Source organism: Muscardinus avellanarius, assembly GCF_963383645.1.
Source record: "Muscardinus avellanarius genome assembly, chromosome: 1".
Lineage (NCBI taxonomy): Eukaryota > Metazoa > Chordata > Mammalia > Rodentia > Gliridae > Muscardinus > Muscardinus avellanarius.
The window spans coordinates 183,749,390-183,893,568 of NC_137786.1; the positions used below are offsets into that span (position 1 = coordinate 183,749,390).

At 45.0% G+C, this 144,179-nt stretch overlaps 2 protein-coding genes and 1 pseudogene across 6 annotated transcripts; 2 read left to right on the forward strand and 1 right to left on the reverse strand.

Annotated features, from left to right (window-relative positions):
- Positions 1-20,292: 20,292 nt before the first annotated feature.
- On the forward strand, positions 20,293-39,163 carry TUB (TUB bipartite transcription factor; the record flags this gene model as incomplete). Its single annotated transcript, XM_080694134.1, has 12 exons — positions 20,293-20,330; positions 28,034-28,085; positions 28,501-28,663; positions 32,047-32,190; positions 33,351-33,518; positions 34,600-34,721; positions 35,103-35,300; positions 35,533-35,645; positions 36,399-36,516; positions 38,076-38,174; positions 38,388-38,559; positions 39,030-39,163. The coding sequence occupies 12 exons, from the start codon at positions 20,293-20,295 to the stop codon at positions 39,161-39,163; spliced, it is 1,521 nt and encodes a 506-aa protein (XP_080550260.1).
- Positions 39,164-48,277: 9,114 nt separating this feature from the next.
- Positions 48,278-99,617, reverse strand: RIC3 (RIC3 acetylcholine receptor chaperone; the record flags this gene model as incomplete). 4 transcript variants are annotated; one of them, XM_080707378.1, is made up of 6 exons in its annotated part: positions 48,278-48,714; positions 61,639-61,784; positions 73,386-73,479; positions 74,218-74,290; positions 75,284-75,510; positions 99,494-99,617. In XM_080707378.1, the coding sequence occupies 6 exons, from the start codon at positions 99,615-99,617 to the stop codon at positions 48,278-48,280; spliced, it is 1,101 nt and encodes a 366-aa protein (XP_080563504.1). The 4 variants fall into 4 exon arrangements, with proteins under 4 accessions (XP_080563504.1, XP_080563503.1, XP_080563505.1 ...); XM_080707377.1 differs by having other exon boundaries at positions 61,639-61,787; XM_080707379.1 differs by lacking the exons at positions 61,639-61,784; positions 73,386-73,479.
- On the forward strand, positions 59,301-60,210 carry LOC308271213 (transcription initiation factor TFIID subunit 9-like; annotated as a pseudogene). Its single transcript has one exon. The product of its transcript is annotated as a transcription initiation factor TFIID subunit 9-like (transcript).
- Positions 99,618-144,179: the final 44,562 nt, after the last annotated feature.

The following is a 144,179-nucleotide window of genomic DNA, read 5'->3' on the forward strand; positions in this document are numbered from 1 at the left end:
TCCAGAGTTTGGGGTAGGGGGACAGGAGTGTATTTTTAAAGCTCCGTGGCTGTTTCGTGTGGGTGGCATGCCTGGGGCCAGTCTCACTGTCCACATGTGGAAGCCCAGGCATCGGCCTGCGGTGACATCTTTGCACACTCATACTTTGGCTCTTAATGTTGTGCTGATAACCTGGGCTCTTCTTGTGGAGAGAGACCCAACCTATTCAACAACCTCTTCCTGAGGCCCAGGAGAGAAAGAATGGTGCCCCGTGGGAGCCTTTGGGGGAGGGAGACTCAGAAGGGGAAGGCTGGAGCATCACATCAAAGACAGGTCGTTGCAGCAAGCATGTCTGGGCCCACTGAGGCTGCAGCCCTCGCAGCTGACCCTGGGGCCCAGGGTTCCCAAGTCCATACCAACCGCTATGCTGCCCCATCCAGCCACCAGGGTGAGCCTGGCTCCTCTTGCAGGAACACAAGGAAGGAGCTTATGTGTTCCAGACTGCTGCTGGAAATGAGCCCACCAAGGATCATTAGACAGTCTCCTTGGCAGAAGTCCTATTCAATGTTTTAAATATCTTTCTTTAAAAAAAACAGTTAATTCAAAGTAACCTTTCAAAAAGATAAAATAAATGACCTTTAGAGCCCTCCTAGCTGACATGAGGGCTACTGACTTACTGAATTAACATGAGGGCAACATGAAGACTGCACATTTCCACAGCAGCAGCGGGAGCCAGAGGCGGTCTGAGTTGGTCCATTTCCCAGGGTCGCACGTTCCCTTCACCCGAGACCACACGTATCTGTGCCTTCTGGCTGGAGAGCATCCCAAGGTGTGCACTTGACCCAGTTTGCTTAGCCAATCCCCAAGTGCCAAGCCTTTGGGCTCTTTCCAACTTCTTGCTATTATAAATATCACAGCTATGAATATCTCTGCACAAATTACTTTCTTAGTATTTTACTGGGAAGCATTCCCTAAGTGGAATTACTAGGTCAAAGGGCATGAGCAAATTTATAGTTCTTGTCACATATTACTAGAGAGTTCTCCGGAAATATTGAGCCCATTTACCATGACACTGAGTATGTATGGCTATCCCCACAGCCTTCCAGTATCAAGGCCCATCATTTTTATTTGTTGATTGTTGTTTTATTTATCCTCCCACATTTTGTCATATTGGTTAGGAGCCTTCAAATTGTTTTTGCTGTGTATTGCTATAATGATTGGTGACGTTGGACATTCTCTGAAGGACCCTGAGAAGCTGATAGGATTGGTTCTGAGTCACAGACTTGAACCAGTGGTAGCTGGGCATGGTGCCACATGCCAGTAGTCCCAGCTACAACAGAAGTTGAGCAAAGAATCATATGGGACCATGAGTTCAGAACCAGCCTAGAAAACATAGAGAATCCTCATCTCAAAAAAGAGAAACTAGGACTAGATATATGTACACTAAGACCATAGTTCAAAATGCTCTGAGGCTAAGTAATTAATGTGGTTATAAGATAACATCACCTGTCACAGGTAGAAGGCTGAGATAAATGTGGGAAAACCATGACCTGGTGGTGTCTTCAGCGTGATGGGCTGTGCCTGCACGCCACTGGTACCTGCATAGCCACCGCCCCAGCAGGGGCCTTCTGGGTGCATAGATTACCAGGTTGTGCTTGTGACTATGGCCATGGGAATGAGCCTGATTGGGGCTTGTGGTACTATTGCCTGTTGACCTAATGACCATCAGGGAATGGCACCAAGAGTTTTTCAGTGCTTGTCAAACCAGGACTCTGATGGTGGCCAGAGAGCACAGCCTGGGTAAGGTCAGTAGCACTGGTTGAGGTTGGAGCCTTCGTGTCTTGGCTGAGGTCTAAGCCTGGGGAGTTGTGGACAGACATTATTAGACTTAAATAAGACTCCAGGACTGTGGCCTGCAGCTAATAGCAGGAGGGCTTATCAATGATATCAGGGGTTCAAGACTGAGATGGTGAGTTTTAGGGGCACAAAATGCAGTGGTGGAAACTGGTGCTGTGGCTGTTGCAAGCAGTGAAATGGGGCCTTCTGGAATCTCAGAACAGACAGGCCAGATGAGGGAGGGTGAATAAGTCAAGGCAGACATGGCTGGTTGGGTGGATCAGCAGCTTAATCATGCTTTCAAAGGTCTCCACAAACTTGAAAACAGATGGTTAGGGACACTCAAGGATCTTCTTGGTAGGATGGAGCAGTAGGGTGATCTTTGCAGCCAAGGGGGTCTTGGCAGGCCCAGTGCCAGGGAACTCTTCATATTGGAGCTGTCACTGAGGGAAGGAGAGGACACAGAGTCAGTGTTTATACAGACAACAAGGTCCAAACTCTTGGAGAAGAATTGGCAGGAGCTGGCCAGGAGATCAGTATTCTGGCCCGCCACCTGGCCCTGGGCAGGGATGCAGAGGCAAGCCAGGACGATAGGCATCAGGACTAAGGCCAAGTGTGCTTGTTGCTGAGTGGCAGGTGGCCTGGGGTCACCAAGGTCCTACAGACTTTGTGCAGGAATAAAATTCCCTTTCCTTCTCATTCTTGGCCTGCTGCTCATGGAGCCAGGGCTTGGGTAAGTGTCAATGAGCAGAGGATTCACGTCAGGTGCTCGCTGGGCTCTCAAGTGGGAACTAGACAGTTGAGACACGGTTTAGTGCATAAGTGTAGACCTTAGATTCAGAGAGACCTGGTCTGATCCTAGCACTGTACCTTTCTGGGCAGCCTCTAAGGTACCAAGTCTTAGCTTCTTCTATAAAATGGGAATATTTATACCCACTTTATAGGAGTTTAGAATATAGATGTGAAAAAGAATACACGAAAGTATTTAGCACGGACAGACAGTTGTTACTCGATTGACACCAGTCTTCTTCCCTTTGGTCTCCTAGTACCTAGAACAGGGTTGAGTGTATCACAGGCCCAGGTGGGCCTCCACTCTAGGCCACAAGGGCCTCGGTCCAGGGAGCGGAGGTGTGGGAGTGGGCAGAGGAAGGAGCAGCATGCTCTCTGGTAAGCCCAGGAGCAGAGCTTAAATAGAACCTCAGCTTCTGGGTTAATCTGACCTGGGGTAAGGGTGGATTTAGCCAGCTGGATGTATAGTGTGGGAAGCAGTGAGTGGATCAGTTAAAGCCCAGCAAAATTCTGAGCCTCAGTTTCCTTACATGAAAAATAGCATATTAACACCTCAGTTCCAGAATTGTATGTGGACTAATGATAATGTTTGGGAACTCCTACCACTGCTCACACACATTGTAGGAGGTCCACACTTCTCTGACACGATGGTTCTGCAGCTGCAGACACCTTGAGTGCCCTCAGAATGTTATCACGGTGAAGGGGGTTTCTCCCTGGGTGCAGGTCACGGTGTGTGCATGGTGGCCAGTGGATGGGATGGCCCAGTCAGTGGCTAATCATGTCATCCTGGGGTTGCCTGAGGAGGAGGAGACCCAGCAAAGGGCTGCTCTGGGGTCCGCTGGGACCGTGGGGGTGTACTGCCAAGGGCAGAATGAGCACTCAGCACTTCTCTACCCAGCATGTTCTGAGAGTGTCAGGTGTCAGCAAGTCTGCTCAGGCACTGGGCGTGAGGTCCAGCTTAGCACAAGAAAGGACAGTGTGACCAGGGGCAGGCAGCGTGGAGCCAATGGGATCCAGCCCAGCATGGTTTGGGAGTGTGTGAAGATGGAGCACAGGGGCAGTGGGCCCTGGGTCAGTCCCTGGACAGGTCAGCTGCCTGTGATCTGGGCTTGATTCCAGGCCCACTTTGCTACCATGCAGGGACTGGGTGATGGGCTTTGTTCTTGCCTGGGGAGAGGCAGGCTGAAGCTGATTCAGGATCCCCCCTTCCCACCTCCCTGCTTGGGGCACCACTGCCCTTGAGCTAGCAGAGTCCCTCTGAATCCCAGTCTGTCACCTGTGAGCTAGAGTCTGGGGCAAGCCTAGCCTAGCGACTCTTCATGTCCCTTCTTCAAAGTGTCCTTGTATGGCAGCCACTGTGCGGGTACTAAGGCTGCAACAGGAGTCAGACCAGGCTCCTGGGCCACTGAGCTTGCATGTGGGAGAGGTGTGATAACAGCTGGTGTTTGAGGACTCCAGCAGGGTTTTTGAAAGCATTTCAAAGGGATGTGAAGCCGTCTGGACCAGCTCAGCCCCTCCCAGGTGTGTAGCCTCTACCCTCTGCAAATGTCCTCCAGTCACCGTCGCCCTAGGATGATCCTAGACCTGTCTGCATTTTCTGGGTGACCTGTGCAGCCCACTGTCTCCCCCAAATGCACAAGTGCGCAGACGCCGTCGCCCAGTAGACGAGACTCCATCCTCATGCTTTGTCCCTGAGCTCCAGTCTGTACCTCTGGCTCCCGCTGGTTCACCCCCTTCCTTGCCTGATCCTGTTCTCAGCATCTGACCCCAACACAGAAGTTTGATACTAGCTAAGTCCTGCGTCTCCAGCTCATACTTCTGGCTCCTCCTCCTCCAAGAGGTAATCCTCATCTGTCTTCTTCATTAACTGTGAATTGTCACCTGCCCAGCTGTGCCCCCACTTCCTTTCTTGTGGGGGTAATGTCAGAGGAGCCCCCCAGCTCCTCCTCACTAGCCATGAGAGCTCCGCAAACCATTCCACCTCTTGAAACCCGTTTTCTGACCTAAAAAATGGGAATAATGATGGCATCTCCTCCATAGGGCTGCCACAAAGATCAAATAAGATCTGTGCATGCAGCGTTTAGCGTGTTGCCTGGCACATGGCAAACATTTAATCAATGATAGCGACTGTTGTTATTTTGTGCCTAGAGAAGTTTTGGAGTGAATGACAGGAAGAATTGTCCTCATTTCTTTACTCAGGGAACATTCAGATTCTACTTTGCTCTGAGCACTGGGGGTCCAGCAGAGGAGCCCTCACCTGGAGGAGCACCTGCTCCTGGTCTCTGCTTTTCACGAGTCTTTTTCCTCACTTGCTGCCTCTTGTCCCGAGGCAGTCTCCCACCCTCTCTCCCTCAGCCACAGCCTCCCCTGGGCTCAGGACTCCGAATTTCTCCTCCTCACCCACCCTCTTACCAAGTTCTAGCCTTGCTTTCCACTCACCTGGAATGTGGCATCCAACACCTAGTGACTCAGCCAGTTCAGACCACGATGGCAGCAAAACAGCAAGCGCGCTCTGGGGGCACCATTTATGTGGGTACTAGTGCTAGTCACGAGGCTCTATCCTCATGACCTAATCGCCTCCCAAAGGCCTCACTTCCTAATGCTCCCACATGGGGAATTGGGGTTTCTATGTGAGGGCTGGGGAAGAGGGGCACAAACATCCAGCTCATTGCACGCGGCACATCCAAACCCCAGCTCAATCCTGCTAGCTCCTTCCACCAGGCTCCCTGAGGAGTCTCTGCCACCCCCACCAATGTGCAGCTTCTCTACATCATCCCACCACCACTCACAGGGCTCTCAGCCGGTGCGACGCCTACTGTTCTAAGAGCTTTCGTTTATTCAATCCTGTGAGCCTTTGACATGCCCACGTAGTTCGAATTGTTTGTAGATAAGAATAAGCCCAAGGAAGCAGCTAATAGAAGCCAGGTTTATGAGCCCACGTGGTCTGGCCTAACACCGTGCTTTTCCCGTCCTGTGTCCTCCTGCCACCAGCCCCATGAGCCCCCTCAACTGTACATTCACCCCGGGCCCTTCTGCCAAGTCGTCCACCTGACTTGGGCCACTGAAAAACCTGCTCCTGACTGGCTCTCCTTCCCTCTCGCTTCACTGCAACCTGGTCCAGCACCTGTGATCTTCTTCCTCCTAAGTAAGACTGGACCACGCCATTTCCTCAACACTACCAAACCCCGGCAATTTCCTGCTGCAAAGAGATTCAAGACTAAAACTCATCCTGGCCCTGGTTCAAACCAGCATCCCTGGCCCCAGGTGACCTCCCAAGTCCCCTCACACCCCTGTGCACACTGTGCTCAAGGTGGCTGGTCTCACCTCCCCACCCCAATGCCTCCTGCCTCTTGTGGTTCCCTCATACCACCCATCTTTTTGAGCATTCTGTCTTTAAGTCCTCAGCTTCCAGTGCCACTTCTGCTGCAGAGCCCTGTCTGGTCCCCACCAGACTCCTTTGATCTTCCTCCTATGCCCCACAGTACTTCACCTCCAGCTGGGCCAACTTCATGCTGCCTGTGTTCACCCTGCGTCTGCATCCATGGGTGTCCTCCACTCACCTTGATCTACACAGGCCCGTGCCATGGCCCGTTCATCTCTGAATCCCAGAGGTAGCAGGGCCGGCTGTAGCAGTAGCCTTAATATTGAGTGAATCTTGAGAGCTGGCCTGCAAGGCATCTTGGCAGTTTGGGGTAGGAATGACCCAAGCTCTTTCTGTGCTCCCATCTTATCCTGCTGTAGAACCAGAAATGGGGAATGATTCTGGAACTGTGAATCCCAGGAGGCCTCACTGAAAGGGCCACTAGAAGTCATCTGTATTCATCTTTTACCTTGAAGTGTCGGGCTGAGGTCCAGAAAGGGGGAAGGCCTAGCCGGGGTCTTCTCAGCAGGAAGTATGGCTAGACTCCAGACCCCAGGCCTCTCATCCATCCAGGGCACTTTCTGCTTTGCTGAACATTCTGTCCTATATCTGCTCTTTCTCTATGCTAACTACCTACCATGGTAACACCAACCTCATAGTTCTGTATCTTTTCTTGTTCCCCTCCAGATAACCAGATAAAAATTATTTTATGCTTTGGGCATAACAATTTTGCAGCCTCATGATCTTTACTATTCTTTTATTGTAATTAACATTTAAATTATTATAGAGAAACTAAGACCTTAGAGTATGTTTCTGGGTTACTTATTTTCTTCCATTGACGTTTCATGTGAGATTCATGTGCATGACCAAACTGTCTTAGTTGTGGTTTTTATATTTTAATATCCTGGGACTGGTCCCTTTCTCGTTAGTCATCACTATCAATATTTTCTTTGCTTTTGTTACCTGTGCCTTTTGATTTGGTTTATTTTTTCCCCTTCCAGATAATCATTACATGGGTAATCTAGAAGAATTAGGGGCAAGGGAGAAGTTTATCCCAGTTGCTCTAATCCTGGGCATCCACACAGGTCGACTGAACTCAGCATTCTTTGTGGCTCCCAAAATGGAAAAGGGGCCATCAATTAAGTGAAATCAGCAAAAAAAGGAAGCAGAGCATCAAGTCCCTGACCACCCCCATCCCTTGCCACTGTCCCCTAATTTGATGTGCTGGGCCAGAGGGTAGGTGGCTAATCAGGGTAGCTGTGCTCCACAGGATGGGTTGTTGATCACTAAGGGACTGTGGCTTTCCCTGAGAGTCTGGTCCCTCAGCAGCTTCCTGCTTAGGCCAGCAGATCTGGAGAGCAGGAGATGGGTCACCTGTGCTCTGAATGAGCACACGCCTGTGGGATTGCCACTAAAGGCGACCTGCAGAGTCCACCTCCCACTCTGTCTTCTGCAGCAGGGATCTCACTGCTCACTCTCCCAAAGTTATTAACTCAAAAGCAACAATTTACCTCCTGTTAGCTTATTTATGCCTAAAAACACTCACCAAGGTACCAAGTGGACACCTAAGTATAGCGATAATCCAGCTGCTTTGTGAGCTGGATTTAGGAACCAGCCATTCTGGGCAGCAGGACAGGATGCCCAAACAGGGTAGGCATGCCTTGCTGCTGGAGTTGGTGATCCACACCTGGTCACACCTGGGCTTTCTTATCATAGAGCCACATCCACAAACATCCATTTGGAAGTTTGCCTCCTCTTCTTAATCATCACCAAATGGGCACTTAAGAAATCCCTGGACATGATCAAGTTTTAGAATCCCCTTGGAATTTTTTAAAATTTTTTTCTTTTGTTTCTTTGAAACAAAGACTCATTCAGAAAAAATTGATATCTTTAAAATATTCTTTCTATCATGTCAGAATATATTAGAAACTATGCAAGTTCTTTTGACAAATCTCAATCATATGTTATAATTTTCTTCATACAGATCACAAATTCATCTCAGTGTTGTTTTTAAAACTTTATATTTTGCCATTATAGGTGAGATAATCAATTTCATTTTTGCCTTGAAAATTATTATTATTATTATTTGTGTGTGGCACTGGGGACTGAACCCAGGAGCACTCTACCTCCAAGCTACATCCTCAGCTCTATTTTATTTTTATTTTTGAAACAGAGTCTCACTAGGTCGATGGGAGTTTCACTACTTGCTGAGGCTGTTCTCGAATGTGTGATCCTCCTGTCTCAGCCTTGCAAGTACTAGGATTACAGGCATGCACCACCATGGCCAGTTGCAAATAATTGTTTTACTTAGAAATAGTATTGACTATTTCCTTTTTATCTGGCACCTCTACTAAACTTTTTGATTTGGTTTATTTTCTCCTCAATTCCTTCAAGTCTTCTTGGGATCCCAGTATAATATGCATATCATTTGTTAGAATATATATGAGTCCCCCTTTCTAATATAGTAGACTAATGACTATTCATTAATGCCCCCCTCAGGAACTTTAAGGAAATACAGGTAGTCAGCCTCTGCTCCATCCCTACCGAATCTCAGCCTCCTGCTCAGCTGCAGGCCTGGGCCTGGGAGGGTGGGGATGGGAGACAGAGTCCCGGCCTGGCAGAGGGCATTGGCAGAGTTGGACAGAGAGAGAGATAGTCTGGCTTGTCTGAAAACAGTACCATTATGGCTGGAGGATAGAAACTTGATGAGCTTTGTAGGCACTTTAAAAATTTTTGGTCTGTGAGCAAGAGAAGCCAGTGAAGGATTTTAAGCAGCAGGTGCAAGGACAGATTTGCATTCTGAAAAGATCACTCTCTCTGCCATGTGAGAACAGACTGCAGGGCGGCCCAGAGGGAAAGGGGGTGCAGACCATTATATAACAACAGCTAACTCACACAGCCTGTTGCAAGAGGTTTCCATATATTAACTAGTAAGTCTCCAAGACACACCAAGGGAGCTCATGGCAGAGCCGGGCTCGAAACCAGCAGTTCTAGCCCCAGAGCCCACCCTGATGCACCACTGATTATTGAGGACAAACATGGTGGCAGTGGAGATAGAGAGCAGGATTTAAGAAAAGGCACCAAGTCAGCAGTGCGTCCACATGCTAACTGGCCATTCTGAGTTTCCCCAGGACCCCCACTGCATTGTTAGAAGCACTTACCACCTCTGCTCTTCCACGGGCATGGAAGAGCAGCATGCATCCTGCTCCTCCTACCTGCCTTCTGGGTGAGAGTTTCCCTGCCATCCATCCTTATCCTGAGTCTGAGCACCTCTACTGCTCTCACATAGCAGCAGGGGAGGAATATACATCCTTTTTATGTAAATTGTCAGATGGGACCTTTGATAACAGAGCTGTCTGATCCTGGAGGCCTTAGACACAATTCATTCCAATCCAACTTCCCTCATCTACACTGAGGCCAAGAAAGCTGGGAAAGGATTTGTCGGTGGTTTGAAAGGAGGCCCAGCACTTAAACCCAGATCCTGGGTTTCCTGATATATGAGACAGCAGGAGGATCTTCAGATCATGTGAGGATTTTGGTCTGTGGCTTAGCAAGTGGCTACTTACCCGAGGGTCATGGGACGAACCCGAAGTCTGTTAGAGTCAAGAGGGTGGGTGGGACATAGTTAAGAATAGGTTGGCTGGGCATGGTGGCCCACACCTGTAGTTCTAGCTAGTCTCAGCTACTTGGTGAGGCCTGCAACAATTTTGCCAGGCCCTGTCTCCAAATAAAAAATGAAATATGGCTAGGGGTAGAATGCCCCTGGGTTGATCCTTAGTATAAAATGAGGAGAGGGGGGAGGAGAAGGAGGGAGGGAGGGAAAAGAAAAAAATAAAATAGATTGGATTAAGCCAGAAAAAAATAGATACCAATAGCTCACGGGAAGCGGACAGGCTGAGATGCAAGTATGAGGAGCTAGGACACTACAGAGACCTGAGGCATGGTCATGGTGGGAGCATCTGGAGGAGCAGAGGGTTACCTGAGCTAGAGGAACACACATAGCCGCCAAGGGCCAGGCCCACTGTAAACTGAGGCCCTGGCCCAGCCTGCCCACCTCTAGGGAGCCCCCAGAAGTCCTGGTGAGCATGACAGCTGGGACAGGGCCCCTTGGCACAATGTCCAGGTCAGAACCAGGAGCTTTGTCCTGCTGAGCTGAGCTAAGCCGCTGTCCTCAGGGTACCCACTGCCTGCCAGCCAGGCAGGACCAGAAAGGGCCGGGCTCTGCTGCAGAGCCAATATATCTGAGAAAGCTAGTGCTGAGGCGGGGGGCTTAGAAATCACCCTGATTGAGCCTGGCGTGATGGCGCACGCTTGTAATCCCAGCGCTTGGGAGGCTGAGACAGGTGGCACAAGTGACTGCTGGGTAGATGCAGAGACAGGGAGGGAAAGTGAGTTGTGATTAGGACCAGAAGCCAGGGTCAGATCCGAAGGGGTGGGGCAGGGCTGAGAGGGCTGCTGTCCCCCTCAGCCCCAGCCTGGGGTGTGATCCCACCTGAGTAAGTGCGAAGCCCCCACACTCCGCCTCTTCTCGAGCCAGAGCACAGAGATGCTGAGGGCAAAGCCCTCTCTATCTCCCCTACCTCCCAGAGCCCAGGAGCAGCTGGCCACCTGTTTCCATTGTCATCCTGAAGGGCAGCGGCCCCATGGCCCAGGCTTTGACTGAGGCTGAGTAAATCTGTGACCACCCACCACGTGTTGAGTCCTTCTGTGTAATCGCTCCTCCAGGCTGCTGTGAGCAATCAATGAGGTAATACAAGTAAGCGCTTAGCACAGTGCCGGTCCTACGCACAGACCCAGGAGTGGGAGCACTAATTACTGTTGTCACATGTCTGTGGTGCTTTGGACTTTTGACAGCATTCACAGGCTCATATTCCTTCTCCCGGTTCAGCCTCACACTCCTGTACAGCAAGCAAGGCCTCCTTCAACCATGAGGAGGCTGAGGCGAGCGGGAGAGTGGGCCCTGATCCCCTTGTGAATTTATGGTCCAGAGGGGACAGCAATTCAGCTCTCCTAAGTCTTGCCTGTGTCTGCCACTGTGTTTTTCTTTTATAAAAATTCTATTTTCACTTTAGAGTTGAGCAAACTACAAAGATCGTCTTTCAACCCCTAACAGGCTTGCTGCAGAGCCAATATATCTGAGAAAGCTAGTGCTGGGGCAGAGGGCTTAGAAATCGCCCTGATTGAGCCGGGCGTGGTGGCGCATGCTTGTAATCCCAGCCCTTGGGAGGCTGAGACAGGAGGATCACACAGGTTCGAAGCCAGCCTCAGCTACTTAGTGAGGCTCTCAGCAACTTAGTGAGACCCTGTTTCCAAATAAATTATAAAAATATGGCTGGGGGTATAGCTCAGAGGCAGAAAACCCCTGGGTTCCATCCCCAGTAACACACACACACACACACACACACAGAGAGAAATTGTCTTGATTGTCATGAGGCACTAGCACATTAGTGACAGAGCAGGAATTGTGGCCTGACACCAGCATTCTTTCCTCTTATACCTTCTGTATGTATGGATCTTAGAACTTTTACCCCCATTTCAGAGATGAGAAAACTGAGCCAGAGAGGTGGCACAGCTTGGCTCCAGTCATGCAGCACCACTTTTCAGATCTCTTCATGTCCAGTGACCTGGTGGCTTTAGAGTCTGATGTTTACAAATCAGTACCAGCCATAGGGAAGGGCCATAGATTGAAAAGATGGTATATTGCAGGTAATAAACTTTGTCAGTAGTTTAAATTTCATTTTGGAGGCCTATTCCTCCAGCTACAGAGCTAGTTTGTGAATTCAGAGAAAGATTGTTTAAAATGCAACTCACATTTTAAATAACCTTGGCTTTCTTAGATGAGAGGGGGAAAAAACAGGTCAAAACCACAAACTCACTGGCTTTTCTGAAAGGTTACAAAACGAAATGTCCTTTGCTGGAGGATATAAAGGAAATGGCTCTCTGTTTGACAAAGGAGAGGACTCTGCTAAGTAAATCCTGCTTTATGAACAAATGAGAGCTCTCTCCCTCTCTTCCTGATCAGCTTAATTCCTTTTTGCTTATCTGCAAATCCAATAATGCCAATAAAGTGCACCCTCTTGGAGGCTGAGCACAGGCGCCTAGGCCTCAGCCTCTGGAGCCCTCTTGCTATTTAAAACCCCAGCCTCTGCTCCTAGGGGAGCTGGGCTTCGTGGGGGTGGCAGGGAGCAGACAGAAGGATGTGGCTAGGAACAGAAACTGCCTCAGGTCAGGGAACTAATTGTGCTTCCCCTCTCTGAAGATACTTAGCTAATGCCTCAAAATGATACAGAGTAAGCTGGATGAAGGGCAGGTATTAAAATCAAGCATCCTTCCTGATATCCCTGCTCCCCTCCAACATTGATAACCAGACTGAAAACTACAGGTGTTTCTTGTGCCTACAGACAGTAAGTAGGTGGCTAAGGTACTTCAACCTGCATGGCTTTAAAATTGCATTTATTTACCAAATCCATTTTGTACCAACAGTGTGTGTTTATTGTTTACTGGAGCAGGGGATGTTGTCTGTGCTGCTCAGGAATCACTAGGAGGCCTCAGGAGCAAAAAGCTAGAGTTAAGAGGAGGTCCAAGAATCTGGAAGGAGGGACCACAGGGAATGGAGGATGTGGTCTCTAGGGTGTCATAGTTGATGCCACTAGATTATATCTCTTGCAACCTGGGAGAATTTTGTGTGTGTGTGTGTGTATGTGAGACCAATCACATAGGACATTATACTTCCCTACGACTTTGTGTCCCACCTCAAAAGTCTGTTTCTCTATTATTCAAAAATTTCCATAAAGGATGCTTAGTGATTCACTCTATAAATAGAATTATTTACTGAATCAAGTCTCAATTCGTAGACATTTTGTTCCTACCCTACTAATTTTCCCAATTAGAACCAAAAGTTTGATGTTTATCTTTATGCATCATCTGTGTGTTGGGGGGATACTGGGATTGAATCCAGGGGCATTCCACATCTGAGATACACTTTCAAGCCTTTTTTATTTTATTTTTCTGAAACAGGGTCTAAGTTGCTGCGACTAGTCTCGAACCTGAAATCACTCCTATCTCAGCCTCCCAAGTAATTGGGATTACAGGTATGTGCCACTATGCCTGACGTGCATCTACTTTTTTACTTCATTGCGTGTTCCCTTTGGCTAAATTTCTGGAATAAAGTCAAGAGCTAAGGCTCTCATCATTTGAGTTTCTCTGTAGGATAGTAGTTGAGCCTGTAGAACTCTTCTGAGTTGATGTGGGGGGGCATTGAACCCAGGGGCATACTACCTCTGAGCTACAACCCCAGCCCTATTTTTTATTTTGAAACATGGTCTCACTAATTTGCAGAGGACCTCACTAAGTTGTTGAGCCTGGCTGCGAACCTGTGATCCATCCTCCTGTCTCAGCCTCCCAAGTATTGGGATTACAACATGTGTCACCTGGCTCTGCCTGAATTTGAACTTTAACTCTGTCACTTACTATCTGCAAGACTTTAAGCAGATTATATATACCCTTTTGTTTATCTGTAAAATGCAGATAATAATAGTACCTACCTCAGAATGTAATGGTGAGGATTCAATGAGAGGAGCCACGTGTAATTAAGTTGAACAGGCATGACTCAGGAGATGTCATCATAAAATAAACTTTATTTCTGCCTCCCACAGTCTTTTTTTTATTTTAAACAATTTTTATTGACACATTATAATTATACATGATAGCAAGATTCATTGTGATATATTTGCACATACAAATAACATAATTTAGTGGATCGTATTCCTCAGTACTTCTCCTTTCCCTCTCCTTCTCCCTCTCCCAGTCCTCTTTTGTCTACTGTATTGGTCTACCTTCTATTTTCATGAGATCTCCTTTCTTTCCTTTTTTCTATCTAGCTTCCACATAAGAGAGAAAACTTATGACCTTTGACTTTCTGAGTCTGGCTTATTTTGTTTAATATGATGTTCTCCAGTTTCATCCATTTACCTGCAAGTGACATAATTACATTTCTTTCTGTGGCTAAATAAAACTCGTGTGTGTGTGTGTGTGTGTGTGTGTGAGAGAGAGAGAGAGAGAGAGAGAGAGAGAGAGAGAGAGAGAGAGAGAGAGAAAGAGAGAAGAAGGAGAAAGAGAGAGGAGAGAGAGAGATACATACTGGTTTTATTTAGTGTGCGACACACATACACATACATTTTTGTGATCCATTTATCTAGTGACCCATGATCTCTTTTAAAAATTCTTCTATGAGGCTGTTATCACCCCTAAAATTAGATGAAATTTAGGGTAAGTCATAGGATTTTTCTGGGCATTTTCAGGTAACCAAAAGTTATGATAATCTGTTCTATTTAATTTAAAAAAATTTTTTTGAAATGTAAGAATCATACCAACTTCTCTTGCCCAATAAAGTGTGCTACAGGGAAGCAGTCTCTGGGCAGAATGTCCAGCTAGTCCAGGGACTAGCTGACCCTTTCCAGAGTCCATGGTGGAGGCAGGAAGAGGGGAGGAGGGACGAGCCTATTTCTTGATGACTGTAGTCATTGGAATGCTATGCATTTTGAGGCCGCCTCTCTCATCAGGGAGCTTTTGTAGAATCCCTGAGACCAGCCCATCACTGGGGTGGCTTCCTGCAGCTCCCTTGATGTGGGCAATGCTCTCTCTCTGTAGCTCTTCCTCTGGGTCCTTTCTCAGGCCCTGGAAAACCTATACTTGCCCCCTCCCTGTTGTCACCTCCTCTCACAAGGGAGCCCTCTTGGCCTAGAGACCCAGCTCTTGTGCTGGGACCCACATCAGCCCATGGGAGTCACTCTCGTGTCATTTGCCCACAAACCTGGGATCTCAGGCGATCCTGAAGCAGCGCCACCCTCTCTACCCTCGGAGCTTCCAGCTGCCACCTGCTCATTGGATTTGTCAGTGTGAGTCGGCTGCCCATCCTCTTCAGCCCACTGTGGCCATTGAATAAGCTCTCCCAGGAGACTCGGTGGAGCTTCAGTCTCTGGATTTGAGGTGAAGGCAATAGCTCCTCTCACCTCTCCGGATCATTGCACCTCAAGGGCTCTTTCTAGAATTCCTTCCAAACCTTCAACAACACACCTCTCTTTACAGCCTCTCTCCACTGTCTCCCACTTCCTACCCTCCCTGGGGCTTTCTACCTCCAATCTACACTCCAGCTCTATTTTATTTTTTATTTTGAAATGGAGTCTCACTAAGTTGCTGAAGCTGGTCTCAAACCTGGAACCTTCCAGTTCCAGCCTCCTAAGCACTGGGATTTGGGCATGTGCCAAGACGCCTGGCTTTCTCATGTTTAGTATGTACCAGAGATGGGTATCGGCTAATGGCACAGACCCAGGTTTTTTCCAAGTCCTGTTTGGTGATCCCACTTTGCTTTGGAATGCAGTATCTATTAACTCAGAGCTTCAACTGGAACCTAGACTGGAAGAGTTCAGTTTTATCTTCCCGTTGCCCAAATTTGTTTCTACAAAATACAGAGAGGTGCTCCTGGCAAGAAGCACACGCTTAAAAAATGATAGTTACTATGGGGCAAGACCAGCAACTCTATATCTATTTTTTTTTTTTTTTTTTGGTGTTACTGGGGTTCCTGGAAACCCTTCTACCTCCTGACTCCACTCCCAGACCTATTTTTATACTTTTTTATTTGGAAACAGGGTCTCTTAAGCCAGCACGCTGGCTTTGAACCTGCGTGATCCTCCTGTCTCCGCCTCCCAAGCGTGGGGATTACAAGCGTGCGCCACCACACCCGGCATCTATACCTATTCATATTCATTTCACAAGCATTATATTTGATTTTATTCCTGTTACCTTTTTTTTATGTCTTATGAGTTCTATATTTCCTGAACACTCTGTGTGTGTGTGTGTGTGTGTGTGTTATTTGCTATTATCTTCAGCAGTGATTTGTAAAACAGAAATGTTATATTTAGTTCTATTAATGGTTACCCTACATTTCTTATCAAAGACATCCATATGCTTATTTATTTCACTTTAATCCCAGAGAGTGGAGAGGTCTGGCCACTGACATCAACTTGACTTGATGTCTACCCACCAACATTGAAGAGGGTCTGTTTTAGACCTTGCTCATCTCTGTCTTGGTGCTCAAAGGTTATCTAGTTCATAAATCTCAAAACTCCCCATAGTGATCCATCCCATGCACCTAGAATTATGTCCTTAACCAATTCCTGATTAATAGGTATTTTTCCCACTCCTACTAATTTCACTTCTCCTACTTCACCTTTCCTAGTAGCCATCTAGCAGTTTCCAATACTGCTCTGTCTCCTCTCACTGTCCATTTTCCTCCTGACTATACCTTTTTAAAGGGTGCATCACGGCAGTTGATCATCTCCTCCTCCTCCTCCTCCTCCTCCTCCTCCTCCTCCTCCTCCTCCTCCTTCTTCTTTTCTTCTCTTCTCCTCTTTTGCAATACTAGGGGCCAAACCCAGGGGCATTTTACCTCTTAGCTACACGCCCCAGCCCTATTTTTTATTCTTTATTCAGAAACAGGGTCTCACCAAGTTGCAGAGGGCCTCATTAAGTGGCTGAGAATGGCTGCAAACCTGCAAACCTCCTGTCTCAGCCTCTCAAGTACTGGGATGACAAGTATGTGCTATTGTGCCTGGCTACTTCAAACTCTTTAGTGATTCCCCATTGGCTATAGGAAAGAACCCCAAATCCCCAGCCTGATGTACTGGGTGACAGATCATCTGGCTCTATCTTAACTTTCCAGGACCCTCTGCTGCCACACGAGTCACTTCCCCCATGCCACCACGCTGGTTCCACATTGATCCCGCACTCTTCTGTCTCCATGAGTCTTCTCATGTCCTCCTCCATCTGGAATGAGCCAGTAGCTTGCCAGTCACAGAATCTTTTAAGTCCTCCTTCCTCCTTTCTTATCAGCCTATCAAAATCTTAGCCATCATTCAAGGCCCAATTCAACCATTCTCCTTTTCTATTTGTAGGAAAGGCTTGTCCTAATGACCTTCCTCCTTCCACTACCCCGACTGCCCCACCTGGGCATCCATCCCTCCAGCACTTGGCACACTGTATTGTAACACCAGTACTTTGATGCTGGTATAGTTATTATTTTTCCCAGTTTCCTCTGCCAGACAGAAAGTTCCCAGAGAGCAGCCTGCACCTGACCCCTGCTAAAGCCACCACAGCCCTTCATCGGCCTTTGAGGCCAGAAACGTCTAGTCACTGTCTGATTGATTTGAGTTGCCTTCCTCAGACTGCAAGGTCAAATGCCAAACCACCAGGTGGGGCCCCATCTGAATAGTCATTTATTATTCATATCCCTTTGCTTCTAAAAACTAACGGAAGGCGGCCCACACTCAGTAAACCTTAGCTATAGAAAGTGACACATGAAAGGGCCAGCAGCCAGCGGGCTAAGCTCCTCTCCTGGGTGGGCTGATCTTGTGATGGGCTGGCACTGGTCACAGGTATGAGCAGAACTTGGGAGTTCAGGTCATTCTCCCTCACAAACCACTGCCGTATTTGCAAATGCCTCAAATGCAATGTGAAGAATTAAAATTCATAACAAATACGTCATCTTTGTAGGATTTGGACAGGTGGTTGGAGAGGCATGTGGAATTTTCTGGGTGGCATTGTTTCAGTAGAGACGGCCTTGTTCCTGGGGCTAAATCTGAAAAGCTCAGAAAACTTCTTCAAGGTTACTCTATAGCACAGTTATCAAAAATGCAATGCGGAACCACAGCCTATTTCAATATTCTTCATATTACATTCTGTAGTGGCTTTTTGATAAAGCCAAAGGCATAAACTTAAAATGTCCATCAGGAAAGCCAGGAATATGAAAACCCATCATAAGTTTTGAGTTGAGTGTGAACATTTATGAACCCTTTAGAGCATACAAATGTATAAGCATGTCCTCCTGCAGACCTGTGTCTGCTTACAGGGCCATCTCCCCTGCACACACACACTGTCATATGTATACTGGCACAAGACCCCAGGGTCCCCCATGTTCTATGTGCATACACACACACACCCTCGTGTGTGTATTTGGACACCAACCCCTGGGCTCCACCACATCCCTGTTCATATAAACTTGTGAGCACACACATTCATGTGTGTACCGGCACACAAACCTCAGGCTCCCCCACTTTCTCATGTGGATGTACACATGCACACGTGAGCACATGCACGTGCGCACACACACAGCCTCTGCAAGAAGAGACGTGAAGGGCTGTCTTATTTCTGCATATCACAGCACCTCCAGATTTTGCTCCCTTAAGACGGAGCCTAAAGTGTCTATTTAATAGATTCAATTACTACAGGCTCCTGAGACCTCCCAACTTAATTCTGATTGCTTTAAGGTGTCAGATAATTTGGGAAATGGGGGGAGCCTCAAATTCTTGAAGGGAAAGTCTCCTAGTCTCTGAGGAGGTAGCTGTGAAGGGCAATCCTGGATGGGGGTGGCCTGGAGAACAAGGCCTCCAGGAGCCAAAGGGGCTGGCTTCTTGCTTCTCGGCAGGGTTCTGTCCTGAAGGACAGAAGCTTCCAGGGAGTGGCTCTGCTGCTGTGCTGTGGCCCCCCATAGGGGGGGGGCAGTCCCTTTCTGCTGCCCTTCCTGGCAGACTAAGTGAGTGAAGCATCCCAGCAGTCGACCAGCAGCCCTGCTTTCTGCATGTCACCCCACTCCCAGGGGACTTAATTTGTCTGTTCTTGGCCTGCAGTGACAGTGATAGCTCTTAGAGGCTGATAAATAATCAGAGATAACAGCATTCAGAGAGACAGTCAGTGTCGATGCTCTGCCAGACAGACATGGATGGGACCTGCCCTGTGCTGCAGTCTGGGTGTGGGTGCGTGTGCGCTGCATGAACCTGCTGAGAGCAAGAGCTGTGGGCCCAGACTGGCTGTGTGTGAATGTTAGCTTCACCCTCGACCAGCTGCCTGACTGCAAAGTCCTTGCCTTCTCTGTGCTTCCATTTTCTCTGCTGTAAAATGGTATAACAATAGCACCTACCTCTCAGGGTGGTTGTGAGGGTTGAATGAGTTACAGTGTACAGATAGCACTTAACTGCCCAGCTGCTGACACTCAGCAGATGTTCCAGATGTCTTGATAACTATATTTATAGTAAATGTGCCAGAGGAGGCAAGGTGGAGACACTCAGAGAATCTTGGGGTGGGGCTTCTGGCTTGGCCTCCAGGTCCACAGGATGGGGCCCTGCAGGTTGTTCCCACTGTTCCCATCCAGTCGGACAGCACCAGAGGCCCCCACACCCCCGCATGGCTGGTCCTGCTGAATCCAGAGCCACCTGAGGCCGGACTGTGCGGGGCTCTCTATCCTCACAGACCCCTCCTCTATCCTGTTTCCTGCCCACCCTGGGGGCTGCCTTCCCTCCTGCTTCCCTGTTCTGCCTTCCCTGCCCTGCCTGCCTGGTGTTCAAGGGGTCCTAGTCACAGCCAGGACCACAGCATCACTTAGACAGCAAGAGGGTCTTTGTTGAGAACTATTTTACCTCCCATGAGCGGAGCACCCAGAAAGGGCTTTGGAGGACAGAGATCCTGTTGGACTTCAGCTCCATCACTTGCTAGCCATATGTCCTTAGGCATCTAGCATCCCGGAGGCTTCAGTCTCTGAGAAAAAGGGGCAACGCATCCATCGGCCTCTTGTGGCTATTGTGCTGGTTATACTATAATTCTGCGAGGTCTGACACCCTCCCCTTCACTGCTGAAGCTTAGATGGGAAGGAACCCCACCCACCCCAGCTTAGTGGGTCTTTTACTAAAGCAAACACAGAAGCCTCCCCAGGTGGCCTGTGAAGCCGCCCTGGTGAGAAGGAGGCCGTGCGTGGCCCGGAGGTTCCGGGGACAACTGGAGTCCCCCTCCCTGGTCCCCTGCCCCCGCCAAATCTGAGCAGCGGCTTCCCATCCCCGGGCGGACATAAGCATGTGCTCGCAGTTAGCCCGCCTCACAGAGGGAGAAACTGAGGCCTTGGGGCAGGCGGGGTGGGCGAGCCTAGGCGCGGCGGCCGGGGTGGGGGCTCCGGCGGGGCGGGGCGGGGCGGGGCGGGGCGGGGCGGGGCGGGGCGGGGGCGGGCTCAGCTCCCGGGCCGCCCCGCCCGCCTCCACGCGCGCTCCCGCCCGCCGCCCGCGCGCGCCCGCCGCTCTCCCTCCGCGCCGCGCCGCGCAGCGCACACGGCGTCCTCCGAGCCCGCGGCCGGGGCCCTGGCGTGCGGCGCGGGCCTCCGCGGGGCCCAGCGCCCCGGCCCGGGAGGATGCGGCCCGGGGCGGCCCGGGAGCTGAGCAGGGCCCCCGCGCCGGCCCCTACCCGCCCCGGCCTCCGGAGCCGCAGCCGCCGCCCCGCCCCCGGGAGACATGACTTCCAAGCCGCATTCCGACTGGATCCCCTACAGGTACGCGGGCGCCCGCCCCCCTCTCTCAGGCTCGCGGGCGAGGGCAGGCTGCCGCCCTCCGACGCCGAGGGCTGGGGGCGCGGGCGCCCACCACCCGGACTTGCTTGCAGGGCCGGCCGGAGGCGCCCGGCCCGGCCAGGGCACCTGTCCCCTCCCATCTTTTCCAACACTGGGGGCGCGGGTTGGAGGCGCTGTTCTTTCCTACCCTAACTTTAGGGGTCCCCCTCCCTAACCTACCTGCCCTCCCCCACCTCTTAACGGCCCGGGTTCCTGGAAGGGGCCAGTGGCCTTGCTGGGTTCGGCAGCATCATGTGGCCGCCCGGGGAAGGAGCGCAAACTGCTCTGAGCCCCCTCCTAGGCCCACACCCAGGCCACAGGCTTGTATAGCCTACGTGCACACACCCATACATCTGCACGCTTGCATTCACAGGATGTCCTCATGTGGGGCCAAAGACGCCCCTGCTGGTAGATTTACATCCTCAGGCATGGGTTTGTGGAGGCAGTTATTCTTAACCACATGGAGGAAGACATATGCACCCATTTAGCTGTCTCTACAGACAGCAGTTCTTGGGCTCACACAGGTGCATGCCTACATATCTGTGTGCATACACATCCTGTATCTGGAGAAGAACTGGCACCTACTACCCACTCACGAGTACTACCGGTATGTTTCAGAGACTCATTAATCTGCTTGCTAACAGGACTGTTGCTAGATGCATATCAACTCACAATACATTGAACTGCCCTTGCATGCACAAAACCACTCAAGAACCCCTCGACACACTCAGAGAAGCCCACCCCCCTCTATTCCAGACACCAAGGTCTGACCCAAAGATCGCCCTGCTGCTCTTCATCCTGGGGAGAGGGCTATATTCTTGGGCCTCACACAGGTGCGGGCTTTCCCCATCCTCTCTACTCCATTCTATTACCAGGAAAGGAGCTCATTGCCATGGCAGCACTGGATCCTTGCCCACCCATTGGTTCTTTGGTTGCCATGGACTACGGGGCTTGTCTCTAGGCCTCCTGGAGAGTTATGAGTGTAAAAAGGGTGTAGGACTGCTAAGGCCCACTTTTTATTGCCAACCCAGGTACACATGTTTGTAGGTGGCAGGACCAGACCGTAAGGACACACATTGTAACACAGGCTGCTCTAGAGAAGGAGCCTGACCCCAGTTACTGGCAGAAAGTAATTCTGACAAAGCTCTTTCATGAGTCTGTCCAGATAGCGTCCCAAATAGAAACCAGCTGCAACTGCCCAAGGCTGTTAAAAAGCAGATCTCTCTGCAAACCAGCTCCAGGCACCTGTCACTGGCTGGGGAACTCAGGGTTTCTCTTGAGAATTTTTGCTTCCAATCTCAACTTCTGTTGGGGGTTTCAGAGCTCCATGGGCTACTCTGTATACCTCCACCAATACACACACATGCACACGAGTCACCCATAGGTTCTCCTGCAGGCATACATAATCCATTCACACCACATTTTCACATGGATCAGGGAGACATTCTCACTGGTGACCGGGGCTGTGCTGACTTAAAAGAGTATGTGGCCTGGACAGATATCCAGGTTAGGACTACTGTATAAGTAGTTTCTGGAGCATTCTAGCATTCTTGGCACATGAAGATAGTGCAGCCTCACAGAGTCTCATGGATCTTTTGAACCCCGCAGAGGTGCCTGGGCAGTGCCTGTGGGCTGATGGACTCCAGGCATGTAATAGTGCCTGTGAGGGGGTCCAGGTGCAGGGTGGTGGCCACAGACTGAGGAGGCTGAGAGGAGCAGAACTTATGGCTATGGGGTGAATGGTATGTCTAGGATCTGGCGACCTAGAGACAGAGCCAGGCCAGGTCATATGGTTCAAGGAAGTTACTCCCAGGGAGTCAAAAACTGAAGTAACTTTTAAAGTAGGTGCCTGGGTCCTAGAGAAAAATCTCTCATTTTGGGGAGGCTTAAGCTTGTTTCTGGGAAGGAGGACCCCAGGAAGGTAGGATTGTCTCTGGAAAATGACTGTCCTCCAGCAAGTGTCCAGGGCAGTGGTGTCCTGCAAGGGAGTGGCTGGCACTCGACTCAGCCCAGGCCTGATTCTTTCTCCACAATCAGCCTGAAGCATAGAATCCTGCCACCCTGCAAGCCTAGCTCTGAGGAGCAGCTTGGTGCCCTCGTGGTTCTGCCTGCTTGCCCTCCCTCTTCCTCTGTCACTCTGCCTTCTTGTTCCACAGTAGGGAGGGTAGGTGTCCAACTGAGGGCGGCCTCTAGTCAGAAGTTGCCAGGATTCCTGCCACCTAGCCCTGCTGGATTTTTCTGGGCATGCACTGAGCCCAGAAACATTGGACTAGGGTATGGATTTCCAAACTAAAGATACCTGGGTTAAGAGAAGGAGGCAAAATGCCTCTTGCATTAACTAGGCTGCTGATTGCACACAAAGCCACAGGCCTGTCTGATCACAGAGAAACTGGGGCAGAAGACAGACAAGGCAATTTATTTGCAGGAGTGGGGGCACCATGTATGCATGTGCTTTGACTGACATAAGGTTTCCTTAATATCACAGCATGTCAGAACTGGAATGTGGTGTTTGGTTTGGGAGAGCGGAGTCAGCTGACTTGTTACCTCTGCTGGTGGAGGTTTCTCTCTGTCTGTGAGGGCTGCATCTTGCATTCCCTGGGCCCCGCTCATTTTCTCCAAAGCAGTGATAGTTGGTGATAATCTTCTTATGGGTAATTTTGTCTTAAGTTTATATGACCATGGATTAGTCTCACATTCTGACTTAAAAGGGAGCCATTTAGTTTATAAATTTGAACTACTGGGGTCATTTTTTTTTTGCCTTTTATTTTTCTATTACCACTAGTAATCTCTTAAACTTTCTGCCAGTTTCTCTTTACATATATCCTTGAAGAGTATTAAATGCCCATGATGCACATCTTTACAACATTGACAAGTCATAGGTGGGTGTAGCTCTGGCCATAATCGGTGCTGAGTGCAGCAGGCCAGCTCTGTCCTCAGTGCTCTCCTCTGGTCCTGAGGTCAGTGCACCGAGTCATGAGCTCCTTGAGAGCAGGGACCTTATGTGGTTCCTGGCTGTGTCTCCATCATGACCCAGCAGAGATAAGATGTCCACTGCTTCAAATCAAAATGGCATCTCCAAGTAGCTTTTCTGACTTCCTTAGTTTCTTCTTAGTTCCCATACTTGGATTCTCAGCACAGCTGAGGGGCCCAGCTTTCCTGGCACAGGGAGGACTCCCAGAGCCCTGCTTGCCAGGCGTGCCTCTAGTTCATAAAGAGGCTCAGGCCAGAAGGGCCATACAGGACATCTAGTTCTGTAAGTGCTCCCTGTAGCATCCTTACCAGGTGCCCTCTACTGCTGGCTGTAACTAGCAACTTCTTCCTTGGGTTGAGCCTAAGCATGGCTGTGTGTTCCTCTTAACTCTTGGCCCTTGTTCGGCTCCTCCCACCACTTGCTCACTTTGCTCTCTGGAGAGTGGTCTAAGTGATTGCTGATTGAGCTAGACTCCTATTTCAGTTCCACTAGGTGCCTTGGAAGCTTGCACCCACTGCTTCACCTCTGGCAACTCCTTCTAGCAACTCTCCAATTTCCTGTTCTTCAGAGATCACTGGCTCCATTTGAGCATTAGAATCGCCTATGGCACTTGCTTTAAAAAAGAGTGCTTTGATTCCGGGTCATGTTCCCCAGCAGTTCTGGTTTTAGTGCACACAGTATGTTTGGGAAGCCATCCTGGGAGACGGGTACTCCTGTGAGCAGCGTGGTCCTCCCTTCTGGAGCTGTTCAGTCCCACTGTGTTCTAAGCAGCTGTAAGGCAACGGAAGCCATGGGCATGGACTTGCTGGGGTCTGGCGTTGAGCACAGGATTGCAACCAGACCCCCCAAGTGGCCTGTCCTCCCCTGACAGCCCACTTCTCTGATTCCAGGGACTAACAGGGCTAGCTTCACTGAGACTGAGGGGAAAGAATGAGGACCAGAAGAGGAGATGTCTTCATGGGCATGGAGAGTGTCCAGGTGGTTATCTATTTCTAGGTTATCCTGACCCCCAGGCCTCTCATTACCTCTGGTAGGTTAGCTGGAACTTTTAAGGTGGAGAGTAAGAAGAGAAGAATGAAAGCAGCCGTCCTAAATATGCTGGCCAGGTCTGTATTTTCCAGCATACAGGAGAAGTGCCCCCTTGTTGTCAATGGTGGTTTACTTCCCCAGAGTCTGTCAAGTTCCTTGGAGGAGGCAGAGTGGAGGTAGAGGACTTAGCTCCCTGGGAAGGTGAAGTTGCTGCCTCGCTGGCCCTGGGCAGAGTGGACAGATTGGTGGACACTGCAGACGGGGGCTCCTGGGACTCTCTGCTCTGGCCCCCAGCAGGAGGCCACGGTAATGAAGGAGCTGCCAGGGTCAGCTGGAGGGCCTATCCATCAGTACCCTTCTCCATCCCAGTCTCCTGGCGGGGCTGCAGCTGGCAGCCGGGGCTTGGCAGTGATTCCATAATTGGAGCCGGAGTCATTAAAAAGCCATTACTGTCTCCTTGCGTGGTTATCCTTCAGTGCAGCGCAGAAGGGTGGCTATCAGAAGGAGGCAGGCTGGACGGTGTTGGTGAGGAAGCCGCAGGCCCAGGAATGGAGCTGCAGTGGAGGAGGGGTGCAGAGCGAGCTGGGCCTGCTGCGGGCAGGAGAGCAGTTTTGCTTCTGCTCTCCCTGGAGACAGCCACCATTGTTGTCGTTCTCCACCACATGCTGCTGTGTGCCTGGAATTCTTTGCTATTCTCCAGGGAGAGGTGTTGAGTGCTTGGATGCCTTGTCCTTGGCCAGGAACACCCTCCCAGAACAAGCTTGTCACACTGCGATTGTGGCCCACCTGGTGCCCTTGTGGCTCCTAGAAGCCTGGGCTTTCCCAGGAACCTGGTTTTACCTGTGGGCGGTACCACTCTCAGAGCCTTCTGGAGGCCTCAGGATGGCCCTTGCTCAGCCAAGAGCGTGCACTTCCCTCCCACTGCTGCCTCATTATCTACGCTCCCTCCCTTCCTCCTGGGTACTTGAACATACCTGGTTGTGAGTGAGGAGTGTGTGTGGGGGGTGCTTTCTGGGCACTTCTGAGGTTTTAGGGTTTTCTAGAATGTCTTTGGAAGCCTCACCCTTGTATTCACCTATCTTTTCTGAAGGCCCTAGCTAAGTCCTTTTTTTTTTTTTTTAAACCTGTGATTACATCTGATAATCAGTGTTCCTAAGCCTGTGGCTCTTTGTCCTTCTTTCCCATCAAGAAATGGAGCTGGGGACAGAGGAACAGGAAGTACTGTACTGTACTGTATCATGGAAAGCGGCCTCCTGACCGAGGCCCAACTGTACAGAGTCCACGGCAGTGTGACGGTGGATGTGGTAGGAAACTATCCCCTCTGCATGGATAAGGACATTCAGGGACACGGGGCAGTGAGGCTGCTGTGCCTAGAAACACCTATGTCAATCACAGCACCACTGCATCTCGAGGTGCCTTTGCCACTGCAACTATTACCTCTTAGCTGGATATCCCTTCTCTAAAGGGCTCTAGAAATCCCATCAGCACCATGGAAAGCATCTTCTTTGTCCTGCTTACCCAAGACCACTGCCAGGAATATCCCTGGTGACTGCCTCTATGCCTGGCACTGCCCTCTGAAAGTGTGCGTGGCTCGTGACATCCCCATCAGTTGTGAAAGGGCCTCTCTTCTTTGCCAACAAGGAAAGCCAGCACTGTCTTATGGAGGTCACACAGGGACTTCTGTGGCCAGGCTTCCAGCGCCGGCAAGGATACAGGTTGCCAGGCACCCAGGCCTGGAGCTCAGCAAGCAGAACACAGCTGGATTTCAGACCCTGTAGCTCCGGTCAGCGGTACAACTGTACAGAGCCCAGACTGTATTTCCCATCCATATTCTGGAAGTAGGGAACAAGTGTGCACCGCTCATGCCTCAGTGCATGGTGAGGTGTGCCAGTCAGTCTGTGAGCAGTGCCCTGCCCCAATGTCTCCCAGGCCTTTGACTCCAGGGGCACATGTGGAGAGCAGTGGCCTCTCAGTTCTGGCAGGTGTCTTGCCCACCTGAAGCTGAGCCTTGCTTCAGAAGCCCTCACTGCAGCCCCCCGGCCTGGGGTATGCCTTCCATGGTGAGGTGCTTCCCATCCCAGCCAGCTTGAATTTTTAGGAAACTGGTTCTGTCTGTGGTCTTAGTGACTCCTTGAGGGAGACCCAGAGGCAGCTGTGCCCTCAGAGACAGGTAGACTGTTTTAGGTGTCCGTAGTGGTGTGTCTGCTGAGCAGCATTTTCACCTGTGTTCTGTAAAATGAGCCATTTTGTGTGTGGCCCCACATCACAGTTGGAGCTCTTCTGGTGTGTAGAGCAGCCGATAGGTATCAAGGAAGGGCCTTCGCATATGTAAAGTGGATAGAACAGCTACCAATTGAAAAGATGCTTAAACCTCATAGGTTGTGAGCAGAGATGGGTGTGGGTGGTCTGTGATCTGGGGACTTCCTTTCACCTGCTGTCTCCCTCAGGGGACATGTAGGTCGGTGGTGGTTCTCACTAGAAAGGGCTGGCTGTCAAGAAGGGGAAATGGCTTTACCTTGTCTTTGGAGTGACTGGACCTTATGATACAGGCCATTCTCACCTTCAGACAAACATACCCACTTCTCACACGGGTCTGTATGCACATATTCACACCCTTCCTTACAGCTCACACAAACCTAGCGCACTTAGGTCTGGTTCGGGGCAGGCTCCAGCATAACTGTGTCAGGGCTGCCTGAGGCTCCCAGAGGGCAGGTCCTCAGGCTCCACCTCTGCCTCATACAGCTGCTTTGACTTCGGCTTTTATAGAATGTTGGCCTGGGGTGTCTTGGGCTAGCAAGAAGGCCAAATGGTTTGAGTTACCGGCTCCCTACTTGTGTTCAGACTTGCAGGGCGGCGGGGCCAGTCTGGTTAAGATGAGGCTGTGTGTCTTAAGACTCGCGGGGCTCAAGATTTGATGCCCCTAGTGCTGCCTGTGCCATGTGCCTGGGCACCGAAGGGCTGGTGGCTGGTTGCTGGGCAGCACACTGACCTGCAGTGTCCACCCTACTGACATCCTAACCCAGCCCTATCCCTGCCCTGGTGGACTTGTTGGTTTCTTAGCCTTTCTCTCCCAAATAAGAAGGACCCTCTCCCCTCTTTGAGGGGCAATGGTGACAATACCTTCACTCTGTTTGCCTGGGAGCCCAGAGTTTGGAGATGCTCCAGAAGACCTTGACTCTTCCAAAGAGGATGGGAAGGAAAAGGGGGAAAGCTGGTGAGATTCTCTAGAGGATGCTTGAGGGAGCAAGCCCCTGGTTTGGAGTCTGGCCTTGGGCCTAGCTTCTGGCTGGTGGCTCCACATGGGTTCCCTGGGTCTCACTCAGCCTGACCCTAAGGGAAGGCTCTCATCCTGATCTTACTGGGGGCAGGCTGGCTGGGCAGTCCTTGAGGCAAGTGGACTGAGCAGAAGATAAGCTTCCAAAGTGGCAGAAATGCAGTTCACACTCTTTCATCTCAAACTGGTCCCTAGATGGCAGCTTCCATCCCTTCTCCCTCCACCACATGGGCTCATGGAGTCCCAGGAGCCAGAATGGGAGGGCTGTAAAAGACTTGGGTGTGCCAGGGTGGGGACTGGGAGGGGGGTGGGTTCTGAGCTATATCCTGGCACCTGGTGGCCAGGCCCTGAATGCCCCTCTCTTCTCTGCAGTGTCTTAGATGATGAGGGCAGCAACCTGAGGCAGCAGAAGCTTGACCGGCAGGTGAGTGAGGCTGGGCTTGGTGGAAGGGTGGGGGAGGGTGTCACTCCAGTGGTTCTGTCTGATGGGGAAGAATGGAGGTGAACTCTCCTTTACCAGCTCAGCAGTAATGGTGCCCAGCCCATGAGGCTTCTGCCATGCAGGCAGCCAGGGCAACTACAGGTGGAGGTCTAGACTTCTGTGCTGTGGTTGGTCAAGGCAGCCATCTGGGCTGAGTTTTGCCACCCTTTCTTGGCTCCCAAGTCTAGGGGTGCCAAGAACATGTAGCCTTGGCCCAAAAAAGGCTTTGGACCCTAGTGTGAACTCTGAAACCTAGCCTAGTCCGCAGGGTACTCTCTTCCTCTCTGCTCTTGGAGCCCCTCCCTCCTTGGGAGGCACGGGGGCAGCTCACCTCTGTGCCTGCCCTGTGCCCCTGTAGCGGGCCCTGCTGGAGCAGAAGCAGAAAAAGAAGCGCCAGGAGCCCCTGATGGTGCAGGCCAACGCAGATGGACGGCCCCGCAGCCGACGGGCCCGGCAGTCAGAGGAGCAAGCCCCTTTGGTGGAGTCCTACCTCAGCAGCGGTGGCAGCACCAGCTACCCAGGTACCCCCTGCCTCCTGCCCCAGGGGCGGGCAGCCAGCCTGGGAGAGGCACGTGTGGTGCCCACCCCAGCAGGGCTTGGGAAGCCTCTTGGGGGGGATGTTCTGCTGACCCAGGCCAAGTGAGGGTTTGCCCAGGCTGAATATGGTGCCCAGCCCAGCTGGACAGCTGAGTGGGGCAGGCAAGAAACACTGGATCTTTATAGCCTTGGGCTTCTGCATATGCACAGGCTGTTACCTCCTGGGTCAGAAGCTGGGGCCAGAAGACTAAATCTTTTGTTTCCTTACTTTTATGTCTGCTCATATGAAGTCTTTACACATTGGCTTTTTATGGGAAATCCCTTCACCAGTCAGCCCCTTTACAGATCCTGGGCAGCCTGTCCGGAGTGGACCAAGGTGGACTTTCTGATGAAGTCTTTGGGCAGATTGGTTTGGTGTTGGTTCAGCTGGTAGGCAGGCTCTGTTGCATCCCTGCTTCCAGGACTCTCCTTCCTGCTTCAGTTCAGTTGAATACCCCAGGCCAGAAGGTGTCCCAGCTTGGGGGTGGGAGTAGGAGACTAAGAGAGAGTGAGAGGGAGGGAGAGGAAGGGGGAGAGGGAGAGGGAGGGAGGGAGGGAGGGAGGGAGAGAGGAGGGGGGGAGAGAGAAACACAGTCACCATCGCCCCCTGCTGGCATGCAGGTTGCTACTCTGAATGCAGTAGTAACTGAAGTTATAGGCCGATGGCTTTGGCAAGTTAGGAAGAACCTTAGCGACCACGGTTCTCTCCTCCCTCTGTGGCTTCTTTCTGACCTGGAGCTTCCAGCCACATTGAACTGCTGGTAGTTAACTCAGGCTAACCTTCTTCATCAATGGCTGGCTCCATCTCCATCTTCCTGCCCCTCAGTGTCTCAGGTTCTTCCCTGTGTTTCGCTGACCAAACCCCTTAGCTCAACCCTCACCCTAGCCTGTGCTTTGGAGGGCAGCAATTGGGTCCCTTTCGCCTAGTGCCTAGGCTGTAGCTTGGCACACCTTACAAGCTTGGTCCCCATTTATAATAATAAAGGCTATAATAAAGGCTGTCTTTGGGCATTCGCCAGGGCTAAGCATGGGCTTTGTGCTCTGCCTGCATTCCCATTCTGTCCTCACAGTGACTCCTGAGCCCCACGCAGTTGAGAAGGCACGGGCTCAAGGGCTTCAGCCGTTTGCCCGTAATACGCAGCTAGTGAGCAGTGGGGCTGGTTGACACCAGCCTGTCCGACTCCGATGGTCTTCCCACTGTATTGTGTTGCTCCTTCATAGTAACCCCCCTGTGCAACCTTCAGTTCAGCCCCCTGGGCGTGCCTCTACCTGAGAAGCCCTTCAGGAGGGGGACGGGGACCTCAGCCCAGCTGTCTTAGAGAGGCAGCTCTGGCTGCTCCTCGCAGAAATGGCCCTACCCCACCCTTCCTGGCAGCTTCTTCCTCCATTTTCTGTGGGTGCCATCTCAGGGATAGCCCTGGCATGCTACAGGGAGGGCAGCCACTGTCGTGGGGCCTGTGTACCTGGCCTGCTGCTGTGTGGGCAGCTCAGCCTGCCTAGCATCTGGGCACTGAGGTTTGAGTGGGATCGGAGCCTGCAGCCAGGACTTGGGCCTGCTGTCTGTGCCGAAGGCCATGTCTTGAGGATCCGCTGATTAGAGTGCTCAGCAGGTGTGACCCAAGCACTGACCAGGCGTGAGAAGCTGTGGTAAGAGAGGGAGCGCCTCGGTGGGGGTGTGGCCAGAGCAGATGGGTTTTCTGGGCCTGCCACGCCTGGTTACCTGCTCTCGTGTGACTGTGGACAAATCATTTACTCTCTTTGGGTCTGTTTACTTCACTCTTAAATGAGGAAAATCTGTCGTAGAGGTGTAGAAGTTGGGCTGCAGTGTGTTCTACTGTGTCCAAAATCAGAGGATTGCTGTTCCCTGCTGAGGCTCCCTCTCTGGGCGCCCAGTTTCTGTCCACTTCTGAGTGGTGGACAAAGCCCTGGGGAGGCTGCAGTGCACCTGGCTGGCTGACCTGGGAATTGTTTCTGAGGCCCCGCCCCCTTCCCTTGGCATTGGCTGTCTCCTGCTCTGCCCTCTGCTGGCTTTTGGTGTTAAATACAGGGGATCATTCCAAGAGGAAGACAGGCAGGTATTAGAACTGAGGGTTCCTCCCAGTGAGTTTTTGATCCGCCAGCTGCACTCATTTATGATATACAGTCATTCATTTTCTAGATATCTAGTAAAACCTACTTTGTGTCCAGCTGTGGATCAGAAGCTGTGAATCCTGGGTGTGGTCTCTGCTTCCCTGGCTCTTAGGGTCTAGGTAGTCACAGCTGTGCTCTATAGAAAGCAGCCCGTTCTGTGAAGGGATGACAGGATACCTGCTCTGACTGGAGCTTCAGAAACAGCTTCCCTGAGCTGGAACCCGCAGGGTGAGTGGAAGTTAATTAGATGAGAGGCTACTGCAGGCAGTGGGGACAGCAAGAGGGAAGGCCCTGTGACGAGGCAGGGTGCAGTTCACACTAGGCACCAAGCGAGCCTGGTGAGGCTGGAGGTCTTGGTGCCCTGGTAATCAAGTGTGGTTAGGCCAAGGGGCAAGGAGGTAGTGGGGGAGGGTAGATGCGCAGGATAGTGTTGGTTTTATCTGAAGAGCAGTCAAACTGTACATCGATTCCCCCCCCCCCATTACTGGGGATGGAACCCAGGGGCATTGTACCTTCGAGCTACACCCCCAGCTCAATTTTTTAGTCCTTTTTATTTTTGAAACAGGGTCTCACTGAGTAGCAAAGGGCCTCACTAAGTAGCTGAGATGTCCCCTAACCACGAGCCTCTGGTCTTAGCCTCCAGAATGCTGGGATTACAAGGGTTTGCCACCACGCCCAGCTCTGTGCATGGATTTTGAGCAGGTTAGGGTCCTGCTGTGTGGAGCATATGGAGGCCACCAGCTGAGACCTTTCAGAGACCTCTCCTTTGGGTGTATGGCTTTGGGTGACCCTCTTCTGGGTGCTCCTATACTCCACATTCCCACAGGCTCAGCACCTGAGGGCTGTGCAGGATCCCTAGAGCACTTGGCCTGGCTGTGGACTCTCCAGAAGATGCAGCCTTGGCACCCTTCTCCACCATCTTCTCAAGGACACTCTCCCAGGCTCTGCCCAGGCTCAGAACAGCCTTGCTTGCTCGGATTCTTGACTGATCATGGCTTTGGCCTGCCATCGACTTTGTCACACTGGGTGGGGGCCTGCCCTGATGGAGATGGGTGGCCTGAATCTGTGAGTGCAGGAGGCTGCACAGGGGCCTGGTGGAGGCGGGGGGAGGGAAGCGCTGTGTGGGCACTATATTTGAGTGGGAGCATCCCGATGTCCATTCCTCTCTTCTTTCTGTTTTGGGTTCTCTCCCGAGCAGTTCAAGAGGCCGACTCGCTTGCCAGTGTGCAGCTGGGAGCCGCCCGCCCAACAGCACCAGCCTCAGCCAAGAAAACCAAGGCAGCGGCTGCATCCGGCGGCCAGGGTGGGGCCTCTAGGAAGGAGAAGAAGGGAAAGCACAAAGGTTAGCTTGTCTTCTCCACAGTCCTTCACTGTGGCCTGGCCCCCACGGTGGGGAAGCCTATCCTCCTACCTGTAGGCAAGGTATGGGGTGAGCAGTCTCACTACTGTACAGACTGGCACTCAGGGTCACCCACAGGCTTATCTAACTCATAGGATACATGGGCTGGCCAAGGGGTATGAGCAGGATTGCCATACTGCCAAGAAGTGAGTCCATCTCAGCTGGGGCTCAGGACCATCCTCCTTCCTGTCCCGCCCACCTCTGACCCGGCCTCCCCATAATGACCTTTCCCCAGGACACTCCCAGGCAGCTAACCTCATGCCGATGCAGCCCTGGCTGTCAGCTGTCCCTAGGATATGGGCTTTCCTCAGTTCCCATTGTTCCTGTTTTCGACAAAGATCCCTGAGCACTGATGGAGACTTCTGCCCTGAGCCCTGTCTCCTGGCTGGACACCCTATTTCCTCGACCCTTGCTCATGGGAGCAAGTTCCAGGCCACTGTGTCATAGCTGGAGAGTGGCGTGTCTGGGTCCATGGCTTCTGGAACCGGCTGCTGCACTCAGGGCAGAACTTAGGCAGGCAGAATGGCTGCCACCTGTGTGGGCCAGGCCGCCCTTCCATCATGGAAGCTGTGGCTACTGGGGCAGGAAGGTGACATGCGGTGGGAGGTCCTCTGCCTGGAACGCAAGTGTATGCCAACCAGTCTTTTTTCGAGGGGCTCCCTGTGTTCCTAATGATGTGTGTGTGCGTGTGTGAGAGAGAAGAGAGAATGAGAGCACCGGCACTGACTTGTAGCTGGCCGTGTCTGTGAATGATCATTGGCCTCAACTCTGAACCACGGTCTGGGCAGATACTTGTTCTCCATCTTGTTTTCTCTACCATACAGTTGGTTTTGTAGATGGCTGCTGTCTGTCTTAAGCATGTGGGGTATTTCAAACTAACCCTTGGCAATTAATTTGGGAAAAGAACAAAAAAAAAAAAAATCAAAGCCCACATCCTTCTCCAATTATTAACAGGCTGACAGCAGTCATTAGTTTTAAAAATCAGTTTTGTGAATAAAGTCTTACAGAGGGTCTCCTCACTCATCCCTCACCCCATCATGGACGTCTGAGAGTCCAGGCCCTCCTCTCCCCCTGGATGTGACTCAGGAGTGTCTGGCCTACAGGCAGCGGCGGGCCAGCAGCACTGGCAGAAGACAAGTCTGAGGCCCAAGACCCTGTGCAGATCCTGACTGTGGGCCAATCAGACCACGCCCAGGACGCAGGGGAGACGGCAGCTGGTGGGGGCGCACGGCCCAGCGGGCAGGACCTCCGTGCTGCGATGCAGAGGAAGGGTGAGCCCCACGGGGGCCCAGCTGGGACCACAACCCAGTCCCAGGTTCTCAGGCACACCCTTCTCCGGGAGCATGGCCTTCATGTGTCTGGTCCAGCCTTTCCCTGTCTATGGGAGAGGGGGCATAGTGGAGCCAAATTAGAAGTTTTGGGAAGAGAATGATAAGGGAAAGTATGAGCTAGGGTAACCAGCCCACAGCCCTTCCTTGTCTCTTGCTCCCCAAAGGTCCAGGTTTACAAGGAAGATTTCTTTTCCTTTTTTTTTTTTTTTTTTTTTTTTTTGTGGTACTGGGGATGGAACCCTTCTCCCTCCAGGCTACACTTCCAGACCTATTTTATATTTTTATTTGGAAACAGGGTCTCTTAAGCCAGCGTGGCTGGTTTCGAACCTGTGTGATCCTCCTGTCCCTGCCTCCCAAGCACAGGGATTACAAGCGTGCACCACCACGCCCGGCTCCCTTTTGTCTTTGAAAGATGTTCCCCATGCATCTGCTGAGCTAGAGGGAGCAGGGTCAGGATGCCGGGAGGTGGGGCAGGTCCTCCCTGAAAAGCTGCTGCCAGCTTTGCCCACCATGAGCCCTGCCCCTAGTAGCCGCTGGTGCATAGTTGCAGAGGGAAGAAGCCCGGCTGTGACGTACACGTTGTGTGGAATCTGCTCAAGGAGAGCTTCCTGGAGAAAGGGCTGTTGAGAGAACCCAGGCTTTTCCTCTAGCCTGTGCCAGCCAAGGGCCTCTAGCAGGCTCAAGGTCGGAAAGGGGGTTCCCCGTGCAGGTGCAGCTCAGCCGAGGCTCTGAAACACAAGAGACACACGGGGAGTGTGGCTGCTAGAGAGGAGGAGGGGCAGGGAATGAGCTATATCTGGGTGGTGGGAATGTGTCCCTAGGGTTGTGACCAGCCCCAACTTGTGTGTACGCTTGAAATGTATGTCCTTGTGTTTGTCTCTGTGTGTAGGAGAACATATGCCAGTGTGTGTGTGCATGTGCGTGCACGCAGGTGAATTGTGTCTGGACATGTCTGTTACCACATGTATCTTGGAGGGTGGGTGGGTCCTCTTCACTCGTCCCTCTGTTCTGCTCCCCCCAGGCATCTCCAGCAGCATGAGCTTTGATGAGGAAGAGGAGGATGAGGACGAGAACAGCTCTAGCTCCTCCCAGCTGAACAGCAACACCCGCCCCAGCTCTGCCACTAGCAGGAAGTCCATCAGGGTGAGTGAGCGGCTTTCATCCACAGCGGGAGGTTGGATGGCAGTGTGCAGAGGACTGCCTGCCTGCCTTGGCGGCAGGGAGGGGGTTGTGTGAAGACACGATGGATGGGGAGCTGCCTCTCCTGGGACCAGACCCAGCTGCCTATCAGGAGCCTCTCTGGCTGGGCCCTTCTGCCCTTGCACCCTTCCTCCTAATCTCTTAGCTAAGCCAGCGGGGCTGCATGGCTCCTCTGAGGCACTGCCCATATTCCCATTTTCACATCCCCGGGATCCTGTTCTGTCTCTTGTACCACCGCGTCAGGAGGCAGATTTGGATCCCAGACCACCAGCTCTGGCTGCGTAGGGACCCTAGGGCTCAGACTCCTACTCTCCCTGCTCACAGGATGCAGCCTCGGCCCCCAGCCCAACAGGCCCAGAGCCGCCGGTGGACGTTGAGGTCCAGGATCTGGAGGAGTTTGCTCTGAGGCCAGCCCCTCAGGGCATCACCGTCAAATGCCGCATCACACGGGACAAGAAGGGGATGGACCGGGGAATGTACCCTACCTACTTCCTGCACCTGGACCGTGAGGATGGGAAGAAGGTGAGGTTTCATCTAGGCCCGGGGGCCCTAGAATGTGGCTGGAAACCACACCTCCAACACTGACCTCTCAGTTCCCCAGAGAAACAAGAGCCTCCGTGCCTGCCCAGTGCAGGCCTGCATGATTGCCAGTGTGTGTGTGTGTTACCCCTGTGAGCATGGTGTGTGAATGGCTCCCATGACTGCATGAACCCAGAGGCTGGGACTGGAACTTGACCTTGCTCCACTCCCCAAGGTGTTTCTCCTGGCGGGAAGGAAGAGAAAGAAGAGTAAAACTTCCAATTACCTCATCTCTGTGGACCCAACAGACTTGTCTCGAGGAGGGGACAGCTACATTGGGAAACTACGGTACCAGCACTCCCTAGGACAGAGGCGGGATGGAGGGAGGGGGGACCGAGCAGGCCACCGAGAGAGTACTCCCCTGTCCTTGAAGACATAAGCCAGGGTGGGATCCTCTGCCAGAGTCTACCACAGGCCCAGACTGTCCAGACTAGAGCAACTTGGACTAAGCTGCTCCCGGGCAGGTGGGTGCAGGCCCAGCATGGGAGAGCTGCCTGGGTCCCATGTTCGGTGCCAAGGGGCAGGCTGAGAGCCCTCGAGGAAAGAGAATCTCAGACATCCTGGGGTGGTGGAGGAGCAGAGGAGCTTCCAGGCCACACAGGGGATGTCGGGTTTGCTGAGGCAAACTGGGGAGCATCACTGAAATGCTAAATGGTGTTAGTTAAAGCTGAGATGGGACTGGAGGGAAGGGCAGTCATCTCACCCACCCCATGGCGTGCTGAGTCCCCATGACAGTAGACACTGTTCTGCTTGTTTACCTCCCTTTGAGGCAGAACCTCTGTTCTCCCAGGTAAATCTGTGGAATCCTGATCTATATCCCCAAAATCTGTCACTGAAGTGAGGTGCCCTTTGAGTCAATTCAGAGCAAGACCAGGTCTCTGCTTGAGGCACTTTCAGAGGCATGGATTCAGTGAGCAGTGTGTCCTCAGGTCAACCTGTGGCCCAGCCCAGAATACTGTGCAGATTCCCCATAGGACAGTGAGCTGTTCCTGCCCCAAGCTAAGGGTGCATGACCCTATGCTGATTGTGCCTTTCCTCCAGGTCCAACCTGATGGGCACCAAGTTCACCGTTTATGACAATGGCGTCAACCCTCAGAAGGCATCGTCATCTACTCTGGAAGGCGGAACCTTGCGTCAGGAGCTGGCAGCTGTATGCTATGTGAGTCCTGGTTCCTGGGTTTCTGATAAGTTAGACTTGAAACTCAGGACTTGCTGCCTGATCTGGGGTCCATCCCATCTGTCGGAGGGTAGTCAGGGTTGTACATAGGGGCCTGTCCTCTGCAGTCATCTCTGCCTGGGACAGGGACTCTGTTCCTCTCTTGTCTTCAGGGCTCAGAGCACTGCGGGCCATCTGCCTGCAGAGTTCTGGGAGCCATTCCTGGCTGTGTGCAGCCCAGCCCAGGAGTCTCCTGATTAGGAGGCCTGGATCCTTGTCTGTGCTTCCCTCAAATCACCCTTCTGGAATGCCACATCTGCACAGATCACACGGCCCTCCACATAATTGTCTCATTAAATGTTCAACCTAAGAGGTAGATCCTATTTTCTTTGTAAATAGGAAATTTAAGATCACAGTTTGGATCAATTGGTAACATTACACACACACACACACACACACACACACACACACACACACACTGCATTGTAAATACAGGAGATTTCACTATCTCTCTGGAGCTCGGTTTCTTCATTTTTTAAAATGAGAGATGGGTGTCTGCCTGGGCGTGTGCACTTCTCAGGTTATTGGAATCCAAAGATATTTTGCATAGTCCCACAGTGCCACCTGCTGGTCAGTTTTGGAAAGGCAACCAGAGTCTTCAAGTTTTACTGACCCCACCTGTAATCCTGTGTCCCGTTTGAGGTACTGAGGATGTAACAGTGAACGGACATATATTTATACCCTCATGGTATTCAAGCTCTTAGTAAGACCTACAAAACATTATGTATAAATTACGATTGGTACTAAGAAGGAAAAAATCAAGTAGGGAACTGGGGGATGTGAAATGTCAAGGTGTGTATATGATTTTAGGGAGGATGGCAGGGAGTGCCTCACCGAGGTAACTCAAGTAAAGACCAAAAGGAAGTGAAAGCTAGCTGTTACATGCCTGCAGCACAGCCAGGGAAAAAGTTGTAAAAGCCTGGCATGAAGGAGAAATGGCAAGGAGGACAGAGTGAATGCAGAGAAGAGTAGACAGCAAGGGGCCAGGTCATGTCAGGCCTTGCAGGTAGAGTACAAGCTTCAGTGGGCGCCACCAGAGGGCTTTGAGCAGAGAAGGAAAGCCATGTTACTGAGAACGGACAATGGGGAGGAGGTACTGAGGACAGAAACAAGGAGTCCAGTTAATGGCTATCAGTGATCTCATGAGAGATGGTGGTGGTGAACAGTGGGAGAGTCTGTGTGATCAGAGGGTAGAGCTGATAGAAATTGCTGGTGGGTTAGAAGTGGGATGTGAGAAAGAGAAGAGTCCAAGCAATCCACCTGAGCAAATGGATAGCTGAGTTGCTGTAAACTGAAGCATGTAGACTATTAAAAGAGCTAGTCTGGGTAGAGTAGAGATCCAGGAGTTCAGGTCCAGACACGCTCAGTTTAGAGATGCTCATTAGACTTTCAAGTGGAGATGATACAAACTAGCTCCTCAGCTCCATTCCCTTTCCCCCAGTTTCTCCATGAGGAAAGTGCCCTCCTCAGGTCTAAGATCAATACTGAGTTCTGTTTTCTAGGAGACAAATGTCTTGGGCTTCAAGGGGCCTCGGAAGATGAGTGTGATTGTCCCAGGCATGAACATGGTTCATGAGAGAGTCTCGATCCGTCCTCGTAACGTGAGTCTCCTCCCAACCTCACCCCTCTCCCATCATCCCAGCCTCCGCATGAGCTTCTAAGGGCAGAATCCAGCGGGTGTGATTATGTATAGGGGATACAGAAATGCCTTGGGCGTCTGGGGAAATCCGAGAAGTCCCATTCCTGGGGAAGATCTCTTTGGGTGGTCATGACACCAAGGCTTGGGCCTGGCTCAGATGAAGCGACCCTCCTAGGAGCATGAGACACTACTAGCACGCTGGCAGAATAAGAACACGGAGAGTATCATCGAACTGCAAAACAAGACACCTGTCTGGAATGATGACACGCAGTCCTATGTACTCAACTTCCATGGGCGTGTCACACAGGCCTCCGTGAAGAACTTCCAGATCATCCATGGCAATGACCGTGAGTGCTTCTGCCTCTCCTCATACTGTCCGTGTGGTACCCGGGGCCCCAAGTTTAGGATTCAGCTCTCCTAGCCCTGTCCCTACCAGTCAGAGTTTTAAGGATGTGGGCTATCTGGCCTAGACATAAGGAACATTCTGCCATGACTGGGAGGCCCTGGAAGCACTTTCTTTAGAGCCCTGTCCCAGAGTCTGTGTACTTAGCAGAATCTCAGGCATGGGAACACCCTTTAAATGGACCTTTTTCTCTTCTTTGTCTCCTGATGTCTGTACATCCTTTTCTTTCCTTTGTCGTCTGCTGCTTCTTTCCTGCTACTTCTCCCATTGTGCCTTTGTTGTACTTCCTTTGGGACTTCCTTGGCATCTCTGCTTTTCACTTTTTCTTCCCTTCTGTGGCTCGGGTATGTCTGTCCTTCCCTTCTCTACCATCCCTGCTCTTGTTTTTGTGTCCATGCTTGTGCCTGGCTCCAGCGGACTACATCGTCATGCAGTTTGGCCGGGTAGCAGAGGATGTGTTCACCATGGATTACAACTACCCGCTGTGTGCACTGCAGGCCTTTGCCATTGCTCTGTCCAGCTTCGACAGCAAGCTGGCCTGCGAGTAGAGGCCTCCTTGTGCCCTTTGGGGTTGCCCAGCCTGGAGTGGAGCTTGCCCGCCTGCCTGTGGAGACAGCCCTGCCTACCCTCTGTTCATAGGCCTTCTGCCAGATGAAGCTTTGGCCCTTAGCGGGCTCCCTGGCCTAGATGGCCAGCAACTGGCTCCTCTGCCTCTGCTGCTGAGGCAGGGGAGTAGCGGGTGGGTGTGAAGGGACAAGAGTAATTCTTTCTGTGCCCCAGATCACCATGCACTCCCACTCTCAAGGTTAGTACCTTGCTGCAGTCATGTTTGCCAAGCTGGGCAACCTCCTCAGCTGGGAAGACCAGAAGAGGCATAGAGGGAGAGGAAGCACAAGCAGGGCTATGGTGGCCCAGCCATCCACTCAGCCCAGGAGTCAGATGACAATGGGAGCCCCGACAGGTAGGGGCCCAGTGAGTGAGTGAGTGAGTGAGAGAGAGAGAGAGAGAGAGAGAGAGAGAGAGAGAGAGAGAGAAAGAGCGTGTGTGTGTGTGTGTGTGTGTGTGTGTGTGTGTGTGTGTGTGTACGCGCGTGTGTAGGGCATATCAACTTTATGTAGCAAAGGGCTTGGTGGCCAACCTGGCCCCTCCAACTGCAGAAAGCCCTCCAACTTCAGAAGGCCCCAGCCAGGCCTGAGGGAAGTTAGGGGAACAGGGGACAGGTGAGTGGCAGGATTGCCAAGACAGCAGGGGCCTAGCCAGCTGCTGGCAACAGCTGATGTCTGGGGTTCTAGCTCATTCATCTCTCCAGGTTTGCCCTGTGCTTGCATAGACAATGGGAACCCAGCACTCAAGGCCAAATGTCATAGTGGATGGGGCCCGCCGGAGGCGCACACCAGGCTCCCCAGAGCAGGGCTGTCCTGGAAGCTGTCACCTGGCCCAGGAGATCTCTGCTGAGCAGCCCCAACAGATCCCTGGGAACTGTCAGTGGGACCCAGGCCTCAGGCCAGTCCCGAGCCGTGGCATGTTCCAGGAAGATCTTCCCTCTCTGTGGAGACCCAGCTGTGGGCGCTCTTGGGGTTTCCGCTCCCACTGCTGTCAGCCAAATTGTGGTTGGTGCGGGCTGCTACATGTGTTGTTCTTGGGAGAGAATGGGGTGAGGAAAGCAGGGGATATTTTAGAATCAGAAGTGGCAAGAGCCTGAGGGATTAACTTGTTGCTTTCAGTGAGTCACACAGAAAATGGGACTTGCTCTGGGTTACCCAACTAGTTAATAGCGAGTCCAGCACCTCAACTCCCTCAATTTCTTTGTTTCCACTGTCCCCCAAGAAAACTAGTATTTCTAGCTCTCTAGCCTTCTGGAACCCATTCTGCATGCCCTTCCCCTGACTCCAGAGACAGAAACGTCAGAGCTGATATGTAAGACAGAAACACTTTCAGTAGGGGATCAGGCAGTTCCCTGGTGAAAGTTGTCTGGCTTTCTGCATGTAGGTCTGATCAGGCCTGGCCCCTCCCTGAGGCTGCACAGCCCTGAGCAGACCTCAGCAAGGCACACGGCTCTGTCTGGGTGCAACAAGTGTCCAGGTGCCCCGGGCTCAACCTGATTCCTCCCCCTTCCCCTTGGAGGCGCCATCCACCCTACAGGCCTGGGAACTCTAAACGCCTGTTTGTCCTTTACCCTGGCAGAGACTTCTTACCCAGATGGCAATCAGAAATCTGTGGGAATACAGCAGCAGTTGGACTTGGCATTAGAGTACATGTGCTGGGAAAGGCCAAGTAGACATGAAAAATAAGTAAAAGTCATACTGTGAACATATTAGTGAGGCTCTGTGGGTAAAGAAGTTTGAGTTAAGCGGAAACAATATGCTCTCCTTTTTTGTACTTTAGAGTTTCCTATGTTGAATGCTTAAAGCAAGGCACACCTGCTCTAATAGGACCTGCCCACACCTGAGCCAAACATCTCGACAGGCCCCTTGAGAGAGCTCCCTTTTGTTAATACACTTTGGTTTCTAGAGCACGCTAGAACTCCCTACACTGGGGCTGGGCACTTCCTCGTGAAAGGCGGTGGTGCCAGCCTCTTTCTGTAGTTCCCCTCTGGCCCTTTCTTTTCCGACTTGAAGGAGAAGAGACCTGCTGACATTGGGGATGATAGAAACTAGATAATCTAGTTTGGTCAAGCTGCTTCTCTGGGTCTGTGGTTTTAAAGTAGAACGGGCTGATTCTGCATCCTGGTGAGAGGATCCAGAGGCAGACCACAGCAGGAGGCGCACAGTGGAAACGCTCTTGTCCTCTGCTCTAGCACACACCAGGGGCTGGCCGGCTGTCTTGGTAGGTCAGGAAATGAAGGCTGAGCTCTGGCCTAGATGAAGGTGAGCTTTAGCACAACATCTTCGGCTGGGCATTGAGTGACCAGAGCAGTAGAGTCACCTGCTTAGGACCAGTCGGCTCTTAAGACTTCATGCTTGGTGGAAGCTGCTTTTCCTTGACTACTGGCTCTGTGGCCAGGGGCCCTTGGAGACCACCTGGGCTCAGTCACTCCCACCTGGGCTCAGTCACTCCGAGTTCTTGCCTGTTGTCCAGATGGTCCCTGTTAGGACAGTGAGTCAGTGATGAGATGGACAGTCCCTGAGGATATAGGGCAGCTGGGACCTTAGGCAGCTCCTCCGTAACTGTTCCTGGTTCTAGATCCCAAACCCTACATCCTTTGCCCCAGAACAACAACTCTACAGAGTGGTAAGGTTCACTCCCCCAGCTCTTCTCTAAGTCTAAGCTTTTCCTTTCTCTGGCTCCAAGGTGCTCTGTGTCCGTCTGTGCGTCTGTGTCTGCGTGTCTGGGGAAAAGGGCAATATGTGATCAACTGAGGTTTCTAATACATTTCTGAAGATGAGTAGGAAAGGAATAAGGAGACAGTTACAATCACCGGTGGCTTCTGTCCCTTCATTTCATGCTTTTTGAATAGGAAGTACACCTGGGAAATTACCAGCTCTTTGAAAGTTCTGGGCAAGAACTAATCAACCAAGAAAGGTGTTAAGTTTTTCAGCCCTCCCACCCCATCATCACCTGAAGAAATTGGTGTGTTGCATGCATACTTACGGATGAATCTGAGCATGGTGCCTTAAAAATCACACTAGTTCAAGAGAAGCACGTAAGGGCCAGACCCAGAGTAAGGACGGGTGTTGGGAGCCAAATTGTGGTAAGGGCAGGCTGGAAGGGAACTCTTGGGGCCCACCTCCTTCAGTGACAAGTAGGCCAACAAGACTGTAGAAGCAGACATTTTCCTTCATATTGGAAATAGCAAGACAGTTGACCTGTGGGCAAACTATTTAGAGGTAGTTCTAAATTTAACAAGCAATAGGGATGATTTAAAAGGAAGGGGTCCATGCTTTGCTCAGATGGGTCTTGAGAGAAGGTGATGGGACAACCATGTCTGTGAATCTATTATGCAAGCACAAATTCCATTGCAAAGATGGATGTCCAGGTTTTCCCTTACTGTAGTGACCCTGGTTTTGTCTTCTCTAACTCCATGCCCCAGCTGCAGAGTCCCTGTGTGACCTCAGGATAACAGGTGGCCATCAGAGCACCCTTTCCCAGATGACTGAATGAGTGTGCTTTCTCATGGTACCTGGCACTGTGGCGGGGCCTGACTGTTACACTGCCCTGGGCCCTGGCTTGTAGACCTGTCCCTGCTCCCAAGAACAGGCCAAGGGATGGGTTCTTGTTTGAGTTTATGGCCACCTGTCTCTATGTACCTCCCGTTTACAGTTTTCTGTCAACTTAAGCTATGTGGGGAGGGCCAGGAGGGAAGTACTGAGACAGATTTGGTTCAGTAAAGTACTACTATATGTACTAGCTATGAGCTTTTGAGCAAACCACATAATCTCTCTAGGTCTGTTTTCTTATCTGCAAAATGAAGATTTAGGGGTTGTCAAAGCTTGCTGTAGGATTCAGGGTAAATGAAAGTTACTCATCACTACCTTTTCCAGCTCATTGCCGTGCCTTCTTTCTTTTCTAAGAAAGACATGGCACCCCTCTCCTCTGTTCCCTGTCCCTCCTTCCCCTATAAGGTCCAGGCAGAGCTGGAGATGAGGCTAAGGTCCCGAGTTTCCTAGAGGGCAACTCAATGGCTTAAAAGGGGAAGCCCAACTCCGGCCTCTTCAGTCCTGCATTTGGTGATACAGGGAACTTGGTCAGGATGGGTAATATTTCTCTTGCTGGGAACACATATTTAGCCAGTTTCATAATGCCTAGAATGTGTATGTCTACTTGCACAAGGTTGTCTTTTCCTATTTTGGAGTGGTCAGACATTTTATTTTTGTTCAAAATTATCTGGAGTTTTAGACAAACTTGCAAAACTGTGCTTTTATTAAGTGACTTTTTGAATAAACTTTTTGGTATTCTCAAGCAAATGTATTTATTTATTGGTATGTGCAATGACAAACTTGGTATTTTCCCACATTGACATTATGTATGTTGTAGAATTCAGTGTTTGTCTAAGTACAGACATATATCAGCAAATTAAACTTGAATTGTTTCAACATTATTGTGTCTTTTTAAAGTTTTTTCCATAAAGGAGAAAAACATCTTTTCTAAAACATTTTTCTACACCACCCATTCTTAGGAGCCTCAGGTGGCCAGGTGGGGGGAAGTAACAAAGGGAACACAGCTTGTTTCGGACCAATGATGTAGATCAACACAGCCCTCCTCCTGGCTATGCCTTTTGAGTTCAAGGGCCACTCGTGCCAAACCGAGAGGATGGGAAGGGCAGGGAAAATGGTGACATTAGAAGGTACTTAAGTTAGAGCAGTCTTTTGTCAAGGTGCACCAGAAGGAACTGGCTGGTGGTTCCCAAGTATTCCTGTGAGCCTGGCCCTTAGAAACAGAACAGGGTCGCCGGGCATGGTAGCGCACACTTGTAATCCCCGTGTTTGGGAGGCAGAGACAGGAGGATCGCGCAGGTTCGAAGCCAGCCGTGCTGGCTTAAGAGACCCTGTTTCCAAATTTAAAAAAATATAAAATAGATCTGGGAGTGTAGCCCGGAGGTAGAAGGGCTCCATCCCCAGTACTACAAAAAAAAAAAAAAAAAAAAAATCCAAAAAACAGGGTTGTAGGGTTGAAACAGGCAGAAAAGGCAGATAGAACATGAAGGCTCAGCCACTTGGCTCCTCTGGCCTTGCTCAGAGCCCAGCCCTTAAGCAGGACTTGCACAGGCATGAGACTCTTTGTTTCAGTCTGTGGTGGGTTTGAAGCTATGAGGACCAGAGGCTACAGTTGTGGCTGGAAGCAGACATAAAAGCTCATGGTCTGATCCGAGGGGAGGAGATCACAACTGAAGTCGCTGCAGAGTGGCCTGGGCCAATCCTTGCAGTCAGAGCAGCAGTCAAGAGTGTCGGTGTGACAGCCCAGCAGGACAGGGCTGAGGACAGAGTGATGCTGCTGTGCTTCACCCTGGAACAGACACTTTATAAAGAGTGACTCCTTCAATCCTAACAGCCCTGGAAAATGAGTGCTATTCCCAATTCATAAAGAAGGGAACTGGTGTTCTGAGAAGTAATTATCTAAGGAAAAGAAGACATTTGTTCTGTGGGGGGTTTTTTATATGAAAATGGTGAGAGGTAAGTACATTTTAGAATGGTTAATGATCACGGCAATGCCACAGATGTGTCATTTGTGTTTTTCTCAATATTGCTGAATAGCTAGCTGATGTACTAAAATTTCCTTTGGAATACAAATTGTCTAGATAGAAGGGGAATTAAGAGTGTAGTAATAAGTGGGGTTAATTTTTTCCTCCCATGTTGAAAGTTCTAATGTGACCAAGGGCAGTTCCTACCTGAATCACAGCCTATTTCCTGTGGCTTCTGTGAGAAAGACCATACGCCGGATATTCTAAAAATAAAAGAGGTTCTTGTTTGTTTAATCATCAGGCTTAAGAAGTCTTAACTGACCACTGACCACATATCCAAGATAATACTAATTTACTCCAGTTATCTTGGCATAATTATTAGTGAAGCTGCCTTTTTCCAAAGTATCTCAGTTTAGACCATACGTTATTTGTGCACCTGAGCCTTAGAAGGTAAAAAGAATGTGTTTCTCAAGGCCATTATTTCTTGAAACCAAGTATGGCTCCCTCCACTTCTCACAGCACACCTTCCTGGGCCTACCTTCTGAAGTAAAAAGATGCTTTCCTTTATGTTCCTGTTGTGAACAGGAAAGGGGGCTGCCTGGCTGGATTACCCATGTGATTTAAAAAGCATTGTTCCAAGTGATACAGGCATTCCTCTGGCCAACTGTCTGCCCAAAACATGACTGCATACTCTACCACAGTGCCCAAGCCTAAAGGTCACTGGTAAACCTCGTAGTGCCCGTAGACTGGTAAGTTTGCAGCCCCCTAAGTTTTCAGAAATGAAGGCCACAGCAACAAAGACAAGTCCCATGATTTTGGTCACCCTAGGTTGTATATAAACATAAAATCATCATTCCTGAAGGGTAAAAACACTCCTGGAAAATGCAAAAAGGACTGTCTGAATCTTAAATAATTGAAAAATTCATTGAAACTTGTGATATATCAATACATATATTCCTAATATTTAAACCAACCAAGATCTAAGGCAGCAAAAAACATCATGAGGTCTTAGTATTTCTGGCAGGAATGTTTTCCATAAGCCAGTTTTTTTCAAAGACTAACACTCAAAAAGTTGGTTATGCAACTTTTACATACCAGGCTCATAAAAATATCAAATATCTATATGCTTTCACACCCTAGTGCTTTTGCCAACACCACTCTTCCAAAAAAAAAAAAAAAAAAAACTCGCTCTTGTCCATTTAATAGAAATTCTTGGCATGCCACAAGGCACAAGGTCCACCTTCTCTGTGGCATTTCTTAGAAATATTTTGGCAAAATGAGTTCTTTATTCTTTGTGCTCAGTAGTTTTGGTTCTATACCTCAACTGCAGCACAGACCATAATATAACAAACAGCTACCACGTCATGAGTAGTTATCACACATGAACTGGAAGCAATGCTGTTTTACGTGCACTTAGGATTTCATTTACAATTCACAAGACTGTGAGACCTGAACTTTTACTACCTTTACTTTAGATGAGGAAGCCAAGGCTCAGACTGCTTAAGAAGCTGATCCAGATTCTATAGCTAGACTATGCAGGGAAAGATCATGACCCACTTTTCTCTGCCTGCAGAATTCAATCTTGAGCAGTCATTTTTTTTTTTTTATGGTTCATAAATTTTATCTGTCAGGCTACCATGCTGAATTGAGTTTCTTTTTAAAAGGTGGCAAATGAGGTTTTGATTTCCAGTGCCTTGAAATAAGCAGTTGTTTGCTAAATGAATTACTGAATAAATAAGTGAGAGAGAAACAGAAGTATTTGTTTCTTATAAGGGAATCATGTCCTAAGGCAAAAAGGAATTTCAACCAGAAACTTTGGGCTCTCCCCATAAGTCAATCCCTCATGTGTGAATGAAGGGAAATCACACAGAAAAAAAAATATCCAAACAGTATAGGGGTACCTACATTGCTTTTTACCTTTAGTGTTACATTAGATTGTCTTTAGTATATTTTAGACAGCATTCTTTACAATGTGAATCAAATGTTCAACACACAATTAGATACAATGCCATATACTTTCTGAAGACTTCATCTTCAATGACTTTCCTTTAAATTCAATTAACTAACAAATAATGCTTTGTAGTAGTTGATGCATTACTTTAATATGATCCCATATTGTTGACAACAGTCTATTCTTATATGTGTGATTTTAACTATCTTTATGGCATCAGATTCATGCCAGGTATAATGGAACTTGAAAAGCTATTATCTACCTTTATATAACTTAAGTTTTGTGTCTTCTCCATTTCAAAACTGGGAATATCCTTGAGAAAATGTCCTCAGAAATATACCCTTTTTAAACTCTCAAGGTCTTACATATCAACTGTGAATTCATTCACCCTCATGATAGAATTCAAGGGAGTCATTATATCTCATGAACATGCTTGACTTCAGGTTGGCCCAAAACCTCTCAGTCCTAATTTACTTCTTATTTTCTCCAACTATCTCAAAAGGCCCAAATATGTGACTATAGAATGCATGTACTTTCCCCTGAGGTGTTGCGATATTGGTTCTATGCAACAGATACACTCTATACAACTTCCCTGTTGTGCTGGCACTTTGTATACAAGCTCAGTCCTCATTTCTGTCTCAATTCATATGCTTGTGAGAAAAAATTTCCCAAGGGCACAACATCCAGAAACAGCTTCTAGGCAAGGACTTTCTGTAAGTGCATGAGTTTTCTTCCCTATTACTGGATCCATGGCCTGAGCTTCTCATGGCAGGATCACACTTGCATAAGCTTTCTTGCAGCCTCAACAGCCTCAAACCTTGGCTCTGCAGAGCAGAGACTAAAGCCTCCATCTAAAGCGTCCTCTGGCCGCTGAATACCAAAGGTTCTGGGTTTAGCAGTCCTGCTCAGCAGAACAGGGATAAAGCAAGCTGGAGATCTAGGTAATAAAACCAAAACAAACTCCAACTAGGCCTGGAGGCTTTTCTCAGGATGGTGGGAGTCTTCCACTACTAAGAGATAAGATGTCTGAGATGGTATCAGTGCTCCTATAAAGACCCCCACTGACAAGAAGATGCTTCAGTTCACTCAGCAGAGTCTTACCCTGCTCCTGGCCCATCATCCCCACAAACAAAATGATCTCTTCTCCCCATAGGACCACTAACCTGCTCAAGGCCCAGAATAAGGCATCTCAGAATCTGAAATCTTCATTCTTGCAAACTTAAGTCCTCATCATCTGTTCACTCACACGTAAACCATCTGATACTCCTAGCAGGAAGTCAGACCTTTGTCTGAGTGGTCCCATCTGTAATTATGATAGACCAAATATAATTACTAGACGGGTCAACTTCCCTGATGGGGAAAGGCAAGAACAGAAAGTGAAGCTGTCTGTGTTCACATGAATGTCTACATTTTACAAGGTGACAGGTGTGTGAGCACCAGGAAGGATACATGATATCCATGTTAGTGGCATGACAGTTATGACATCTGAACACAGAGAAGGAAGTACAGGCATAGGGCCAAGGATGAAATCAGAGAGGAGAGAAAGGTTGCCTTGGGACTAGAGTAATGGCTACTTCACCAAACTGGCTATTTTCACTCTAAACCCTGGGGGTTACGCTTCCTCAACATGCTACCTGTAAATGCACTGTCAGCACTGATGCCCAACCCTTCATCTGCATAGCCTTGAGGCCAGTCATCTCTGGTGGTTTCCTCTTGCTCACTGTAGCTTTCTGCACTGAATCCAGCATTCTCTGCCAAGACAGCAGGGTCTTCTTCATGAAAACAGCAAGAACATGTTTCTGGCTTTGGGTCACCAACGGTTACAGAATTATCCTCCTGGTCTCTGGGGTCGGTGGGCAGACCTTCCCAGCCCAAATGGTCTGATTCTTCCTCTTCCATCACTCCCATTCTTTCAGCTATTTCTTCAGCAGAGGGCTCTTTTGGATCAGGGTAATCCACCAGGATTGTTTCTTGTCTATGTTTGATACAGTCTGAAAGGTCATAAATTGGATATGTCTCTTCAGGGTAACCTAGAGAGAAAAGTAGCATAGAGTCTTACAAACAACATCTCTTCAAATAATAAAGTGTCAGGCTCAAAGAAGAATCTCAAGCAACAGCCACACTATCCTAACAATGCATTCAAGAATTCTCTTAAATGATTCTAATAGTTGTAAAGTTTCACTTGAGCAAATTCCTAACAATCTGGTGACTATCCCCATGCTCTTTGAAAAACAAACCAATTCAGAGGAAAATCCCTTCTTGGTGTAGGATGCTTGGGGCAGAGTTAAGTCTCACCCCACGTGCTTTTGCAGTATTGATAAAGATTAAACAAATAACATGAGCCTGCAGCTTAAAAAATGCACCAAATAACAGATGGAGAGAGCTTAGCTTAAGGCTAATGTTTATAATTTCTATTTGGAATCATTTCCAAATCTTCTTGGGAGGGGATACTAAGCTCTTTGAAAAATACACCATGAAGCTTTCTGCTTATCAAAACAATTGAAATGGCTCACAAGTGTCAGAAACAGAAGGTACTTTAACAAGACATGCTCAAGATCCCTCAGGACAAGCACAGCATTTTCAAGACAGAATTCCCATTGTTGGCATCTTCCTTTTCACAAAATGGAAGAAAAGAAAAGAAAAGAAAAAACAAACTGGTAAACAAAATGAGTAACATGGGTACTGAATCCCAGCTATGATAATGAGAAAAGAGAAAATGTTGCCAAATTAAGGAATGAAATGAAATAAATCTGTGTCAGCCAAGCCGAGCTTGCGCAGCAGATGGGCTGTGCTGGAGCTCATATGCCGGTGCTGGCAACAGCGGCCATGCTCATACACAATGTGAAAAGCTAGAGAATTCAAAACCCATTTGCACATTATGATAACTGGCAAGTTCAACCCTAACAGAAACCACTTTTCCCTACCAGTAGTGAAAAATAGCAGTCTTTTTTGGTACATAAAGCATAGGATATACAAAGACATTTTTACAACATTTACTGGTTTTTACTCAGGAAATTTGAAAAAAGTACACATAGGTTTAAAAAAGAAAACACAAATCACCCAGAATCTTACCACGGATTATTTGCTATATTTACCTCTGGCCTTTTTACCATATATAAACATATATGTTTCTTTTTCCCCTTTTAAAAATAAATGATCACAGTGCATATGAAATGCTATACTCTAATTTTTTTATTCAGCATTGTTTCATGAGCATATTTCTATGACATTAGGCATTTGAAAGTTGGCTCAAAATAGTCCATCATTGAGCTATATAACTGGTAGGACTTACCATTCTAATATAAGACAGATTCTTTGCAACTTTCCCACTAAGTAATGTAGCAGCTTAGAGCTCTGAATATCAGTCCATGTTCATTTCCCTAATTCTTTAAGATAGATTTCTTTAAATATGAAAACTAGACCAAAGAGAATGAGACAAGTCTTTTTTATACTCTGCCAAATTATTTTCTAGAAGAGTAGTATAAAAATTAAATCCTACCAGTAATATAAAACTGTCCATCTTATCACACTTTCACCAGCACTGAGAGCAATATAAGACTCTTGCCAACGCAGTCTTTATTCATAGTACTGGCTTACTATGGACCGAATGATAGGTGAAACGGAGCAACACTGCAGTGTGTTTGCCCCATCCAACTCATGCTAAAACTCAGTCCTCAATCATGCATTAAAGTATTCGGAACAGAGGCCTTTGAGAGTAATTAGGACTAGATGGGTATGGTCACAAAGGCAGGCCTCTGTAATGGCATTAGTGTCTTTATAAGAAAAGAAAGAGGAACTCAAGTAAGCAAGCTTGCTCTGTCTAACCACACAATACCCTCTCCACCATGTCATGATCAGCAAGAAGACTCTCACCAGATACCAAGCAGATGCTAACATCATGATCTTGGGCTTCCAAACCAGAAGCTAAATAGACCTCCTTTATAAAACTTTGTTAGTTATCCAGACGGGTATTAAGTTAAAGCAAAAGAAAATGGACCAAGATAGTGCCAGTGCCTTAACTAACAATTTGGTCAAGGGCAAGCACTAGGGAAGTTTGTTTGCTAGTTAGGTCTCAGCCTGAAGACTCAGGTTCCAGGCCCAGTCCAACTGCCCCAGGCTCCAGCCTATTCTGAACACATGATTAGCCTACATAACACAGGCTTCATGCCCCTCCCTCTACCACCAAGTCCCAAATGAGCCCTAGAAATAGAAACTGCCTACACCTGGCATACCTAACCTCTGGATTGGCCCCTGTAGACATGGGCTCTAGGCCCACATGGCACCAGGTCATTCTCTGTGGCTCTGAGTTCTAGACCAGACCAGACCCAGGTTACCAAACCCAGACACAGGCTTCAAGTCTGCTGCAGCAGCAGCAAGGCACCTCTGGCAGCAAGCCTACCCAATGGCCTATAAGCTAATCCCTGTAAGCACCACCCTTCAGGCTGGCCCCTGTATTCCCACAGTCCAGAAGACTCAGTCCAGGTCCATCCCAGTAGATCCTAGTGCTGTGCTGGCCCCCACAGCACTAGATTCTAGGATGGCCTCTGTGGATCCAGGATCTAGGTCAGCACTCGGAGTCCCAGGACCTAGGTCAATGTACATGGACCTCACTTCCAGGCCTCCCCCTATAGATTCAGGCTCCAAAATTGCCCCAGAACCAAGCCAGACCCTGTAGGCTCAGACTTCAGTCCCATCCCACTGGGACCAGGAACCAGCCTACCCTAGCACCTAACTAGTCTCTGCAGACTCCGCTTCATGCCAGCCCCAGATCAGCCTCTTTGGACCTAAGTTTCAGGCCAGCCCTCCACAGATATAGGCTCTAGGCCTGATTCTGAAAACCCAGCCTCTAGGTCCACCCCTAGAGACTCAATCAAGTCCACCCCTGTGGATCCGGGCTCTAGGCCCAACCCCAGAATCAGCACAAAGCCAACCTGCCTAAGAACTATAGCACCAAGCCCACTGACCATGCCAAATAGCCTGCCCAGGATCTCTAAATGAGCTGACTGGTGAGGATCCGGACAGATCTCAGACAGGTCTAGTACACTGGATAAGTACCTGCCTCTTCAAATGTGCAGGCCAACATATAAACATGAGAATCGAGAACAATCAGAGGAACATGTCAACACCAAATCAACAAAATAAAGCCCCAATAACAGACTCTGAAGAACTAGATATATACAACCTACTGGACACTTCAAAACGGTCATGTGTTGCTTAATGATGGGGCTACAGTCTGAGAAATATATTGTTTGGAGATTTCATCATTGTACAAACATCACAGAATATACTTACACAAACCTAGATGGTATAGGAGTTTTTCAAGATCAACAAAATAATACTAATGAGTTACATAGAAAATATTACAAAAAATATAAAATTCATTATTAAAAAAGTACACACAGCCAGATGTGATGGCGCATGCTTGTAATATCAGTGTTTGGGAGGCTTAGCAGGAGGACTGCAGTTTGCAGACAGCCTCAGCTACTTAGTGAGGCCCTTTGTAACTCAGTGAGACCCTGTTTCAAAATAAAGAATAAAAAAATAGGGCTAAGGGTATAGCTCAGAGGTAGAATGCCCTGGGTTCCATCCCAGTAACACACACACACACACACACACACATACACACACACACACACACACACACACACACACACACACACACTACACACACACACTACACAGCTGGGAGTGGTGGTGTATGCCTATAATTCCTGTAAGTGGGAGGTGGAGATAAGAAGATTGCAGGTTCAAGGATAACCTCAGCAACATAGCAAGACTCTCAGCAACCTTAGCAAGACCCTGTTTCAAAACAAAAAAAGAGTTGGGGTGTAGCTAGAGGTAGAATTCTCCTGGGTTCAATCCCCACTAACACACACACACACACAGTATACCAATTCAGGATACTCTAATATTGCTTATATTGTGTAACTCACATATTTTTAGTATAAAAGTTAAAAGATGAAACTACTAAAAATAAAAACAGTTAAAGGATATATGTTATGGTTAGATACTGAATGTCCCCTGAGGAGTTCATGTATTAATGTTCCAAGTTGAAGCAATTAAGTCATGAGAATTATAGTCTAACCAGTGGATAAGCCCATTGTAATGAATTTACTGGGTGGTTAACTTAGGTGAGGTGAGGTGAGGTGTGGGTCCCTGGAAGTGTGGCCTCAAGGACTGTGCTATTGTCTCTGAATCCTCTTGCTTGGTGATTCTCTCTTACTCTGGCCTCCGTGATGTGAAAGCACAGCCCTTGCTCTCCCTCTCTCTGCTTCCCACCACCATGCCCTGAGTTCTGTACATCCAGCCTCATAAGGACTAAGCCCTAAAATTTCCAAAACCCGTGAGCAAATAAATATGCTTTCTTCTAAACTGTATGGTCTTGTTTTGTATTATATCAATGAGAATATTCACAAAGATAGAAATTGGTAGCAGAGAAGGAGGGTCACTGCTATATCTAAGTTTGACCATGTTCTTTTGTGAGTCTTTGAAACGGGTTTGTGACAGGAAGTTGGAAGAGCCAGAACATTGATAGAAAGGCAGAGAGTAGAGACTACGCCCAGATTTCTGGAGGGCAAAGGGGATACTGTAAAATGGAGAAGGTCACACATGTTACATCTGGCAAAGAACTTATCAGCATTTTGCCTATGTCCTGAAACTTTGCTTGAGGTTAAATTTAAAGATAATGTACTGATTAACTGACAGAAGACATCTCAAAAGAGCAAAGTATCCAAACTGCATTACGGATATTAATGTCTGCAGTCACCCAATTGTACAGTGAATTTCAGAAGCAGAAAGCAAATCAGAGACTATAGATTTTCAGTTTGGCCAGAAAGTAATGTGTAAAGCCAGGGTCCAGAGAGATGGTGTTGTGAAAGAAAGTAAGTTGGCTGAAGGGAGGTTGAATGTTTTGCATAGGAACAAATAAAGGAATATGGTTGGGGCAGTTCAAGCCCAGGTGCAGAACCATAGAAACAAGGGCCCAGAGGTGGTGGCCATGCCTGAAAAGGGCCTGAAGGCAGCCAGGATTTAGACAGTGGCAGCCATGATTGAGACAAACCCAGCAGCAACCAGGACTGATGCAGGCCCGGCAGAAATTATTTGAAAAGGGCATAATTACTTTTCCTGCTGGTGGTCAATTCGGGAACTCATATAATGTTGGCTTTTCTGGAAAAGAGGGATCATGGAGTCTTTCCCCCAGAATTCAAAGGAAGGCTTGGGAAGCCAGGCAATGAGAGGAAGAGGTCGGAATCCCTGCAAACAGGACCAAATGGGGCAATTTGTGAAGCTGTGAGGGTGAAGTCCAGGTTGCAAGAGATTTAGAAATACCAGAAATGTGGAGTGACTGTGAGGAGGCTGCAAGCTGCAAGCCACAGAGCTAGATTGGAACAGCAAGTACACTGCCAAGCACGCTGCCTGTTGCAATCAACCAGACGGGTGTGGGGCTGTCATGGACCCTTGGAGATTGCACCTCACCACGACATGCTCGGGATGCCAGAAATGGAGGTGCAGGATTAAATGCTTGCCCTGCTGGATTTCAATCTTCTCTTTCATTCCTTCTTTCTATGGCCCTAATCTGCCCTTTTGGAATTAAAATGTTTACTCTGTGCCACTGTGCACTGGATGCACATAACTTTTTATTTTGCTTTTTACTTCCTTTTACAGGGGCTCAGAGCCAAAAGTTTGCCTCGAATCTCAGAGGAAACTTTGGATTTTGAGACTTTTGAGCAATGCTGTAACTGTCAAGACTATGGGAATTCTTGGAAATGAACTCAATGCATTCTGCTTTCTTAAAGAGGCAGGAGCTCTTTCAGGGCCAGGGCTAGAATATTATGGTTAGATACAGAATATTCTCTAAAGAGCACATGCATTGCTTCAAGTTGATGTAATTAAGTCATAAAGGTTGTAATCTCACCAGTGGATATTGGGTAGTAACGGATGTAGGTGGGGTGTGGCTGGAAAAGGGACTGTGCTTTTGTCTTTGAATCCACCTGCTTGTTGGTTTTCTCTTGCTTTCAGCCTCCATGATGTGAGAGCAAAACCCTTGCTCTCCCTCTCTCTCTGCTTCCCCCTGCCATGGGCTGAGCTCCACCTCACATGAACTGAACCCTGAAATCTCCAAAAACAACGATCAAATAAATATTTCTTCCTCTAATTTGTATGGTCAGTTTTTGGATTACAGCAATGAGAATGTTGATCAAGACATATAAAATATAAAACAAGTGAATTATGACATCAAAAGCATAATACTGGGGGGTGGATTAAATGCAGAGTTATTTTATGCAATCCAACTTAGGTTGTTATCAGCTTAAAATATCCTGCCTTAACTATGTGTTCAGTTAGCTTCATGGTAACCAAAAAGCAAAAACCTGTTATTACACATATGGTAAAAAATAAGGAACCAAGAATACCACTAGGAAAAAAAAAAACTTTAATCACAAAGGAAAACAGCAAGAGAGGAACAGAACAAAGGACCTACAAAACAGCTAACAAAATAATAGTAGCATGCACTATTGATTACTATTTTAAATATACATGAGTTAAATTCTCTAGTCAACAAGCTGAATTGATTTTTTTAAAATGGAGACCCAAGCCGGGCATGGTGGCGCACGCTTGTAATCCCCACGCTTGGGAGGCTGAGACAGGAGGATCGCACAGGTTTGAAGCCAGCCTCAGCTACTTAGTGAGGCTTTCAGCAACTTAGTGAGACCCTGTTTCCAAATAAATTATAAAATAGGTCTGGGAGTATAGCCCGGAGGTAGAAAGCCTCTGGGTTCCACCTCCAGTACCACCAAAAAAAAAAAAAAAAAAAAAAAAGGAGATCCAACTACATACCTCCTACAAAACATTCACTTCACCTTTAAGGTCATACACACACATAGACTGAAAGTGAAAAGATAGAAAAAGGAAAAGGATATTCCACATACATGGGAAACAAGAGAGCAATGGTAGCTATATTTAGGCTAAATAGATATGAAGTCAAAAATACCAAAACAAGAAGGTCAATGTATAATGGTGAAAGGATCAATCCATTAAGGAGACATAATAAACGTAAATGGATAAATTATTGGATATATATAAGAGACCGAACTGAATTATGAAGAAATAAACAATCTGAACAGACCAATAATGAATAAAGAGAATAAATAAATTATTTAAAAATCTCCCAATAAGAAAAGCCCAGGATTCAAAGGCTTCATAACTGAATTCTACCAAACACTTAAAGAACTCATACCAATCCTTAAACTCTTCTAAAAAAATGAAGAGGAAAACTCGTTTTATAAGGCAAGCATTACACAGATACCAAAGCCAAACATGTAGTTCATACTACTTCATTTAAAAAAAAAATGAATGCAGCTGGGTGTGGTGGTACACACTTGTAATCCCAGCATTTGGGAGGCTGAGACCAGAGGATCACAGTTCGCGGATAGCCGTAGCCACTTAGTAAGACCCTCCGCAACTTAATGAGACCATGTTTCAAAAATAAAGAATAAAAAATAGAGTAGAGAGTGTAGCTCGGAGGTTGATGCCCTTGGCTTCCATGCCCAGACCTACAAAAAAAAAAACAAAAACAAAAACAAAAAACTAATGCAAAACTATAGTAATCAAAATAGCATGGCACTGAGATAAAAGCAGACACATACACCAATGGAACAGAACAGAAAGCTGAGAAATAGTAAAAAGAAAAAAATAATTTATTAATGGTAAAATGATTTTTACAAAGATGCCAAAACTACACAATGGGTAAAGAATAGCCTCTTCAATAAATAGTGCTGAAGAAACTGGATACTCATGTGTGGAAGAAAGAAATTAGATTTTCCTCTCACATCTTACACAAGAAATCAACTTGAAATGGATCAAAGATTTAAATATGAGACCTGAGAGAGAACAAAGATGGTAAAGCAGAGGAAGGCTAAACTTTCTCGTTGCTCTGAGGCCCAAAATTGAAGCAACAGGAATGCTGCTTCTCAGCAAGGTAGACGACTGAGGAAAAATCACTGAAATCCAATACTAGACAGTCAGAGGCTCAAAAAGACCTGGAAATTCTAGTGTTTTGAATAGAGAACAAGAGTGCACTGGAGCCAACATGGTGGCAGCAGTGGTAAAGGGTCACTGCAGAGGGAGATGTAACACAAATGGAAGCACAGTGAACAAACTTGGCATAGATAAGAAAGGCAGCCTGAACTGAGCTGAATCAGACACTGCACAGTAAGCTGGTGTTCAAAAAGTGCTCTGTGAATCCCAGTATTTGGGAGGCTGAAACAGGATTGCAGGTTTAAGGCCAACCTCAGTAACTTAGCAAGACCCTCAGAAACTTAGCAAAACCATGTTTCAAAATGTAAAAAAAATAAAATAGGGCTGGGGTGTAGCTCAGAGGTTCAATCCCCTGGGTTTAATTCCCAGTACAAAAAAGGATGAAACAAAAAGAAAAGGAGGAAGAGAACAAGTTGGAGGAGGAAGAAGAGGCAAAGAAAAGTGCTCCGTGTTTCTCTTCTTGTAAGCTGGGGCAGGGAGCATTTTGAGTGGCTTATGCTGGAGCTTGCTGCTGCAGGAACTCAGGAGATCTTTGCAAGTATGACCACACTATTCTAGCCAGCACCTACTCAGTGGCTTAGGATGCATCTGGCACAACACAATGAAACAGGCACAGAGAAGACTTTACCTAGGGGGATTTAGGACAGAGATACAAAGAGGAGTGAAATTTGTTTTCCTTTTGAGTCTGGTGGCTCCAGTGACCTGCTGAAGAAGGTTGGGAAACCAAACAGGCAACTGTGATTACATCTGGGGACTGAGCTTTGGAAAGCCATATTCATGCTCAATGGAATACTATACCCAGGGTGCATGGATGCTCTGCCCTGCCCTGCAAGTGGAATCCTCTGGAGGCCTCTAAGATCCAGACACCCAGCAGAGATGGAAGAATATAACAGGTTCATGGATTGAAAATTTAATAGTTATAACATCACTTCTTACAAGTGATAAAACCAATCTAAAGGCTCAATGCAATCTAAAGGCTCTTTGTCAATCTAAAGGCTCAATGCAATGGTAATCAAAATCCCATCAGGTTTTGTCACTAAAAAAAAAAAACAAAAAAAAAACTGGCTTTTGTTGTAAATTTATATAAAAATGTTTAATCCCTAAATAGCCAAAATAATTTTTTAAAAATGTGAAGAACTTGTACTACCTGATAAAGACACAGTGATACAGTATGATACTGGTCTAAGACATATAAATTGATGGAACAGAATAGAGTTTAGAGTATGTACACATATACCTGGTCAACTGATTTTCAATTAATGTGCCAAAGTAATTAAATGTATCAAAGCAAATGATAAGATTGATAATGATATGTAAAAAAGCCTAAGTCCTGATATCTCATACCATCTATAAAAATTAATTCAAAATAGATAACAAACCTAGCTATAAAACCCAAAACCATAAAATTTCTAGAAGAAAACATAGTTATTAGGTAAATCTTGGGTTGGCCAAAGATTTCTTACATAGAACACACACACACACACACACACACACACTGAATTATAAAAGAAAAAATAAATTGGATTTCATCAAAATTAAAAACTGCTCTTTGAAAGATGGTAAGAAAATAAAAAGGGAAGTTACAAATTAAGAGAAATTATTTATAAAATGCATAACTTGCATTGTGATGAGAACTTGTATACAGAACAAATAAAGAATTCTTGCAATTCAATAAGAACATAATCAACCCAATTTTTAAAATGCCATGTAATATGAATAGATGCTTCACTGAATAAACACATATGGAAAATAATCACAAAAAGATATGTCTGACATCATTAGTCACTAGGGAAATACAAATTAAAGTCACAACTGAACATGATATCCTTACTAGAATGACTAAAATTTAAAAAAGACTGACAATACCAGGTGTAAGCAAGGAGTATGGCATAACTGCAATTCTCATACACTTATGGTAAGAAAGCAAAATAGTAGAGTCACTTTGAAAAGCAATTTGACAGTTTCTACTGAAGCTAAATATATACTTAACATTAACCTTGGAAATTTCACTCCTATAGACACACACACACACACACACACACACACACACACACACACATATATATATATCAAAGAAATACCAATATATGTCCAAACAAAGCTTTGTATGTAAAACTTCCTAACAGCTAGATTCCTAAGTTCAAAGCTATAAACAACCCAAGTGATCCTCAACTGGAGACTCTATAAACAAATTACGGTTTATCCACCTAACAGAATAAGCAGCAAAAAAAAAAAAAAAAAGAAGAAGAAGAAACAACAAAGAACTAGTACACAGGGTGGCATGTGAGCTGAGGCATTGTGAGGACTATGAAACTGAAGCCATTGCAGTGAGGACCATGTTACTACTGCTGACATCCTGCTCACTGATACATCAAGGGTGAGAAAAATCACAGGCAAAACACTTGTATCAAGAAGTACACTAATGTGAGTGATTTAGCTCAAGAAGTTTGATTATCAGATTTCACAGAATCTAGAGAGGGAGATGGCTTTTCCCTAGAACATGCCAACAGATGCACAAATGATGGCACACGTCTTGAAGGATATGAGGATTACAGAATATGAGCCAAGAGTTACAAGTCAGATGTTGGAGTTCGCCCTCCAATATGTGACCACAATTCTAGGTGATGCTAAGATTTATCCAAGCCATAAATTAATAAGAAAGTTATTCATGTAGATGATGTGCCATTACCAATCCAGTGGTGTGCTGATCAATCTTTTACCTCTCCTCCCTGAGAGATTTTTTATTAGGTATGAAAGGCAAAGAAGTCAGACCCCTTTGCCATTAGTAAAGCCACATTCAGGTCATTGACTGACACCTGATACTGCTTAAGAGCTCCAAAGTATACACTCAAATCTTTACAAAAAAGAAAAAACAAACAAGGTATCTACATCCATGATTAAATGTTGGTTCAGTTACTAGTAGACCAAACACTTCCACACTAGACACACCCACCCCCACATATCATGTTTATTTCAACTAAAGTAGGAACTCCAATGTCTCTCATTGGGCACATATTTACAGTAGAGATGCCTACTTAATAATCAGCTGCTATAAAAGCATAAATTCCTGCAACATCAACAGTGCAGAATGTTCTGATTAACCCATCATTAATTGGGTCCAAAACCATTCTTATTACCACTAATGGGGTATTATCACAAAATACTGCCAATGAATCATCAAATGCACTGAAAAGGAAATATGAAGATAATGATGATGATGGCTATAGCAATTTGTAATCTAGTCTTGATAGGTGGGGTAACATGTATAATTTGATCACAAATCTATTGTACTGAAATTAAACAAGCATACTGGCTGCTTTAAAGTTGTGGGGTTTTTTTGTTTTTGTTTTGTTTTGTTTTTTTGATGGCACTGGGGTTCCTGGAAACCCTTCTACCTCCAGGCTATACTCCCAGACCTATTTCTTATATATATATTTTTATTTGGAAACAGGGTTTCCTAAGCCAGAGAGGCTGGCTTCGAACCTGCGCGATCCTCCTGTCTCCGTCTCCCAAGTGCGGGGATTACAAGCGTGCGCCACCACGCCCGGCTTAAAGTTGTGTTTTTAAAAAACTTAAATAGTGTTCTGGATTCTCTTTCCCCCTCATTTACTTTTTTACGTTTTTACTGGTGAAATATAATTATACATCATAGTGAGATTCAAAGTGATATATACATACACAAGTCACTTGGGTTTCCCTCTGTAAACCCACTCCCCTTTCCCTTCCTCCCTTTCCATACACATTAGTGAGACTGGCAGTGAAACCTTATTCGGATGCAACCTTATTTAACTGTTTCCTTTCTCAGTCCTTGCGAATGTCCCCTCCCCCACCCCTTCCATGATTTTTACTGTTTTCTCTCATTTGACTAATGTCCTTTTTGTTTCCTATTTTTGTTCTAGCTTCCACATATGAGAGAAAATATATGACCCTTGACTTTCTGAGACTAGCTGATATCACTTAGCATAATATTCTCTAATTCCATTGATTTTCCTACAAATGATATAATTTTGTTCCTTTAATGGGACCATTAAAGGTTTTTCATCAGACTATGTATGAAAAATAAAGTTGTCATTTATAAAAAAAAACTATAAATACACTCAACAACATACTAATCTAAAAAGCATTATGCTAAATCAAAAAAGCCACAATCAAAAAGTATATGAAATATAACCCATTTATATATATAAAAAGAAAAATTACAGGGGCATAAAGAAGTTCAGTTGTTGCCAGAAGTGGGAGGAAGAGACTCTTTGGGGGTGTTGAGCATGTTCTATACTAAGGTTGTGATGTTATTACACAACTTGTATATACATTTGTCAAAACTCACCCAACTGTATATTCAAAATTAGTAAAAATCATTATATACATTATACTTAAGTAATAAAACTGACTTTCAAAGAAATTTTTAAGATCTCTTTTCTGGACAGATAGCTAAATAAAGAAATGAGAAGACAAGCCAGGCATGATGCACACTTGTAAAACCAGCATTTGGGAGGCTGAGACAGGAGGATCGCAGTTTGTGGATAGTTCCAGCTTAGTGAGGCCATTTGCAACCCAGTGAGACCCTGTTTCAAAATAAAGAATAAATAATAGGGCTAGGGGTATAGCTCAGAGGTAGAATGCCCCTGGGTTTCATCCCCAATACCACAAAAAAGAAGAAAATTAAAAAGAAATGAGAAGGCCGGGCGTGGTGGCGCACGCTTGTAATCCCCGCGCTTGGGAGGCAGAGACAGGAGGATCGCGCAGGTTCGAAGCCAGCCGCGTGCGCTGGCTTATGAGACCCTGTTTCCAAATAAAAAAGTATAAAAAATAGGTCTGGGAGTGTAGCCCGGAGGTAGAAGGGCTTCCAGGAACCCCAGTACCACCACCAAAAAAAAAAAAAAAGAAAAAAAAAAAAGAAATGAGAAGACACTGCTTACCTTCCCAGTCCTCCATGTATGGGGCTTCCTCAGCTTCTTTCTCTGGAGTGGGTCTGTCAATGAACTTTCCTTCTTTCATGACCCTGGTGATTTCTCGAAGTTGATGCAGCAATCGTTTCTCCTGGTCAGAAGTCACAGTCTGTGCTCTGCTTAGAATATCAGACAATCCAGCCAATTAGTGGTAAATACTCCCAGGTAATGGACAGAAACATCACTATGATCCGTCTGGATCCTAGAATAGGAAGTCTAATAGCAGCAGATAATTATTCTACAAATTGATCCTGGAACTATATAGCTGGGAACTAGAGATGTTAGTTCAACATTTTTATAAGTGGAAAACCTAAGGCCCATAATGGATGAAGCGAATGTTCAAGGCCCACAACGAGTTAATGTCAATATTGAGGCAAGACCCAGATGCCTCAGTTATTAGGTTCAGTGTTCTTTCGATATACCTACCTCACGGCCCTGATTCCCTAACCTCCTAGCTATTTCACTGTTACTCTCACATTTACTCCATTTACTACAAACTACTTTTCTCTGAAGGTCATCAAAGAAAAATGCTCCAGGCCATTAGCCTCAACTCAGAAAATATGCTACTAGAATCACTGGGCTTAATATACTTGTACACAATTAAAGATAGATTCTAAAATTTCAGAGCTGGATAACTGAAAATCCAATTGTCTAGACCACAGAAATTGGAGAAACTGAGGTTCATACAAGAGAAATTATATGTATTATGTGTATTATATAATATATATTATATAATATGTATTCATAGTGCCAGTATTATAACCAAAATGAATCTCCTGCATTCTGTGCGAGAGAGAGAGAGAGAGAGAGAGAGAGAGTGTGTGTGTGTGTGTGTGTGTGTGTGTGTGTGTGTGTGTTGTGTGTGTGTTTTGCTGGTGATCAAAACCCAGGCCTCACACATATTAGATGAGTGCTCTATCACTGAACCACAGCCCCGGCACTTCTGTGTGACTCTTAAGCACAGTGCTCAGATTCCACCGTTTAGAAAGACTTATTTGAGTCCCATCTTAGCTGTGTGGCTCTAAACAAATGTCTGTGAAAATAACATGAGGCTCAAAGATAGTGGTATGATTAGTTTCTTTGAGAAGAAGGCACTGGCACACACAGACTGATAGGTCCTGCTTAGAAGACAGGAAACTATCTTTTTGAGGCTAGTTTTATCTAGTGGCAGGATTTAACAAAGGCTACTCATTTTCTCTCCTTGAAACTCAAAGCATTCCAACTTAACATAACCTGTGGAAGAGGCCTCCATGCTTCTTGCCAGCCAGTATGGACCTGCCTTCCTTCTTTATGGTCAGCCTAACAAATTTTAGCCAGTCAGGGAAAAGAAAAAAGTGTTTCTCATTCCATCCAATATCAAGAGAATAACTGAGAAAAATGAAGGTGTGATATTTCCACCCACCTCAATGGGAAGAAAAAAAACACCAGGAGCTCCACTTTGTCCATACAAAACCTCTTCAAGGCCATGAAGTGAAGAAGCCTAATCTCTCCACTTCCAGCTGGATCCCTAGACTGTAGGCCTCCTACCACTCTACTCTTCCCATCAGTACAGGGGTCCTGACTCCCACAACCACCATGCCTGTGCCCCCATAACCTCTAACTCTTACTATCAAAGTAATCTACTCTGTGAGAGAATTTGGTGGCAGACTATAGAAGAGCCTACATGCTTACCAAAAAGCTCTGGCCTGCAGGCTTCAAAGGCTACTTCTCTGGACTATATGTAGGGAAGTCTGATATTTACTGAATAAACAATCTTGATTCTCTGCTTCCTAACTCATAGGAAATTGGAAGCCCTTAACTAAAAAAGGATGGGTAGGTTCAGAGAAGCAGGAGCAGACAAAATTTTAAACTTAAGCATCCTCTTTCCAATCTGAACAGGTGAGCCAGGCTTGGTGGTGCACGGCTGAAACACCAATACTTAGGAGGCTGAGACAGGAGGATCACAGGTTCAAGGACAGTCTCAGCAAGTAGTGAGTTTCTCATCAACCTAGAGAGAGACTGTTTCAAAATAAAAATAAAATAGGGCTGGGGATATAGCTCAGATTTAAATGCCCTTGGGTTCAATCCTAAGTGTACACACACACACACACACACACACACACACCCCAAATCTGAAAAGGTATACTCATATTTCCCATTAAATGCATTAAGAATTAAGCATGGTCTACTTTGTCACATCTTCTGAATTTATTGCAATGAACATTTTTATGGATTCCTTATTGTCTTAACGTGATTTGAAAGTCTTGAACAGCGAAAATATGTTCACAAAAGCACAGGCACAGTGCCACAATCATCATAAGTGCTTAATAATTATCAGTTAGGTTGACGGTTCCCATTTCCTCACCATCTGTTTTCTTCCAGCTCCCTAAAATCTGGCTTCAATCCCATCATTTAACCAAAACTAACAAGAATTATTTTTCTCCCAGTTCTGTGTGACTTTTCTACTCTATGGACCACCATCCCCTTCCCTTAGCCAATAAAATGTTTGTACTTCTCTTACTTCTTTAACCATTCCTGATAACTCTAAAATCCTAGCTCACTTTCCTTCTCCAATTCCCTAAAACATGGGTTTCCCTGCAAGCTCATTTTTTTTTTTTGGGGGGGGGGCAGTACCAGGGACTTCGAGCTATACCTCCAGCCCTATTTTTTAGTCTCTTTTTTATTTTTGAAACAGGGTGTCATTGAGTTGCAAAGGGCCTTCCTAAGTAGCTGAGGCTGTCTGCGATCGCGATCCTCCAGTCTCTGCCTCCCGAATGCTGGGATCACAAGCGTGCACCGACACCCAGCCCCTGCACCCTGCAAGCTCAATCTTAGTACTCTCATTTCTCCATTCTTATAATCATGGCCTTGAGAAGCTGTCCCTGCATCACGAATTAAACCATCATCTCTATACAGAAGATATCCCTTAAAAGTAAAGGAAAAAAAATCTTTACTTTTCACACAAAAGTCTGCCGGGGTCCAGCCCTAGCAGAGTCGAGGTTCGTGTGTTAATGAGGGGAAGCCGAGGTCGATGACAGAAGATGACCACACAAATTAGATTTAACCTTCTCCATTTTATTTAGGATTTGTTATAGTTTCTATACTTTTTTTGTTGGCAGAAAAGCAAGAGCATAGCCATGCAAGCAGGATTTTCAAGGAGAGGAAAAGTTATTATTTTTTATAGAGTTTAGGGCAAGGGTGTCAGACATTTAAATAATCATAGTATGCTTTGTCTCACTTCACAAGACTGACTCAAACCCAATCTTATACAGTGGCTCAAACCAAGGTCAGTTTGAACTTAATGTTTGGCCCAATAACTTTATCCTTGAGAAAAAAATCTTTGCTGCCTGAGTCTCTCATAAGCCACTGCCCATCTTAGTTATAATGCTTATATATAAAATTTTAATTATATATATTAATCCAATTAATCTTAAAATAATTTTATGAAGAAAGGAATGCTAGACATACTTCATGGGGGATCTACACCGTTGTAGATCACCTGATCGAGCTTTCTCAAGATCTGCATGATATGCGGTAGCAAAAGTCCATCTCAAATCTCCTGGTTATTTCTATTTAGAAGTCTACTCGTACATAAAGCTTTAAACTTAAATTCACTCCCTCAAAACCAAGGTCCAGCTGGCCCAGGATCACAAGTAAATACATGAACAGGCAGGCAAGAAGAGCTTGAGTATGGCAGATTCCAAGATAATGGAAAAATAAAGGCCACAGATGGGAAACATCACAGGAATATTAACTAGATGAGTCATCAAGTCCTAAAATCAAATATCAAGTACAAAGGGAATGAAAGATTCCAACAACACTATTCATGGTTAGAACAGAAACCAGTATCAGAAGACAGCAGGCTACTATAGTAGAGTATGATGGGCCTACAGCATTTAGTGACCTCCTCTTTCTTTGTGGCCTTCATCTTACCTCCAGCAAATCACTTCCAAACCTTACTCTTTTGTTCTGAGCTCAAGACTCAAATTTCCTATTGCTGTTTATATATATATGTGTGTGTATATATATATATATATTTTTTTCAAATTCTGTATGTTCTGATGGCATCTCAACCATATTCAAAGTTGAACTCATTGAGTTCCCTATCTCCAAGTCTTATCTTCTTTTGTGTTTTATCTTGGGTACTGCCATAATCTTCCCTCCAGTAAATGCTGAAAATCTCCAACTCATCTCCATGTCTTTATTCTCTTTCATTGCTCTTACCTACTTAGTAGTTTTCCTTTCCCTCTTTCACTCACAGTCCAAAAGTTAGGATAAAGTCATTTAACCCATTACTTCTCCTATTTTTCTTTCCTTCCTTCCCCCTTTCTTCTCTTCTTCCCTCTGTCTCTTTCTTTCATTCTTTTTTGTGAGACTATAGGTTGATCCCAGAGGCATTCTATCTCTGAGCTACACCCCAGCCACATTTTTATTTTTTATTTTGAAAATACCATTCAGGGCCTTTGGGAATGACTCCAGCTTATTTTTTAGTTTTTCTCCCATTACCTACCTCTCCATGCATTTATCCTATCCCTAGAACACATCTACACCCCAGTTGCTTAGGGCCATTTGCTATTCCAGAAACCTGCCTGACTTTCTTGCCTTGTTTTCTATTTGTTTCCCTCTCCCTCTCAAATATACTTTCCCTAAACTCTGCCTAGGAAAACCCTTTCATACTGTAAGGCTTATTCAAATTCTCCCTTTTCCATAGACCTTTTGTAGAAAGCAGAATAAGACCCCGTTCATCTCCTCCCAAAAGGTGTCCAGGTCCTCATCCTTAGAATGTAAAAATATGTTGACTTACATATAAGGGGGATTGACATTGTAGATGAAATTACAGTTGCTAATCATCTGGCTTTATAATAGGAGATTGACCTGGATTATCTGAGAAGGCACAATGTAATCACAAGAGTCCTGAAAAGAGGAAGAGGGAAGCAGAAGACGTTAGAATAATATGGTGTGAGGTCTCAACCCATTGTTGCTGGTTTTGAAGACGGAGGAAGGAAACCATGAGCCTGCATCAGACTGCAGGCAATTCTAGAAGCTGAAAATGGCAAGCAAACAGATTCTGCCACAAAGCCTTGAAAGGGACCACAATCCTGCCAATACCTTGACTTTCACTCAGGATAGAACTTCTAACTTACAGAACCATATGTATTTGTATTGTTTTAAGCTATTAGGTTTGTATTAATTTGTTATAACAGCTATCACATGCTTTTAGAGCACACTTTGTTTCTCTTATAGTTCCTTACAGAGAAAATAATATCTATGATTAATAACCATATGGGGCTATAAAGAGAAGAAGAAAGATGCTCCCAAGAAGATACTTTCATTGCTAAAGTTGCCTGCTTTAAGGTCCTTTCTGTAGATCTCCCTTTTTCAGTTTTTCAAGATGTGCTGACATTGGCACTGTGCCAGCACAAGGAATACAATTTTGAACAATAAAAATGCTCTGCCCTCAAGAATGTTAAAGGGCATTAAGGATTATACGAGTTAACTAAAGATAAAAAAAATAATAGGATGTATACAATACCCAGGAAGCCCAGGTGGTGCAGGAGCACATGGAGGAACACCTAGCCAAATTCTGTGGGTTCCAGGAAGGACTCTCAGAGAAAATGATGTCTATGCTGAGACCTATAAGACAATCAAGAGTCAAAATAAGTGGGTGGTGAAGATGGGGGAGTGACATCTCAGGTAAAGGAAGAAGTATATACAGAGTCCTAAAAGCAAAAGCATGCGGGTGTTGTAGAGAAATTCAAGTGTCAGTATGGTCAGACCATAGAGCAGAGTGATGAAGAAAGATAAAGCAATAGAGGTATGCAAGGCCAGGTTACTTGCGACTATGTAGGTGATGTTAACAAAGCTTCTGTACTTTGTAGAATCAAAGGGATCTACTAAAAGATTAAAACAAAATATAAGTAATATATCTTTTTTTATTTTATTTTATTGGTGCACTGTATTCATACATCATAGTGGGATACAAACTTTTGTAGACATACATGCACACATCGCCCAGTCAGCCCCCACCCGATCCCCACCCCATTCTCTCCCCATCCCTCCCTCCCATGCTTGGCTTAGTGGTTGACATCTAGTATTATAGCAATTTATCCAAAATTAAAAATGATAATCTCACATAACAGTTTCATTTGTCTGATACCAAGCTTTTGATGTCTTAAAGATAACATTTCAATATTTCTTTTTGCTTTCTTTCTTACCATAGAATATTTTTTTCTTTTTTTTAGGTGAAACTATCATATATTTATTTTTCAGAAAAAAATCTATCCTGATATGGAATATGGACTCTAGATACCCAAAACAATCTCGAAGCAAAAACAAAGCTAGAAGATGTATATTTTCTGATTTCAAACCATATAAAGCTACAATAATTGAAACAGTGTAGTACTGTTCTAAAGGCAGATATATAGACCATTGGAGTTAAATACAAGCCTAGAGTTAACTTCTTCCCTATATTGTCAAGTTATTTTTGACAAGGTTTCCACGAAGATTTGGTGGTGGAAATAATAATCTTTTAACTAAATATTGTTGAAAAATAATAATTACATGGAAAAGAATAAAATTGGACCCTTACCTAATCCCAAATACAAGTATTAACTCAAACTAGATAAAAGACCTAAATATAAATCTTAAGACTATAAACTTTTAGGAGAAAATCTGGGTCATAAAACCTCACATTGAAATTGGCAGTGATTTCTTGGATATGATTTCAATGGCACAGGCAACAGAAGAATATACAAACTCCCTAAAAAATAAAAGAAAATATTGTATATCCAAAGACAATGTAAACAGAGTTAAAAGTTACTAATAGAATTGGATAAAATATTTCCAAATGCTATATCTGAAGGTATATTAATATTCCAACTAGAAATCCTAAAAATTAACAAAATAAAGGCAAACAATACAATTTAGAGATAGGTAAAAGACTAACATAAATAATGAATCTCCACAGATAACCAATCTTAGTTGTCTGTTGGATGGAAACTCTTGTTTCTCTGGTTCTGGTGAGTGTTACCTATTTCTTCTTTGTAGTTAATCTCTTTGAGTATTTTCTCTAGCGCTGGTTTTGAAGACATAAATTCCTTCAGTTTCTGTTTGTCATGGAAGCTTCTTATTTCTCCATCTAATTTGATAGAAAGTTTTGCTGGATAGGAAATTTTTGGCTGGAAGTTGTTTTCTTTCAGAGTTTGGAATATGTTACTCCAAGCCCTTCTGGCTCTCATGACTTAGTTTGGGAAGTCTGGAGTGATTCTAATTGGTTTGCCTCTGAATGTCACTTGGCCTTTTGTTTTTGTTGCCTTTAAGATTCTCTGCTTGGCTTCCACATTGGTCATTTTGACAATTATATGGCGTGGGGATCCTCTTCTCGGATCCTGTCTAAAGGGAGTTCTATAAGTTTCCTGGATCTGTGTATCAACCTCTTGCTCTATATTTGGAAAATTTTCTGCTATTACTTCCTTGAAGAGATTGTTGATCCCTTTGGTATCACTTTCTTTTCCCTCCTCTATTCCAATTATTCTTAGGTTAGCTCTCTTAAGATGGGCCCATATTTCTTCAATGTCAGATTCCTGCTGTTGGATATCTTTTTCTAGATTAGAAACTATGCATTCATTTTTGGATTGCTCATCTTCTAAGAGCGAGATTCTGTTCTCCATGTGGTCTAATCGGTTGTTTGTGCTTTGAATTGAGGCCTTTACTTCATTAATTGCATCCTTTATCTCTTTTTGGCTCTCTCTGAGTTCTTTTCGAAGCACCTCTATTATTTCTACAGTTATTTTCCTGATTTGATCTTCTAGAAATCTCTGATTTTCTGTTTTATCAGGTTCTGATGTTGTGGGGTTGTGCACATTCATTACTTCAGTGTTATTCCTCTTTCCCATGATTTCGGAGGTTTGTGCCTTCTCTGGGTTCTTCCCTTGGGTCACTATGGCTTCACTTAAGGTGCTCTGGATCTCGAGTCTGTATTATCTCAGACCCTACTACTCCTTTACTGGGTTGTATCAGAGAGTCTCCGACCCAGGGAGTCGATAGAGGCTGCTTTAAACTATGGGGGGTGCCAGGTTGCACGCTCTCCTATGGTGTGATATCTCTGCCACCACCACTCCCTCACTGGGTCAAGTCCCAGGAGGCACAATACTGGGATTTCTCCTCTGTGGCCCGCAATTTGACTCACTGTTCTTGAGTACGTAGATGTAGCTGTACTGGACTCGGTGAATTCACTGCTGCTGCCGCCGCCGGTGGCAATATGGCGCTTCTGCCACGCCCTTGGCCATGAGGCTGGCGTATTTTTTCTTCTCTGGTTTTGATTTCCACTCTGAATCCCTGCAGCGTGTGCTGAGCTCAGCCACTGGGAGCTTTAAATGCTGTCTGCGCCGAAAGATCCCGCCTGGCTGTTCCGCATCGGCTCACCTCGGCTTGCTGTAGCCATCCACTGAGTTCGCCACTGCCGCCGGCAGTATGGCGCTGCTGCCGCGTCCTCGGGCGCGTGTGTCTCCTCTGTGGCCCTGAGCTCTGTTCTCAGTCCGCTTTCTCTCTGGAGCCTGGTGGTTTTTTTGTTTTTCTGGTGATGGTGTTTTCTGGCTTGAAAGGCGCTCTTTTTGTGGTAATGGAGATTGGTTGTTAGCGGGACTCTTAAGCCCCGCTTTTCTCGGTCGCCATCTTCCCGGAAGTAGTAATATATCTTTTTGAAAGCAAAAAGTAAACAGAAGATATGCAAAATTTGAAAAAAAAAAAAAAGAAAACCACATGAAATAGGTCTGACCTGTCAAAAAGCCATTCAGTTTATCATGGGTCTGTGCTAGGATCTCGAACTAAGAAGGATAATTCCTGCCCTTGTAAAGTTTACAGTCTTCTGCAGAGATACTGATTTATCAGGTGAGATGGCAAGTCAAGATGGTTAATGAGATGGGAAGTGAAGGAAAAGGTAGACCAAGTATGGTATCTAATTTCTGCTGTTGGGCAGAAAGTGGATAGTAGAGTCATCTGCTGAAATGGGAATATTAAAGGTAGAGTATGTTTAGCTTGGGGTGGACAATAAATTACACTTTGGACATTCATTCATTCAAGAGACATTTATTTTTACAAGCTTAGAATAGATATCTATGATATATGTCCAGCAGGGATCTGAATATCTATGTTAGAAACTAAAAAAAAAAAAAAAAAAAAAATCTGAGTGTGGTGGCACATGCCACTTCTCCCAGCATTTGGGAGGCTGAGACAGGAGGATCATGGTTTGCAAACAGCCTCAGCTACTTAGTGAGGCACTTTACGGTCAGTGAGACCCTGTTTCAAAATAAAGAATAAAAAATACAGCTGGAGTGTAGCTTGGAGGTAGAGCGCCCCTGAGTTCTATCCCCAGTATTGTAAAAAAAAAAAAAAAAAAAAAAAAAAAAAAAAAAAAAATCTCAACAGGAAATGTCCTTTTTTATTCTTACCATGAAAATAATGCAATGCACAAGGCCTGTATCAAAAGCAAGTATCTATTCTTATTCAACAAGTACTTGGTACCTACTTATGAACACACTGACCAAAACTGACCTCAAAGAGTTTACATTCCAACAATCCCTGCTAGAACTCAACAAGCACACACTCAACATGCCTGCAAGGGCTCTTTGCTGCCAGAAGTGGCTCCCTCACTGCATCCCTCAGCATGCCACGCTTCTATAAGGGAAATCATCACAACTGCACATACTACTCTAGGTAGGGAATTTTGCCAAAATTTTGCAGAAAAAGGGATTTTTTTGGATTATAAAAGTGTCAAAAAGAAAGTCACATCTTATGGACTGGAAAATGAGAGGTTTGGGAAGTCAGAAACTATGTTCTCTTTCATGGAAAGAAGACCTCCCCCTCCAGTTCCTGAGAAGTAGTGTGGAAAATACTGTATATCATCTTTGCCATGTTGCTGGCAGAACAAATAAATATGTTCTCAATGAGTCTACATCTCAGCGTCTTATGAGTAAAACATTCTGGGCTAGGATCTGTGCCCCAGAAATGACCAGATGTTAAAACTCCAACTGCAATGCAGGGACAACTCCCCCGAATCTGAACATAAAACATGGAGCAATAATCCTGGAACAAAACAGGTAATAGTTAGGGGTTATAGTACTAAGTCCTGGCTTGGCCTATAAACAGATAGTGTGTGTGGGTTGGGTGGTGGATCATTTCCTTTGAGCTAGGGGAGTATGAGCTAACAGTAAAGAGAAAATATCTTCATTTGTTTTCTTACCCTAAAGCCCATGGGATGGGTCTCCCAAGTTCAGGGCCCTGTCCATAGATATTCACCTACAGTTTTTATGATCCTTAGGTGTGGCCTAGGACTTCCAATGGCCTAGGCCCAGGTGCAAACATTATTTTTTTTTTTTGAGGCACAATAGTCTATAAAACCTGGGTAGTTCTCTACCCAGACTGTGAGTGGCAACTATAGGATAAGGACAGAGAAGTATAAAGCATAATTAGTTTAGTCACTCAAATAAAAAGTCATACATTAGATAATATATACAGCAGTTATCTGAGGGCATGGTCCTTAGTAAGTACTCAATAAGTATCAACTATTATACACTGAAAGAGATATATTCATATATGTACTACTTGAGGGAACTTTCCAGATAGTAACTCTGCTTTCTGGACCACAAGAAGATCAAGGCTCCTGAGCCTAGAGAGGCAGAGGTCATTCCCCTGAATGTCATTTCCACAGCACTGTCAATATTACAGGGAAATGCCAAGCCAGGAGATCATGACCTAAGATCATGACCAGTAAACGATGGGCAAGCTGGGGCTAGAGAGAAGAGAAAGGGGAAGAGGGCACCAATACTATCAAAAATGGCAAAGAGGGGGCTAGGGATGTAGTTCGGTGGAAGAACACTTGCCTAGCATGAGTGAAGCCCTGGGTTCAATTTTCAGTACCACATACACACACAGAGAAGGGGAGGGGGAAAGAATGGCAAACAGAAGAGGCCAAAGTGGAGCAGGATTTCCTGGGGTAAAGAATTCACAGTATGCCCATGAAGGTACAGGAGGGCCCTTTCAACACATCTTCCTTCCTGGTATTTTGCTATTCATCCCAAAGTTCTTCCTGCATTCTTGCCAGAAGGCCGAGCTGAAAAGGAGTCCCTCTTTGTCCTCAATCTCAGATTCAGGTTTTTTCACCTTGGCCTTACAACATTTGTGTTTCCTTAATTGCTGCCACCTCTTTCAATCTCCTGAAATCACCTTCTCAGGTCATGCCATCAGGGGAGTGAGAAGATGGCCTTTCCTGTGGGGCATCCTAACAGGCTTGCTTGCTTGCTTTTGACACCTCCTTTACATGTCTAATTCTATGCTGCCAGTCAACGCAAAACACAAATGCCTAGTGTGATGGCACTTGCTCTCGTGTCTCATTTGGCCTCAGAAAACAAAGTATTAATAAGTTTACTTAAAATAAATCATTTTTTAGACAGCCAGGAAATTGTCTTTCCTAAAATTAATTTATTTCACTCTGGAGGATTCACTCACAAATTTCCTCACTCTCATAATAATTTGTAGCACATTAAACTTTTGAAAACAGGTTGCTTGATAGTATGAAAATGAAAATTTTATAAGATGAATTAAGAAAGATTATGTAAATTACAAAGAGATTGATAATTATATAAAATGAAAATAAGTGGTCCATATATTAAGGAAACACAAAATTTTGAATGGATTCTCTAAATGGAAAATAGTCTGAGTCCTAAAAGATGAAAACCTACCTCTCACCATTAGGTCCCACTCTATTGATTAATTTTTCCATGGCTTCTTCTGTCTCCTTCAGTTTTTCTTGAAGTTGGGCAAGCTCAAAATTGGCTGGAAAACAAGATCAATCTAAGAACCATCATACACAACTCTCTAAGCCCTTTTACAAAACACTACTGGATGTGATACTCTATGATAGTCCAGACAGGTTCTGGGACTCAGAAGACCAAGAACCTCTATAGTTTAATCCAATCAGAACAAACACATGATTTCCCACAATGCTTTTGACAAGCCCCTTCTTTCTAGGTAGTAAACTTTTCACAGGTTATTTTTCCTAATTATTCTTGTCTGTAAATTCTTAAGAGGAAAGAGCCATGCTGCGTAAATTCATTTGCCAGAAAGCACCAAATATTATAGCTGGGCAATAAATATCTGATGATGTCTCAAGAGTTCAAATGTTAAACTCTTTCCCTAGAGCTAATAACTGATTTTGGCAATGATGTAATTTCTCTGCCTCAGTTTTCCTGTCTGTGAAATATAGTTATTTACTACCAATATTTTCAAGTGTGGGCATGAGACGTACCCATTCCAAATGTGAAACATTAATTTGTCAATGTATAAAAAAGTGAACTGGTAGTTTTGTACTTTTTGTAGTATCATTCCTATAAAAGCCCAACATCAATATGAACACTTCAGAGAATTCCCAGAGCTAAAGTAAAAATAGCATCAAATTAATTTGGAGCAACTTTTGAGAAATGCTTTTAAGACATACACACAGATTATTCCTCTGGGCTGTTACAGCTATCTGAATCAATGGCACTTGTGAATATACTGGGAAGGGGCACTTACTAATTTTTCTGGGGGTGTTCCCAGATGTGGCAGTAGAGCATTTCCGATCCTCTGCAGTTTTCCCCCTTGAGAGCTGAGAATCGAAGGAAGTACAGCACATTAACAGCAGCTCAGAACCTCAAAGCCATGGAATCCCTCATATTAAATTAAAAAAAAAAAGGCTAGGAGACAAAAACTAAGACAGAAATCAAATCAAATACCAATATTAGAGAAACATAGTGTTGTTGTTTTTTTAAGAAGCCACTGAAAGACTTGGAAAGTATCCAAGTAAAAATTATCAAGACACAAGGAAAATAAAATCTCTCTACAGGCTGTATGCCTGTCCATGCTCATTTAAAAGGAAATGCAGAGCACCCACAAGTTTACTTGCAGGCTTAACTCGGGCTGCCTGCAGAAATCCTGGGCAAGAAGGAACTCAAATCATCTAATCTCACTCTAGTTAGGTCAAAGAGAAGCTTTTGCCTCCACTTCACAGTGCTCAGGTCCAGGGCCTACGAAAGCCTGCCTGGAGGTGGAACTTCACTGGGAGTCTGCTTCTAAAAGACCCACACTATGTCTCCTCAGAACTGGGAAATATCAGGCCTAGTTTCAATTCTCTCTTAGAAGAATAGAGAGAATATTAAAAACAGCACATTATATTACTGTGGGGAAAAAGAAAAACAAAATGGTGTTGGTACAATAATCATTTGGCCTTACAGTTGCTACTTGAAAATCACTGTGCCAATCCTAAGAATAATGCCCTTCTGAGAATATTTGTGCCTTTTCTAGTTTGCAAAGATGCTCAGTGCTCTTAGATCTGGCTTTGAGTTAAAGAGCGGGTTAAAGCCCTGACTCTGCCTTTTTAGTTGTAAATTCTGAGGCAACTTGGGCTCTGAGTCAAGGTTTCTCATCTGTAAAACTAAGATAATAGCTGTCCTAAGTCTCTCAAAGAGAAAGCAAGGTTTAAAAAGTCAATGGATTCAAAAGAGTTTTATGAATTTTAAAGGGTTTTAATGTAGATGATGATTTTTATTACAACAATATTAGATTTTCACTGATATAATATGATTATGATGATTCCACTTACCTTAAATAGAATGTACAGTATATATAAAAAAATCCCAAAGCCATAGATTGGAATAATCTGCCCCATCAGGCCTCTTCCACTACCTCCTGCTCCAGTGCCTGCTCCTGGTCCTTTGGCCTTCGCAAATGCTTCTGCAAGATGAGATCTCTGGAAACGAGCCCCAGGGGTCTGGCCATCTGAGGGCGCAGGATGATGATGCATTATAGGTGGAAATCGGCCCAGTTTTCCTGAGAAAACAAATTAATTGGTCTCTATCTCTTCCACTATTTTAAATATAGCTACCATAAAAATACCTCATGCATCAAGGTACAAAGCAGAAGCCAACTCAAACAAGAAAAATAGAAACTTAATTAAAAGGATACAGATGTATCACAGAGATACTAAATATGATGTGGTAATCTCTGGCTGCTCCCCAAACCCATTTTCCCTTCTTTCTGGGTCCAAAGTTAAGCCACATTTTTCATCTTCCCACAGTGTTAAATATGGCCATGTGACTGAATTCCAACTACAGCAATGTAAGGAACAGTGCTAGTTCAATCTCCTATGACCATTTCTTTTCTGCAAAGTAGATGCTAACACCCAGGGAGACCTTGGAAGCCTTACTTGAAAAGGCAGAGAGACTCCATCAACCTTGGTCCTTGAATAACTATGTGCAAAGGCCCTCTTCTGCTTTACCCCACTCACTTAAAAGCTATCTGGACCTGGATATATGACCGAGAAATAAACTTCTGTGTTAGGCTATATACTTCGGAATCTATTTGTTGTTGTTTATATATTTTTTTATTTAGAAACAGGGTCTCTTAAACCAGCGAGGCTGGCTTCGAACTTGCGAGATCCTTCTGTCTCTGCCTCCCAGCACAGGGATTACAGGCCTGTGCCACCTGACTATATGTTGTTCTTTTAAATAACAGTTAATCCCTCTTATTTTATGCAGATAAGGAATTGCAATGTGGCCTTAAAAGAGAACAAAACCAGAAACTAGAAAGCCATCACAATCCAGGACAGTTGCTTTCAAGTTCTAGGTCAAATTCTTTCCTTCTCTTTGGGGCCAGAGACTTTTTGTTTATCTGGGCATATCCTCACTTTCTTGTTTCTTCAGACCATTTTTCTAGCTTCTTTGTACACATAGAAGATGATCATCCCCAAACCTCTCAATTTGCATGTCCTTCAAAAGATTAGCTAAGACTGGTCCTATTTCTAGATTTCTTGAAGGAAGAAAGACTTTCAGGACACAGCTTGAGTGGGTAAGCATCCCTTTCCAAAGAGCTACTGCTGGGCACACAGGCTTCCTGTTGTACAAACGTGATCAAAGGAGTCAACTTTGTGAGTGGCAGAGCACAGAAAAGGGGGTTAGGACATCCATTTTCTTGCATTTTTTCCCCTTCATTAATAGCAGCCAAAAGTCACCACAAGCCTCCTGAGTCATAGGTAAGAAAAAAAGGAAAGACATCTCTTCCAAAGGGCACTTAAATAGACATGTAGAAAACACTAGCGAACAGAACAACTTCCTAAGACAAAACAAAACAAAACAAAGGAACTATAAAGTAAAAAAGTGTTAGATTTGTTCAATAAAGAACAGCATATTTTTAGAAAATTAATAAAAAAGATTTCACAACATTTAAAACTGAAGGGATTGCTGAACGTGGCAGCACATGTTTATGATTCCAGTATTTGAGAGGCTGAGACAGGAAGATCACAAGTTCATGACCAGCCTCAACTACTTAGTGAGGCCCTCTGCAAATTAGTGAGACAATGCTTCAGAATAAAGAACAAAAAATAGTGCTGGGGGTGTAGCTCAGAGGTAGAATGTTCCTGGGTTCAGTCTCAGAAGAAAGGAAGGAAGGAAGGAAAAAAGGAAGGGAGGGAGGGAGGGAAAGATTCCTAGAAGAAAACTGATTAATAGTGGCAGTACCTATTTTTAGACACAAGTACTCTTGAGAAATATATGGACATTACACAAAATCCTGTCTACCTTTTTGGAAAATAACAGAAAACCAACATACAACAGTCCTCTGCTTTATGTCTGGTTTCTTTCTTTTCCTTTCTTTCTTTTTTTTCTTTTTTTTTTTTTTTTTTTTTTTTTTTTGCGGTACTGGGGATAGCTGTCCCCAAACAGTCACAAGAGTGTGCCACCACGCCCGGCTTTTATGTCTGGTTTCAATTTCTGCAGTTTCAATTACCCAGTCAACCATTACTATTCCAAAATAGTAAGTTTTTAAATGCAAATTATTCTAAGTAAGATGATAAAATCTCATGCCACCTCACGTTATACTGCTCCGGACATGAGCCATCCCTGTATTCACAGTATCTATATGTAGGCCACCAGCCCGGTTTATAGAATAAAAATCCAAACAGCATGAAGTTGGTTCTGGAAGAGCTTCCCTGGCTGGATTACATCATGGTGCATTATGGTGGTAGTGCCATGTTGGGAAAAAGAGAGAGCACTCCCAAAGTAGTTAGGGAGTGGCTATCTTTTATTACAACCCTAATCCCTTCCAAGAGTAGCAACCCCAGTGACCAGACCTCCCAGTAGGCTCCACAACCTTTTACCATAGACAGGCTGGTAACCAAATCTCCAACACATAAAACTGCGGGGAAAACTACATCATCATCAGACAAGAAACTCAATGAGTCTTCTAGGAAATTCATGCTACATTTGTACAACTCTGACTGGCAGAACTGACTTCTTTATATTGAGCTGATGATTCAAGAAAGAAAGCACAGATTAGGGTTTCAAAAAAGTGACACTGAGCCGGGTGTGGTGGTGCACACCTATAATCCCTGTACTTGGGAGGCGGAGACAGGAGGATCACACAGGTTCGAGGCTGCTTAAGAGACCCTGTTTCCAAATAAAAATATAAAAAATAGGTGTCTGGGAGTGTAGCCTGGAGGTAGAAGGGTTTCCAGGAACCCCAGTACCACCAAAAAAAAAAAAAAAAAAAAAAGTGATACTGAATGAATGGTGATGAGGCATGAGGTAAAGAAAGCTACATTAAAATGGACTAAAAACAGGTTAGTAATTTTAAAAATCTGTATTAGAATTAAGAAGAGTTTACCATTAACATCAAAGAAGTGTCAAAACAGTAAATATATCATTTTCAAAGGTAGAAATTTGGAGAGCAATGGAATATACAGGATTGATGGTAAAGATAAATTTTATATCTCAGTAATCTAGGCATTTTTATATTTGATATAACAGTTCACATATTTGCTACTGAACACTTAATGTGTCAAGCACTGTCAGATGCTGAGATTAAAATGATAAAACAACAGTCCAGTATTTAAAGAGTTTACAGATAAAGGAGAGCGTAGTTACAGCAACATGGTGACTGCCTGACCCATCACATCCAACAGCTTTCTCACTTCTCACTCTTTTTTTTTTTTTTTTTTTTTTGTGGGTCTGGGGATGGAACCCAGGGCATTCTACCTCTGAGCTATACCTCCTGCCCTATTTTTTATTCTTTATTTTAAAACAGGGTCTCACTAAGTTGTGGAGGGCCTAAGTAGCTGAGGCTGTCCGGGAACCGCCATCCTCCTGTTTCAGCCTCCTGAATGCTGGGATTATAAGCGTGTGCCACCACTCCCGGCTCACTTCTCACTCTTAAGACTTCTCTGCAACACGAGGAAGTGACTATCAACTATTAAATATTGATTATTCAATAAATATTAAATTACTTTGAGTAAATCCTTGTAAGATTTTCCTGTGTTCTGTCACATCACTTTCATTCTTCTTTAATCCATCCCGCCCCAGATTTCTGTATCATTTTCTGTTCTTCTTTATCCTTTTTCTCTTCCAAATTCATTTCTTCTCAAGGAATCTATTATACTTTGTAGAAGGTACAGCTCTAGTTGTGACTTTTCCCCTAAGCTCTTTTATCTCTAACTCCAATTATTATACATGTCTTTTGGAATGCCTATCATTTCAAATTTAAAAATGAAACTCATTTTTACCTTCCAAAAGGTAAACATTTTTATCTGGTCTCCTCCTGTATTTTTCTTTGTAGATTCCTTCTCTTAGAATGTTAGGCTTGAAACCTACCACCTCTGCTACCTGTAACCAAGGGAACACTTGAGACAGTAGGCTAGTCAGAATGCTGAAAATGGAAGAGATTTTTCTCTTTGTAACATTAATTGGCCTCAATAAGGAGCAACCGCACCTTTTGATCTTAGTACTGACATGCTTCTTAGAGCTGAATGAATATTTCAGAAGGTTTTAAAACTTGATGACAATAAAACATTTGGAAATTTCTCCTGGATTAAAAAAGTTCATTACGAAGTATGCCAGGTAGGAAGACTGACATACCTACTACCCAGATTTAACTGAAGCCTCTTGTACTGCCTTGTCCTCACCTCTGAGCCACAGAAACAGCTCTGAGCTTGTTGCTCATTATCGTTGTCACTGAACAAGAGAAAACCATCCTGAAAATGCATTGTCAGGCCATGTTGCGTTGGGTGATCATAGTGTACTTGAACAAATAAAGATGGGCACATCGTCCTTATGCAATAGTTTTACAGAACCACTACTGTATATATAGTTAGCTGCTGACTGAAATGTCCGCACACAGCACATGACTGTACAGAATGTGCTTTTAGACTCTTGTACATAAGTATATATCCAGGAACTACATACAATATTGACTTGAATGTCTTAAAACTTTATAAATGGAGAGTATTTATGGGTACACAACAGTGAGAATATACTTATTCCACTGAACAATATACCAAAAATGGTCAAAATAGCAAAATTCATGTTATATATATTCTACCACATTTTTTAAAATTTCACCTCACAATATCCTTCTCTACTAATTCTCCAGTTGCTGAACATTTAGATAATTTTATTTTTCATATTATAGATTATTTTACTTGATAGCTACAATATGAATAGGATTGATGGGCTTTTATTTACTTTTAAAAAGCAGATATAAAGGTCAGAATAATGATACTATAACATTAAAATCTGCAGGGGTTTCAATGTAGAAAATAGCTGTGTGACTACCTCTACTTAAATATTCTATAAAATAGGACTTGACTAAATCCCAATGGTTTACTGAAAGCTTTCTCCATATTTAGGTTAATTATTAAATTTAAGTTAGCATCATTAAAGCTTTACCAAAAACTTAATGGATTTTACAGCATGGTGCTCTACTTTCCCTTGTTAATAACCACTCCTACTGCTAAAAAACAAAACCACTCCAGCACTGTTAACAAAGGAGCTTTCTGAAAGCAACATTAAAGCATCTGCAGCATTTCATTCTTGGGGCAAACAAATCAATAAAGAACTGTGTGTGTTTATACTTCTGATTACCACAGTTCAAGAAAGGTCCTAATGGGGCAACTCAATCAATAAAACACTGTATGTGTTTATATTTCTGATTACAGCAGTTCAAAAAAGGTCTTAATGGACCAGTTCCTTAGATATAGCACCTTCTCCCTAAACACTTAATTCAACATTACTTAAGCTGGAAGCTCTATCTCCCTCTTTCCTCAAAGGACTCCATCTCCTTGCATTCCTCTCCTACCCAACAAGCTTTGCTGTCCACTGCTTTCTCATCTTTATCAACCTCCCCACAACTAATACACCACATATTACTAAGAGAGATGATTATCTAAGTTGCTAGCACAGGGCCTGGTTCATGCATTCAATCAATATCCATCACCTATCACTGTTTTGTTACCAAAGTAATCTCCTAAAGCATAATTGCAACTGGTCTTGTCACTTCTCTGATCAAAGGCTTTTAATACTTTCCACCAATAGCAAGAGGCTGTGTTGCAGCAAAATGGGGGTGAGTACAAACTTTTCAATCAGTTATTGGTTAAGATCCTGGCAGTGCCTCCAACTATTTAAGTAGAAGTTAAACTACCCTTTCTAGAGTTCATCTTGACTTTCTGTAAAATGTATATACAATATATAACAAATTTTCAGAGTTATTACGAGGATTACAAATTAATCAAGACCCTTCCCTATTGAATTACCTAACCAGTCCTAGAAGTGGCAAAATTGAGAGTTGGCTGGATAATGATAAAAATAAAAATAAAAAAATTAAAAAAAACATTTTTAGTCCTGCAAGTGGCTGGGCTAAATATTGAGATTCCAATAAAAGTCAACAGACAGTGTAATTCATCCAGACCAATTCAACAAAGAAAGCACATGTAAGGCGGGTGTGCTGGCACATGCTTGTAATCCCAGCATTTGGGAGGCTGTTGCGGTTCGCAGACAGCCTCAGCTACTTAGCGAGGCCCTCCTCAGTGAGACCCTGTTTCAAAATAAAGAATAAAAAATAGAGCAGTGGGTGTAGCTCGGGGTCAAATGCTTCTGGGTTCCATCCTCATACCCGCAAAATAAAAAGAAAAAAAAGAAAGAAAGAAAGCACATGTACAACCCAGTGAATGCCCCATGGAGAACACACACAAAACTAAAATGCAGAGCACTTTATTCAAGAAATTCTTTGTTTTTGTCCTCCGGCAGAGACCACCAGGAACCTACCTGTAGTTGAACAAGTTGGGTTTATTATTAGTTGCTGCAAGGAAGGATGTACTCTGTTGGGAACTGTGGGGGCATTTCAGTAAGATGGTGTTAGAAAAACCTTATTACAGAATTGGGGCTTGTTAGGATTTTGCAGTGTGAATTATTCTCATGGTTAGTTGAATGGGTAGTGATATCCTTCACCAAAATGGAGGAATAGTCTAGATTAAAGGGGAAAGAGTATGAGTGCAAGAATTTGAAAACTTGTTAGGTGCTTTGAAGAAAGTTAGGGCTTTCTCTGGATTGGATGCTGAAGGAAGTGCACCAAATTCATGACGGAGTATCTTCATTTTGTGTTTTTGTGATACAGAGGCATTCTACCTCCAAGCTACACCCCAGCCTTTCCCACTTCCTTTCAGTTCTATTTTAAAATATGTGATTATATATTTATATTTCCTGGAGACTGAACTCAGGGACAGTCTACCTATAAGATATACTCCCAGACCTACTTTATTTTGAAGCAGGGTCTCATGAAGTTGCTGAGACTGTCCTCGAACCTGTGATCCTCCTGTCTTAGCCTCCCAAGTACTGGGATTACAAGTATGCGCCACCACCTCTGGCTTAAAAGGCCTTTAAATTTTTTATTCCCTCAACCCAATGTTGATCAACTCCCTCGCTCCAGTGCCTGTACTCTCCTCTTTGGGACCCACTCTCAACTCCAAAGTGAGTTAGCAGCATATCCTTTCTACCCATAGCACAGCAAGAAACTTAATCAAGTCATTAAGATGAATGGATAAGATTGCTGGAAAACCTGGGTGGGGGTAGGGTAAAGTGGAGAGGCCCTCAAAACATGAGAATTTTTTTCCATGGACAGTGGGATGTGAGGATAATGTCTGGAACTGGTGTGATCATTTTTGCCATCCTGAGAGAGTCGCAAGAGCCTGGAGCCAACTTGAGAAGGAATCCAGAAGTGAGAGGAGACAGAAATATATTCAGCACCTTGAGACTGAGTTTCTGGATCTAACCACACTGGATGCTAGTTCCCAAACAGGCTCTTTTCATTTAGATAAGGCAAAAAAAAAAAAAATCTCCTTTCCATCTAAAGACAACTCAAACTAAATTTATCACTTGCCATGAGCACTACGAGAAATGAGCCCAACAGCACTGACTTCCGCTTATGATGCCTCACCTGGGCTACCACAGTGACGTTCTCCCTCACCAAGGATCACGATGTAGCCTCTGCACCGCACCAGGCCGTCCTTTCTCCAATCACACTGAATGTTTCTCTCCTATGCACAACTTTTTTTTTCTTTCTTTTTTTTTCTTTTATTTTGTTTATTGGTGCACTGTATTCATACATCATAGTGGGATACTGCCGCTTTCAAGCACGACACCGGAGACGATCTTCTTCGGACTCTTTATTATCCCAGGCTCTTACATACTCTTCTCCTCTCCGCTCCCCGCTCCCCGCTTATATATCCCAAGCAGCCAATCAGCACTTAGATCACTCGCTCCATGCAAAATTAGCTCATTTGTTACAAACAGTGGTATGTAGTGTTCCCGTGCGCCCCATGCTCCGGTTACCGGACTTCCTGAAAGTTGTTTACTGCTTAATGGGCCTCACAGAGCTTCCGCTCGGCGCTATTTTTAGGTCTTCGAGCTAGCAGGCAATGGGTGGGGCTCTTCACAGTTCCCCCTTTTTGTTTTTAAGCAGAAGAGGATAGAGGACTCAACCCCTGCTATAGTTTATGCAATTATTTGCCACCACCTTTTTTGCAGGGACGGGCGAGCAATACAGTGGTAACCCGTATGCAGCTGAGCATATCCTCCTTGGGATGCACCCTCCCGGGGTCCCAAGTGCAGTCCTTGCTGACATTCTGCTTTATGATTTTTCCATTGCGGCTAGCCAAACAGTAGGCGATTGTCCTGCTTCAACCGCCATGAAAGCCTGAGCTAGGAGCATCTGATCCTTGGCCCTCTGCAGAAATAAACGTCTCAGGCAACAGAGACATAGAATGCACAGGAAAACAAAACAAAATCCCAATGCTCCCAACCCGGCCCATTCTTTTAGATGGAATGCTGCCTTCTGGATCCGGGACGCCAGCGTTTGGGCCACTTTGGGGTCGATTCGGGTGGTGTTGACCTTGATGATTTCAGCACGTAATTGTTCGGTCGATTCGGGTGGTGTTGACCTTGATGATTTCAGCACGTAATTGTTCGGTGAGTTTATCAAACTCCCAGCTCCAGTTGCCCCATTGTTGCTCACTCCATACTGGTTTTGTCCAGATCAGCATGGTGATCAGGTGTATCCATCCCTGAGGCGCCATCTTGCGATATTATTTGACGAGTCAGTCTCTCTGGGATCCAAATCGGATCGGTTCCGTCCTGTGGGAAAACACAAACAGAGCCTCTGGCCCATGTGAGTACCGGATCAGGTCCCTTCCATTTTCCGGTGAGGACATCTTTCCATTTTACCATATCATGGGGAATACTAGAAGGACAAAAATGGCGATCTGCGGCCGATTTGCCATTAATATCTAAATTTAAAAAATTTAAAGTAAAAAGTGCCAAAGATAATCGCTGCCTTGGTTTCAGATTCTCACCTATTCCCCCTTTTTGTTTTATTAGACATTCTTTTATTGTGCGATGGGCGCGTTCAACAATGCCCTGTCCTTGAGGATTATATGGAAGGCCATGTTTTAATGTTACGCCCATCTGTTTACAGAAAGACTGAAATTTTTGTGAGGTATAAGCCGGACCATTATCAGTTTTTATTTCTTTTGGCACATTCCATGCTGCCCAAGCTTCAAGACAATGAGCGATAACGTCACGAGTTTTTTCCCCTGTGTGAGTAGAAGCATATATAATTCCAGAAACAGTATCAACAGAAACATGTACATACTTAACAGAGCCAAATTCAGGTATATGGGTTACATCCATTTGCCATAAATGTAAGGGGAGCAACCCACGTGGGCAAACACCAACATTAGAAGAGGGGATAAAGGGTGCACAAGTACCACAGGCCTTGATGATGTCACGGGCTTGACAACGAGGAATTTTAAATTTAATCTGTAAAGTTTTAGCATTTACATGAAACTGGCGATGAAAATCTTGTGCCCGTTGAAGTGGGGTGAGAGAGAAAATCATGGGCATCTTCGTAAGCTTATCTACATAATCATTACCTTGGGCAACAGGCCCTGGTAAGCCTGTATGTGCCCTAATATGTTGTACATAAAAGGGATTTTTCCTCATCAAAATTAAATGTTGAATTTTAGATGCCAAGTAGTGGATGGGCGTATGTGTTGATATTTGCCCCGCACATTCAAGGGACTTTATCATCTCTACAGCATAGGAGGAGTCCGATAACAAATTAAAGGAAGAATCATATCTCTCAAACACTTCTAATATAATATTTAGTTCAACTAGCTGAGGTGATATATGCTGATATTGAACAACTATGGGTTTTTGTCCTTCTATCATAAAAGCTCCAAGGCCAGATTTTGATCCATCAGTAAAAATATTGATAGCGAAGGGTATAGGTGTTCTTCTGGTTATGGTTGGAAAGATAATAGGATGTTGAGTTGCAAAATGTAATATAGGATCTTTAGGTAAGTGATTATCTATCTCTCCATTAAACACACATCGTAATATAGCCCAATCATCCAGGGAGGTTTGTAAAATTAATATTTGGTGTTTACTATAGGGAACAATAAGCTTATTAGGGGTTTGGCCAAAATGTTGAATACATTGCTGTATGGCAAGAACAGCAACCTTTGCCACCATAGAGGGATAATACTCAATAACCTTTTGAGGAGATAGTTTAGGATGAATCCATAATAGAGGTCCTTGTTGCCATAAGACCCCAGTGGGTTGGAGCTCAGTAGCCAGTATGCATGCCCAAATAGAATCCCTCGGTGAAATGCGCTTAAGGGAAGCCTTAGTTAAAGCTTGTTCTACCAAACTTAAGGCTTCCCGGGCTTCAGCAGTCAGCATTCTAGGAGAGGTTAAGGAAGAATCTCCTTTGAGGATATCATATAAAGGTTTTAGCATAAAATTTGGGATTCCTAAAGCAGGACGTATCCAATTAATATCTCCTAATAACTTTTGAAAATCATTTAAAGTGTGTAACTGGTCTGTACGAATGGTGGCCTTTTGAGGCGTGACAAAATTGGGATAAAGAATATTTCCCAAAAAATGGGTGACGGTGCCCTTTTGAACCTTTTCAGATGCTATAACTAAACCCTTTTCCTCAAGGGCTTTAACAAGCACACAATACGCTTCATCCAGTACCTTTTCATTTTCACAGGCTAATAGGATATCATCCATATAATGGAGACAACGCAATGGAGGGAATTTATCCCTAACAGGTTGTAAGGCAGCATCCACATATAGTTGACAAAGAGTGGGGCTATTCGCCATACCCTGGGGGAGCACTCTCCACTCATATCTCTGGTCAATTTGCTCTTGGTTTAGGGAAGGCACAGTAAAAGCAAAACGTGGGGTATCTAGAGGATTTAATGGTATAGAGAAAAAGCAATCTTTTATATCAATCACTATAATTGGCCAGAATTTTGGAATAGTTGAGAGAAGGGGGAGTCCACGTTGGACTGGTCCCATAACTTGCATTTGTTCATTTATGGCTTGGAGATCATGTAATAGTCTCCATTTTCCTGATTTTTTCTTTATTACAAATATAGGGGTATTCCAGGGTGATGTGGATGATTGGATATGTCCTAATTTTAGTTGTTCTTTTACTAACTCTTTTGCTGCTTCCAATTTTTCACGGGGGAGAGGCCACTGGGAAACCCATACTGGATCCCCCGTCTTCCAAGTGATGGGAATTGCCTCCCCAGTGGCTACTCCACAAAACCCAATCCCTGTTTAGTGTTTTGTCCTTCAGTGGGGACAGGGCTCCTCCGTCCCTGTAGGTTTCGCCCTAATCCAAATGATGGATGAAAACCTTGCTTGTTAAACATATGTAGCGCCTGGGGAGAATATTCATTATGTAATCGGAATCCCATGTCCAGAAGTAGATCTCGACCCCACAAGGAGACCGGAATTTCCAGCATATAGGGTGTAAAGGTCCCAGAATGTTTTTCTTGGTCCTCCCAATGAAGGGGTCTAGCACTAATATCAGGTGTTTTAATGTATCCTAATCCTCTAAGCTGTGTGTCAGCCTTTTTTATGGGCCAGGCGGGGGGCCAATCCTTAGAAGCAATTACACTAGTATCTGCCCCTGTATCAAGTAATCCTAGAATCGGCTTTCCCTCCACTTTCAAAGTAATTAAAGGTCGTTTTCCCATATCAAAGGCGAGAGATATTATATTAGTACCAGAGGACCCAAACCCTTTTTCTCCTTGCTGTTCCTTTTTTGAAGGGAAGAGAGAATGTAGACTAGGTAATAATAACAGCTGCGCTATCCGATCACCAGGAGAGATGGCAACAATTCCTCTGGGGGCGGAGACCATAACCTTTATAACGCCCTCATAATCTTGGTCAATAACTCCAGGATGAGTTATTAGGCCTTTCATGGTGGATGATGATCGCCCCAAAACTATGCCCACTGTTTCTGGGGGTAATGGCCCTGACATATCAGTCGACATAATTTGAATTCCCATTCGAGGGGTTAATACCAGCCGGGTGGTGGCACAGAGGTCCAATCCCGCTGAACCGGGAGTGGCTCTCCGGATTCCTTGGGCGGTTGGAGATTGGGCCATTGGGGTGTTTGGTGTGTCTCTATAGCATTGTACATTTGTTGGCCCCCATACTTGTAAGGGCCCTGGGGATGGGGGCCCCGTTTCCCGTTTTTTGACAGCGGGCGACCCTGTCCCGACTGATCATGGGACGGTAGGATATTGCCGTCAATATCCTTAACGGACCGGCACTCTGAGGCGGGATGTCTGCCTTTTCTACATCTCTTACATAGGTCTGGTGGGCTCTTTTGAGAGAGAGAGCCTCGTTTTGGGCAGTCTCTTTTTAAATGCCCTGCCGCCCCACATGAAAAGCAATTTCCTAGTCGGGTGTTGTTATTGCCCTTTTGCCTGCCAGATGCTTGCATGATAGCCGCAGCGAGCCCCGAGTTGGTTAAAGGTCCGCCGAGTTCTCTACATAACTTCATCCATACTTCTAAACCTTTACTTTTATATGGATTTATAGCTTGTTTGCATTCAGTATTACATTGTTCGAAAATAAGCTGTTTAACAAGTGGCATGGCTGCATCGACATCCCCGAATATTCGTCCAGCAGCTTCTACCATCCTAGCCACAAAATCAGAAAAAGGCTCAGTGGGACCTTGAATTATCTTAGTAAGATTGCCTGACACCTCCCCTTTATTAGGCAAACTTTTCCATGCCCTGGTGGCCAAATTGTTTATCTGATCATACACTTGTTGAGGGTAACAGGTCTGGTTGTTAGCAAATTGTCCCTGTCCCAAAAGCATATCCAAATTCCAGGCAGGTTGTCCTGCGGCCTGATTCACCGCTGCTTGCTCTGCTGCGAACTCAATAAGGAAAGCCTTCCAATCTAAATACTGTCCTGGGGTCAAAGCCGCTCGGGCCAAGTTCTGCCAATCTCCAGGGGTCATGGCATACCTGTAAATGCTTTCTAAGGTGGCTACGGTGTATGCAGCATTGGTACCATAAGTCCACACGGACTCAGCAATATGTTTTACAAGCTTATAATCTAAAGGCTCATGATACCGAGGTCCTCCTCCTTGTGGTTGAAACACGGGGAAAGCCTGTCTGGATAGTAACATTTCCGGCTCACGCCATACCTTTTCATTAAAGGAGCGGCCTCCGCTTTGTCCTGGAGCTGAGGGATTATAGGGCGGAGGAACAGAGCCCTGCGAGGGGCCCGTAGCTAGGGTTAATCTGCTGACTTCCTCCTCTATTGCCGCAAGTTCCTCGTCCGAGTCCCCCTCCCCTTCAGAGCCTAGTTCACTAGCTGGGTGAGAGGAAGTGGACCGTTCCTCTTTTAACAGATCAAGTGCCACTTGTCCCTCTCGCACTAGCGGTTTGTAGTATTTCTGCTCCAAACATGCCCTGACGAGGCGCCACAAAGGATAAGTTCCTCCCGTGACTTGATTGTTTTTCTCTGCCCTTTTAATATCCTTCCCTAACTTATCCCAACTTGCCAGGGTCAAGTTTCCTGATACTGCAAACCAAGGGGCCACCTCATCCACTTGGCTCAAAAAACCCTGAATAGTCTTATCCCTAAGTTTTAACCCCTTTCCGTTTAATAAGGCTTTTAAAGCCTTTTGTATTGGATGAGATGGATTATTTCCCATACCTATTCAGCCTCAGGTCCAGCCTGAGAGTATACTACCCTATAAATCCTCCCCTCAAAGGAGCTCCCCTTCGTCCTCAAACGGAGTTGGGAAAGAACAATCTTATGATCCTCTACTTTGTAGAGCCTCCCTCTTCACAGGAGAACTTACCAGCCGGCTGCCCTGGAAAGTCCAAAGTTCTGACCGTCTCGTTGAGAGAGATTCCCCGTACGGGCCACCACTTGCCGCTTTCAAGCACGACACCGGAGACGATCTTCTTCGGACTCTTTATTATCCCAGGCTCTTACATACTCTTCTCCTCTCCGCTCCCCGCTCCCCGCTTATATATCCCAAGCAGCCAATCAGCACTTAGATCACTCGCTCCATGCAAAATTAGCTCATTAGTGGTATGTAGTGTTCCCGTGCGCCCCATGCTCCGGTTACCGGACTTCCTGAAAGTTGTTTACTGCTTAATGGGCCTCACAGAGCTTCCGCTCGGCGCTATTTTTAGGTCTTCGAGCTAGCAGGCAATGGGTGGGGCTCTTCACAGGATACAAACTTTTGTAGACATACATGCACACCTCACCCAGTCAGCCCCCACCCCATTCCCTCCCCATCCCTCCTTCCCATACTTGGCTTAGTGGTTGACATCTGGTATTATAGCAATATATCCAAAATTAAAAATGATAATCTCACATAACAGTTTCATTTGTCTGATACCAAGCTTTTGATGACTTAAAGATAACATTTCAATATTTCCTTTTGCTTTCTTTCTTACCAGAGAATATTTTTCTTCTATTTTTTTAGGTGAAACTATCATATATTTATATATTTATTTTTCAGAAAAAAATCTATCCTAATATGGAATATGGATTCTAGATACCCAAAACGATCTTGAAAAAGAACAAAGCTAGAAGATATATATTTTCTGATTTCAAACCATATAAAGCTACAATAATTGAAGCAGTGTAGTACTGTTCTAAAGGCAGATATATAAACCATTGGAGTTAAATACAAGCCTAGAGCTAAATTCTTCCCTATATTATCAAGTTATTTTTGACAAGGTTTCCACGAACATTTGGTGGTAGAAATAATAATCTTATAACTAAATATTGTTGAAAAATAATAATTACATGGAAAAGAATAAAATTGGACCCTTACCTAATCCCATATACAAGTATTAACTCAAAATAGATAAAAGACCTAAATATAAATCTTAAGACTATAAACTTTTAGAAGAAAATCTGGGTCATAAAACCTCACAACATTGAAATTGGCAGTGATTTCTTGGATATGATTTCAATTGCACAGGCAAGAGAAGAGTATACAAACTCCCTAAAAAATAAAAAATATTGTATATCCAAAGACAATGTAAACAGAGTTAAAAGTTACTAATAGAATTGGATAAAATATTTCCAAATGCTATATATGAAGGTATATTAATATTCCAACTAGAAATCCTAAAAATTAACAACAATAAAGGCAAACAATACCATTTAGAGATAGGTAAAAGACCAATCATAAATAATGAATCTCCACAGATAACCAATCTTAGTTGTCTGTTGGATGGAAAATCTTGTTTCTCTAGTTCTGGTGTGTGTTACCTATTTCTTCTTTGTAGTTAATCTCTTTGAGTATTTTCTCTAGCGTTGGTTTTGAAGACATAAATTCCTTCAGTTTCTGTTTGTCATGGAAGCTTCTTATTTTTCCATCTAATTTGATAGAAAGTTTTGCTGGGTAGGAAATTTTTGGCTGGAAGTTGTTTTCTTTCAGAGTTTGGAATATGTTACTCCAAGCCCTTCTGGCTCTCATGACTTGGTTTGGGAAGTCTGGAGTGATTCTAATTGGTTTGCCTCTGAATGTCACTTGGCCCTTTGTTTTTGTTGCCTTTAAGATTCTCTGCTTGGCTTCCACATTGGTCATTTTGACAATTATGTGGCGTGGGGATCCTCTTCTCCGATCCTGTCTGAAGGGAGTTCTATAAGTTTCCTGGACCTGTGTATCAACCTCTTGCTCTATGTTTGGAAAATTTTCTGCTATTACTTCCTTGAAGAGATTGTTGATCCCTTTGGTTTCACCTTCTTTTCCCTCCTCTATTCCAATTATTCTTAGGTTAGCTCTCTTTAAATGGGCCCATATTTCTTCAATGTCAGATTCCTGCTGTTGGATATTTTTTTCTAGATTAGAAACTATTTGTTCATTTTTGGAATGATCATCTTCTAAGAGCGAGATTCTGTTCTCCATGTGGTCTAATCGGTTGTTTGTGCTTTGAATTGAGGCCTTTACTTCATTAATTGCATCCTTTATCTCTTTTGGGCTCTCTCTGAGTTCTTTTTGAAGCACCTCTATTATTTCTACAGTTATTTTCCTGATTTGATCTTCTAGAAATCTCTGATTTTCTGTTTTATCAGGTTCTGATGTTGTGGGGTTGTGCACATTCATTACTTCAGTGTTATTCCTCTTTCCCATGATTTCGGAGGTTTGTGCCTTCTCTGGGTTCTTCCCTTGGGTCACTATGGCTTCACTTAAGGTGCTCTGGATCTCGAGTCTGTTGTATCTCAGACCCCACTACTCCTTTACTGGGTTGTATCACAGAGTCTCCAACCCAGGGAGTCGATAGAGGCTGCTTTAAACTATGGGGGATGCCAGGTTGCACGTTCTCCTATGGTGTGATATCTCTGCCACCACCACTCCCCCACTGGGTCAAGTCCCAGGGAGTACAGTACTGGGATTTCTCCTCTGTGGCCTGCAATTTGACTCACTGTTCTTGAGTTCGCAGATGTAGCTGTACTGGACTCGGTGAATTCGCTGCTGCTGCCGCCGGTGGCAATATGGCGCCGCTGCTATGCCCTCGGTCGTGAGGCTGGCTTATTTCTTCTTGGTTTTGAGTTCCACTCTGAGTCCCTGCAGCATGTGCTGAGCTCAGCCACTGGGAGCTTTAGATGTTCCCTGCGCTGAAAAATCCCGCCTGGCTGTTCTGCAGCGGCTCACCTCGGCTTGCTGTAGCCGTCCGGTGAATTCGCCGCTGCCGCCGGCAATATGGTGCTGCTGCCGCGTCCTCGGGCGTGAGGCCGGTGTATCTCCTCTGTGGCTCTGAGCTCTGTTCTCAGTCCGCTTTCTCTCTGGAGCCTGGTGATTTTTTTGTTTCTCTGGTGATGGTGTTTTCTGGCTATGAAAGGTGCTGATTTTGTGGTACTGGAGACTGGTTGTTAGCGGGGCTCTTAAGCCCCGCTTTTCTCGGTCGCCATCTTCCCGGAAGTCCTATGCACAACTTCTGATGGCCTCGTGTGCCTTCAGAATGAAATCCAAATCCCTTAACTATGACAGAAAAAACTCACAATTTGGCCCTTGTCAACTTCTCTTATTCTCAGAACTCTGAGCTCAAGACTCTGTTTCTTGGGTTTTTTGTTTGTTTGTTTGTTTATTATTTTGTTTTGTTCCTTTTGCCTGGAATGCCCTTCTTCATCTAGATGATTTAAAAAAAAAAAAAAAAACTTTTCAAGTTGTTTCTTTGCCGAGAATGGCGGTACATGCTTATAATTCCAGTATTTGGGAAGCCAAGACTAGAGGATCACAGGTTCACCACCAGCCTCAGTAACTTAGTGAGGCCCTGTTTCAAATTAAAAAAACAAAATAGGGCTGGTTGTATATTTCAGAGGTAGAATGCCCCTAGATTTAATCCCCAGTATATATATTTGAACCTAGGGGCAAGTATGTATGTATGTATGTATGTATGTATGTATGTGTTATACACATACATGCTTGCCCCCTCAAATTAACCAAGGAAATCAAGATTGGTTTAATATCTAAAAGCCAAATAATATAAAATGCCATATCAATAAAGGACAAAACTCAAATTCCTTCAATATACACAGAAAAAGCATTTGACAAAATTCAACACGCTACTCAAGACTAAAAACACTCAATAAATTATAAATACAAGGGAACTTCCTCAACCTGACAAAGAGCAGCTATAACCATCCCTCTTCCATAGCACTATACCTAATGGTATAAAAGCTTTCCTCTTACCATTAGAAATAAGAAGCGATGCTTGCTCTTACTACAATTCAACACTGTACTGAAGGGTCTAGCTAGGGTACTTAAGCAAGAAGAAAAGAAAATAGTTGTGTTTTCTCTCATATGTGGAAGCTAGGTAGAAACTGAGAAACAAAAAAAGACCTCAGATAGAGAAGCAGAGACTTCAGTGGAGGGGGTTTAGGGAGGAAGGAAGGGGGACAGATGTCAAGAAGGCAGCAGCTGAAATAATGCTATGTGCACATAGGAAGTTACCAGTGCCAATTTCAATGACATGTACAGAAGAGGGAAGGGAGGGTGGGATCTGGAGGGAAATGCTCCAAGTGATGTATGCACATGTATTCTTATTACTCTATATCTGAGTATGATGTATAATTACAATAGACCAATAAATGCATCTATAAAAAAGAAACAAAAGACATGTAGATCAGAAAGTAGTATGTGTATCTGCAGACAATATGATCAAAGAATACATTCAGCTAAGTGTCAGAATATAATATCAATATACAAAAATAGGTTTCTATATACTATCAAGGAACAACCTGAAAATAAAAATAATTCAATTTATAATGGTGCCAAAAAAATAAAACATTTACAAATACATTTAACAAATATGACTTGGCCAATGAAAACTAAAATTTCTTTTTTCTTTCTTTTTTTTCCTTTTTTTTAAACATTATTGTAGATGACGGAAGGGCATTCTACCTCCAAGCTATACCACCCGTCTTATTTTTTTAGTTTTTCATTTTTTTGAAACAGGGTCTCACTGCATGTGAAGGGCCTCACTAAGTAGCTGAAACTGCGATCCTCCAATCTCTGCCTCCCAAATACTGGGATTACAAGTGTGACTATGCCTGGCCCTAAAAATTTATTTAAAAGAAAGAGACCTAAATAAATAAGAAATCCTGCATTTATTGATTGAAAACCTTAATACTGGTAAGATGGCAATAGCCCCAAATTGACTCAATGCAATCTATTAAAATCCCAGCTATCCAGGCGTGGTGGTGCACACTTGTAATCCAAGTACTTGGGAAGCTGAGACCAGAGGACTACAGGTTTGCAGTCAACCTCAGCTACTTAGTGAAGCCCCATGCAACTTAGTGAAACCCTGTTTCAAAATAAAGAATACAAAATAAGACTGGTGGTGTAGTTCAGAGGTAGAATGCCCCTGCATTCCATCCCCAGTATCACAGGATGGATGGATGGATGGATGGATGGATGGATGGATGGATGAATGGATGGATAGATAGATATCCCCGCTGGCTTTTTTCCTCAGAAGTCAATAAATTGATCCTAAAATTAATCCTGGAATTCTGTGTCAAAGGACCCAGAATAACCAAAACAATGTGCAAAATACAAAAGTTGGAAGATTCCTATTTCATGATTTCAAAATTTACTACAAAGCTCCAGGAATCAAGACAGTAGAGTACTAGTGTAAGGATAGGTATATAGATTAATAATAGAACAGAATTAAAAGTCCAGATATAACTCTCACATTTAGAGTCAAATGAATTTCAAAAAAGATACCAAAACAATTCAATGAAAAAAAAATCTTTTCAACAAATGGTATTGTAACACATGTATGAGCCACATGAAGCTGAACTCTTACATTATATATTAAAACTAACTTAAAAGGTTCAAAGAAGCCTGGCATTGTGTCTCATGCTTGTAATCCCAGTACTTGGGAGGCTGAGACAGGAGGATTGCAAGTTCACAGCCAGCCTCTGCAACCTGTGAGGCCCCTGCAACTTACTGAGACCCTGTTTCAAAATAAAGAATAAAACAGGGCTGTAAGTGTAGCTCAGAGGTAGAATGCCCCTGGGTTCAATCCCTCATACTGCAATAAACTATAAAACTTGAAGACACAGGCATAAATCTTCATGAACTTAGATTTGACAACAATTTGTCTTAGATATGACACTAATAGCAGAAGCAACAAAAGAAAAAATGGGATAAATTAAACTTCATCAAAATTTAAAATTTTCTCCTTCAAAGGAAATCATCAGGAGAATGAAGACAAGCTAGGTGTGGTGGTGCAAGCCAATATTCACAGTACTCAGGAGGCTGAGACAGGAGTATCACAGGTTCAAGATCAGCCTCAGCAACTTGGTGAGACTCTCAGCAATCTAGTGATACCCTGCTTCAAAAATAAAATAAAATAAAGGGCCGGTGGTGTACCTCTGAGGTAAAATGCCTGTGAGTTCAATTTCTAGTATTACAGAAGACAACCCAATGAATGAAAACCATATCTAATAATAGACTAGCATCTAGACTATATAAAGAACTCATACACCAACAAAAAATAAAGAACTCAAAAATAAAAAATAAAGAGGACAAATGATTTAAATGTTTCTGCAGAGAAGATATATAAAACACACAAACACAAAAGATGCTTAACATCATTAGTCATCAGAAATACAAATGAAACCATAATGAGCTACTTCATATCATTAGAATGGTTATAATAAAAGACAGATAACAAGTTCTGGAAAAATCTCACCCGTTTATGAAAAACAGCTGCAAGGAGCTAGAAGACTGAAAGATCAAGGCCTGCACAGAGTGCCATTTACTTTGGGACTTGCTGACAGAAGCATGGCCAAGGGCAGCAGCAAGATCAGTGAATTCCCATGATTTATTTGCGGCATAGAAAGAGGGCTTATATAGTGGTCAGGACAAAAGTGATATTCGTCCAAGCAAGAAGCTCCTGGTTTATCTCAAGCTAGTATCAAAGATGTCAGACATATTCCTAATGCTGACAGCACCAGGCTCTGCTCACAAAGTTTCACATACCATTCTAATGGTTTTGTTTATTTACAGTATGCTTGGAAACTATGCGGAGGGTTATAATCACTAACTAGGGGCAATTGTGGTAGTTATGACTCAAGATAGCTGCATTCAATCAATCTAGGTCCCTATAATTAACAAGATGTAGAGAAACTGGAACCTTCTTATACTGGTGGTGAGAATGTAAAATGGTAAAACTGTATTGGAAAGTACTCTGGCAGCTCCTTAAAGTGTTAAACATAAGCCAGGTATGGTGGCACACACTTTTAAACCCAGTACTTGAGAGGCTAAGACAGAAAGATCACATGTTCATGGCCAGCCTCAACAACTTAATTAGGGCCTCCACAATTTAGTGAAACCCTGTTTCCAAATAAAAAATAAAATAGGGCTGAGATGTAGCTCAGAGGTAGAATGTCTCTGGGTTCCATCCCAGAACCATACACACACACACACACACAAAGTTAAACATTGATTAACCATTATCTCCCAGAAATTTCTTCTTAGTTCCAGTCACATTGGAATGCTCACATTTTCTAAATAAATACATCTAAGAGAAGTGAAACTGTAATTCCACATAAGAATCTGTAAACATTAGTGGCATTATTCATAATTCTAAAAGGCAAAAAATACTATGTCCCAAAACTGATAGATAAAATGTGGTATACACACACAATGGAGTGTTATTCAGCCAGAAAAAGAATGAAGTACTGATACATGGTACAATATAAACGAACCTTGAAAACATTATGGTAAGTTAAAGAAGATAGTTACAAAAAAAATTAGAGGCAAATCTATAGGGCAGAAAGTGGACCAGGGCTGGAGATGGAGATGGGGTGGGGGGAGCACACTGGGGAGTGATGGTCAAAAAGCAAAGAGAATCTTTGAGGAAGATGCAATGTTCTAAGATCAATTGCTATAACGACCGCACGACTCTGAGCATACTAAAAAAAAACACCGACTCATACGATTTAAATAGGCAAAACTGGGAGCCAGGCACAATGGAGGACATCTGTAATCCAACACTTGGGAGGCTGAGACAGGAAGACTGCAGGTTTGAGGTCAGGCTCAGCAACTTAGTGAGACTCTTTCCAAATAAAAAATAAAATAGGGCTGCGGTGTAGTTCAGAGGTAGAATACCCCTGGGATCAATCCCAGTACCACAAAAAGTAAACAAATAGGCAAATTGCATGACATTGTGAATTAAATCTCAAAAATGCTGTTACCAAAAAATAATAATGCTTTCTTCCTCTCTGAAATCTTTATTAAGCCCCAATAAAAATGACCATTACATATATGTGTTTTAACTCTTCCCTGGGTGAACTTGAGTACCTACAACACTCTTAATCTGTTGACATGTCTGTTTTCCTCTACAAAACTGTGAGTTCCTCAAGATAGGGATTTGACTCAGTTTTCTCAGAATGCAGTGTCTGTACACTGTGTGATAGGATGCATCATAAACATTTATTAAGACTATCATAAAAGCTACCAGGTGATCAGGTAGGGAGAGGGCTGTTTTTCACACACAGCGGGCAAAAAGGGCAGTATAATAACATAAAGTTTAAAAATTTCCAAATAATTAGAGCTGTCCCTTCCTTCAAAGCAGGGATTCCTGGGCTCTATGAATTCTCTATTTTATTTTTTTATTTTTTTTATTTTGCAGTACTGAGGATGGAACCCAGGGTCATTCTACCTTCGAGCTACACCCCCAGCCCTATTTTTTATTCTTTATTTTAAAACAGAGCTCACTGAGTTGCAAAGGGCCTCACTAAGTAGCTGAGGTAGTCTGTGACTCAGATCCTCCTGCCTCAGCCTCCCGAATGCTGATATTACAAGCGTGCGCCATCACGCCTGGCTCGGAATTCTCTAAACTTATACTAAAAATTGGGGTATATATATAAGTGGTATGCACATTTTTCTAGAGAGAAAACGTAGATTTTGTCAGATTCTATGTGACACCCCCCCAGCATAAAAGATTGGGATTCACTGCTTTTAAAATGTTAATGTACCAGGGGAGGGAATGTAGTTAGCAGACTTGAGGTAGAACACATCATTCAAGGCCATTTTTTGCCCACATGACACATACACAAGGAGAATTACAATCCTACGAACTTTGTAATCTTAAAATTATTCATTTGGAAGCTCTTACTGACTGCTCATTATATGCCAGGTGCTAGTAATAAGCAAGTCAAATAGTCTCTACCCTTGTGGAGTTTACATTCTAGAAGGTGGAGATGCTAGAGAAACTAACAAAAAAATGTTTTCATTTCACACATAAAGCCCGCAATGGAGAGAATAAAACATGGCCGAATAGGGAACGATAGGGAAAAAGAGTCATTCTCATTGGGGCACCCGGGTAAGTCTAAGGAGGTAACTTCTAAGCACATACTTGAATGATGAAAGGAAGCCGAGGAAGAGCCCTTCAGGAATCGAGTGAACAGAATATGCAAAGATGCTAAGATTATAACATGGAATGCCAGCACTGGGGTCTCAGACGAAGGAGCTGCATCTAATTTCTACTCTGTGCACTCTAAGACATTAGCACAGTGTTCCAACTCACATTCAGTAGTATTTGTTTAAGGTAATTCACCATACTGGGAATTCAACTCCCCCCCCCCAAAAAAAAACTGTTTTAGAAGAATCTTCACTGCTCCAGATCATCATGAATTTACTCTTCTTGAAGACTGGCAGTATTATTAAAGTGAGTCAAGCCTTTTGGACTCTGCAATAAGGCAGAGGCAGAAAAAAACACAAAGATTATCAAACAAATTCTGTGGACAAAATAATGTGTTTAACTTGCCCTTCATCCCTAGAGCTTGGTGCTCTACATGTACGGTATTTACAATCTTATTTAGAAGAAAGAGGATTACAGGTCAAAAGGAGCTATCCAGCTGGGCGTGGTAGCACACACTTGTAATTCCAGCACTTGGGAGGCTGAGGCAGGAGGACTGCACAGGTTCAAAGCCAGCCTCGGCTACTTAGTGAGGCTCTCAGCAACTTAGTTAGACCCTGTTTCCAAATAAAGTATAAAAATAGGTCTGATAATATAGCCCGGAGGTAGAAAAGCCCCTGCTTCCACCCTCAGTACAACAGTTAAAAAAAAAAAAAAAAAGGAGCTGTCCAGCAATCAAGTTGAACCTTAGAGAAAGTGTTCAGAAACCTGAGCCCATGTCTCCAGGATGTTACAGGAATAATTTACAAGAGAAACTTACCCGCAAAACCTTATGCCCTACACGTAATTATTCTGCTTCCTCTCCCAGCCTTCAGCACCCATGCTTTTGCACTGATTCTTGTAAAAGCTGCCCCTCCCCGCTGTGAATCAAAGGGGCAGATTTTTAAACATCACAATCATGCCAATAACAAAGAAGAGATAAAACGCTTAAAGAAGGGGAACTCAGTATTTTGTTCCTCTCCACCTCAGGAACTAAAACTGAAGTTTATTAAAATCTTCAAGCTACCTTTCAAAAGCCACAGAGAGCCTGAAGCAGGGAGCGCTCAGCACTCAGCTGAAACTGCAGACCTTTGTGAACCAAGGCGAGCACCACCGATCCCGACTGACTTTATTTCCTACAAAAGCATGCCAGAAAACACAGCTGAACACCCTTACAGAGGGGAAGCCGCAGGGGTTGGGGCCAGGGGCTGGAGCCCCGGGCAGGGTCCTCACCTTCGGGGGCCGGCGGCGGCTCCGGCCGCTTCCCGCGGGACAGGAAGGCCTTGGGCAGCAGCAGCGACACGGCCAGGACGAGCCCCGAGGCCAAGGCCACCCTCTGCACCGCCGAGTACGCCATGGCTGCTCGCTGCGCCGCTCCCGGTGGCCGCAGGTGCGGGCTCCAGGCGCCTCGAGAACCGGGACCGGAAGCGGAAACGGAAACGGAACCGGAACACGCGCCCGCTCCCGTGCTATCCGCCGGCTGCGCGGACGGCGCCGCGCGAGGGACAAGGTGCCCGAGGCGCAGGAGCCGCCCCCGCCCGCGGTCCTACGCTGAGCCCCCGCGGGGTCGCCGGGTCTGATGCCCGCGCCCTCCCCTGCATACCAGTGCAAACTCCTGCTTCCCTCCGCCTCCCCACGTCCGCCTGCCGCGGGCTCCTGTGCTTCCGAGCCTAAACCTCGGGCCGCTTTGCCCTTCCGTCCATCCTCACTGACCGCCACCGCTCACCCACACCCCTAAATCACACCATCTATTTCCTCCTTATCCCCACCGAACTCGCTGTCCGCTGCCTTCCTCTCCTGCACCTGCAGCCAAAGGTGGCAATACTAAAACGCAGGACTAATTGATTATCTCTCTCCACAGCTTAAAACCTTTCAATAATTCCCCTTTCAGAACAACATTCAGGTGACTGTGACCTGTTTCCATAAGAAACTTTCCTCGTCCTTTTTTTTTTTTTTTTTTTTTTTCTGGAAAAGTCCTGATGTCGTCTTCACCTGTCCAAAAACAACAACAACAAAAACAAACAAACAAAAATTTTCAAGGAACAGTTTAAAATAGCTACTCTGGTGAAACTTTTTCAATCGGCCTATTCATCCACTACAGAATCTCCATTCTTTGTTATTGTTTTTACGCATTCACCTAACATTCTTTTGTTTTTAACTAAGTATCAAACCCTGAACTTGGCACTACTACTGATGGATAAAATGGGCTCCCTTGTGGCACATATAGGTATCTAAACAAGAAAATTCAGGAAAGAGTCTGGACTCTGGGGCAGTCAGCTCAACTGGAAAGTCAGGGAAAGCTCTCTAGAATGAAATTTAGTACCTTTAATAGGCAAACAGTGGGAAGAGTTAGAAGGGTATTTCCAGGAAACAAATCTAAGGTATGAAAGCTCTAAGCTCCCTGTTGTGTTCAGAAAATTATTAGTAATTTATTTTTTTAATTTTTTATTGGTGCACTGTATTCATACATCATAATAGGATAAAAACTCGTGTAGACATGCATGCACACATCAACCAATTAGCCCCTACCCATCCCCACACCATTCCCTCCCCATCCCTCCTTCCCATGCTTGGCTTAGTGGTTGACATCTAATATTATAGCAATTTATCCAAAATTAACAATGATAATTTCACATAACAGATTCATTTGTCTGATATCAAACTTTTGATCACTTAGAGATAACATTTCAGTATTTCCTTTTGCTTTCGTTACTAGAGGATATATTTTTCTTTTTTTTTTTAAGGTAAGACTATAGTACTTTTTTTTCAGAAAAAATATATCCTAACATGAAATATGAACTCTAAATACCCAAAACAATCTAGGAAAAGAGATTGTTTTCCTTTATTTCTTTTAGACTCTCTCTAAATTCTTTTTGAAAGTCCTGTATTATTTCTACAGTTATATTCCTGATTTGATCTTCTGGAGATCTCTGAATTTCTGTGTTATCAGGTTCTGATAATATGGGGTTGTGGGCTAGAAGATATACATTTTCTTATTTCAAACCTTATAGAGCTACAATAATTGAAACAGTATAGTACTGCTATAAAGGCAGATATATATAAACCAGTAAAGTAAAATAAAAAGCCTAGAAATAAATTCTTCGATGTATGGTCAAGTTATTTTTGACAAAGTTTCCAAGAACATTGGGTGAAGGAAATGATAATCTTTTCACTAAATAGTGTTGAAAAATAATAATTACATGAAAAGAATAAAATTGGACCCTTACCTAACACCATATACAAATATTAACTCAAAATAGATAAAAGACCTAAATGTAAATCTTAAGGCTATAAACTTTTAGAAGAAATCCTGGGTCATAAAACTTCACAACATTGAAATTGGAAGTGATTTCTTGGATATGATTTCAAAGGCACAGACAACAAAAGAATAAACAAACTCCCTAAAAAATAAAAAAAAATTGTACATCCAAAGACAATGTAAACAGAGTTAAAAGTTACTGATAGAATGGGATAAAATATTTCCAAATGCTATATCTGAAGGTATATTAATATTCCAAATAGAGATCCTAAAAATTAGCAACAATAAAAGCAAACAATACAATTTAGAAATACAGTTTAGAAATAGGTAAAAGACTGAAATAAATAATGAATCTCCAAAGATTTTAACCTATAAACACATGAATATATTCTTCTTTGCTTAGTTGTCTGCTGGATGGAAAATCTTGTTTCTCGGGTTCTGGTGTGTGTTACCTATTTCTTCTTTGTAGTTATCTCTTTGAGTATTTTCTCTAGCGCTGGTTTTGAAGACATAAATTCCTTCAGTTTCTGTTTGTCATGGAAGCTTCTTATTTCCCCCATCTAATTTGATAGATAGTTTTGCTGGGTAGGAAATTTTTGGCTGGAAGTTGTTTTCTTTCAGAGTTTGGAATATGTTACTCCAGGCCCTTCTGGCTCTTATGACTTGGTTTGGGAAGTCTGGAGTGATTCTAATTCATTTGCCTCTGAATGTCACTTGGCCTTTTGTTTTTGTTGCCTTTAAGATTCTCTGCTTGGCTTCCACGTTGGTCATTTTGACAATTATGTGGTGTGGGGATCCTCTTCTCTGATACTGTCTAAAGGGAGTTCTATAAGTTTCCTGGACCTGTGTATTGACCTCTTGCTTTATGTTTGGAAAATTTTCTGCTATTCTTTCTTTGAAGAGATTATTGATCCCTTTGGTTTCACCTTGTTTTCCCTCCTCTATTCCAATTATTTTTAGGTTAGCTCTCTTAAAATGGGCCCATATTTCTTCAATGTCAGATTCCTGCTGTCGGATTTTTTTTCTAAGTTAGAAATTATGCATTCGTTTTTGGAGCGATCATCTTCTAGGAGTGAGATTCTATTCTCCATGTGGTCTAATCGATTGTTTATACTTTGAATTGAGGCCTTTACCTCAATGATTGCTTCCTTTATTTCTTTTAGACTCTCTCTAAATTCTTTTCAAAAGTCCTGTATTATTTCTACAGTTATTTTCCTGATTTGATCTTCTGGAGATCTCTGAATTTCTGTGTTATCAGGTTCTGATAATATGGGGTTGTGGGCATTCATTGCTCTATTGTTGTTCCTCTTTCTCATGATTTCAGAATTTTGTGTCTTCCCTGGGTCACTACAACTTCACTTAGGGTGCTATGTATCTTGGTTCTGTGGTAATCTCAGCCGCCACTACTCCTTTACTGGGTTGTATCGCAAAGTCTCATGCCCAGGTAGTTAATCGAGGCTGCATGAGACTGTGGGGGTGCCAGGCTGGGCATTTTCCCACGGGGAGCTGTGACTAGGGTGTGGTATCTCTGCCGCCGCTACTCCTTCACTGGGTTGGGCTACAACATATCCAACCCAAGGAGATTATCGAAGCTGCGCAAGTCCCTGGGAGTGCAGTACAGAGATTTCTCCTTTAGGGGCCGCAATTTCACTCATGGTTAGTGTGTGCACAGATCTGGAGCTGTGGCAGGGCACGGTGGACTCGCTGTCTCTGTTGACAATATGGCACTGCTGCCACGCCCTTGGCCATGAGGCTGGCACTGCTCACAATATGGTGCCACTGCCATGCCCTCGGCTGTGAGGCTGGCGTATTTCTTTTCTGGTTTGGAGCTCCATTCTGAGTCCCTGGAAGGCGTGATGAGCTTGGCCACTGGAAGTTTTAGACATTCATTGCGCTGAAAGAACTGCTGAATTACACCCTAATGATCCGCAGCTGCTCACTTCAGCTCCTTGTTTACCTTTCCTCTGTGAAGCCTGGTGCTGTGACAGAAGATGGCACCGGCACAGCTCTGCTGCCGCATTGTGGGCTTGATTTCTGGTCTCTGGTTGTTCTTCTAGTCTTTTTTTCTCTGTCCCTTGTGTTTACATTTGTTATTTCTCTGCTGATGGTGTTTTCTGGCTATTAAAAGTGCTGATTTTGTGGCAACAGAGATTGAGTTTTAGCAGGACTCGTAAACACTGCTTTTCTTGGTCGCCATCTTCTAATTATTAGTAATTTACATGCTGCTGGTGACAAGCCAGAAATGATGAGACTATAAATGTAAGTGGGAACCAGATTCTGAAAAGCTTACATAGAACTTCCAGCTAAACATGGCAAATGCAACACATGCATTCATCTTTGCTTTCCCCAGATTACCTGCCAAAAATGAAAATGTAGAGATAAAATGTATAAACTACAAGACTAAAGATAATAGTAGAAAACGTGACAGCTGATGAGAAATGTCAAATGTTTGCAGGATGCACAGCAAGAGTGTCCAATAGAAACGTGTTGCCAGCTACATATATAAGTCTAAATTTTCTAATAGTCACATTGAAAAATCAGACTTAACAGGAGAAATTATTTCAATAATATTTTAATTTAAACTACTATATCCAAAATATCATCATTTCAAATTGCATAGCAGTGGCTAGTCACATGCTCAATAGCCACACATGGCTAGGTGGCTACCACTTTGAATACTGCAGATGTAGAGCATAAAACATTAAGTGCTTACAGAACAAATGTCTACAAGAGGCAAACTAATTTCCTCCTAAATACTTATAAAGTCTTAGGAATTAGAGGCACCGGGTTCCTTGAAATGCAGGGATGTAGAGTGAAGCTGAGTAAAGGATGAGTTGAAAGTCTGGCTAAGAGGCAGTTGATGTCCTCCAAATCAATCCATGTAGCTGGGCAGTTGGCTTTACTGGCATTATTCAGACATCATTATTGTTTTTTTTTTTTTTGCAGGTCTGTGGATGGAACCCAGAGGCATTTGACCTCCAAGCTATACCCCCTGCCCTATTTTTTATTCTTTATTTTGAAACAGGGTCTCACTAAGTTGCAGAGGGCCTCACAACTAGCTAAGGTTGTCTGTGAACCGTGATCCTCTGGTCTCAGCCTCCCGAATGCTGGGATTACAAGAGTGCGCCACCACGCCTGGCTAGACATCATTATTGTTGATGTAATCAACATCACTAAAAATTATTGAGTACCTACTATGTTCTGGACACCCAATTAATTCTCCTAACAGCTTATAAGGTAAGCAATATTAGTATATATACTCATTTTATAGATGAGAAAACCAAGGTGCAAAAAGTATAATAAACTAGCCAACAGTTACACACTATTGGAAACTGTGTAGTTTCCATTACTTAAACCCAGACATGCTTACTCTACAGCTTACCCTGTTATCTACCAGTTTTACTCTCTGGAGAGTTTGAGACAGAGGAGTTGTAGACTCATGAACGACAGGCACAGCATGGGGAGGAGGTGACTGATAGGATGTGGCCACTCGAGAGGTACAGAGGAATATGGGATGTCCCCTGAAGTTCTTGTTAGGGCTTAGTTTTTTCATACAAAAGATCAGAGAACTGAGATAAAAATTTTGGTGGTTATCAGCTAAGAATGAGCAAAGGACAAAGAAGAGATGGCAAGTGTGGCCCACTCTGCATAGAGTTTTGATGCAAAGAAATCATTCAAGGTACAGAAATAATTTACAGGTTTCTGAGCTTTAAAGGATGGTTGTTCTTTCCTAAGTGAAGAGTCAAACATTTTGAAGGAAAACAGCAGAAAAAGGGTGATGGAGAACATAGAAGCAACCCAGATCTGAAACAGACTTGAGGACCAGACACTGAGAATCCAACAGTGGGAATCAGCTTGGCGGAAAGGAAATGGCACTGAGTTCAGGAGTGGTAGGCAACAAATGAAGGGTGTTCATATCTCACTGCCTCGGTCTTCTTGGTAAAGGATATATTCAGGCCACGGTTTGAGAAAGGACTTTTTGAGCATGGAGAAGGTTTGGAAATGGACAAAGAGTGGTTCAGAAACCACTCGAGTTTAGAAAAGGGTCTCCCTTTGGAGAGTAAAGACAGCCATGGATTACTTGTTCTCTTCCTACAGACTAATAACCTCTTCCAACCATCACACTCTAGCCAGGACCTGGCATCCCATAAGCATCCCCTTGATACTGGCAGCCTCCAAGACACCCATTCTAGAAGACAAAAGGTGGGCAGGAGGAGTCTGAGCGGCCCTTGGAGATCAACCACTTCTACTCTCTTGTTACTGGACCAAATGGGAATCTGTGGCCTACAAAGGGAAGGGAATTGCTGGGGGCCACCCTTATTAGTAGCTGTACAAGGATTGAAACCTAACTCTCCCAACTCTGAGAACATAATTCTCTCCACCACCTCTACTGTTCTCACATGTCTGCCAGTTCTTTGGGGGCAGTAACAAAGAAACAATATTCAAAGTATCAGGTAAACCCTACCTTTGCTGAGTTTAAAAGGTCTGTTTCTTCCTTGTGTCCTTTCCTATCAGACAGCCTGTGAGAAAATGGCGCAGAATATTTACTTTTGAGAGTTTGAAGATGTGTGGTCCATGAGATCAACCCTATAATCAAAGCTTCTCTAATACCAGGGTGCTTCTTCAGTTCTTACAGAGAGGAAAGATGTTGAGAGAAATACAATTCTATGGCATTTACTTATAAATAATTATGGAATAAACTTCACAGATTAAATTGACAGCTATTTTATTTCCTAAATATGAGGCCTCCCTGGAAGACAAGTGCATAAGAAACTGAAACTAGAAGCAAGAGAACAGAGAACCCTGCATTAGTAAGCTGCATCAGTCACTGTGACTGAATATTTGGTGTTTTCTTCAGATTTATATATTTATTTATTTATTTATTCTTCCATATTTTATTACCTTGAAGGAGAGGGAAAGAAGAGGCACCAAGTCTCAATATCCCCTTCAAGGGCAGGTTCCTTGAGAGTCTTATCTCAAAAAATCACTGATTTTGCCCACCATGGGTGACTCTGCCTTTTCTAACAAATTTGCTCCTAAATTAACTGTGGTAGTTGATTTTATTTGTCAAGTTTACTGGGCCATGTTGCCAAGATATGTAGTTCTACATTGTTCTGGGTATTTCTGTGAGAGTGATTTGGGATAAGATTAACATTTAAATCTGAGATTTTAGTAAAACAGATTACCCTTTATAATGAGGGTAGACCTTATCCCATCAGTTGAAGGACTGAATAGAACCAAAAACTGACCTCCCTCGAGCAAGAGAGAATTCTGCAGTTGACTGAACTTTGGGTTTAAATGACATCATCAGCTCTTTTGCATCTTTGGCCTGTTGCAGAGTTTGGAAAGCCAGTATCCCAAAAAATCAAGTTTCTCTCTCAACACACACACACACACACACACACACACACACACACACACACACGGTTCTGTTTCTCTGGAGATCGCTGACTATCAAAGAGACCTGGCAACTTTCAATATTTTAATTCCTCCGATGACACAGGCTTTTCCATTTATGAAGAGATTCCAAGATTTACCTTGGGTTCTGAAAACAGTTTAAAAGAAGAGTTCTTAAAGAATGTTGGCAGCCTCATGGTGGAAAGTCATAGACCTTCCTACAGGCAGGAAATTGAGGCAGTTAACAAGAAGTGGGACCCGAGAGCCCAGAACACAAAGGAGAAGAGAACAGGCCGGTTAGACCAAAGTTCAGAGTGAGAAAGATAGAGAAGAAATATGAGTGGGAGACAGGATGAGATGCACAGGAAAGGGTATACTGGACTTGGATTTTGAAGGATGGGTAGAATTTTGCTCAGGGATAAGAAAATGTGATGGATACCTGATAACTGTAGATGTCCAAAATCATTTGAATCCCCTTCCTTACTGTTATCCACATCGAGAATCTCATGTCCCCAATGCAGACTTCAATGAGCTGTATTTCCTGGCCTTTCTTGTTACTAGGATACAGAGAGGTAACCATTTCCTAGTTAGATATAATTATGCTTGACTTCGGTTTGAAAGTAACCTATAAGTGGAAACAGCAAAGCCAGCCTGCCTACTTTGTGGCTATTGGTGGCAACAGGTGTGGGGAGGTCCTGGGTTTGGTGGTGACCACAGCACTGCTTGTCGATGCGCAGAGAGGGGCATGCAGGGGCATGGCCCAGGAGGCCAGTTCCATGGTGTGGTTCAGGAGGTGCCCTCGCTCTGGAGCCCACACATTCCCACCCATGCAATGGAATCTGGGCTGAAGGGGCAGAGGTAACTGCAGCTCCAAGGTGAGTCTTAAGGAAAAAAAGTGGAATCAGGAAAGAGAAGCTGGTTTCAGAGGAAAACCTTTGGGGAGGAAGCCTGTAGAAGGTATGGACTCCTCATCCTAAATCTCTTCCCAAGTGAGACTGGGTGGGCAAAAGTTCAGAGTGTGAGGACAGAGGGATCCAGGTGATGAGGGGCAAGGTGAGCCCTTCTTACTGTTTCCGTACCAGTTCCCCTCGCTGGCTTCGGCCTCTGGGGATGAAGAGCAGAGAGGAGTCACAGTTGGATACCTTGGACCTTTCTGACTTGAATAAGGAGAAAAAGTATTTGGTGCCAATTAATTAAGCAAACTGATAGAAATTCCCCGCTTAAGTCACACTTTGCATATCCATAATCTCTGCACTACATTTTCTGTATACTTTACCCCTGGGTAAAAATTGGTGAGCATTTAAATGCTTCCTCACATAATCCTGCTAAAGCACACTCTTGCCTATAAATATTCATACCACTGCCAAAACATTTGCAAGCTTTCCCCAAAGGTGAAATATGTGTAATGTACTTTGTCTTCTGGGTATAAATATTATCCAATACATTTTGGTTAATATGAATACACTAATTATTCCTGTAACCCTTTTTAAAAGGGTCATCTTCATGATGTGAATTTTTAAAAAATGTAATTACAGTAATTGGATACTTAATCTAATTAAAATTTGCTTTATCTCTAATGGAAATTTTTCTAAAGAGGCATAATGACAATTGGTTTTGTGATAATGACTGTTTTCTTTCTGCAGGGGGATCAAGTTGGTGAAAACTGGAGAACTAGGAAGGTTTGCTGATGGGCCAACGAGGCCATTCTTTCTCTTTCTTAAGACTCAGTCCTTAAGAGGTAAATATGGGCTCTAGTTACTTAAAAAGTGGAGGAAATAGGTGAATCTTTTCTATTCCAATAAATGAAGTTGCCCTTCTTCCTAGGAAGAAGCCTCCTGCTGCCTTAGACCCATGATCGGTCCATGGGGGGCATGTGACCTCAGCCTGCTGGATCTGAATCCCTTGCTGGGCTTGCTGGGACTGGAGCTGGAGGAGCAGCCGCTCCGGGCTGCTTTGGAAAGTGCAGTGCTGGAGGGAGCTGTAGTCATAGTGGATATATAGGTGCTCCACCCATACACCATTGGCCCTCCCTTGATGTCACCCACATATAGTTCCCGTGCACCGTGGGGATCTTGGGTCTCTTAGTAAAAGACCATTCTCTGGCTGGAGAAGCAAGCTCAATTATCACCCTCAGACCAACTTCAAACAATGAAGGAGGAGAGTTGGCAGTACATTCTTCCACTGCCTTGCTCTCCAGGGGAAGAGCTCTGAGGGTGCACCACACATTCTTCCCAAGACATCCCAGTAGGATTGAGATGGAGTTGCTTCTGCTACAGCCCACTCACGGACACATCCCTCGGTTCAATTTCCTGCCCCCTCATCCTGCCTCTTGGGGGTACCTGCCAAACAAAGTAGTGTGCCTGGACTCTTGCTATAGAGTGTGCAGTGCAGAAAGCCCAAACTAACAGAGATGCAAAATTGGGGTTCCTAGGCAACTGTTTTCTCCACCATGTGGAACAGGCCTGTCTGAAGAAGGGGAGAGAGATCAGCATACACAGCAGAAGTGAGGCGGATGGAGAGTGGGCCTGCGGCTCTTGAATACTAGTCCCACACCCAGCACTCTCCTTGCTTCTGAACCCTTCCCAGCCATGTGAGAAAATACTTTTTTTTTGTAACTGTTAGCTTGCTCGAGTTGGGTTTTCATCTCTTGTACCTAAAAATATTAAGACCTTTGCAAAGAATTAGTGAGTTTACATTCAAAGCATTTTGAATAGAGCCTGCCTTCAATTAAATACTATTACTGCTATGATTCAATGTATATTATTATTGTTGTTGTTGTTGTTGTTGTTGTTATTGTCATTATTTAATGACTGTCTTGCTTCCAGAAAGAACTATGGATCAGGGACCCAGAGCTCAGAAAAGAGCCACAAAAGAAATCAGTTTAATTCTACCTAACTCTTATCTTTTCCATAACTTGATTGGTTGATGTCCACTTACCCTCCCACACATGTGTGTGCATGCATATGTATGTGTGTGTGTCTGCATGCATGCATTCCTGGGGACTGAACCCAAGGACATTCAACCTCTGAGTTACATCCCCATCCATATATATACATACATTGAACAGAGTCTTGCTAAATTGTTTAGGCTGGTCTCAACTTGCAATCTTCTCATTTCAGCCTTCCAAGTACCAAAATTACAGGCATGCACCATCACGCCTGGCTAAAATTGTCTCATTCATCACTAACAATGGACAATTAAATATTGCTGTGTTTTGTTTAATGGTCAATATTTTACTGCAATTTTGTCATTAAAATCTGATAAACAAAGTACTTAGTGGAAATAACCCACTTGGGTCCAAGTCATGGCAGGTTCTGGCTGGTTTCATAGCCTCCATTAGGGCTCCCCTTGTCCTTAGGCAATTTTGTTCTTATAGACCCCATCCTCCATAATTTTTTTAAAATTACATAATAATTTAGCCGGGCGTGGTGGCGCATGCTTGTAATCCCCGTACTTGGGAGGCAGAGACAGGAGGATCGCGCAGGTTCGAAACCAGCCTTGCTAGCTTAAGAGACCCTATTTCCAAATAAAAATATAAAATAGGTCTGGGAGTGTAGCCCAGAGGAGGGTTCCATTCCCAGTATCACCAAAAAATTACATAATAATTTAAAATTATCAAAATTACATATACATATACATACATACATACATATACACGCACTGGGATTGAACCCAGGGGCATTCTACCTCTAAGCTACACCCTTTTTAAAATTGTGTTTTAAAGCAGTATAATATGTTTTAATAACAGTATAATCGCACTATATTGCTAAGAGTCTTGTTACATTGCTGAAATTGTCCTTGAATCTGCAATCCTCCTTTCTCATCTTCCTGAGCACTAGAATTACAGGCATGTGCCAGCTAAAGTTATGGTATAAAGATAAATATGTTAATATTACATATTAAGAAATATTCCTTTGCTTAACTTTTTTTCCTTCTGATCTTCAAAGAAATTAAAACATTTCAGGGACTAATGGTTAAAGAGGCCCTGCTGGCTTGAATGCACACCAGCTGTTTGGTCAACAACTCCCAGTCCAGGAAGTAGAGTGATCACTGAAGAGGTAATGTGGCCCCTGGTTTGTGTTTTCCATAGCACATCACAGTTTTTAATTGTGTTGCACATCCTAGAGTTTACTCCTAGGACACGATCATTAAAAATATGATCATTTGCCGGGCATGGTGCCGCATGCTTGTAATCCCCACACTTGGGAGGCAGAGACAAGAGGATTGCGCAGGTTCGAAGCCAGACGCACTGGCTTAAGAGACCCTGTTTCCAAATTTAAAAATATAAAATAGGTCTGGGACTGTAGCCTGGAGGTAGAAGGGCTTCCAGGAACCCCAGAACCATCACCAAAAAAAAAATGTGATCACTTTTAGAAAAGTTGCCAAAAGATGCTTCAGTATGCCAGGGATGGTAAGAGACTTATCAGAGGGGAAGTGTTTCTGTGGATCTTCTGGTTATACACAGGCAAGGCTCAGAGGCCTGGACAATGAAGATGAAGGGCTTTGCAAAATAAATTAGTGTTTTCCTTCAATGAAAGATTGTTATTTTGTGAAATTTGGGACTTTCTGATGGCCTAGATGCTAGATTTGACAGCCTGGGGACTAAGGATATAGAACAGCATTGAAGACCTGTGATTTGTGGAAGAGTGGGGCCTAATAGCTGGGAAGGAGCTCCTTTTGTGGGGAGTTGGATGGTGGGCTATGGTTTCCACAAGGTGATATCCAGGTTTTCATCCTACACCATTTTTCTCTTATGGTTTCTTCAAGCCTTTAGAGAAGCATGTGAAACAACATGGGCTGTGTTGGTTGTCATAGGAATACACTAGGGAACTGTTCCCTGCTCCTGGTCTTAGAAGGCTAGGGCTGTGGTAGCAACACTGAACCAGAGGATTATGCTAATCCTGACTGCCAAGGTGAATAGGAACCCACGAGGAAAGCACACAGAGGAGCAGGCTGCAGCGTGTCCAGGTCTACCATGCACTCGAGACAACGGCTGTTTGCCCACAATATGTTGGAGGACCGTGATCTTTGAATGAAAAGAGGCAGAGAGAAGGATTAGATCCTGCTTTGGTGTGCTCAGGTGTCCCCAAACAGCTGAAGTTCATAAACAGCTTCCCCTCTCTAGGCTCCTTTTACAGTGTCTTTGCTTCTAGCTCCAGCTCACACTGACCTTCTTACCCTCACTGAAAACCCTGCCTGGGGAGGACTCACCCTGAGCCTCTGCACTTGTGTCCTCTGCCTGGAATGCTCTGACCCCAGATATCTACATGTGTCAGTCCCTCCTCTCCCTCAAGTCTCTGCTCAAATATCACCTTCTCGGTGAGGCCTTCCCTCCTGTCCTGCCGTAGCTTCCTCCACTGTTCTTAGCCCTTCTGCTTTTTTGTTGTTCTTGCTGTTGTTTTGGTACTAGGCATTGAACCCAGGGGCATTGTGTCTCTGACCAATACTACAAGTCTCCATCTCCTCCCCCCTCTTTTAGAAGCAGGGTCTTGCTAAGTTGCCGAGAGTTTCACTGAGTTGTTTGTATCAGCCTCCCAAGTACAAAGACTATAGGCCAAACATATTTTTAAATGTTTTAAGAATAAAACATATCTTTGAATACAGGATACATTAACTTTTAATATACTGGCAACTCCAGATATCTTAGCTAGTACTGTCAGGTTAACTCAATGCTTTTCAGTCTGGGATCCTCTTGTCTCAGCCTCCCAAGTACTGAGATTACAGGTGTGCACCACCATGAACAGCATTTACTATTATTTTTGAAACAGGGTCTCACTAAGTTGCTGAAGGTCTAGTTAAGTTGTTGAAGCTGGACTCAAACCTGTGATCCTCCCGTCTCAGCCTTCCCAGTGCTAAGATTATAGGCACACAGGACCACCTCTAGCTTATCGCCTTGGTTGGTGGCCCGACTTCCCTGCATGTATGGGGGAGGGAGTTTTTGTCTCTTGCTCGTGTCTGCATCTCCAATGCTTATTACATAGTAGGCTGCAATAAATATTTGCTAGATGGATGAGTAAAGATGATCATGTTTAGATTCTACAGATAAAGTGCCTTGAAAAAGCTCAAAACTGACTGGAAATAAGTTTATATGTATATCACATAGCAACTGAAAACCACAGTTGGGTAAATGACACAACAATAGGTTTGCACTGTATGATTGATCACCTATAGTCTCTGTCTGGCTTAGAGCTGTATGTAGCTGGGTGGTTTTCAAATGGTGTTTTGTAGAAACTCGGTAATATAGGGCTTCCCACAATGTTTATTTATATATATATATATATATATATATATATATATGTGTGTGTATGTGTATATGTATATATATATGTATATGTATACATACATATGTATGTATATGTATATATATATTTGGGGGATACTGAGGATTGAACCAGGGTTATTCTATTTCCAAAGTACATCCCCAGTTCTATTTTATTTTTTATTTTTGAAGTAGGATCTCACTAAGTTGCTGAGGCTGTTCTTGAATGTGTGATCCTCCTGTATCAGCCTCCCAAGTACTAAGATTACAGGCCAAATATATTTTTAAATGTTTTAAGAATAAAATATATCTTCTAATGCAGGATATGTAAAATACTGGCAACTCCTGACACCTTAGCTAGTATTGTCAGGTTAATACTCTTTTTAAAAATAGAGCTTGAGGATAAAGATTATTCCTTCATTTCTATGAATATATTAGGATTTCTTATAAACGTGCTCATGAAAGGTTATTATAAATCTGGCACTCTTCATTTGTGACACTATATTTATGATAGGGAATGCAGGCAGTTAGATAATTTTAGCAATGTTCTATTGAGAAAAATGGTTGTTTTTTTTTTTTACTGTTCTCTGAAGATTCTGAAACAGGTTAATTGAAGATTATCTTGTGATTTGCAAGATGAACTTAAAATGTGTTGTTATTTTTTTCTAGTTTCCCGTAAGTCAGCTATTTTAATTGCTTCTTCCCTGATGTTTGCTGTGCAGCTGAGACAGGGCCCACTGGGTACATATGCGCTGTTCTACTATGTACCACAGCATCCCTCGAAGACAGTGCAGCCAGCTCTAGTCAAAGTACTGCGAGCAGAAGCAATGTATATTTTGTTTGTACTAAGGCTGTTAAGAGCTAGTGTGTTTTCTCATTCCTCTTCCTTCCCCTTTTACCATAATCTTATTGGCCATGTATGCCAGATGCTACAGCTATCAGGTAGAGGAGATTCTCCATCAGCCTGCATCCCAAATGACTATTTGAAACAAACTTGGAACAGGCACAAGAATTAACCATTATTGTGCTAAGCCACTGTAATTTTCAAATCTGCCTGTGGTGCCAGTTATTAGTTACTTTTTTAACAATGTGTTTGGGGCTATGACTCTTCCTCTGAGTATAGCTTTAGACGAACATACCCAAAGGCATTGATAAGCAATTAAAATAACATTTTGGGATTTCCCCCTCTTTAGGGATGAATATATAGTCTCTGTTTGTTCATTCTCACGGCTGCGGGATACATTTACTCAGCCCGGTCCTTGAAATCCCGGTCTGTTCAGAATGCTGAGCCTTCTGACCCCACTTAAGTTGACCTATAAATATAAACTGTGACTGCCTGCTGGGCCCCTGCACTTGTTCAGGGCCTGCTGCATTTGTTTCTGGCTTGCTTCTGTTTAAATATCATGCCTCAACAGGTTAGCAATTCTTGGCTTTGTCTCCTTTGGAAATCTGCTTTTCTGATGATATTGATATCAGTCCATCTCTCTGGCTTCTTGCTTGAGGCTTTCCTATACCCTAGTGTGGATTCACCTCAGGTAGTGTCAGGGAGCTGATGCTCAAATCCAGCCCTACCTGGTCCATTCTAGAAGAGGGTGTGGTGGGGGAGACACCATCACTGGGCTTCGAGCAGAGCCCTGCCCACTGCTGTTCTTCCTTCTTCTCCTGCTCCTTCTATTGAAGGTTGGAAGCACATGCTGAGTGTAGGTGCAAGAGACACTGGGTAGCCTTAGTCATCAGCCTGGCACGTTAAAGGCTCTCTGCAGCCCATTGAGAGGCCCGAGGGAGGATGGAGACTCATGCTGCCGCTGCCGCCACTGTTTTCATAGCTTCAGAGCAATCTGCATTCTCAGGCTCTTTCCTTAAGAGGGAGTGTGGGAATACATATGATTTATAATGTAAACAATATACACTGACAGGATGTGAATGAATAAAAGATGAGTAAATAAAAGCACCGAAATAAATATGCCTCCTACCTCGGCCCTGCTCTGAGAGTGAGGGAAGCGGTGGAAGCATCCTAGCAGGATGGGCACCCAAGAGCTGCTGCCTTAAGGTTCCCGCTCTCCAGCAGCCTAGGCAGCCTCGCAGTCCACCTGCCACTGCCAGCCCTACAGCCCCTGAACTCAGATCCCACATCAATCACTGACCTGGGGCAGCATGGTGCCTAGAGAAACTGCAGGGATACTAGTGTTGAGCCTCATGCAGACCAGCCTCCCTCCCTCCTGTTGAGCTGCAGGGCTTGGTTGCCCCATCTGTAAGTAGGGCGTTAAACTAGATGTTCTCTAAGTCCTTCAGGAATGTGATTTTTACCACCTTCCTTCTTATTGGGAGGGTCAGTGTGATATGCCCAGTTTCTATTTCTGAGCCTCGGTTTTCTCATCCATAAAGTGGGGGGTTTTCTGATGGGAGATCTCAAACAGATCTTCCCTCTCTGGTGTTCTGCTAGGTGTTTCTGACTTCCCTGACTTGTTCCGCAAATGTAAATGGTCCCAGCCCTGTCTCTCTGGAATGGGCCTAGTTCTCTGAGCCTGTAGCCTTTGAGCTACACATGCGTGTAGCCTTCCCTCCAGACCTCCAATAGATTGGGTCTTGTAGCCCCTTCTCCCCTGGTCCATGCATGGCAGAGTTCAGGCATCACCTTGTGCCCCAAAGGTCCACCTGTCCCAAAGCCTCCATACTGTAGCCCTCGGCAGCCCTGTGCTGAGCCTCTGTCCTGCTCTATGCCTGCACCTCTGTGCTTGGGACCAAATCCATCCTCGGGGGGAGGGGGTAAGGACCTAAGGTAGAGAGTTGGAAGACAGGAAGCTAAGGTAGAAAGGGATTGGAATGCAGGGGAAATGTCAGAGAGAACGTGGGAATCCAGAGGAAGCAGCAGGCAGGCAGGGCTGTAGGTGAGAGGGCTTTCCAGGGGGCACGGCTTCTGGCTTGAGCTGAGCCTCAGTGCAGTCTGAGTTAGTCCTCTCTAACTCCCAGCAGATGGCAGTGTGTGTATGGGAACCAAGGCGAGGGTTCCGAGGATCACCAGTAGAAGATTTTGCAGGCTAGAGACAAGGGAACCTCTGTACTTTCTGTCAAAGAGTCAGGTAAGGGGGTCATTTATCCTACTGAGGAATTACCCAAGGCCCTCATAAGCTTCTAGGGGGAGGCTTGTCCAGGGATGTTAGAACTGATGATGATGACGAATCTGTTTTCTCTTTCGGGGGGAGGGGGCAGTCTACCCTGCTCTACTCCATGAGGGCCTACATGAGGGGGGAGTTCAGGATTGGCTGCAAGCCCTCAGGGCACCCACACACCAGGAAGCTCACCTATGTGGTCGGCTCTGTGGTTACAGTACTGTTTCCAACTCCCAGGTTAAATCTACTTCTGAGTAGCTCTCCCTAGTCCATTCCATTCTGTGTCCTGGGTCCTACAGCAAAGGTGAATTGCATGGGCCTTGGGTCTATTCCCTGCAGTTCCCACAGCTCAGCATCATGGAGATGGAATGCTTCCAAGGTGAAGCTCTGTCCATGGTGTCCTGATGAACAGGGTCCAGAGCAAAAGCTCTTGTCTACCCCACCTTTCAAGCCCTGGGCTGGCTCCCCTACCTGCGCCATCAGCTCCCACAGGTGCAGGTGGCCCCTTTCAGCCTGGGATTCACGATGTGGGTTTGCACTGAATCCCCAACACAGTTTAACACAGAGGGAAACAGCAGATGGATCCCCAGGTTCCGTAGCTAGCCTGGCCCAAGGAAAGGCGTGCTAGCACATGCTTGTTCTCAGCATGGCCTCCAGGCCCTGTTCCCATGGACCCTCCAGTTGCCCTTTTCTTCTTTGGCAGCATCCTGGAAAGAGCTGTGGAGTCAGACACAACTTTTTGTCTTCTCTCTACCAGTTACCAGCTATGTGGTGGGGGCAACTGGTTTCTTCCATGAGCCCCAGTTTCCTCTTCTGCAAACTGAGAATTTAAGATGTTCCTACCTCACAAAATTGTGGGAGCACTGCATGAGCCCCAGCAGATGGAAGTTTCTCTGTTCTTGGTGGACAGTGGCTGATAAAGACCCTCCAATGAGTGCCAGGCGTGGTGGCGCACGCTTGTAATCCCCGCGCTTGGGAGGCAGAGACAGGCGGATCGCGCAGGTTCAAAGCCAGCCACGCGCGCTGGCTTAGGAGACCCTGTTTCCAAATAAAAAAATATAAAAATAGGTCTGGGAGTGTAGCCCGGAGTTAGAAGGGCTTCCAGGAACCCCAGTACTACCAAAAAAAAAAAAAAAAGACCCTCCAATGAAGGAGGAAAAGGAGACTGGGTTCTGGCTTAGCTGGGCCCAGCTCTCTTGTTCCAGAGCAGGTCTCAGGCTTGCTGAGGCCAAGATTCTGTGGTCACCACTGAGGGAGAAGAATGCCTTTCTACCTGCACTACTAGCGTGGTTGTGGCTGGTGTCCCACACTGGAAATCTCTAGGGGCTTCTGAGGACACTAAAGTCTTGTGGCATCTGGTTTCTGGTTCTGTCATTGGTTCTGAGCTGGGCTCTGGACTTGGCTCGATTGGCCTAAGAATGTCAAAGATTATATTATTTAAGGGAATGGTTGTTAAGGCTTATTAAATACAAAGATCAACATACAATAAGTGATCAAAGTAATGAATGAATGAATGAATGAATGAATGATTGAATGCACACTGTACTTCATTCTATTTTCCTTATAGACCCTCGTAACTGCTTGGGACCTTTTCAAATAGGAAGATGCAGGAAACAATTTTCACACTTCCTGCTCCCATCTATGATTAACCTCTATGACTTGGGGTAACTTTCTTTCTTAGCTTCTGATTTCTCATATACCAATGGGATAGGTGAAGCCAGTAGTGGTGGTGCATGCTTGTAATCACAGTACTTGGGAGGCTGAGACAGGAAGGTTGCAGGTTCACAGCTACCCTCACTACTTAGTGAGGCTCTCCACAACTTAGTGAAACCTTGTTTCAAAATAAAAATTAAAAGCCAAGTGTGGTGGCACACACTTGTAATTCCAGCATTTGGGGAGTCTGAGACAGGAGGATGGCAGTTTGCGGACAGCCTCTGCTACTTAGTGGAGGCCCTTTGCAACTTAGTCTGGCCCTGTTTCAAAATAAAGAATTAGAGACTTCCGGGAAGATGGCAACCGAGAAAAGCGGGGCTTAAGAGCCCCGCTAACAACCAATCTCCATTACCACAAAATCAACGCCTTTCTTAGCCAGAAAACACCACCACCAGAGAAACAAAAAAAGCACCAGGCTCCAGAGAGAAAGTGGACTGAGAACAGAGCTCAGAGCCACAGAGGAGATACACCGGCCTCATGTCCAAGGACGCGGCAGCAGCGCCATACTGCCGGCGGCAGCGACAAATTCACCGGATGGCTACAGCAAGCTGAGGTGAGCCGCTGCGGAACAGCCAGGCGGGATTTTTCAGCGCAGGGAACATCTAAAGCTCCCAGTGGCTGAGCTCAGCACACGCTGCAGGGACTCAGAGTGGAACTCAAAACCAAGAAGAAATAAGCCAGCTTCACGGCCGAGGGTGTAGCAGCGGCGCCATATTGTCACCGGTGGCAGCAGCAGCGAATTCAACGAGTCTAGTACAGCTACATCTGCGAACTCAAGAACAGTGAGTCAAATTGCGGGCCACAGAGGAGAAATCCCAGTACTGTACTTCCTGGGACTTGACCCAGTGGGGGAGTGGCGGTGGCAGAGATATCACACCATAGGAGAACGTGCAACCTGGAACCCCCCATAGTTTAAAGCAGCCTCTATCGACTCCCTGGGTCAGAGACTCTGTGATACAACCCAGTAAAGGAGTAGTGGGGTCTGAGATACAACAGACTCGAGATCCAGAGCACCTTAAGTGAAGTCATAGTGACCCAAGGGAAGAACCCAGAGAAGGCACAAACCTCCGAAATCATGGGAAAGAGGAATAACACTGGAGCAATGAATGCCCACAACCCCACAACATCAGAACCCGATAAAACAGAAAATCAGAGATTTCTAGAAGATCAAATCAGGAAAATAACTATAGAAATAATAGAGGTGCTTCAAAAAGAACTCAGAGAGAGCCCAAAAGAGATAAAGGATGCAATTAATGAAGTAAAGACCTCAATTCAAAGCACAAACAACTGATTAGACCACATGGAGAACAGAATCTCACTATTAGAAGATGATCATTCCAAAAATGAACGCATAGTTTCTAATCTAGAAAAAAATATCCAACAGCAGGAATCTGACATTGAAGAAATATGGGCCCATTTTAAGAGAGCTAACCTAAGAATAATTGGAATAGAGGAGGGAAAAGAAAGTGATACCAAAGGGATCAACAATCTCTTCAAGGAAGTAATAGCAGAAAATTTTCCAAACATAGAGCAAGAGGTTGATACACAGGTCCAGGAAACTTATAGAACTCCCTTTAGACAGGATCGGAGAAGAGGATCCCCACGCCACATAATTGTCAAAATGACCAGTGTGGAAGCCAAGCAGAGAATCTTAAAGGCAATAAAAGCGAAGGGCCAAGTGACATTCAGAGGCAAACCAATTAGAATCACTCCAGACTTCCCAAACCAAGTCATGAGAGCCAGAAGGGCTTGGAGGAACATATTCCAAACTCTGAAAGAAAACAACTTCCAGCCAAAAATTTCCTACCCAGCAAAACTTTCTATCAAATTAGATGGGGAAATAAGAAGCTTCCATGACAAACAGAAACTGAAGGAATTTATGTCTTCAAAACCAACGCTAGAGAAAATACTCAAAGAGATTAACTACAAAGAAGAAATAGGTAACACACACCAGAACTAGAGAAACAAGATTTTCCATCCAACAGACAACTAAGATTGGTTATCTGTGGAGATTCATTATTTATGTTAGTCTTTTACCTATCTCTAAATTGTATTGTTGGCCTTTATTGTTGTTAATTTTTAGGATTTCTAGTTGGAATATTAATATACCTTCAGATATAGCATTTGGAAATATTTTATCCAATTCTATTAGTAACTTTTAACTCTGTTTACATTGTCTTTAGATATACAATTTTTTTATTTTTTAGGGAGTTTGTATACTCTTCTGTTGCCTGTGCCATTGAAATCATATCCAAGAAATCACTGCCAATTTCAATGTTGTGAGGTTTTATGACCCAGATTTTCTTCTAAAAGTTTATAGTCTTAAGATTTATATTTAGGTCTTTTATCTATTCTGAGTTAATACTTGTATATGGGATTAGGTAAGGGTCCAATTTTATTCTTTTCCATGTAATTATTATTTTTCAACAATATTAACTTAAATGATAATTATTTCCACCACCAAATGTTCGTGGAAACCTTGTCAAAAATAACTTGATAATATAGGGAAGAATTTAGCTCTAGGCTTGTATTTAACTCCAATGGTTTATATATCTACCTTTAGAACAGTACTACACTGTTTCAATTATTGTAGCTTTATATGGTTTGAAATCAGAAAATATATATCTTCTAGCTTTGTTCTTTTTCAAGATCGTTTTGGGTATCTAGAATCCATATTCCATATTAGGATAGATTTTTTTCTGAAAAATAAATATATAAATATATGATAGTTTCACCTAAAAAATAGAAAAAAATATTCTCTGGTAAGAAAGAAAGCAAAAGGAAATACTGAAATGTTATCTTTAAGTCATCACAAGCTTGTTATCAGACAAATGAAACTGTTATGTGAGATTATCATTTTTAATTTTGGATAAATTGCTATAATACTAGATGTCAACCACTAAGCCAAGCATGGGAAGGAGGGATGGGGAGAGAATGGGGTGGGGATCGGGTGGGGGCTGACTGGGTGATGTGTGCATGTATGTCTACAAAAGTTTGTATCCCACTATGATGTATGAATACAGTGCACCAATAAAAAAAAAGAAAAAAAAACACAAAACAAAATAAAGAATTAAAAATTGGGCTGGGGGTTAGCTCAGAGGTAGAATACCCCTGAGTTCCATCCCAGTACTGCAAAAAAAGAAAATAATAAAAAATAAGGTTGGGGATTATCTTGGAGGTAGAGTGCACCTTAGTTCAATCCCCAGTACTGCAAAATAAAATATAATGTAAGATAAAATAAAATAAAACAAATGAGAAGATGATCTATAGAGTCTTCTAGCCCTGGGATCACTGTATCCTGAGGGGAGTGGTTAGCAGGGGAGTGTAAAGAATCCTCCTCCTCTTCCTCTTCCTCCTCCTCCTCCTCCTCCTCCTCCTCCTCCTCCTCTTCTTCTTCTTCTTCTTCTTCTTCTTCTTCTTCTTCTTCTCCTCCTCCTCCTCCTCCTCCTCCTCCTCCTCCCCCCTCTTCTCTTTCCTCCTCCTCCTCCTCCTCCTCCTCCTCCTCCTCCCCCCTCTTCTCTTTCCTCCTCCTCCTCCTCCTCCTCCTCCTCCTCCTCCTCCTCCTCCTCCTCCTCCTCCTCCTCCTCCTCCTCCTCTTCTTCTTCTTCTTCTTCTTCTTCTTCTTCTTCTTCTTCTTCTTCTTCTTCTTCTTCTTCGTATTGGGAACGGAGCCCAGGGCACTCTACCTCTGAGCTACACCCCTAGTCCTATTTTAATTTTTATTTGAAACAAGGTCTCACTAAATTGTGGAGGGCCTCACTAAGTTGCTGAGGCTGGCTGCAAATCTTCAATCCTCCTGTTTTAGCCTCCTCAGTTCTAGGATTAGAGGCACACACCACCACACCTGGATTCCAGGCTTCTCAGTTTCCGCTTGCCATAACCCTCCATTCTCTTCGGGACTCACGATTCCACTGTCTGACTTTGCTAGATGCATCTTTTTTTGATGTCTATTTCTGTCACATTTTATTTTCTTCATCTTTTATAACTCAGATTTCCAAAAGTAAAAATGTGGTTTGCCATCTCCTGGTCAGGAACCAAGTTCTTGTCCAGTGAGCTGTGTTTGAGGATAGCATAGTACACTTGCTGCCCAGAGAGGACAATGACAGAATCTTTGATGGCATTCAAGGAGGCTGCTTAAGGCCGGCCAAGTTGAGCCCACACAAGAGAGTCTGACGAAGAGGAAAGAGGAGGCTGTGTCCTAGTTTCCTCATTAGCACATCATTCACCTTTGTGTCAGGCTGCATCAATCTAGAGGAAGAATGAAAGGGATGCCTCTAACCTCAGTGCTTGACAGGCTGAGACAGGAGGATCACAGGTTCAAGGCAAGCCTCAGCAACTTAGAAAGGCCCTCTGCAACTTAAGAGAGACCCTGTTCCAAAATAAAAACTAAAGTCTGGGCATGGTGGTGCATGCTTATAATCCCAATACTTGACAGGCTGAGACAGGAGGACCAAAGGTTTGTGGCCAGCCACGGCTACTTAGTGAGGCCCTCCACAACGTAGAGAGACCCTGTTTCAAAATAAAGAATTAAAAATAGGGTTGGGGGTGTAACTCAGAAATAGAATGCCTCTGGGTTTAATCCCCAGTAACACACACACACACACACACACACACACACACACACACACACACTAAATAAAAATAAAATAAAGTAAAACTAAAAAGGGATGGGGCTGTACCTCAGATATAGGATGCCCTTGAGTTCCATAGTTTAATTTCTGGAGAGAGAGAGAGAGAGAGAGAGAGAGAGAGAGAGAGAGAGAGAGAGAGAGGTGACTTTTGCAGAAGTGGCCCTAGGCTGTGTCATCTACTGATTAGCACATAATCTTTTTATTAATTAGGACAGTGCTTTTTTTTTTTTTGGTGGTACTAGGGATGGAACCCTTCTACCTCCAGGCTACACTCACAGACCTATTTTTATATTTTTTATTTTGGAAACAGGGTCTCTTAAGCCAGAGAGGCTGGCTTCAAACCTGTGTGACCCTCCTGTCTCCGCCTCTCAAGCTCGGGGATTACAAGTGTGCACCACCATGCCCCGCAGGACAATGCATCTTTTATTACTTCTCCATTCCATCCCATAACTGCCAGCTTTTGCTGTATAACAAAGCACCTGTCCCCAAATTTATGACTTAAAATAATAATTATGCATTATCTCTCATGAGTCCATGGGCTCATTGGGTGCTCTTGCTGAGTTGAGTCTGGTTGGGTCGATCGAGGCTAAGCTTCTTCATGCAGACCCAGCTGGGAGCAGCACAGTCCAGAATGGCATCATCAGTGCCTCATGGTTCTGCTTCTGGAAGTTGGCTAGGTGTCAGTTGGGGGTGCAGAGGCATCTGGGCAATATGTTTCTCACTAATTAGCAAGCTAGCTTGGACTTATGCACATGGCAACTCAAGGTTCAAAGAATACAAGTAGATGTGTGCAAGGCCTCTTTGGATCCAAGCTCAGAATTTGTATAATGTCTTTTCTGCCATCTTCTTTTGGCCAAGTCACAAAAACCACCCCAGACTCAAAGGATAGGAAAAAGACTCTTGATATGTTCCAAGTTATATTGCAAATGGGAAAATAAGGGAAGAATTACTTGCGGTCATTTTGCAATCTATCCCACACCACCAGCTTGGCCATGATGTTCCATTTCAGGCAGGAAAAGATGACCAGGGAGGGAACCTAAGCACAGACCAAAGGACCTCTTGAGAGTAGAAACACATGGGGCAATTTCTAGTTTGTATACAGATTTGATATTCTTAAATATGGGCTTAATTGGGCGAGGAGTGGGGGAAAGAAAACATAAGGCTTCTTTATTTACTAAGTGCCCTTGTTTTTGCTCTCACAATTTACATAACACGAATCCTCACCGTTGCCAAATTTATGTCCCCTAAAACACACTCCTGGCTGGGCATGTCGGCACATACTTGTAATCCCAGGAAGCCAAAACAAGACGATCACAGGTTTGAGGTGAGCCTCAACAACTTAGCAAGGTCCTCTACAATTTAATGAGATCCTAAGCTGAGCGTGGTGGCGCACGCTTGTAATCCCCGCGCTTGGGAGGCTGAGACAGGAGAATCGCGCAGGTTCAAAGCCAGCCTCAGCTACTTAGTGAGGCTCTCAGCAATTTAGTGAGACCCTGTTTCCAAATAAAATATAAAATAGGTCTGGGAGTGTAGCCCGGAGGTATAAGGCCCCTGGATTCCATCCCCAGTACCACCAAAAACAAACAAACAAAAATTTAATGAGATCCCTGTTTCAAAATAAGAAATAAAATAGGGCTGGGAGTGTAGCTTGGAGGTAGAATGTCCCTGAGTTCAAACTCGTGTGTGTGTGTGTGTGTGTGTGTGTGTGTGTGTGTGTCTGTCTGTCTGTCTCAGCCAACATGGGTGGGGGGAGAAACAGGAGGCTCTGACACCTATGGGGAAAGGCCCTCTCCATCCCCTGACCTCCTAGTTATCAGCCTCCTTCTTCCATATATATATATATATATATATATATATATATATATATATATATATATATGACTCTGTTATCTGATGATTAGCACACAACCTTTATATAGCCCCTGTTGGTAGGCACAGCCTTGACCTTGTCTTTACCCAAGCTGCTTTACCCATGCAGCCTCGTTTTCTAGTATTTTTTTGTGATCATAGTCTCATATTTTGGGATATTGACATTTCCTCACCCCTGCTTCTTCTGTTCTTGTCCTAATTGCGCCTGGCAGCTCCTCAAGTTCTCCCTTTTCTACCAGTTTTTCAGTTTTCTCCTGACCTTAGTTCCTCTCTAATCCTTCTCCCGATACACTACACTTGCGACAGTCTTGCCAACACATCTGACTCCACTGATCTGTTTTCCAACTGCTGTTGTTAGTAAACTTCTAATCCTAGATCAATCCAAGCATTCATCTTCCCCATCTCTGCACACAGGTAACTGAGTACCACTAGGAACAATATTCCAAACACAGGAATCAGAATCCTACAAATGATGGTACCCTTTCTACCAGGTACTCAACACTGCCCACTCATCCCTCTGTTGATCCCTGGTGTCTCTGTTTCCTGCTTTCCACAGAAACTATTTCAGAATGCATTTCCTCTCCCCTAACCTCCTGCGGCACCACCTGCTACTTCACTCATTATTCTTTTAAAAGCCTCAAGAAACAGAAACCTTCATATAGAAACTTCTTTGATGTCCTTCTCTATCAATAACAAATCACGACCTCTCCCAACTGCTGGCTCTGACTCTAAATAGTCTTCAGACTGCAGCTTGTCCTTCCCCTACCAGGTGAACTGCTTTAAAGTTACATCCAAACCCATTGGCGGGGTTAGGTTTAGCCTGGAGGGGGACATAACTACATGGCTAATATGGAGATCTGGGTACTGTGTGGACTTATCATTGGTGCTTCTATCCAAGACAAGACAAAGATAAAAAAAAAAAGTCAGACCCCATTTGGGGAAAAGCCAAAGTTTGTACACTAGAAACACCAAGAACAAACTCAAAGTTCAAAAGGGTAGTGGTGGAAGGATCAGTGTTTGGGTTGTGGGACAAGAGTTGAGTCACAGGAGATGGTATCACAGGAAAGGAAAACGAGGAAAGAGCAAGGAACAGTGAACTGGGTGATGTCTCTAAGCAGCCTTGGAATTGCCAGTTAATCTCTTTTGGCCTTTGAATGCTGTATGCCAAAGCACTGGACTGTAAAATGACTTAGATGTGCAGGAGATGGAGGCCACAAATCCAAGAGATGAGGTTTCTCTTGGTTCTTCCCAAAATAAATGAGGATTTACCTGAGAAGGGAGGAGGTGGGTGAGTTTTTCTGTCTTTTTCTCCTGGCCTTTCCTGGCCAACCCCCCATCTTGGCACCTGCACTGAGCTGTCCATGGTACCAAGGTTCTACCTTCCTTTTTAGAGTTGTGACAGCCAGACTTGGTGGGGGGGAGGAACAGGGCAGAACCTGGAGGTTGCAATGGGTTGTCTTTCTTCCACATCCAAGATGTCCTGAAGAGCAGTTCTTGACACACAGAAGGCCCTCATTCAATATTTTTTAACTGAACAATGAATGACTCAGAACACCCTGAAATTGTCTGGAAGATAATTTATCCATGTGTTGCTACCATCCATCCATCCAAATGAGGCTGTTTTGGCCTTTGACTCCATAAGACCAGATAAGCTCTACCCCCTTCTTATCACACCAGATCAATCATGGCAGAGCCAGAGTTCTTCTCTGTGGCCCCGCAGGGCCCAGTAAGGGCAATATATATATGATAAGTCATTATATAGAACTAAATTTCCTGCTTCAGAAGGTCCTTATTGACCCAGAGCTGGAGATTTTAGGTCCAAGGAAGATGCAACTCTATCAGCTCTTCTTCACTAAGATCAGCTGCCTCTCTAAGTGTATACATCCACCCTCTTGAGCTTCAAAGATAGCCTGAATCTTAAATCTCCAAATTCATGAAGTGTTTCCTGTGAACTCTTGTCATTCCCACTACCAGGTGTGGTGTGGTGTGACTGGCTACCTGAAGAAGGCAGATGCATAACATCAGCACCTGCTAACCTATCACTTCCTTTGAGAAACACTAGTTAATGCAAAACTGAAAGCAACAATTATGCTAATGACACCTACTTCTTGTATTGAAATTTATTCAGTAAGCCAGCCATAATTATCATGCATCTATGTGCCATTTTATAATTTTTAACTTCTTGGTTATGGTTGACCAAAACTGATAAACACATAAGTTACAGGCCAATGAATCAATGATTCATATCATGAATGGGATCGTGGTGACCCCTTTGCAATGCCCATCATGCCTTTCCTTCCAGCCACACCTGGCCACTGAGGATGCCCCACCTCAGTACCCTTGGCACTGTTACAGGGCAATGTGATGGGAAGAGAAGAAGCTGTGGGTGTAGGTGATTGTGAGAGAGCAGATTTGTGTGTGTGTGTGTGTGTGTGTGTGTGTGTGTGTGTGTGTGTGTGTGGTACTGAGGTTCCTGGAAGCCCTTCTACATCCGGGCTAAACTCCCAGACCTATAAGCCAGCACACCTGGCTTCAAACCTGCGTGATCCTCCTGTATCAGCCTCCCAAGCGTGGGGATTACAAGCGTGTGCCACCACGCCTGGCAAGAGAGCAGATTTGATCTGAGCCTAGAGAACAGACCTGAGGCTCAGAAAGAAATGACTCTGAGCACTCAGGAAGTGGTGGATATGTCATGAAGCCGCTTTGATGTTAGTGGAAATTTTACCACCTGTTTTCATCTGGATTGGATAGGAGTGTGAGTGTGCAAATTCAGATCTAGGAAGGCTTTACCTCCCCCAGCCTCCAACAATGGCTGATAGTATGATAGTTCTGCTCATACTCTTCTCCATTTCTCTGCTCCTCTGAAACCTGGTTTGGCCTTGACAACCATATAACCCTTGAACCCATCTCCTCCCCACCCCTACACAGTCCTCCAGACACATCTAGACACATATGTGACTTTATGAATGAACCTACTGTAAGGGGGTTAGATTGGAGGGAAAGAATGTGAGAAGCCACTGATTAAGTATTCCAAGGCTTAGCATCACCAGGTCCACCTGTTCCAGAGCCTCCAGGCACCCCTGTAATAAATTTGTTGTTCATTCATTTATTTAATAAACAGTAAGTTAGCATAAATAGGTACCAGGTTCAGTTTAACCATGTTCATGGAAACAGGCAAAATGTGAATGGAAACATTTTGATAAAAGATGAGGTGTGAGGCATGGATGTCTATGGAGTTAGAGCTTTAGGTCTCCAAAAGATGGCACTAGCCCCACTCACTTGCTCTGTAATTTGGGTAAACTATGTAATTTTTCTCTGTTTCATTTTCCTACTTTGTAACATGGGAAGAGAAATAACAATGGTAAGAGCACAGTGTGATACTGGGTTGAACCATATGAAATTGTCAGCCATTTTTGAATCATAGAAACACCAGTTTCACATAGTTTAATCTTCCAAAATCCTTAGTGTAGTGGGTGGTACCTTTGCTTATTATTTAGATGATACATGCCCAATAGTGATTCTCTCACCTTGACAGTTTGTCTCATGTTAACATTTGGATCAGAAGCTCTTTCTAGTATCACCAGGAAGGTTTTGACTCAAGGTTAACATACCCAATGGGTTAATATTACTCAAGACCAGGGATGACCATGTCAGTGATCGACTACAGTTAAAGACTAAGCAAAGAGCCACCTAACTGTGTCTAGGGATTGACATATCTTTAAGTCTCATCCAAAATGGTCTTATTCACATCATTTAAATATAAAGTTAGCTATTAATGCCAATTCATATTCTTTCGATTATTTCAGCAGAGTTTTACCTATAGGAAATCATAATGGAAAGAAATTTTCTCTGTTAATAGTAGATAATGTGTTGATTAATCAAACACACATGAATGCGCATGTGCATGCACATGCACACACACACACACAGTGTTGCAATGTCTTCTGTTAGAGACCCACGCAGCCAGCACTTTCACTGGGAATATCAAAGGCTCTGTCCTGACAGCAGCCAGCCCCCTGTGTCCTGTGTCCAGAGCTCCACCCACGGCAGTACTGCTCCAATGCCCAAGAAGAGCTAACTAGCACTGGGTCCCCTTTTCCACAAGTGCCTATGAGCAAGGCAGGCTTCTCAGGCCTGGATGGGTTGTCTCATTTTCCCTAGGATCCTCCTTGCATTTCCCCCAATCACAAGCTAATCCTAGTATTAAAGGAAGTGAGGCAAGGCTGCTGGCTCTGCAGTGTCTGGGGCCTTCTGACTCGGCAGAGCAGGAACATACAAGTGCCTGCTACAGCTGCCAGCCCCTTCCCATTTGCTTCATCTCCCTCCTCCAGCATGTGTCCAGTCCTCAGAAAAATCAGATGGGGTCCCCAAATTCCCTTTGACTCATCAAAGAGGCTGTATTTTTATTAAAAGAGTTAATGTGAGGAGTGCAAAGAGAAAGCCAAAATACACTGGAGGCTGCCAGTCACTGCCTAAGAGCAGGCAAGCCCACCCCACATGTTGCACAAGAGGCACTGGAGGCTCAGGGAAGGGGGAGGGCTTGCCCAAGGTCACACAGCAAGTCTCTTTTCCTTGCTTTAATAAGCTTTTCTACCCACAATAATGTATTAAGGGCCAAACTATAGGCCACCCTCAAAGAAGAAGAACTAAAGAACCAATCTCAGAGTCTGCATCTCAGCCATAGAACCTTCTGTATTATAAGGCCCTAAGGAATCACAGCCCCCCCAAGCTTGAAGTGAGGAGGCCCCCTCTTGAAAAATCAGTTAAAATGCCCTCCTTTATGCACATGCCAACTTTGACTTCAAAAAGACTTTATTCCCAAGGATAAACAACCCCATGTTTGTGTAATATAATTAAGTGAAGGCATCTTTAAATGTCATACTAGCTTGTGCCCATTTCAAATTGTTATGCATCAACAGAACTTAACGAGATAGCCAAGCCTTCTCCTTGCTGTGAGACCGAGATAAGCCACAGCACTGTGGGCCCTTTAATAGATTGCCAAAATAAAGCATTTTCTATGCAAATTATTCATGCAGTGGGACAGCTAATCGCTTGCCAAGAGCCCGCCCACTGCCTCTCTGCAATTAGTCGTGAAGTTGAAGGAGCTCCAAACTCCGCAGGCGCACTCAGGGCCTCCTGCGCCTATGGCTTGTTTTCGGGTTAGAAACTTTCTTTCCACTGGTGGTAGGACCCGGAGACCCCACACACACAAAGGAGACAGCTGGGGGGAGAGAGAGAGAGAGAGAAAGAGAGAGAGAGAGAGAGAGAGAGAGAGAGAGAGAGAGAGAGAGAGAGAGAGAGAGAAATAAAAGACAGAGGGAGAGCTGTCCTTGCATTGTCCTGGCCCAGCTCCTAAGCCAATGTGTACAGTGTATATTTGGGCAGCCATTGTACCCAGAGCCTGAGTTTCCTCATCTATAAAACCAGTGTGGAGAACTGGTCTCAACCTATAAAACTGGTCTGAGAACTCCAATAGTCTTGTTTTATTGTGTGTGTGTGTGTGTGTGTGTGTGTGTGTGTGTGTGTGTGTATGGTACTTGTGGTGGAACCCAGAGGCTTTCTACCTCCAGGCTATACTCCCAAACCTATTTTATATTTTATTTGGAAACAGGTTCTCATTAAGTTGCTGGGAGCCTGAATAAGTAGCTGAGGCTGGCTTCGAACCTGTGCGATCCTCCTGTTTCAGCCTCCCAAGCGCTGGGATTACAAGCGTGCGCCACCACACCTAGCTAGTCTGGTGTTTTGAAGACAAGTGGCAAAATCCAGCCTCTCTCCCAGCCGAAGAGAAACCCACTTTGGGCTCCCAGAAAACCAGACACTCAAGGTCAGGGTAGGGATTTAGAGTTAGGAAAACCTGCAGGGTTCCTGCCCATTTTCATGCTGGCCTCAATCACTGTGGTCCTGGAAAGTCTCCACGGCAGCCAAAGGGCAGCCCCAGATCATCTAAGCAGCCATTGGAGCCACAGCCCTGTAGAGATCTCTCTGTTCCTCTCTCCTAAGTCTGTCTCAGTCTCCCGATGTCTGTCTGTCTCTCTCTCTCTCTCTCTCTCTCTCTCTCTCTCTCTCTCTCTCTCACTGTCTCTCTGCTTCTCCCCCTCTTCCACCACCAGCTGGCTGGGGGAACCTCCTCAAACAACCAGAACAAGGAAAAGAGGACTGGGGGATCTCACCCTTGTACCACCCTGTGCAGGGCAGTGCCTACAACCTAGGATCACCCGCCCACTCCCCAAAGGGACTGGGGTCAAGACTCCAGCCCAGACAAGAGCAACTTTGGCCTCCTATTCCAAGATTCAGTGAGACAGGCCAAACCCAAGTTGTCCAAAGGGACAGGTTTGGTCAGCGAGGTATCAAGGAGCCCCATGCGGGCTGAAGTCACATGTGCCAGCATATTTGGGGAAAGGAAGGGAATGTGTTTGGTGCCTGGGCAGCTTCAAAGCTAATTGCTTGCTTGGCAGGTGAGGGCCTGGACTAACCTATGGGCTCTCAAGTCAGTGGTTTGCTTACTTAACAGAAGGCTATATTTATCATTAGAATTTAACACATCCTACTGGCAGCCATTGAACCTAGCAGAGTGATGGCTGAGGGACACTTGCCTTTGATATTCTTCAACAGCCTTGTAATACAACGAGGGCCCCAGGGAGGGCACAGATGAAAGGATCATTTGGTTGGGGCCATGAGCACCAGCTCTGTTCCTCCTCACTCTGATTGCTGGTGACTCTGACAGCCCAGTTAGAGCATGCAGCCCAGCCTCCCCTGAGGCCTGGGCCAACTCTGGAAGTGCCTGTTGGTCCTCCTGTGCAGGAGCTGGGGCACTGAAGGAGTTCTCCACCCCTTCCTAAGGAGGAAATGACCCAGGAGGAGAGGCCCATTGAGCCTGTGCAGTGCAGACAAAGGAATTGATCAGATTGGCCAGCTGCCTTTTGGCTGTGCCCAGGAGGCGGGAAAGAAATTCATCCCACTCCAGGCCCTCATTCTGGTCTCACTCAGTGTCACATCACAAATGGTAGATTCCAGGACTGACAACTTTATTCTAATTGTTTTGGAGCCCAAGGTCCTGCTGGATCACCCACCCAGGACTCCATCTTCCTAAGCTTAGTGCTGTCCTTTGCTCAGACTTCTTAGCTTTGTTCTACCATCTCCCTATATCCTCCACAGCCAGGTCCTGTCACCTGTTAATAACCAAACACCCCCAACCCTGGCTCCAGGAGGAACACGTCCCTGAATTCCTCTTAGCAGGCTCCACCACCTGCAGGGTCCTCCCCACACTGTGTGGGGTCAGGGCCGCCACGGTGGGTTATGCTTGGTGTTGGCCATTTACCTTGCAGCCTCCTTCCTGTTGTTTGATTAGCTCCCACACAGCTTCTAAGAAAAGGTGGAGTGTAACTGGGGTGAGCTTTCCCTACTCACCTCATCCTAGTAGAATGGAGGTGTTTCCTCAGGGTTCTTGTCCAGTCTCTCACTGGGTGCCCCCCAAGTCCAGATCCCTCTTCCCCATCTTCTTCAGTGATTGGCTGATTCATTCATGTGAAGACACATAACCTAGCTGGTCTTCTAGTGCCTGTAGCTCTGGGTGTGTGAGTCTGTCTTGGGGGAAGGCAGAGAGAACCCCAAGCCCTCCCAGAGAGGGCAGACCTAGGAGGGTGCAATAATAAATGAACCAGCAGGGTGAAGGAAGATGGGGCCCACTAGGAATGTAGGGCACTGAAGAAACTGCCCACTCAGAAAGTAACCAAAGCCTGATCCTGTGTTTTGAGCCCTGGGGAGAGAATTGGTTAAGTCCCTTCCAACTTCTCTTCTGATTTTTTTGACTTCCTTCTCCTCCCTTCCTGACCTTATGATATCTTCTGAGAAGGAGATGTGCTGAGACTCAGCTCCACTGTGGGCCTCACCTTACCAAGGACCAGTCTGGGAACCCGCCCTCCCATGGGGAACATTGTTTCTATGAAAAACACCTTCTGGCTCTCAATGGATTTCTGGTGGCCAAGCTCTGCATAGCCAGAGCTTGTCAACACTGCCAGCCATGAGCAGCCTCATTCCATGCCTGACAGCCCCCCCAACCCCGTAGGCATGACCATGGCAGCCTGATTTTCTGCCTCTTTACTAGCCATCCAATTCCTCTCAGGGTGCCTACATCTAGCAGTACACAGGGCACACATTCAGTGGCTGAGAAGAAGTGACCCTACACCGCAGGGCTCAGGAATTTGTATGTTTAATCTTTGCCCAACATCACACCCAGGGGATCCTAAGACATAGCCTGGGGTAGGAACTTTGTCAATAATTTCTCACACTGGAGCACAAGAGTCTCCCAGAGAACAGAATAAAATGTAGCCTCCCGAACCCCACCCTGTAGGTTCAGATTCAGGAGGCCTGATGTGTTTCTACCAAGTTCCCAGGCAATGTATGCTACACGTTCATGGATCCAGGGTCTGGTCCAACCTCTCATTTTCCTGAGAGAAAGACCAAACTGAGAGCAAAGCAAGGCAGGGAATGCTAGCCTCCCACCCAAATGCCCAAGTCTGTGGGGCCTTGGGTTACCAATTTGGGAGGGCAACAAAAGTGAGGCCAACCCCAAGGCACCATGTTGCTGCCTGCTGGGCCTCCGGCCTGGCCCAGATGGCTGGGGCTTGAAGAGTGCTAGCTGCTGCCATTGGCTGATTCCTCATTGACAGGTTGTCACTGATGGCAGAAACTTGGCCAATGACGATCAATCAGGGGGCCCGCGCTGCCTTAAATACCAGCAGAGCAAACAGCCTCAGACAAAGCTGCGCCATATATCAATTACCAAGAGGCTGCGTGCTCCTCTGGGCGGAGGCAGCCGGAGTGAGCGGCCAGGGCTGCTGCCCCAGCTGATAAGGGCCTGTATTGTTCTGGGACAGCTGGCAGCCCGATAAGGGCCTGCTCGCCTGAGATAATGGCAGTGGGCAGGCGCCTTGCGGCAGTTTAGAATTTCTTGGGTCTCCAAGAAAGGTTCTATTAAGCCCACTGACCCCAATTGAATATTAATTAGCTAATTAACGGATTTATTGTTCCACGCCATTTCTGGAGAGGCCATTTTTTTCGAGTGCCATTATTTTTGTAAATGATTTTTCGCATTGTGCATAATTGAATCTTTGCAGCTGCCAGCATCTTCTGCATGATTTGGCAAAAAAAAGGAAGCAGAAGCACTTAGGGTTTTTCCCCCCACCCCTCTCTCTGAACAAATGTTTTCAGCTCCTCCTGCTAATGCTGGAGGAGGAGGGGAAGGGGGGCTGTCTCTGTTTCACAGGTTTGCTTTTTAAGCTCAACTGCAAAGTCCACGCTCCTTTTTCCTGCCTTTTGTAGGCAGCTGAGGACCGAGGCACTCCGGGCGGTCCTGCACCAGCCCTTTGTCTGGCTGTCTTCAAACTGGCTGGACTTAGCTTTTCTCAGCCCCAATCCTTAAAGCATTGTGCTTTCTATTTGGGGGTAGAGAGAGGGAACCAGGTCTGAGCTTGGCCCATCCTGAGCTATGAGCAGGAGGGAGGCCGACTCTGAACTGCCAGTAGAGGAGCTCTGGCCAGCAGGGAGCACTCTCTGGGCTCTACCTGGGTGCCTGCCCCTTTCTATGGTGCCTTTCCAGCTTGAGTCTGGTGGCTCTAGGGGGAAAGAACTCCCATCTCAGCACCTCTCTGCTGCTCTTTAATAAGCCTTTGCTCCAAATTCCACACCAGGGTTGCCTGACTCCTGGTGCTGGCATCTACCCATAATAAGTTGACCCAGCCGGTCCCACCGGCAAATGGCTGATTGAATCTAGCCCATTCCTCTCAGAGGGTGGGGGGCAGTATGTGCTGGGGTGAGGCTGGAGTGGGCAGCTCAGCAATATTGCCAGGCAGCGTTGGGGAGCCCTGTTGAACCTCTCGGCCCTTCTGCATGGGTAATGAAGCCAGGGCCAGGCTGAGGCTCCAGGAATATTAGTTGGGGCCCCCCAGTGGGCGGGTCCAAGGAAGGCATTTGCCCAGGACCTGCCCCTGCCCGCCAGGGGCTGCAAAGCTTTATTGGGATTTTTTATTAAGCCACCTTTTCCTGCCCCCCCTCCATGTCCCTATCCTGTTGTTTGTGTTCAGAAAGAGGAATTCTGAAGGCTTTTCTGAGCAGGGAGATGAATTGGGAAGGAGTTCTTAAATCGTTCTCTGTAGATGTTGGCTGGGACCACCCTGTGTGCCCCTTTCCCTTTCTCTGGGCTAGAATAAAGTACTGTGGACACAGACTATCATGGGCATCCCCTCCTGGGGCAGAAGTTGTCGTGGAAGGAGTGATGTGAGGTAATGCATATGTTAATTAGTTAATTTAGCCCTTTCACAATCTATATGTACTTTAAGACACCATGGCACATGCTGTAAATACACACGCTTTTAATGCGTCAAATTAAAAAAGTTGTAAAAGGGATGCCAAAAGTGTAGCTAAGAATTGGTGCTAGACCTTAGAGTCAGGAAGCAAGATCATTCAATCTGTTGAGACATCTCCAGTAATGGTAAGCTCACTACCACCAGGGCAGCTAATAGTAACTAAGAAACTGTGGGCCACACACTGTCCTAGGTAACTGATACAAGGCCATCATGAAAAGTAACAGCATTGGACATTAATTAAACCCAGATTTTGCTGATCCCGGAGCCACCACTTGTGATCACTCTCCTCTACCATGTGAAATGCCATGGTTCTGAAGCAGTGTCCTGCAGGATCAACAAGCTCAGCTGCTGTAGCTGAGCCTCACCAGAGATCTCTGCTATCCTGGAACTTCCTCCAGAATGAAGGGTATAAGGCAAGCTTGCCATCTTCCACAGTTTAGACCCCACTCTCTGGTGTGGACCTGGCCTGCCCTTCTATTAAGATGTCCCACTAAAGACTTTCCAGTGCTCACAGGATGCCTCCTGCTGACCTCCCTGGGGGCCACAAGCCACACCTTGGGTGTTTTGTGGATATTCCTTCCAGTTTCATATCTTACTAGAAGTAGGGGCTCAGAGTGGGAAAGAGACCTGACAGGCTGCTCGGCCACTCTAAGGAGGCCAGAACATGGCCTGCTCTATGCACCCAGGGAAGGCCTATATGCACATTTGATCATGGATGTAAGAAGTCACATTCGGCTCAAAGGACAGAGTAGGGGATTTGGTTCTCAGGAGAGGGCACCCACTGGCTCACTGGCCACCACAGTCAGGAGCCCAGCCCTCATTCCCTTGGCCAAGGTCCAGGAGTCAGTTTCATTTAAACCCCATTCCCAGCCCTGTACCTAGGATGTTATCAAGGATCTCAACAGGAATCAAAACAGGAATAAGATGGGACAACCTAGGCTTCTGCGAGAAAAATCTCCATCCCTTTGGTAATGCCATTATTGGCAGAGCTTCAAGGGTTTTCGTGGAGTCTAGAATCCATGATTTACAACTCACAGGCTTGAGGGCCCCCTGGGTAAGTCATACCTCTCTGCATGTCTGTTCCTTAATGGTAGAGTGGTAATAATGATAATTCTCAACCTCACTCTGTGAAGTTGTTGGGAGGTTAAAAAAGAGGGGTTACACTTTCGTAATGGGGGTACCCAGGGCTATGCTGAAATTAGTCAATGCCACAGGGTAGATATGGGCTTCTTCAGTCAATAGTTTAAGTACAAAGGAAAGAAAAACATGTATTTTGAGATGCATATATCATGGGTCGGCTGGCTGGCTGTTTCTTTGGTGAGAAGTGCCTAGAAGGGGGGCATTAGGAACTCCTGGGGTGCTGACAATATTCCTTTTCTCTGTCTGAGTGCTGATGATATAGGTATACTAATTTCTAAAACCTGTCATACTTTAGTGTGATTAGAGAACTTTTGTTTATGTTATACTTCAATAAGTGAAATCAGCCAGTCTCAGAAAGTCAAGGGTCATTTTTTTTCTCTTATATGTGGAAACTAGAATGAAAATAGAAAACAAAAAGAAATCCAGTTGAATGGGGAGAGAAACAAGTAGACTGGTGGAAAGGGACTGGGGGAGACAGTGGGGAGGATAAAAAGGAGGATGGAGAAAGGGAAAAATTCAGAAAAGATTATGTGCATACATGAAGGTAGCATTAGCAAGTTCACTGATGTGTATGAGGAGGGAGGAAGGAAAATCAGGGTGTTAGGTGGAAGGAAATACACCAGGTGATGTGCACATATATGTGTATATCACTTTGAATCTCACTATGATGTATAATGACAAAGTACCAATAAATGTATAAAATGATGTTCAATTAACAAAAAGGCATAAATTAAAAGGATATATTATAAATTGATATATAAAAATGCATATGAACTTTCAAGACAAAAATGAAATTGAAAAAGCATCTTATAAAATGGAAGACCACATTCCTCCAAAGCTCATTGATAACCTGGGCCCTTCAGAAGAAAGCTCCTCTCGAGGGAGCTAGCACAAGGGGCTCCCCATGCCTTGAATAACGATGGTAGAAATTCTGGGACATGGAGAAGCCCTTCCTATCACAGAGATAGGCTCCCATTTCTCTTGTGGGCAGGACCACCTACAAGCATCAAAGTACCAGAAGGTTCCTGTCCTTCCTAAGAAAGTAGAGTGAGGGATGAGCAGTCTCAGGGTTGGGATAGCAAAGGCTCTCCACTGAGCCAACTCATCTTATGGATGACTGATTTTAATAAGGAAAAGTACCTTAGCCACAAAAAGTATGGAAAACAGGGAGACATGGGAAAAGGGGGAGAAAGAACCAAAGGGAGATAGAGACTAAAAGGGAGGGAGAGAGATGAAGAAGATACAGGAAAAGAGTCTCAGGAGGGAGGCAGAGAGCATTGCCAGGGAAAAGGCCTTTCAGTGGGCATGGCTGGGTATCAAAGTGACAGGAGTGGAGCATCAGAGTCCTTTTTATGCATCCAAGTCTGGGGAGGGGTTGGAGAACAGATGCAGTGGCTCCTGAGTCCTGGCTGTGTTTCAGAGCCAGGGCAGGCTGACCTGCATGTGCTACTCCAGGGTCTGCCATGGAGAGCTTCTCTTGGCTGATGCTTTGGCCCTAGAGAAAAGTGGTCCCAGATTTTGCCTACCTGCAGTTGGGCCCTTAGAACACTGCACTAGGACTTCAGTTGAGCTGTGGTCTCAGTTACTACTACGTGCATGAGCATGACTCCTGTTCTCAAGCAATATGGTCAGAACGGGGTAAGAGAGAGTAGGGCCATTCTTTTCCTGCAGCACAAGACCCTCCTTTCTGGCTCTGAATTGAGGTGCATTCATGATCTGCTAATGCTATTCTCTTGAAAGGAAAAGAACGCTCGGACAATCAGAACAAGAGGGAGCTGTTCATGGTCTAAAATCCTCTCCGAGCAGTGATGTCCAAAGGCGGGGCTATGGCCCCAGCTGAAGAAGAAGATCCTGCTTCTTTCTCAGAGTGTCACCACACCTATTTTTCCCAGTTCTAATACATGCTTAATTCTAGTGTATCAGAGTATAAACATTTCTTCTGTTGAAGTCTTCAATTAAGCATCTCAAATCAACCCAGGGAACAAGGAAGACCAGGACATGAGACCAGGACATGAGACCAGCTGAGACCCTTGACTCCTTCCTTCCTTTAATTCCTTCCTTCCTTCCTCTTTCTTGTTTTCTTTCGTGTGTGTGTGTGTGTGTGTGTGTGTGTGTGTGTGTGTGTGTGTCTTAAAGATTGCACCTAGGTATATTGTATCTCTGAGTTACACCCCCAGCCCACTTTATTTTTTTTAATTTTGCAACAGGTGTCACTAAGTTGCTGAGGACCTCCTTATGTAACTGAGGCTGGCCTCAGGCAGCTAGAAAGTTTACCACAAAAGGGATACAAGACTTCATCTTTGGAGTTTTGAGTGGGTATCCCAGTAAACATGCTTTGGGAGGCAGAAGGTAACAGAAACCCCTGACTCAAAGAGACCTAAATAGTAGAGGCATCTGGAAGTCGAATGGGCCCCAAATATGAGTGAATCAAGGCAGCTGAATCAAGGCATCAAGGACATGAGTTTTTTCCATTCTGCATTCTGCCTTTGTTGGTATCGTCTTGGTTATAAGACTGGTTTCCTTGGTGCTCACAAATGGCTTCCAGTAGCACACAGGTCTACCTGTTTCTTTATTCATATATAGAAGGAAGACAGAAATTCCTCTGGCCATAGAATATTAGTCCTTAGTCTTATCAGGAAACTTGAATACCTTTTCATTCTGGGCCAATAAGAGGTTCTAGGTATATCCTTTTTAGACTGATCGTATGTGGCATGGAAGTTTGGAATGACCCAAATGTTCACCAGAGGGTGTCTCAGGTAGGTGTTTACTTTTTCCTGTGGGTAAGAGGAAGATGTTTGTTCTGTGGCTCTGGTTTTACCTCTTGATCAAACATGGATGCTTTTATCTTCTTAAATTTACTTAGAAATTCCATTGCTGCAAAGCTGATGCTCATCAAAGGAGCTTATTCCTATTGGTTACTGTATTTTTAATTCTCTTCAATAATTATTACCTGGAATTATCATGCTAAGTGGTTAGTTGCCTCATTTATGATCTCCTGTTTTTATTGCAGTTGGGCCCTTCATTCACAAAAAAAAGACACCGACTGGGCCACTTTTGGATACTGGCATCATTCTCAATTCATTTCTCAATGAGCTCCAAATGCTCAGCAGGAGACTGAGGAGATGACCATATTTCATTTCATCTTGTGAGAAAGTTTTTGCCCAATGTGAATGCCTTCCTTTATCCATTTTATTCTCTGTGATTAAAAATGCCCTAGGAGCAGAGTGTGGATAAAAGTCCCTGAGAAGAGATCTGGGAAGCTGGGTTTTCTGAAAAGGGAAAGAACAGACCTAGGAAGCTCTGGCTGGATGGGAGCATTTGATTTCTGTATCCCCAAGAGGGTTCTAGTATATGCTTTTAATGGATATAAAAACAAAAAAAATGACCATCAGGGACTCATGTAAAACTCATTACTTACCTGGATAATATAAGCTACAGGTGTCCCCTAACCTGTCCTGTCTGCCCTGTCCCTACCCCTGGACCTTGCTCCTTTGATCCGCCCTTTGTGTCATCCCAGAGTGATGTCTCAAAAAATACAGATCTGATCATGCCCTTGTTCCACTTACAAAGCTTTGACATTTCCCTGTTGCCTTGAGGATAAAGGACTACCTTCCTGGCCTGGCCTGAGAGCCCTGCCACTCTCCCCCAAGACCTCTATGTCCTGTGTTGCAGGCACACTGAGCTCTGGATCACCCTCCAATCAAGTCCTCCCCCATTTCTGTTTCTTTGATGTGCTCATCTTCCTGTGTTTGATGGTACAAGTATCCCTTTCTTGGAAACTTTCCCTTCTCCTAGCCTGTTAGTCCTCTTCCATCCCTTCTTTCTGCAGCCTCTGATCAGAGCTCTAGCATGTGACTGACTATACAGACTTATGATTTTCTGACTCCCTCCTTTCTGTGATATTTCTTGAGGGAGAAGGGTCTGTGCTTCCTTTGTCTTTTGCATCTCCCTTGCCTTACACCACACTAGATATGCACCATACCTAGGTTAGATAAAAGGATGGATGGAAGGATGGATTAGACTGACTTCACAGTTTTTCTGCTTTAGTCTCTAGGCTGCTCTCAGGACTGCTTTTCCATCTATTGGTGATGGAATAAAATACACTATAATGTAGGTAGGTGATGCACAGGTGGGAACAGAAGTCAGCTGTACTGCTTCTTGGGACATGGAACCTGCTCTATTATGACTCAAGTATAGACCATTAATGTAGGCTGTACCTAGAGGTGAAAATTGTACTGTGAAAGTTCTGAAGAAGTGATGGTCCATAGAGCAGAAAATACCTAAGAAGAGGCAGGTCCTAAGTTGCTTCTTGCAGAAAGAATGACTAGAGATATGAAGGAAAGCCTCACAGGTACGGGGGAATTCTGCAGTCCTGACTGATTGAAACAGAAGAAGGAGCATTAAGAAGTGGAACGTGTTTGGAGTTGAAATGGGGGACAGGAATAATGGGGATCTGACAGCGGGAGACTGGGACATACATCTACTTGTGGAACTTGAATAGGCCCCCTTTCCTCGGGATGAAGTTGTTATCCTTGTCCATAGGTTTCTTTGCAAATATCAGAAGGCAAAGTCTGAAGGTGGACAGGGCGGTAGAGTGAAGGAACGGGAGTTAGCACACAATATCTCCCTCTTCACAGTGCTGCTGGTGTTGAGGACCAGAGACAAAACTGGTGGTGGGAGGTAATCTGATCCTTGCTTGGCCCAAAGCTTATGCTGGGGAGACTTTGATGTCTCCAACAGAGCAAATCATGCCTCTTCTTATATTTCCCCTTCAACAGGGTGCAGTTAAGAGCTAAACACTGGTGTGCATATTCTGCTTGTGAGGCTGGGAAGAAAGCATGCAGGGACATCTTGTATCACATGTCTCTTAGAAGGGGATGAATAGGAGATACAGCAGAGGGAGAGACCTTAATGACTATGTAGCTCAGTCCTCCATGAATCCTGGGAGAATAGACCAGAGGGAGTCCAGAGCCTAAGTTGGAGGCCCTAAATTAAAGAAAAATGTTATGGAAACAAATTTACACATTGGATGAAGTTAAGAATTTACAGTCTGTTTTAATTTTAATTTTGTTTTTTCCACTTTTCGGTTCCAGGAAGCAGAGGGGAAGAAGACAAGTGTCAATGAGGGGCAGTGTCAGCATCAATTCCTGCACTCAGAGCTGCCTGGACAGGGGCCTCCCACCATAGTGCTGGGCTGCCACTGGAGGCAAAGGGCTCCAGTTTTCCTGAGGAAGGGTACATCAGAACACTAGAGCTGGTGAGTTCCACTACCTCTTCCATTCTGAGCATCTGAAGGTGTTCTGATTAGCACAGTTCAGGACCATGGAGAACTCCAGGGAACCCTGCAGCCCTGACTGGTTTCCCCTGGCTCACAGCATGTTCAAGTCTTGGAGTCTGAAAGGATCGTTTTGCAGCACAGAGGTCCCCTAGGCCCTCATGCCAGTCCACCATTCAGATCTTTCCCTGCCCCTAAATACCTAGTCATCTGACCTGCCAGCTTCCCTGACCTTGTTGGAATGCCTGCCTAGAGGGGGAAGAGAGTCTGTTGCTGCCTGGGAAGTTCTTTGGGTGGCCACTGCCAGAGTGGGGCTGGGTAGAGGGCAAGAGCGAGGTCCCCCTTGGGTGGGAAGTGTTTAGTAATTAGCCTTAATGAGGAGGGAAGGGTAGCTCATTTTATTGCAGGGAAATGGGATTTTTAAATCATTTCAAGGGCTGCGTCAGCTCTAAATGGCCTGTAGTAGGGCCTCACAGGGGCTGGTAATTAGCTCTCTTGTCTCTAATCAAAGCAGAGGGCAAGGGAAGGGGGTCACTTAATGAACAGAGAGATTAGCTTCCAAATATGCCCTAAATAAGAAGGCAGGTGCAGGGAAGGGGCACAGGCCTGGGCCAGCTGAGCCCTGGGTGGAGAGCAGTCAGCCCAAGGGACTGGGAGAAGTCCCACGCTACTAGTGACACCCCAACTCTGTTTCATGTAAATGTCTTGCTTCTTCACTCGAATAGAATGGCTAGGAGTGAAGGGTGGCCTAGTGTTTCCAGATCATGAAATCACTTTGACTAGATTTTGGAAACCCACAGCCCTGCATAACAGCCAAGGTAAAGCAGGCAAAGATGTCCATAGGTGTCAGATAGCATGCCATTCCTTCCAGGGGGCACCTCATGAGGGATGCCATTGACACAGATAGGAGCCCTGGCACCTCAGCCCATGAGGCCCAGCAAAGGGAAACCCCGTAGCTTCAGCCCACCTCTGGATCCCAGGAGCCAGAAAGGTCCAGTAGGAGCCCTGAGGCTGGGGCTCAACTCAGAGCTCCTCCCCTACTGGAACAAACCAGTCAGGCTGAAAGGAAAGGAAAAGGAGGGCCGGTACTGCCCGCTCCCAATGTCCCATGGCCCTCTGGGCACTGCTAATTCCTGCTTTTACAGCAAATTGTCTTTTTCCCTAGAAAACTAGTCATGCAGAGTCTGCAGAGAAACCCGATTTCTGGAGGCATCTTCTGTGCAGGGCAGTAATTCCAAGTGTTTAGAACAATCACACTAGAATCCCCAGGAGAACCCCCAGAAGCCATGGAGCTGGCCAATGTGTTCCCAGTTGGGGGGCAGGAAGATTGGCGATTGCAGCCAAGAAGCCAAACCTAATTTCTCGGCATTTTAATGCAAAATATTTCTTACTAACCTGGAAAACAGAGGGAGAGAAGTGCAGAGCAGGTGCCAGGACTGAGTGGGCTTCTTTTCCACCAACTGTGTTTCCAAATAGGATCCTAGACTGGAATGCAAGTCATAGGATGCAGGAGGAAGAGCCCTGAGCCAGGAGACCAGGTCCCTGACCTAGCCGGCTCTCATGTGGCCCTGACCGCCACATCCTTTCTGGGCCTCCATTTCCCCAAAGCAAGCCCACTTGTCTTAAAAGGTGGGCAGCTGGGCGTGGTGGCACACACTTGTAATCCTCGTGCTTGGGAGGCGGAGACAGGAGGATCACACAGGTTTGAAGCTAGCCTTGCTGGCTTAAGAGACCCTGTTTTCAAATAAAAATATAAAAATAGGTCTGGGAGTATAGTCCGGAGATAGAAGGGTTTCCAGGAACCCCAATACCACAAAAAAAAGTGGGCAAGCAGAGGTCACCCCTGCCCATTCTTCTTAAGGAGGGTCCCCTAGCCACTCCCCAACATGTAGCAATATTTGGCTTGTTATTATCAACTTATCTTTTTTATTGTATTTCTCCTCCACTAGACTGTAGACCATCGAGGGCCCCATCTGCCTTGCTCACGGGTGTTCCCACTTGGCACCCAGCACCCTGCCTGATTCCTCTCCATTGACTGACAGGTGGGCTGGCTTCCAGGCTGAATGAATGAGGCTGCACGGGGCCCTACCTTGCTGCTAAACCTCCAGGCTGCTGGGGACCAGACAAGCTACGGGTGCTGCTTCTCCCACCAAGCACCCAGCACAGACAGGTTTGGAACCATGCTCAGTTAGGACATGCAGTGAAGAACAGAAATGTCCCAGGACCCTCCCCACCCAAGGACCAAGCCCTCAGCTGGGAGATAGGTTGTAGAGAGAAACAGGAGCAGGTGGGGTCTGGGGGCTTCCTCTGGAGTAAGATCCACTCTGGACTCCCACCTCTTGGGGCTGCCAGGGGAAGTTTTACACGGGAGTTACTTGGATGTATTTGGAGTTGGACCAGGCCTGCCCAAGTTCAAATCCAGATTCTCCTATACTAGAATAGCTCCTCGAGTCCCAGTTTCTTCAACTGTAAAATAGGAGTGATTCAACTATAAAAGGGGGACAGAGTGGCTTAAATGGGTTAGGGATTATTTTGTGAATGCTTACTTTGTTAGTCTGGGCAGAATTTCTCCCACCAGTCTGGGGTGCAGTATTCCTCTCCAGGAAGCATGCAGGGGCCACAAACAGCCCGCAGTGGTGTGGCCAGAGGCTGCTACAGTGAGCCGGGCCTCCTGCAGGAGGCGCCCAGGAGCTGCCCCAGAAGTGGGAGCAGACATCCCATCAGCAGACAGAGCACTGGTTTGTGCAACATGAAGGGTCCCAGGAGCAGCTACATGTCTGGGGCTCTCTATGAGCCAGTCAGGGCTGTGAGCACTGGCCCTGTGATAATCTTCTAATGTTCAGGGCATCCCTGAGAAGGAGGCACTGCCAACATTCCCCTTTAAAGATGAGGGTGTCCCTCC